Source organism: Tenrec ecaudatus, chromosome 17 (genome assembly GCF_050624435.1).
Source record: "Tenrec ecaudatus isolate mTenEca1 chromosome 17, mTenEca1.hap1, whole genome shotgun sequence".
Classification (NCBI taxonomy): domain Eukaryota; kingdom Metazoa; phylum Chordata; class Mammalia; order Afrosoricida; family Tenrecidae; genus Tenrec; species Tenrec ecaudatus.
Window position 1 is genome coordinate 40,900,973 of NC_134546.1, and position 144,179 is coordinate 41,045,151.

The 144,179-nt window shown below is 41.0% G+C and overlaps 1 protein-coding gene and 2 pseudogenes across 5 annotated transcripts; 2 read left to right on the forward strand and 1 right to left on the reverse strand.

Annotated features, from left to right (window-relative positions):
• Window positions 1-37,874: 37,874 nt before the first annotated feature.
• FOXN2 (forkhead box N2) lies at window positions 37,875-113,944 on the forward strand. Of its 5 annotated transcripts, none has more exons than XM_075536087.1 (7): window positions 37,876-37,981; window positions 59,562-59,829; window positions 77,778-78,327; window positions 88,611-88,735; window positions 92,326-92,390; window positions 106,379-106,447; window positions 108,733-113,944. In XM_075536087.1, exons 3-7 carry the CDS (start codon window positions 77,791-77,793, stop codon window positions 109,254-109,256), a joined length of 1,320 nt encoding a protein of 439 aa, XP_075392202.1. In that variant the 5' UTR covers window positions 37,876-37,981; window positions 59,562-59,829; window positions 77,778-77,790; the 3' UTR covers window positions 109,257-113,944. The 5 variants fall into 5 exon arrangements, with proteins under 5 accessions (XP_075392204.1, XP_075392202.1, XP_075392200.1 ...); XM_075536085.1 differs by lacking the exon at window positions 37,876-37,981 and adding an exon at window positions 38,145-38,308; XM_075536086.1 differs by lacking the exon at window positions 37,876-37,981 and adding an exon at window positions 39,279-39,339.
• Window positions 113,945-114,958: 1,014 nt separating this feature from the next.
• Window positions 114,959-115,927, reverse strand: LOC142430417 (transmembrane protein 183A pseudogene; annotated as a pseudogene).
• Window positions 115,928-143,435: 27,508 nt separating this feature from the next.
• The window catches only part of LOC142430418 (histone-binding protein RBBP4 pseudogene), a 1,278-nt pseudogene continuing 534 nt past the window's right edge, over window positions 143,436-144,179 (forward strand).

Here is a 144,179-nt window from a genome sequence, read left to right on the forward strand (position 1 = left end):
AATTGCAGATAAGATTGTGTTGCTAATTGAATGGTCCTCAGATCAAATGCACAGCTTTTTGAGAGGTGGAGAAGGCTGTCTGCCAGGTGAAGGTTTACAGTCTCGGAAACCCCATATAGTGTTTGCGTGTTGGAATCCACCCAATGGCGGTGGGTGATGAACCCTGTAGAGAAATCCCCACACCTACTCGCTTCTTATTCTCTTATAAGCTTCCTTTATAATGAAAATCCCTACTGCTGGTAACGTTAGTAGTATTATCACCTATAGGACATAGGATTCATTCCTTTGCTGTGTGTGTGTGTGTGTGTGTGTGTGTGCGATCCATGCAATGGCAGTGACGTACGTGTCCTCACCTCAAGGTAAATACTGTGAGTGGCTGTGCTGCCAACACAGAGCTAGTTCATCCCGAACTCGTGACCTGAAGTGTTATTGGAAGGCCTCAGTCGCACTTTCAGTTATCACAGAAGAGCTATCCCAAATCACAGCAAGACCCAGATCAGTAGACTTAAAAAACCGGGTGGGTGGGAGAGGATCATTCATTAGGATGTGTGAGAAAAGTCTTAGGGTTTCTTTTTTTTAAATGCCAATGTGAATTCATCATTAGCATTTCCAAGAGCTTTGCAAATAACACCACCTAAGGGGCTAAACCAACATGGATTGTTTCAGAGCAATTAATTCACTTCCAAGCAGCTCGGTTAACATCACCTTATTTCCCCAGTGTGCCAGACTAATTGTTTGGGGGGGGAAAAAAATCAAACAAAAAGTGTGATGTTCTGCCAAGGAGATTAACAACCAGCACTCAGTCAAATGCAAATTGAAGGCATATTGGTATGCTAATACAGAAAGTGATAAACGGTGGGTCAAATTTCCCCTTCTTCAGTTTGAATAGCACTAGAAAAGGACTTACCTTTAAATGTTTGGGAAATCCAGCAACTGTGACAATTAAAGCTTATTGTGGGAATGGGACCCGTTCAGCAATATGAACATTAATAGAATGAAGCAGAAATAAGACATAATTATACCCAGTGATTTACAAGTGATCGAGAAACCTGGCTTGATAGAGACCAATGTTTATCATTCTACATTTGTAGTGAAGTCTGCTCAGATTTCTTATTTTACCTTTAAAAAAATTAGGCCTTCTTTTGTCTAGGTTTAGCAACTTCAGATGAAGTCAAAAAAGGAAAATAGAAAAGATCAAGAGGAGATCAATTTTTCTTGAGTAGGAAGTGAAAGAAATATTTAGAAAGGTCTATGTCTATTTCTTATGGATCCCTGGTGACACTACTGGGTAAGTACTGGGCTGCTATCTGCAAGGTTAGTGGTTCAAATCCCCCAGCCACTCTGCAAGAGAAAGATGAAGCTCCACGCTCCAGGAAAGAGCTACAGCCTCAGAAGCCCGGTGTAGGGTCACTGTGAGTCAGGATAGACGGGATGGCAGTGAGCTTAAGGGTACTTCTATTTCGTGACCACCTACTAAAGCAAAACAAAATTAGTTGAATGAATCCCCACCACCTGATCTCCTTCATAGAGCAGCTGTATCCTTACATAGAACTTTTCATACTCACTTGCTTTTTCACACTCCTGTTATAAAACTGAAGCCAAGCTCCCTGTGATCCAGTCTATGCAACTCATAGCAACCCGATAGGACAGGGTAGAACTGGTTCCTGTGAATTTCCAAGACTGTTAACCCTTCACGGGAGTAGAAAGCCACCACTTTCTCCCATCATGTTATAAAGTCTTTAAAGCTGGGGGATTCCTTGGGCGCTAAAAATGGCTCATGTGCCTGACAGGTTGAAAGATTGAATCCACACAGAGGCATCTGGGAAGAAAGGCCTAGGGATCTACATCTGAAAAACCAGCCATGGTAAATGGCAGGGAGCACAGTTTGGCTCTGACACACAAGGGGTTGGGGCGGACTTAACAGGCAATTTGTTTTGTTGTGGTTTTATAATTTAGAGCAGGTCTGATTGTACTTTGCATCATCCAAATCAGCTTCTTGCCTGCAGGGCAGGTTCCAGAAAGCTGCATAATCATGACAAGTAACTGAATCTCACTGGGCCTCAACTCTGACATTTGTATGATGGAGGTAGGTAATAAATAAAGCTTCTGGTCTAAGGTAGAGGCTCTCAGCCTTGGCTCTTCATTGGAATCCCTAAGGATCTTCTGGGTCCCACCCCCTAGAACTTCTGAATACATTAGTCTATTTGTGAACAGGGTGGCGGAGTGTCAAAACTCCCCAGGAGATTTTAATATGCAGCTGAGGCCAGACCTAGTGTTCTAAGGGATGGCAGGAGTATTACATGACACATGAACCATGAAAGCACCTGACAGGTAGAAGGGGCTCCAAAGCAATTTGTTTCCCTCTTTCTCCATTTGGTTTTTCGGTTTGTGTTGGTAGATGTGTTTAATCCTGACTAGAAGCTAAGGAAAAGGGAGGGTTTTTTTTTTTGTTGTTCAAACACTTCTGTGTTTATTTTTTTTACCTTTTATTGTGGGATAATTTTAACCTTATAGAAGAGGCACAAGAATAGTGCACCAATTATTAGTAATTTTCTGTACTGTTTCTCCTAATATTTTTCCTGAACTCGTTAAGAGGTAGTTAGAGAACACATGCCCTTTGCTCCTAAACATTGCACCATGTAGTTACTAAAAATAAAGACGTTCTCTTACATAACCACAGGATAATTGTATGAGAAGTCTAACATTACCCAATACTATTATCTAATCTACAGTCCACATGTAATGTTCTCTGGTTTTCCCAGTTATGTATTCTGTAGCATGTCCCATACTTCTTGCCCCTGCCCACCCAGCATCCAACCCAGCATCAGACAGTGCGCTTGCTGTCATGCCTCTTTGACTTCTCATCTGGAATAATTATTTTGCCTTTTATGATATTGACATTTTTGGGGGATAAATACCACCAGTTGTTTTGTATCCTACATCTTTTTTTTCCCCTTGGTAAGTGTATGATTCAATGATTTTTAGTAAATTTATAGTTACACAACCATCACGACAATTCTGTTTACAACATGCTTTTTGTGCCACTGATCAGTCTTCCACCTCTATAATTCTACCTTCTCCGCAATGCCAAATCAACAGCATCATACACTAGGTAGACTTGTATGTATGGCTGCTCTTTCTTAACTCACTGAACATCTAGTCGGTTTCAACTCATAGTGACCCTACAGAGCAGGGTACTGCCCCTTGAGGGTTTCCGAGACTCTAAATTTTTACAAGGCTAGAACGCTTCATCGTTCTCCCCAGTCCCCATTTATCAAGGTATAGGGGTCCCCAACACTCCAACAGGTCCACAGGAGCGACTTTGAGATTGTGGAGAATAAGCCAGGCAGAGGCAGGGGCTCCTTGTCTCGATATCTGGACCAAGAGAGCGAATGTATTTTCCAGTGGGCTTACAGATCTCTCAAAAGGCATATACACCATACGACTAACAGGTTACATTGTCCATGGGTAATAATATCATAAGCTATTAACATAATAAACCATCAATAAGGTGAGTCGCCATCTTGACCCAGTGCTCGTTGACCTTGAATGCCCTGAACCCTCCCCAGGGGGTTGCTACATTTTACAGTGGATGGGTTCGCCTATAGAATCTTATTGCTCTTATCTACAGATAACCTTCAGGCATAGTGAAGAGCCAGACACAGGAAGGATTCGTCTCTTATGGTAGCTCCTTTACGACAGTTGGAGGGACTGTGATTGGAGGGACTGTGTTCAGTCATGAGTGTATTAAGATCTACTTATATCTCATAACCTTGAGGGTCTTGCCCCACTGGAGTCGACTTTCCATGCCTGTAATTATGAGGACTTAGAGGATTTAGCTGCATTACATTCTCATGCAGTTCCTCAGTTTACCACAGCCGTTGGTAATTTCAAAGCGCTGACCTTGCGATCTGCAGCCTGACATGTAGCCCACTATGCTACCAGAGCTTCTATTACTGCGTAGTGCCTAATTGATGCGTAGTGCCTAATTGATGGGTGCGTCACTGAATAATAAATAATAATAATAAATAGAACATAGTTTAAAATCAGGAAAGGTGTACGTCAGGGATGTATCCTCTCACCATACTTGCTCAGTCTGTATGCTGAGCACATCGTCTGAGAAGCTGGCTTAAGTGAAGAGGATAGTGGCATCAGGATTGGAGGAAGGTTTATTAACAACCTGCAATATCCAGATGACATATCTTGCTTGCTGAAAGCGAGGAGGACTTGAAACACTTGCTGATGAAGATCAAGGACTGCAGCCTTCAGTAGGAATTATGACTCAATGTCAAGAAGACCAAAATCCTAACAACTGGACCAAAGAGTACCATCATGATAATGGAGGAAAGGTTGAAGTGTTGTCGAGGGTTTTGTCTTGCTTGGATCCACACGCAAGCATGCAAGCACAGCAGTCAAGAGATCACGAGATGAGTTACATTTGACACACAAGACCCTTTGTCACAGAAGACCTCTCTAGAGTATTGAAAAGTAAAGATAATGTATTTTCTACTACCTCATATCCATGGGAAAGTTGGACATTGAATAAAGACTGAAGAAGAACCTATACCTTTGAGTTGTGGTACTGGAGAAGAGTATTTTAAGTACCATGGACTGCTAAAAGGATGCCAATCAGTCTTGGAGGGAGTATGCCCAGAGTGCTTCTTAGAGGCAGGAGTGCAAAACTTAATCTTACATACTTTGGACATATTATCAGGAAAGGCCAGTCCCTGGAGAAGGACATCATGCTAGGCAAAATGGAGGGCGGGGAAAAAGAGAAAGCGCCTTAGTGAGATGAGTTGCCTAGGAACAATTGTGAGGATGGTGCAGGACCATGCCGTGTTTCATTATGCTGTGCACAGGGTTGCTATGGGTCCAGAACTGATGGCACCCGAACAACAACAGCATCATTGCATATAGAAGATGGAAGAAAAATCAATGCCTTTGAATCATGGTGCTGGCGAAGACGGTGAGGGAACCATGGATTGCCAAAAGAACAAGCAAATCTTCTTGGAAGAGGTACATCCAGAATGTTCCTTGGAAGCAAGTGCCATAAACAGCAATGGAAGCGAACAGATCTGACCTCCTCTGGCTTCCTCTTGCCACAAGGCAGGGATCTGACAAACCTCCATGATACGTCCTCCTTTATCTATTCTGACACCAACCATTCTTCCCAAGTCACTCAACGGCAATGCGGGTTTAATTATTCACTGCAATGGCCACACAGAGCTCACAGAGAGTACTCACAGTGAAGAGGATGTAGTAGAGAAGTTAATAGATTACCACAAGTCAGGATCAACAGGCAAAAGGACGCAGTCATAGTCCACAGCCACACCTCCCTCAGCCAGCAGCCAAGTCTCTCTCCAGTCCTCAGCCTCTCAGTCACATGGTCACCAGGCCTTTGCCTCCATGGGCCAGGAAACCAGGTACCCCATAGTCTTGAGGTTGCTCCTCTGTGTCTGCACCGACGGAGGAGACCCACAACTATCCTTATTATGGAAACTTATTAATCATTGACTACATCTCAGCAAGGATGGTAAGACTTCATCTTACATACTTTGGACACATTGTCAGGAGAGACCAGTAGAGGAAAAGGACATCATGCTTGGGAAAGTGGCAGGGCAGTGAAAAAAGAGGAGGAACTTCAACAAGATGGATTGACACAGTGATTCCAATGGGCTCAAACATAACACCAGTTGTCAGGATGCTGCAGGAATGGCAGTGTTTCACTCTTTGTACATAGCGTCACAACAACTTGATGGCGCCTAAAATGACAGCATATGTGAATCCATCTACTTGGTGGGCAGCTCCTGAGATGGCCCCCAAGGGTCCACCTCCTGGCAATCAGGTTTCTGTGCAATTTCCTCTCGCTGCCTCTGGAGACCTGGAGACTCGCTTTCTTTTTTTTCTTTCTCTTCCATAGTTTTTTTATTGTTTGTTTTTAATATCATTTTATTGGGGGGTGTCTTACAAATCTTATGACAATTCATCATTCCATTATATTAAGCACACTTGTACATATGTTGCCATCAACATTTCCAAAATATTTTCTTTCTACTTGAGCCCTTGGTATCAGCTCCTCTTTTCCACCCTCCCACCCTCCTGAATCCTTAATCAATTATATATTGTTGTGGCTGTTTCGTATCTTTACACTGTTGTCTCCATTTACTCACATTTCTGTCATTCATCACCCTAGGGGGTGAGCTATATATCCAACCCTTTCTTCCCATTCCCACTCCCACCCCCACCATTTCCCTACCCTCATGATATCACGACTCCCACTACTGTTCCTGAGGGTTTTATCTGTCCTGAATTCCATGTGTTGAGAGCTCTTATCTGTACCAGTGTGTGTACTCTGGTCTATCCAGATTTGTAAGGTAGAACTGGGTAACAGCAGTGTGTGTGTGTGTGTGTGTGTGTGTGTGTGTGTGTGTGTGTGTGTAGCATTCAGGAACTAGAGGAATGATGTGTGTTTCGTCGGTGCTATACTGCACCATGGTTGAACCATCCTTTCCTTGTAACTCTTCTGTCCAATCATCTACAGATGTCCAATCATCTACAGATGTCTAATCATCTACAGATGGGCTTTGGGTCTCCACTCCATCCCCTTTCATCCAAATTGATATAATTGTTTTTGGATTTTTTTGATACCTGATACCTGATCTTGTCGACACCTTGTGATCATACAAGCTGGTGTGCTTCTTCCATATGGGCTTTGTTGCTTCCAGCTAGAGGCCCGCTTGGTTATCTTCAAGCCTTTAAGACCCCAGATGCTATATCTTTTAGTAGACTGGCACCATCAGCTTTCTTCATTACATTTGCTTATGCACCCCTTTTGTCTTCAGTGATCATGAGGACCGCATCTTCAGGAAGGTGAGTGTCACAGAATGCCAGGTGATTAGAACAAAGCGTTCTTGCATTGAGGCAGTCTTTGAGTAGAGGCCCAATGTCCGTCTGCAATCTTAATACTTAACATTTAAATATATGTACATAAATCCCTATCATTGTATATAAATATATTTGCATATCTAAATACCTGTATTTATATCTCTATAAATGTCTTTTGCCTCCTAGTTCTTTCCTCCATTTCCTTTTACTTTCCTCCTGTACCGCTATTATGTTCAACCTTCATTCCGCTCTCAGTAATTCCTCTCAGCTATATTGTACTTGATCAACCCCCACCAGGCATTCTATGCCCTCCTCGCCAATCGATTTTAGATCACTTGTTGTTGCCTTGTCCCTGGGTTTGTTGCCTCCCCACTTCCTTTCCCCCACCACCCCCTCTCCCGTGTCCACTCAGAACTGTCAGTCCATTGTTTTATCCGTGGAACTGTTTATCTTATATAGACAGATAGTTTTTTTTTTCAATCCTATAAGTAGTCTCAGGTCTGTCAGTTGACCCTTCTGAATGTTTTCAGATCAAATGTGATGAGGTGCCAAGCGTGCCCCAAAGACTATTTTTGGGATTCCTCATGCACTTCATTGGTTTGCTCCCCTTACTGCTCTGTTGCACTTCCTTCGAGTTTTGTCCTAATGTGGGAGGGGTCAGACCAGGCACAATTCCTGCACTATGTCTCCCATAACCCTTTCATTTTCATAAGTAAAACATATATACCATCTTATAATTGTTTACCAATAAGCACTTGTCAACTGCCAGGCAATATTTTATTCTATTTTTAAACTTTTTATTGTGAATTAGGTGGGGGTTTACATATCAGATCATCATGTTTGCATCCAACAATTTAAACAATTTCTCAAACCAACGACTTGCCCTCACTCCTTTTTTCCCACTCCCTCCCATTCCCTTTGAAGGACATTTTCACACCTTTCATCCAAATTAGCATCTATCTACCTCTAGCCTATTATGTCCCCTTCCCTCCTGGTAACCATCAAAGTCTGTTTCTTTGGGTATGAAAGCTTTTCTTGATTTTTTTTTTTTAAATAGTAGTGGTCTCATACAATAGTTGTCCTTTTAAAAAAAGAGGACCTGATGCAAGGGGCTTGAGTGGAGAGCAAATGCCTTGAGAATGATTGGGGCAGGGAATGTATGGATGTGCTTTATACAATTGATGTATGTGTATGTATGGATTGTGGTAAGAGTTGTATGAGTCCCTAATAAAATGTAAAAGAAGAAAAGAGAAAAAAATGATTAGGGCAAAGACTGTACAGATGTGCTTTATACAATTGATGTATGTATATATATGAACTGTGAAAAGAATTGTATGAGCCCCAATAAATTGTTAAAATTTTTTAAATAAATAAATAGCGTTAAAAAAAAAATAGTTGTCCTTTTGTGATTGACTAGTTTCACTCAGCATACTGTCCTCCAGTCCATCCATGTCATGAGATATTCCACAGGTTCATCATGACTCCTCAGTGGAGCATAGTGTCATTGTATGTGTGTATCCACTCTTCCTTCCACTGATGGACATTTAGGTCACTTCCATTTTCTTGCTAGTGTGGGAAGTGCTGAGACAAACATGAGTGTGCATATACCTGTTTGTGCTATGATCCATATTTCTGAAGGATGTATTAGGAGGTACCAAAAAAAAAACAGTAAAAAGGTTCTTTGAGTGGAGCTTTTGTAGTATTCCCTTTTCCCACTAAGCAATCATTGAACAACTCTCTGAGTTAGTGCACCCAGTGACGTGACCTGGGAAGGTTTTCTCTGGTCACGGTGATTTTTTTTTTTTTTTTTTTGGTAAAAGCAGTTTCACTCGAACTTTGTTTTTAGTGATGGCCAATTTAAGAGAACAGTGTACAGCTTTCAAATTTTGTTTCCTGCCCTGGAAAAAATGCTGCAGAAACGGTTCCAATGTTGAACATAGCTATGGGAAAAACTCAAGTGTATGAGTGGTTTTCTCATTTCAAAAAAGGTGAAATGTTGATTGATGACAAACCTCATTCTGGACATCTGTCAACTTCCCGAACAGATGAAAATGTCAACTCATGGTGCATCTGGAGTTCATGCTACCAGGACAGACTGTTAATCATGGTTTCTATTTAGAGGTTCTGAAAAGATTGTGTAAATTGTGTGACAAAAAAGGGCTGATTTGTGGCAGACGGGGGACTGGTTTTACCATCACAACAATGTACCTACTCATGCAACCACCTCAGTGCACCAATTTTTGGCAAAAACAGAATACCTCTCTTGCCCTATGTACTTTACTCAGCTGACCTCACTTGTGTTAGTCTAGGTACATTAGAGAAACAAATCCACAGAAACTACTATGTATAAGGGAGAGTTTATATAAAATGTAAATGCACATCAAGAAAGCAACCCAACCCAGTGCTGACCAAGCCCACAAGTCCAACATTAGCCCATATGTATGACACCAATCCACAAAGTCCTCCTCCATCTCACAAAACACACATTATGATGCTGAGTGCAAGAGGAAAGTCGAATCAGTGAATGTGTAAGCATCTTAGTGCTGGCAGGGGTCTCCACATGGCTGCTCCAGCACCCAGGGCTGCATTAGGGTAGGTCCATGTGGCTTCTCACGGATGTCTTGCAGGAAGTGAGCCTGGCCAGCTGAAGCAGGGAGGGGAACTGGCTAAGGCAGCTGCACCCTGATCTGAACATCAGAGAGCAAGAGACCCAAAAACTAGAAAGGTGAGCGAGGCTCACAGAGCCATTTATCTCTCCACCCTTCTATTAACCCCACATGTGTTTATTAGCTAGGTTGGCACAATAAACTTTAACTATCTCATCACTCCATGCGACTTCTTTTTGTTTCCACAAATGAAGAGGAACAAGAAAGGACAGCAATTTGATGACATAGAAGAGGTGGGGGAAAAACAAGAGGGGGGGGGTGCTGTCAGTCATCCAGAGTAATTTGAAAAACGTTTCTAAGAATGTGGAATCTCAGATTTGACAAATGTATTAAGTGTAATGCAGAGTACTTTGAAGGTGAATAGGTCGTTTTGTAAAACAAATTTTAAATATATAGCTTTGAAAAAACATTCTGAGTTTTTTGGGTTCCCCTGTATACCAAGGAACACAATTGCGGAGTATGTGGCATTTCTATTCCCAGTTTTTTGCATAAATGCCATCATACGTTCCACAATGGTTGTAATCTTTCCCAATTTCTGAGTTCTCTCCAGCATTTGTTGTTTTCTGAGTTTTGCCTTCTAGAGTTTATATTTAGGTCTCTCGTTCATCTTGAGCTTGTTTTTGTATATGAAATGAGGTATGGGTCTTGTTTTACCATTTTGCAAATGGAAATGCAATTTTACCCATTCTATTTGTTGAAGACACGATCTCTTCCTTATTTAATGTATTTTAGTCTTTTGTCAAAAATTAGTTGTCTGTAGGTAGATGGATTTATTTCTGAGTTCTCTATTCTGTACCATTGGTCAATGTATCTCACTGTGCCCGCAGCAAACTGTTTTGACTATTGAACTGTCTTGTATGCTTTCAGGAGGGGGGTAGTGAGACACGTCTAATTTGTTCTTTTTTGGTAGTGCTTTGGGTATCCTAGATCTTTTTCCTCTCCATGTAAAGTTGGTGTATCTTTATATTACTTTGGGTAAGACTGACATCCTCACAATGCTAAGTCTTCCTATCCAGGAGCATGGGACAGCCTTCCATTTATGTAAATGTATTTCCCCCCCTTTGGTTTCTTGTAGTAGTATTTTATCATTTTATTTTTACTAGTCTCTTATTTCTCTAACTAGAGTTATTCCTAAGCATTTCACCTTTGGAGTGGGTATTTCTTTTTTGAGCTCTCTTCACAATTGTACAAGAATCCATTGCTGGATTTTCCAATTAATTCCAACAAACCAGGCATTATTTAAAATATATATTACACTTGGTGTAATGCTTTGGTGAAGTGAAATGTCTTAATCTGGCTCTTGTATCTGTTTCGATAACTCCCACCAAATGATTGGTGGGACCATACAAATAGGATGTGTGAAACACTAATAGAAGGGATTGGTCAGGTTTCCAAAAAATATATTTAAAAATTTTCCTCCCCTGGATATAAATAAGGAAGTCAGCTCAGAAACAGGAATATAGTGTCTCTCAACTGTCAAGATAGAAGAGCACCAGCAGAGTATACATGAAATCCTTGCCTGAGGTAGCAGAGGCTGCAGAGGAACCATGCACAGACAGAACAGAGGAGCTGGACCACTGAAGCCACTGGGCAGTGAGGCAGAAAAGCAGGTGGGCTTCCGGACCCACAAAAGCATATACACAGGGTCTTGATGAATTGGGATTGATGTGACAGCACCTCACAATAGCTGGCTACCTCATGGCATTGTCTACTACCTTCTTCACTTCACAAATGAAGAGGGACAGAAGTATCTTGCCAAAACTCACCCAGTTTTTGGAAGAACCAGGATTTGTACCCAGCGTAGGGCAGCGCAAATAGCTTGCGTTCAAGTACTAGCTTAAAGGTTGGGAGGCTCTCATCAGCTCCATGACATCCTACAAATCTACTTCCAAAAAGATTACAGACAAGGACGCCATGTGGAGCAATTCACTTTGTCACATGTGGGGTCACCATGAGACGGAATCAATCTGATGGCAACAAGTTTCCTGGAAAACCAAACCAAAAAACTTAACTTTGGTATAAAACATGGTCACATTAGCTATGAGTCGTAAGTTATTTCTAAAGCATTGGCTCAAACAATGCTCTGGGGTAGCAGCAGCACCACTGACCGAGCAGCATGTGAGAAATGTGAATGAGCTACCAAATCAGACACTCTGGGGGTAGGATTCAGCATCTGCGTTGAACAAGTCTTCCCGATGATTCTGATGCTGGATAGACAGCCACTGTGGTAGAGAATGACTTTTTTTTGGGAAAAATATTTGCTAATTTTCTTCTGTTTATCTAAGAGCAAGGTTGAGTTCAAAGAACAGTAACCTATTCAAATTAGCTCAAGTGTTTATTCTACCTTTGACCTGTACAATTAGAATACTTATCTCGTAGAGATAAGGGTGAGCACAAGGCAGTCATTTCCTGGAGGCCCCTATGAAATTTACTCAGCTACCTAATCCTATCAATCTCTAGGTTTCTATGCCTCCTCTCTCAGTGTTCAAAAGGGCAACCTCAGTGAATTAGCTTGCCTTCGCAATGGGCCCATTTCCTAGAATCTGCCAAGTGTCCATCCATGACTTAGCTGCCTGAGGCTAGAGGACACACAGTCACATAGCACCAACAGGCCATTGACTGCTTCCTTGTGATCGAGGCAAGGGTCAGAATCTTTGGAATGGAGAACAAGTAGGATCAGTGCTTTACATCTCTAAAAAACAAGTTATGTTTAACATTATGTCATAATACATCAACAAGAAGACATTTTACTCCACGGCATGTTTATAATTGCAAGTGTGGCACTGGATTGTCTATTGGTTTGAGAAAGAACAAAGATATGGGCCTGGCCAGGGGGCAGATGTTCTGTAAGGAGCAGCAATGGGTGCAGGTCAATACATGTCTCTGTTGGTGGTAACATGGGCACCCCAGAAAGCCCCAGTACATAAAAAGAATACATTATTTAAATTGTTAGATGAATTAAATCAAGGTTATCATTTTTCTCTTAGAGACATACAAGTTTGTTGTTTTTGTTCTTTTTTTTAAGAACATGAAATGCAGAGAGTTAGAGTTAAAAAATTTGTTATAAGAATGTAAAATACTTAGGGAGAAACTAAGGGTTTCTCCTCATCCAGAGGAAAGCAGAGTGATGAAAATCAAGACACACGGAAACAATGAGTCCAGTGGTGGGCTAATGGGTCATGAAAATGTTAGGTAGCCAGAATAGGGACTGAGAGATGTCTCCCCAGATGCCTGCATAGGATCACAATAAAGGGGTTGGAAAGAAATCAGGCACATTAATTAGACACCTATGGAAAGATCCAAACTGAGCATGCTCAGACACAAGCCCCCTAGGCCAAAGTGGGAGGTCCACCTGGGTGCACAGATTAGGCCCAGCCAGAGGAGATAAGATTCTGCCACAGGAAGGCCAAGCCTCCTTGACCTCTCTAGATCGGTGTGTACTTGCAGGTCAGAGGGTGGGGGCACACCCAACTCCCTGTCAGGGCCCTCTTTGGGGACCCTGCTCCTGGCCCCTGGGATTTCCTAGGAAGACCTGAAACTTCCCCTTTCCTCATAAAAGTTACTTGGATTGCAAACGTGCTTCTGCCGGGTGAATTCTTGCGAAGTAAGAACCAAGGTATAAACCACTCCGGAAACCTAACAAAAACACGTTTCCACAATCCTGAGATGAGTAGAACTAGACAGTGCCTAGCTACCACCACTAACTGCTCTTAGAAGGGTCACATTAGAAGACAGAGTGTTAGACAAATGTGGAACAGGAGTCACGATTGTAAAAGGGACCGTGCTTGCCGGTCAGAGACTGGTGGGACCCTAAGATTTAAGGCCTTTACTCCAGGTCTGGGACTCACTCATCTATGAGTCAGAATAATCAACTCTTTAAAGACCAGAAAGGAGCATTTACCCAAGGAAAAATTTGGAGGCTTAAGAAAGAAGGAAGAATGGAAACAGGAAACGTGGGGAGGAAATGGGATAAGTGATAGTAAATTAAGGGGATTGCAATGGATGTGTTCATCAGAGGTGTACGGATTACTGAATGTAAAAACTGTGGTGGACTCTGTAAACTTTCACCTGGTTCACAATAGAAATGTTTGTTTCAAAAAAAGACACAAAAATAAGTGAATATGTAATAAGATGGGGTCGGGAGAATGTGAAATACTGACAAGAAAATAAAGTCAGATATTAATTCAGACTTGTCTGGGGGCATAGTCATTGGCTGCATTATACATGGGGCTTTAAAAGGTCTGTGGGATATTATGTTATTTTTCAATTCCATGTTCCAGAAAACTTTTGAAGCCCCCTCATACAACTAGCTATGTACGGGACAATCTATAACCTTTGAATAAATTCTGCCTGGAGGTTACTGTCCTGACTGCCCCGTTTCTATTGTACTGTGCAAGATGGATACCTAACCAAAAATAAAGCCGCATCAGCCAAGCAGATTTTCAATCTTAATTTTTTTTAAAAGAATGAGATTAAATGGTGGAGCCCTAGAAAGGCCCCTCCACGCTGATATGGAGAGTCCAGAACTGTATTGATTTCTGTCCTTCCAGAGGCTTACTGTTTCCCCATAGACCATGAGATGATATTTTCAATGCAACTCCTCTTGTTTTTCATTTGAGTAGAAATATACATAACAAAACACTTGCCAGTTCAACAATTTTCACGTGAATTTTTCAATTGATTACATTCTTAATGTTGTGCAAATACTGCCATTATCCTTCTCTGACTTACTCTGCTACCATTACCCTAAGCTCAAGGCCCCTTATGTAATCGCTCTCCCTTTCCTGCTCTCCCCCACCCCCACCCCCAAACTCTGTTAGGATTGGGACTGCTTTGATTTGCCTATTCTATACGTGAAATAAGACAGTAGCTATCTTTTTGTGACCAACGTATTTCACTAGCACAATGGTTTTTTCAGGCCCCATGATGTGGCATATATCAGGATTTAATTTTTCTTTATGGTTCAATAACATTCCATGGAATGTACGCCCATCTCACATTTTGTTTATCCACTTAGCTGATGATGTCATTCAAAGGGTGGTCCAAGTTTGGGCTATTATACATAAAGTCTCAATGATCATCAGGTGCAGTGCAACACCTTTTAAATTAACATATTGTTAAGGTCATTGGTGGTAAAACCAGTTTCTACTAACTTAAGGGGCTGGGCTGAGTCAACCAGGGGCAACGACATACATAATGCATTTGACCTTTTATGGTGAATTAGGTAGAGGTTTACACACCAAGAATTTATCAAACCTCCCAGTGGCTTGAACTTTAATTTGAAGGACACATGTAACCCTGGAGGCACAAGTGCATCAGTTGTTGGAGGTGTGGTGGAATTTAAACTCTGAGGGATGGGTTTTCTGAAGGCTAGGGTTTATAGTGAAAGCGCTAAATCGGGTTTTGAGTCTCCATGCAGATTCACCCTCCTTGTTTCTTTTTTCCCCATTTAAATGCCTTTGGCCATTCACTGACAATGTGAATTGCTTTGCCCGTGGGCAGAGTGGATTTGAAAGCCCTACTCCTCTAACTGCTCTAGGAAGGGGCAGTCTAGCCGGAGGGACTTGGGCCCTGTGGGATTTGAGACACTTGGTCCCTATGATCAGGAGTTCTACTCTGTCCGGAAGCGTCCTGTGAGCTCTTGTCCTTAGCACAGTGTCTGTGTCCTAGTCAGGCTCTCTTCTCTCCCTCTGGAGTCCTTCCTGCAACCAGGACGCATTGATCGTCCCCCTTTCCTGCTTCTGGGACAGTTTTCCTTCTACTATGTCTTATTTAAGTGGCCAAGTTTCTGGAAAATCTTTGGATACCATTAGGGCTTTGTGTTGATGGACTCCCTCATTCAGCCAAATTGGTCTTTGTTCTGTTTAAGACTAAATAAATGTGTCTCTATAAATTATACGCAAATATAGAGTCTCTTTGCTCCCTCGGAGCAGAAGCCACCAGCCTGGTGGATGAGCCCCTGGGAAGATTACAGCCTTGAAAACCGCATGGGGCATCTATTCGATACTGTAGGGCCTCTGTGGATCAAACTGACTCGAGGCATAAAATAACAAACCCTGAAACCACATCCACTGCTATCAAGCTAAGTTTGACTCACGGCAGCCCTGCAGAACTGTCCCTCAGCGTTTCCGAAGCGGTGAATCTTTATGTGCTCAGACAGCTCTGTCTTTCTTCCACAAAGAGGCCAGTGGCTTTTAATCTCCCACCTTACAGTTAGCAGCCCAACACTTAACCCACTATGCCTCACAGCAGTTTTACCACAACAGCCTAAACTTGAAAAGCCAAACTCACAGCCAGGCCAATTCCAAGTCACATCAATCCTACAGGACAGAGTAGAACTGCCCCTGTAGGGTTTCGCTACTAAATCTCTCTCACTCGTCGCCATAGTGACTAGAGGGCAGGGTAGAAGGACTCTGCAAGACTAACTAAGTTTACAGGAGGAGGGTCTGGTGGATTTTAACTGCTGGCCTTTCAGAGCACAGCCCAACGCATAACCACGAAGCCACCACGCCTCAGCTCTGGCCAAAGAGGCAGCTGTCGGTTTTTATCTGTTGACCTTGAGCCTTGCAGCCTAGCTGGCGACGACCCACTTGGCCCCCAGGGATCCTCCAACATCGGCATAAATAGTAAAAACTGTAAAGAACCGTTGCACATGTGTGTTTTATGCACACCTGTTCTAGATGGCATAATTTCACAAATGAAAAAAAGGATTATTCCTCCTTGTGGAAAATGTTTATTATCTTTTCTTTTTTCCAAACTTTTTATTGTGATGGAGATATATATGGAAAAAAGACTTTTCACTGGAGCTACTTTAGTTTTGCTATCATGCAAATATGTTCCAAAGTCCTTGTGTATTAAAGTTAATATAGTAGCAGTGTTCCGTCAATTCCTGGAGCCTTGCTTTTGGCTAATGCTTTCAGTGCAGCTTGAACTTTTTGGATGAAGATTAACGATTGTAGCCTTCAGTATGGATCGCCAATGTAAACGTACAAAGCTCATCACACCTAGACATCTTGATTAATGGAGAAAAGCGTGACGTCAAGGATTTTGTCTGGCTTGGATCCACAGAAATGCTCACGAAAGCAGCAGCCTAGGGATCCCAACAATGCATTCATTGCCTTAGGTGGATCTGCTTCATAGGACATCTGGAACGTATTGAAAAGCAAGGATGTTAATTTGAGGACTGAGGTGCATTCATCTGATCCAAGCCATGATTTTTCAATTGCCTCTTATGCCGGTGAAGGTTATACATTGAATAAGGAAGACAGGGAAAGAAGCAATGCATTTGAACCACGGTGATGGCCAGGAAAATTGAAAGGAGCATAGATTGCCAAAAGAACAAACAGATCTTTTGTTAGAAGAAATACAGCCAGCATGCTCCTGGGAGATAAGCATGATGAAGCTTAGTCTTACATGCTTTGGACATGTTGGCAGGAGAGAGACTAGTCCCTGGAGAAGGACATTGTACTGGTTAAGTGTAGGCTTGAGGAAAAGGAGGACAGCCCTTGAGGAGATGGATGGACGCAGTGGCTGCAACAATGGGCTTCGACGTAAGAATAATTGAGGATGGCGTGGGACCTGAGGGTGCTTTGTTCTGTTGTGCACAGGGTTGCTATGAGACACAACTGACACAGCAGCACCTAACGACAACAGTATTTATTCCAAAATTGAAGCCTTGTGTGTTTTACTTTTTATTATTTTTAACAGTTTTCGTGACATATAATTCACCTACCATACACTTCAGTGGCTTAAATGTATTAAAAACAGTTGTGAAGCTATCACCACAATCAATTTTAGAACTCTTTCTTCATGCTGGCACCTTTTATTATTCGCTTCCCATGACCCCACGCCGTTTCTGCTGAGGAGCTATGCATTTAGTTACTACTGTCTCTATAGATTTACCTATCCTGGATTTCATGTGAAGAAAATCATATAAACAATTACCACAAAATAGAACACAGAAAAAACCCAATTGAAGTGAAAGCAGAAGATAATAGACACTAGAACCAAGTAAAAATGGGCTAAAAGAGCTAATATGCTAAATTTTAACCTGAATATCTGCAGTAATCCACTTTCCAATGAACTCTGTCTGAGGGCAAGCTGTTCACATGTCTGGCCAATGGTCCAAGGGACTTCAGTGGAGGCTTAATCTGTGTGAGAACTCTGCAAATGAAGTTTGGGATTTTACTGTCATCTATAGCCTTCTTCAACTGGGTGCTCAGAATTTAAGTTCTCATACAATTCCCTCCTTTGAGCTTAGACTTCATCATTTGCAATCTTTGGATCACATGAGCTGGTGTGCTCCTTCAGTGTGGACTTAGCTGACACCTCACTTGGAGGTGTGTGTGTTTGAAAGCACGCTACTCAAACTTCAGGGTTGGAGACACCTCAGAAAAGTTCTAGTTAGTGTATAATCTTTTTAAAAATATAAATTTGAGAGCCAAATAGTGAAATGACTGTCTACTCCATCAACTCAGACTTCTGGTTTTCTTGGCAAGCCTTTCCACTCCCTAACACGCCAGAAGACACAGCAATCATATTAGTGAATATATATATTTCAAAGATTCAATGATTAATTCTTATTTCAATCCCGAAGGACTGGGATACCACACTGCTGAAAATACATTTTCTGATACAATATAATATCTATACATACCAAACCCATAGCTGTCAATCTATCCTGATGCAGGGTGATACTATAGGACCGAGTAAAAGTGCCCCCCAAGTTTCCTAGGCTGTACTATTTGGAGGCTCACTGTTTCATCTTTCTCCACCAGAGCAGCTGGTGGGTTCAAAGGGCCCGCCCCCCGGTGAGCAATCAAGCTCTTAACCTCTGCATCACCTGGGCTTCTTCTCTATAGTACATAAAGGAGCATTTTATATCATGATTGCGGGCTATCAAGCACATCTAGGAAAAAAATGACTGCAACTTCAAATGGAATTTTACTGACAACTACTAAATTTTCTTCCCTGCTTATTCATTTTAAATCATACAATAAAGTGAATTTAATGATACAGTAAGTCTTCTGGGTATGGAAAAAATTGCTTCCCCTTTTGCCAAACCCATCAAATTTAACTAAAGATTGATGATACTTTGTATAGTACAAATTGGGTTATTTTCCCTAGCAGAAGATGTATCACCACTTCTGATGTCCTAGTCAGTTGCTTAGAAAGAAGTAGAGAATAGAATGTACAGGCTATGTAATTTGAAGGACCCACTGGAAAATGGAAACGTGAGCGCCTTGTCGAAAAAGCAGGGGGAAAGATGCCACCACAAAAGGTACTAAACGAAAATATAAACTTTTCCCCTCTTTCTCACTGCCTCTCTTTCAACCTATTGTGGTAAGTTTTCTTGGCTACTTGCAGTTGTGCTCTTACCAGAGACACTTTTGGGGTGAGTGCAGAACAGGGGTGGTGTGATGGATAGGTTTATTTTGCCAACCTGGCCAATAAACATGTGAGATTAATAAGGTCACAGTTTAATTGAAGGGCAAAGAGATAAATGGCTCGGTGAGCCTCACCTTTCTGTCTCTTGCTCTCTGATGATCAGACCAGTGTGCAGCTGCTTTAGCTAGTTCTCTGCCTCAACTTGCCAGCTACACAACCTGTGGGATGCCCAACCCATGGACCATGCCGCTATAGTTTGAGGTTCCGTCGAGACCTGCTTCGCCACACTGCTGGTGTGTACATCACTTGAGCTGGGGACTGTCGGACCCTGTCATCTGGCTGACTGTTGGTGACCCACCACGCTGTTTGCTGCTTGTGGCAGGACTGTATTGCTCTACAGAAAACTCAGCTGTCTGCTTCCTTGACTTGCACCCAGGAGCCCTTGGGAGTTGAAGGATTGCCAGTATATTAACTGTTTCATGGAAGTGTGTTGAACTGAGCCCTCTGTACTGCTCTGTGGACTAATTAGCTGTTTATTTCTTTATTTTGCATATATATGCATACACACACACACACACACACACACATACATAAATGTCCTAGTTTGGGTTCCCTAGAGAGCCTTGCCTAACACAGGTGGGGAACATTTTTCTGCCAGGGGTCATTTGGATATTTATAACATCATTTGTGGGACATATTGGATCAACATTTAATTGATTCACCTTTAATGTGATGGTGAGAACTGCTGCTCCCTGGTGAGGCATGGGATGGTATTGATGATTACAAAAGCTTTATATGGCTGGGGACTCCGATGTTCCTCACCCCTGAAGTAGACCCCCACAGGTCCAAGGAGACTGCTCTCCACAACTCCATGTGCACAAGTGGTTCACAGATGCCAAGTTCACCTTCTGAGGCTGGCAGGCCCTAAGGACTACCGTGGCCAGGGGTTGGATGTGAACCTCCTCTTCCCTCTGTCTGCCCCAGTTCATGTCACATAGATGTGTTCCAGAGGATTGCAAGCTCCACACCAGGGATTTGGTAGTGCTGGATCTGGGATGAGTAAGAGCCTTGCTCCTTCCCATCAAAGCAAACAAAAACCAAACTCATATGGGCCCTATAGGACACGGTAGAACTGCCTCATAGAATTTTCAAGGCTGTAATCTTGACCAAAGCAGACAGCCACCTCTTTTTCCCCAGGGAGCAACAGGTAGGTTTAAACTGCTGACCTTTCCCCTGGGAGCCCAGTGCATAGACATTGTGCCACCAAGATGCCTTTGCTCCTCCTAGGCCACTCACCCAGGTGTGAATTACACCAAAAGCAAGGCAAGCAAGGGCTTATTTATGCTTATTTACTAATCTGTAGCTTTGGTTACTGGGTACTCTGTCCCTATTAGGCATGTAAATGTGAAACCAGGCTTTGATTCTGTTAGGTAGGTGCTAAGGAGTTGGGAGAGGAACAGATGCCAGCCAAGCCTACATCTTTGATGTAGTGATAGAATACAAAAATTGCTTACTACAGATTAGTAAGCCTGAGGAAGCCAGTGTTCACCTTGTTTACTGAGCAATCTCAGGTGGTACACATCAAATACATCCAACCATAGCCAGCCAGGGTCAGAATGACCACCATCGCACCTTGCTACAGAGTACATGTACTTAAACCCTGACCCTGACTCTGACCCTACACAACCTATACCCAGTCCTTTCCTGGATGGTGGAGGGTAGCAACAGCATTCAGACCTCCTCTTTCAACTTAACCTTTCCAGAAAAGAAGGGGTAGGGTCAAAGGAGAGTGGTCTTGTCTTAGGGTGCCACAGAGTAGGGAGACCAGTCAGGGAGGTGGTGGGATAAAGGGTTCAAGCCCCCATCACGTGCTTCATTGTCCTGTTGGATTTTATTTGATGTTGTTGTTAGATCACACGGGGTCCAATTTAACCTGCAGTGTCGCTATGAACCAAACGTTGTCCAATCCTAGACCACCCTCACAATTGTTCCCTTGAACCCATTGTTGTAACCTCTGTGTAAGTCCATCTGGTTAAGTGTCTTCCCTTTTTTTTAACTGACCCTATACTTTCCCAAGCATGACGTCCTTCAATGAGGACTGGTCTCTGCACTTCTCCCAAGACAGATTTATTCAGTCTTTTGCTAGTCTATAATATAGTCAATATTTTCACCAGCACCATAATTCAAGGACTTCACTTTTTCAGTCTTCCTGATTCACTGTCCAGTTTTCACACTGAAAATACCTTGCTGATTGAGATCACTGTGGCATGGATGAGGTGCACCATACTTACAAAACATAAATTAAAAGGTAACATCTTGAAAAATATATATTTTTAAATCATTTTATTGGGGGCTTGTACAACTCATATCACAATCCATACATACATCCATTGTGTCAAGCACATTTGTTTCCATCATTCTTAAGACATTTGCCTTCCACTTGAGCCCTTGGTGTCAGCTCCTCGTGTTTTTCCCCTCCCTTCCTGCCCCCCACTCCCTCAAAAATCCTTGATCATTTATAAATTATTATTATTTTTTCATATCTTACACTGTCTGATGTCTCCCCTCACCCACTTTTATGTTGTCCATCCCCAAGGGAGGGGTTATATATGGATCCTTGTGATTGATTTCCCTCTTCTACCCCACTTTCCCCTTCCCCTCCTGGTATTACCACTCTCATTATTGGGCCTGAGGGGTTTATCTGTCCTGAACTACCTTGTTTCCAGATCTTATCTGTACCCATCTTCTGGTCTAGCTGGATTTGTAAGGTAGAGTTGGGATCCTGATAGTAGGGGGTAGGGGAGGGAGGAAGCATTAAAGAACTAGAGGAAAGTTGTATGTTTCATCAGTGCTATACTGCAGCCTGATTGACTCATCTGCTCCCCAAAACCCTTCTGTAAGGGGATGTCCAGTTGCCTATAGTTGGGCTTTGGGTCCCCACTCTGCACTCCCCCCTCATTCACAATGATATGATTTTTGTTCTTTGATACCTGATACCTGATCTCTTTGATACCTTGTGATCACACAGGTTGGTGTGCTTCATCCATGTGGCCTTTTTTGCTTCTCAGCTACATGGCCGCTTGTTTATCTTCAAGCCTTTAAGAATCCAGACACACTATCTTTTGATAGCCAGGCACCATCAGCTTTCTTCACCACATTTGCTTATGCAACCACTTTGTCTTCAGCAATCGTGTTGGGAAGGTGAGCATCATGGAATGTCAGTTTAATAGAACAAAGTGTTCTTTCTTTGAGGGAGTACTTGAGTAGAGGCCCAATGTCCATCTGCTACCTTAATACTATATGTATATATATATATATATATATATATATGTGTATATATATACACACATACATATATATATACACACACATAGATCTGTTTCCCCATGGTCATATATTAATATAGTTACATATGTACATGCCTGTATTTAGGCCTCTATAAATGCCCTTTGCCTCCTAGTTCTTTCCTCTATTTCCTTTTACTTTCCTCTTGTCTCACTATCATGTTCAGCCTTCATTTGGGTTTCAGTAATTCCTCTTGGTTCCAATGCCCTTGATCAAGCCGTAACAGGCCTCCTACACCTTCCTTGTCATTGATTTTGGATCTCTTGTTGTTCCCTTGTCCCTGGGTTTGTTAACACCACTTCCTTTCCCTGGCCTCCCCCTCTCTCATGTCCCCCTGAAACAGTGGGTCCTGTTGTTTTCTCCTCCAGATTGTTTATCCTGCCTATCTTATCTAGATAGACATGCAGAGATAATAATTAGCACAAAAAAACAAGACAGAGCTAAACAGAGCAAAAAGAGAGAACAAACCAAGAACAACCAAAAAACTAATGACACAAAAAAGAAAAGCCTGTAAATAGTTCAAGGTCTGTTTGTTGACTTTTAGGAGTGTTTTCCAGTCGAGTCTGATGGGGTCCCACACTCTGGCCCCAAAGTCTATTTTTGCTATTCCCTCAGGACTTGCTTGTTCTGCTCCCCTGTTGTTCTGTTGCAAGCCTTTAGTGTTTTGCCTCGGTGTGGTGGGGTCAGATTGGGTGTAATTCATGCACTGTATCTCCAGCATTGTTTCCTGTAGGGCTATGGGTCAGTGAGGGATGTCGTGTCTCATCCGGGGGGACCCCAGCCCTATGGTCCTTTCTGTGCATTGGCCGCTCTGAGTGGAAATATCGTCCTGAAGGCTTGGGGGGCCAGGATGTGCTCCACTCTCCTTCCTGCCCCCTCATTTGCTCCTATGTGCTCTGATCAGACAGGTCCCTCTCCCCGAGCTGTAGCTTCAGTGCTATCCTAAGGGGGCCCTGTCTACATAGTTGGGATTGGGACTAGCCCCTCAGACCTCTCTATTGATTCCCTACTGCATGCTGGTAGGTTGCATTCACATCTTGGAGCACCAGGCTGAAGTCTGGTCCCTCTTTCCCTGGGGAGACATAAACAATACCTTCCCCTTGGGTGGGTTAGTGTCCTGTTCCCTCACTACCCATATCTTTTTTGGTTTGTTTCTTTTTCCCCCCTCCTTTTTAGTTGGCTACCATGTGTATGCCTGGATTTGGTCTGCTCCCTGCCATACTACCTGGACCTCACCCCAGGAATGTCTGTGTACAGTAGCCTTTTCCCTATGCCCCTTATGTATTTTATTTTAAAGCTTACCTCAGTGGACTCATGTTGTACTTGTTCTTTTGTGCTTGGCTTACTTCACTTAACATGATTTCCTCCAGTTCTTCCCATGCAGTGATGTGCTTCATACATTCATCACTGCTTTTTAGCGATGAGTAGTACCCCCATTGTAGGTATGTACCACAGCTTTTAAATCCAACCGTCAGTTGATGGAAATTTGGGTTCCTTCTAACTCCTTGCAATTGTGGATTGTGCTGCAGTGAACACTGGAGCACAGATGTCTTGCCTTGGTTTGTTTCTTGCCTCTTCTGGGTATATGGCCAGTAGAGGGATTGCTGGGTCATATGGTAACTCAATTTCCATCTGTTTTAGATATCGCCAGATCAATTTCCATAGTGGTGGTGGTGGTGGTAGAGGTGGTAGTAGACATAGTACAGTCCTTAACAGTTACTAAAGATGCTTGACTCCAAATGTGACACTACAATGGAACGAAAAGTTACATTTACTGTCATGTACTTTGGAATCTCTTTAATACTGCCTTTCCTTAAGTATTTACTTCATTTCTCAAAAAATATGTCAGCCCTGAAATATTTAATTTTGAAAATACTTCATGTGCTATTAGCCTAACAGTGCAGCTATATTGGTTTTACTCTGTTAGTGATGCAACACTCTTACAGGTGATCTCTAGAATGGCTACGTTGGCGTTCTACTTGTTAATTTACAAGTACTCCTAACATTAACAGCAGCTAACACTTATCAAACACAATATTTATTATTCACTATGCTATCTATGCCTCTCTCATACCTTGGCTCGACAGCATTGTTCCGAGGCTGGTACTATATGGTCCCATTCCATCTAGAAAAGGTTAAAATAATTTGCATGAGCTACAACAGACACAGATGGACCTCACAGGAAGCGCAGTCTGCGCTCCTCAGAAGCCAGGGTGGCCAGGCTTCGCCTCTCTAACTCTCATCAGGTGACCAGGAGGGATCCGTCGCTGGAGAAAAACATCATGCTTGGTATCATACAAGGTAGTAGAAGAAGAGAAAGCCTTTCAACAAGATGGATGGACACAGAGGCTACAACAATGGCTGAAACATAGCAAGGACAGCGAGGATGATGCTGGGCTGTTGCACACGAGTCAGAGACAACGCAATAGTCCCTGGATACAAGTCAGTGCTGGAGCCAGAGTTAAACCTGGGTCTTTACAAGCGAAGATATTTTTTTCCTTTCAACTTTTTGTGAATTTGTTTAAGGTTTACAAAGCAGATGATCAATTTTACATCCGGTAATTAATGTACATTTTGCTTCATTTCTTCACTGCAATCAATGTCCCATCACTTATCCCACTTTCTCCTGGTATGTCCTATTTTTAAACAGTCTGACTGACATTAACATATACAAGCCAATGATTCAATCATATTTAAAATACTTGTATGATCACCCCCTCAATCAATTTTATTTTTATATTTTAATCATTTTATTTGGGGCTTGTACAAGTCTTATCACAATCCATCCATACATCCATGTGTCAAGCACATTTGTACATTTGTTGCCATCATCAGTCTCAAAACATTTTCTTTCTACTTGAGCCCTTGTTATCAGCTCATTTTTTCCCTTTACCTCCCCCTCCCCCGTCCTCATGAACCCTTGATAATTTATAAATTATTATTTTTTATCATATCTTACACTGTCCAATGCCTCCCTTCATCCTCTTGTCTGTGTCCATCCCCCAGGGAGGATGTTTTATGTAGATCCTTGTAATTGGTTCTCCCTTTCCACCCTCAATCAATTTTAGAGCCTTTTTTGAAACTCATTGTTATTAGCTCCTCTTTTCCTCCAACCTCTCCTGCCATACCCTCAAGAAATCATTAACCCAGTGACTCTCTCTATATATCTACCTATATTTCATGTATCAAAAAATACCAACTCCCCCAAGAACAACAGCAAAAACAAACAATCAAACAGAGAAAACCCTCAATCAAAAAGAATACAAGAATATTAAAAACTAGTACAAATTTAAAATGGATTAAAAGAGAGAGAAAATCTTAAGGTGTTAAATTTTAACCTAACTGCATCTGCAATATACCATTTCCTAATGCCCTCTGCGTGAGAGCAAGGCTATTTATCTCCCTGGTCCATGGTGAGAGGAGGTTCACCCGAGGTTAATCCAGGTACAGTTCTCCTTCGCTTTTTGTTTTTAACGAAACGACTTTAAAATGGGTCAGAATAGAGATCAAATGTTAAGGTACTAGACTTTAACCTAACTACACCTGCCATATTGACTTACAGTGCTCTCGATCTTATAACAAGGCTATTCCCATCGTGTCACTATGGTGACAGGGGATTCACCAGATGCTTAGCCCATGTGGGGACCCTGACAATGGATTTGGGGATTCCACTGTCATCCATAGCCTTCTGCCTACAAACCAGGCATTCACAACTTCAGCTCTGATACCATTCCTTCTTTCAGATTTAGATTTCATTATTTTCGATCCTTGGATCACACAGGCTGGTACACTTCTTCCACGTGGAATGCATTGATGCCCCACTTAGATGGTTGCTTGTTTGAAGACAACTCTTTAAGACCTCAGAAACTATTCTTTCTGATAGTCAAGCAGGGCCATATCATAAGAACTAATTGTTCTTAGATTGGGGCTAGAATTAAGTGCAAGTTCAAAATCCATTCATATGTCTATGGTTTATATATGTCTCTGGTTCACTTTAGAGACAACATTATCATTTTTTGATCAAGAACCTTATAAATCATCCCCTTGTGGCATAAGGTAATTCTACTAGTGTCATTAATTTAGCCAATAGTATAGCATTTAAAATAGTGTTGAGAAAAGGACATTCACAAGGATAGGCTAGCCACAGACAGCAATACATGAATTGTTGACTTGTACAGATTAAACTCTTAAGTGACTGGACACTACACAAACAATGGTGTTGGTGATAAGGCAAAGCTTCCAATAACATTCATTCACAGAGGCAGAGCCATGCCTACCAGATTAATATATGTCATAATAAAGGAAGGAGGGCATCAAAATAGTAAATATATGATAGTCCCAGGCCATCATTCATTGGGCACCCTCAAGGTCAGAGATCGGAACAAAATCCAATGACTGCCAATTCCACAACCTTGGGATAGCAGTTACCATTTTTCCTCACACTAGGGAGTTTCAGCCTTAAGCCACAGGTGAGTATGAGGTAAAGCCCAGTTCATTTAGTGGTGTTTCCACATTTAGCCCTTCTGGTGTGGTCTATGAAGGATATTGTGCACCTGAGAAGAACAACGTCTACAGCCCCAGGTTTCTAAGAAACGTCCTGGGTCACCAAGGGCTAGAAATTACAGATCTTTAAAACCCATACACAATGTCTCTTCACTTGACTGTTAAATAGAAAGGGGTCAAGGAGGGTTGCTATGTGCCGAATTCCTGGTCCCTCTACTTTGGATGTGATCCTCTTGGGAAATAGGGCTACCTTTTGTTATGTTAATGGGACATACTAGTGGAAGGTGGGTCCTAATCCGACTCACCTCTGAGTTAGGAAAAGATAAGAATGGACTTGGAGACACACATGGAAGATGGGTATTTCCTAGTTCTAGAAGTTGAAATAGGTAAGGAAGCATCTTCTAGAGCCAGCGTCCTGAATTTGGACTTCTAGCAAATTAATACATATGCTTTAAAACCACTAGTTTGTAGCATTTCTATTAAAGCAGCACTAGGAAACCACGCCAGGAATGTTAGCGTATTTTTCTCCCTAAGAAAAAGCTTCCCTTTGTCTCTTTTTTAAACTAGTGGTGAGTACAATTGCCAATGTAGCTGCGCTTCAGCAGAGTTCCTTTGAGGTCACATTGTGAGCCCCAGTTTTCCTATCTGTAAGCTGAGAGACGAGATCTAGACCAATGATTGCCTAGCTTTCTAAAAACTCCAACTCTCTCATAACGGAACACACCCACTACTGGCACTGATTCCTTGTAATAGAAGAGGTAAAGGTTGTTGCTTTTGTTCGGTACCGTCCAATAGGTTCCGACCCAACATGACCCCACGTAGAACAGAAGGAAATACTGCTCGCTGCGGCACCATCCTCACAATTGCTTTTATGCTTGCGCCTATCGTTGCATCCATTGCATCTCACAAAATCCCACCATGATCTACAGCTGCATCCCTCTAACCAAGGCCCTGTTTTCCACCTACTGTCCCTTCCTCTGTGTTTCAATCACCGATAATGATCAAATGTATCTTGATTGTGTGTGTGACCTGCTTCAAAAGGAAGATGTTAGTAAAATTCTTCAATTTCTTCATCACTCATTGTAGTGGTGGGTGCATACATTTGAACAGTTGTGGTAACTGCTTTCCTTGTAGGCATATAGATAATATCCTCTCACGGACAGCATTGAACTTCAAGATAGATCTTGAAATGCATGCTCTTGTTGATGATGTCATGTCATTCCCCTTGAAGTTGTTCTTCCTGGAATGGCAAACCATACGGTTGGCAGATTCAAAACGGCCAGTTCTAGTCCGTGTCAGTTTCCTAACGCCTAGGACATTGACCTTTATGTGCTTGATTTCATTTTGGACAACTTTCAATTTTCTTAGGCTTATCCCTGTTCTACATTCCAGTTATTAATGGTTGCTTGCAGCTGCTACTTCTTCTCATGCCGAGTCCTACTGCATGAGCCAATGAAGGTTTTTGAAAGGTTTCTCCATCCATGCCCTTCGGTCAAATTTCCTTGAGGACGTAGCTCTTCCCGTGCCACTTTGAGTTCCTTTCAACCTGAGGGACTCATCTCCTGGCACTATATCTGACAATTGCACTGCTAGGCACCAGATTTTCGATGGCTAATCCCCCGGAAGTGGCCAGCCTTTTCCTTCTTCTTGGCCTTTCTTGGCCTGCAAGCTCTGCTGCAACCTGCTCGACTGGATGATTCTGTTGGAATTTCACATAGTGGCACAGCTTCCAGCATCATGGCAAAACGGACGGCACACCAGCCTGACAAGCTGACACAGTGTGGGAAGGCACAGGAAGGCCTGCAGTTCTGACAGAGCCTGGCCCAGTGGACTCTGACATATTTCCAGTCTTCTGTCAAATCGCTGGCTGTGCTTCTGAACAGCCTTTGTGTCGGATGGACTTTTCTGGCCCTCTATAGGAAAACCATCTTTCCATCTTTAACCATCCTGGTCTATTTTGATCTGTTTTAGAGATTGGAGCTCCAGCCTCATTAAAGTGGCAGCTGTCTCACTGTTTTGAAAAGGCTGAAATCTACGGTTAAATTTCAGTGCTTCTCATACTTCAATGTGCCTGCGGGCTTTTGTTTTTATTTGTTTTTTAAATGCTGATTCTTGTAAAAAATTATTATTACCGATAGTTGGAGTTTAATAGATATATCATTCCAAATTCCAATCAGGCCAAGTAGAAGGTACCATTGCTACCAGAATCCGTTTTCCAAACATTCTTTTTCTACACGGACTCGTATTTACTTGGTCGGGGGTGAAGAAGTGTCCATGTGGGGGCTGGATCCGCATTTCTAACGTACTGCCTGGTGCTGCCAGTGCTGCCGGCTCTCAGACCCAACTTCTAGTAGCAAAGGGCTAGAAGAATCTTTCAGGTTTTCAAAACTTGAATTGTTTCCTATTTGACCCCAAAAGACTGCTTGTGAAAGATTTTTCCCACAAAGACCAAAGTTAACCAAAATGGTAAAGTCTAGCTTCAATCACCTCCAAAGTCTGAGTCTTTCCATTTATCTGTCTCATTCTCTCACTCCCTCCTCTCTCTCTCTCTCTCTCTCTCTCTCTCTCTCTCTCTCTCTCTCTCTCTTTCTCTCTCTCTCAAGGTAAGTCATGTTGTTGTACATGCAGTGAACTTTTGCCCCAGCCCCTTCATCTCCGCAAGAGCTAACTAAGGGAGGTCTGGGAAATTTGCCACAAGTGAGTTATTTAAAGGTCGTTACAGTGACAGTGCTTCCTAAATTTAGCTTTTTAATGAACTTCTCCAGATTAAAGAGTAAACTATCTTGCACTCTTCCATCTTTTGTGTAAGAAACTTAGCGCACTTGAGAAAGATTCTTTTTTTTTTTTTTAATTTCTTTCCTGTGTTACATCTTCAGACAGTTTCTTTCTGAGGATACGTCCTCGGCAGTTTTCCTCCCTGTTGGCCACTTTCTGTGCGGTAGGCGGGGAGGCTCCATCCATCCTTGGAGCTTTGATCACTAGAGCTGACTTTCCCTGTCTTTACATCTTTCCTGTAATAATTACTTGTATTATTATTGGTAATGTTATTATATAAGTATGGCTATTTTGTTTTATTTATCTTCTCATAATTGTATATTTACATATCATACAATTCAATAGCTCAAGTATATTAAGAAGGGTTGTGCAATCATCATCACCCTCAGGTTTAGAGCATTTTCTTCCTTTTGTTCTCCTGGTTATTCATTCCTCGTTTTCCCACACCCCCCTGCCATATCCCCAGGAACCGCCTGTCCAGTTCCTGTCTCTATAATAACAGATTTACTTAACCGGGATTCCATAGACAGCAAAACAAAGCCTCCTAAAATCTCAGAAACAAACACGCAACAAACTAACAACAACGACAAAGTCATCCCCCAAGTCTTTACACACTGTTCCATGTAGCTACACCCAAATGTCTAATGCACGGGCGAGGTGTTTTCTCCTCTGCGAAGCTCCACATAGTAAGTGTTTTCAGTTTGCAGCATGAGGATTCTGTCACACCACTCAACATTGCCTTTGCGGCACAAAAGTAGCCACAGACATCACACAAGGGCTGTGCGTGGCTGTGTTCCAGTGAACGTTTATTTAAAAGACAGATTATTTGGTCCCTGTGCCAGTCTATTTCCACACAAAAATAAAATTTCATAGCCATAGGAACTCCGTGTGCCACTTTTACTTTGCCTTCCAAGTTCACTGAGAGGCTGAGTTGACTGGACATTTTGGGTTGGTTTGGTGTGGCAGGCCACAATTGGTGTAGTGGCAAAGGACAAGCTGCTAACTGAAAGGCTGAACACACCAGCGACGCCTCAGGAGAAAGATGGGCTTTTCTGCTTCCACAAAGACGACAGCCTGGAAGTGCTGGTCATTTGACCTTGAGGGGAACCCCCGGTTTGGTGGATGTCTCATGGAAAGGGACCCACAATCACCACATATTTAGTGCTTCCATGGCCCCTTGCAGTGACATGACAGGTTTTCATCTGTTGGGCAAGGATTTGAACTTGGAAGAACTGATTCAGGAAGCTTCCTCCTGGCACCAACCCTCATGCTTAGTAGGGTCAGCAGCTCAGCCCAATGGGAGACCCAACTGTGTGGAGCACAACTCATGGGCTGCAGCCCGCGCTGGAGCTGTTCGGGCACTGACGCAGCACACCTGCAGGGTCCACAGTGACGTGCCATTGGACACCTTGATGATGTTACAAGTGCAATTGCCTTAAGCCTCAGGGGGATGATTAACAATTACTTTTCTGACTCTGTGGGGTTTTTTTTCCTGCCTTTAGGTTGCTTATTTTTGTTTGTCTTTTGTTGTCTGCTACTTGATTTGTTGCTGTTGTTGGGGTAGTTGGTCTTATGGGGTTTTGAATATGTCATAATATGACTGCCAAAGTAAACTTGAGTCATGCATATCCCAGGGACAAGCAGATGGATTCTGCGCCCCCACTGAACTCTAAACCCAATCCAAGAATAGGGGTCACTGTAATTGTGATCATAATGGAGCAAACTTAATACTTAGTCAGTTGACCTACCTCTCCATCCAACCTGAAAGTCTTCTAGTTGCAAGTATTTCTTGCTAATTCTTCCCTGGCCTTTTAAATATCCACAGTGCTCTTTTCTTTCTTACTCACTATTTGTATTTTTAATCTTTGTATTATTATTTTATCCTTACCACTTCGTTTCTTTTTTGTTTCTGTTGGGTTTTCTAGTTTGTGAAGTACAGAAGGAGTAGATGCATAGAAATAAGAATTGATGCAAGGGTTTATAGGGGAGGTAGGGGTGGTTGATAGGGAGGGTGAGGGAGTGTGGGGAGCAAACACTGTATGTGGGAGCACAAGAACTGATGATTACACAACTCATTTTAAAAGTGATTTAACCATGAGGGGAAAAAGAAAGTGCTCTAAAATTTATTGTACAACTCTCCTTGATAGGCCTGAACTATTGAATTATGTGAGATGTGGATTAAATGCCAATAAAACTATTTTTAAAAGAATGAAAGAAAAGAACACAGCCTTGGATATTCCACTGGGTTCTACTCTGTCCTATTGGGTCACTGTGGATTGACACGGACTCAAAGGCAAGGGGTTGAGTTTGGGGCTTGGGGCTCAACTCCTAATCCGAAGGTTGGCGGTTTGATCTCACTTAGTCGCTCCCGGGAAGAGAGGCCTCGAGCTGTGCTTCCCTAAAGATGACACGTGAGAACATTTTGTGAAGCTCAGTTCTAATTCTGTAATGCATGGTATTTCGATGAGCTCAAATCAACTTCACGGAAAAGAGTTTGAGTTTTTTCTTTTTGGAGTGTCATCGTGTGCAGAACTCACCTGGCACGCAGTCAAAGGATAGTTCCTGCACATTTGGAAATGAGACCTTAAGACTGAGTTAGGTAATTACTATGAGGAGCTAATCAGGAAAGTTGGGAAACTGGGGAGAAGCGAGAGCTCAGGGTACTATGTGACATGGTCCAAAGCCACATGCAAGGCAAAAGAGAGGCCAGGATGCAGAAAATGAAGCGGACAAAGAAAGTCAGAGCCCAGATGATGAGCAAGAGGCGACGGCCTGTGAGTGTTGGCTGGGCTTCCCACAGTTGTGCCCCTATAATCTCTGCCGGTTTTAGTCACTACTCCCTTACTTTGTGGCCAGATGGCAGCATGGGTTTCTGCTTCTTGTAACCAAACCCAAAGTCACTGCTGTCAAGTCGATGCTGACTCATAGTGACCCTATGGCACGGGTGGAACGGTGTCACAGTTTCTTTACAAACTCAGACCGCCTCATTTTCTCCCACAGAACCACTAGTAGGTTCCTTGAACTGCCAGTCGGTCTTTCTGTTAGCCGTCTGACGCTGAATCTTAGACACCACGACTCCAACTTGTAATGTCCATGTGAATCTTTCCAGTTAAAGGGGACTAGCTGGTGTAGTGGGCTAAGGGTTGACCTGTGGTTGGAATTATTGGCGTTTCAAACCCACTAGACTTTTCTAGGGAAAAGTAGGAGGCATCCTGCTCTCATAGAAGTTTCTTCTCTGAAACCTTCGGGAGCAGTCGTACTCTGTCCGATACGGTTGCTATACGTCACAATTGACTGGTGGCCGTGGGTTGGGTTTGGGGTTCCATGTTTGGTAAATCATTAGTGACCCCCAGGCAGATTCTCAGACTCTTTGGGTAAGGTCGAGAGCAAGATGAAAAGGGCCCTTACTGGCATCCCTATGAAGTAATCAAGGTGAGAGCTCCAAACCTCCAGCTGCTCATGGGGAGAAGGGTGATGCTTACGATTTCCCATAAAGAGTTCATGACACAAAGGACGCAAACGACATCTGAACTATGTCAAGGGTCAACGTGGCGGTAGAGTGCCAACTGGTGACTGCAAACCAAATGCTTTAGAATTCAGTTCTACCACAATTCAAATACTCCAGACCAGGGGTTCTCAAACTTTTTAAACAGGAGGCCAGTTCACTGTCCCTCAGACCCGTTGGAGGGCCGGACTATAGTTTTAAAAAATACAAACCTATGAACATGTCTTATTTTGAAGTAAAAAAACAAATGGGGCAAAAACACCCGGCAGGCCGGATAAATGTCCTCAGCGGGCTGCAGGTGGCCCGTGGGCCGCAGTTTGAGGACGCCTGCTCTAGACATTCTAAATGACTAGCCGTTTTCTGTCATTCACAGGCAAGTTCTTCGACTCTCAGGCTCTACCTGGGAACCACTCTGCCCCCTATTCTCAATTGGACCCATATTCTTTTCTTTCCTCAACCTTTGCCCAAGAGTCGTCAATTCTGGTAACCGTCCTATACTCTCACCTCAGGATGAGCGAGGATTATTCCTTCTGTGTAGTTCTAGCACTGTGCTTGTAATACATATACTTTCTGATTTGCACTTGGGGTTTTAGTGATAACATTTATTTGTAAGTATATAGCATTGCATGGGAGAAAGACTAGGCTTTCTACTCCCATAAAGAGAATTTCTGAAGCCCACGGGGGTCGTCGTTCTACCCTGTTCTACATGGTCACTGTGACTCAGGATTGACTTGATGGCATTGCGTTTCACTTTTTTTGGTTTATATAGCATTTATATCTAAGTACAGGGACTGGCACACAGTAGCAATTAATATGTTTATTTAAGGAATGAAGCAAAGTTATACAGTGATAAACAAAATTGTAAACTAGGGATGGGCTTTAACTTGCTGTGGTAGTTACATAATCTGTTGTCAATTTGAGACTATTAAGAGTGAAGCGGTGGAGTTTAAACTGTCAATCAGGTTGCAAAATGATGACCTCATTTTGAGGCATTAAAGAGATAGCTCGCTGGAGGCAGGATACACACTCCCTGCAAGACATTCCTGTTGACAAACCACATGGAGTTATGCTGATGGCAGCGAGAGAGCCTTGGAGCTAGAGGAGCCATGTGGAGACCCACACCAGTGCTGAGATGTTCCAATGCCACTGGATCCACAAGACTTTCCACCCGCTGGCCTGTGATCTTTCTGCACACAGCATCATTGCATGTGTTGATTGAGTTTGAAGAGGAATTCATAGACTGGTACTGGACATATGGGCTATTATCGGACTTAAGGACTTGATCTGGAGCTGGGTTGGGATGTTTTCTTAATGTACAATTGCTCTTTAATATAAAGTTCTTTCTTATGCACATATAAGTGTTTTTGCATTTGTTTCTGGAGTTAACCCAGAATAACACACTTGCCTACAGTGAACAGGAAGTTCTGAGGTCCTTTCCAGCTTCATGAACCAAACAGAAATATAGGGACTATAGCACTGTGCTCCACGTGTCCTATCATGCAAGCTTACTAATAATGCTTTTCAAACTTTCTATATACTTATTGGATTTTATATCTCTTGTTTAATCAGTAACTGGCATTGTTAAAATTCACTGCTAAAATTGTGGGCTTTTAAACATTCCTCTCTGTAGTTCTGTCATTTTTGCTTTATGTCCAATGAGATAATGTTACCAGGGGAATCTAAATGTATAATTTTTTAACTTCCTGGAGGATTAAATATTTATCATTATGAAGAGTTTCCCTTTATTTTTAGTAATGCTTTTTGTCATTGAGTCTACTTAATCTGATATTAACATAGTTATTGCAGTGTTTTAGTATAAAGAGCACAATTTTAAAATCACATTATTGCATCCCCCCCTTTTTTTAATCCTCAACCCTTTCTTTATTTTTTATTCTAGGTACGTCTCTTGTAAACAGCCTGTGGTTAGGATTTGAGATTTTCATCCAATGTGACAATCCGTGTCAATCAGTCTCCTGCTCTGGTGGTGGTAGCTGTTAGGTGCAATCGAGGCAGTACTGACTCATAATGACCCTACGCGTGACAGAACGAAACCATCGTCTTGTATTTTGAATGACTTCCAAACTGAAGGGCTCATCTGACAGAATAGCTGATAACGTTTCACTACTATTCATAAGGTTTTCAGGAACTAATTCCTCAGAAGTGGACAGCCTATTTATTCATTCTTTCTTGATTGTTCTTCCTCTGGAAGCTCTGACACCACCTTAGTCCCATGTCTAGTATTTATGCCCTTATGTATTTCCTTCACTTTGACTATGGACTAAGCCTGTGGTTTGCTTTATCCAATAGTAGGCAGTAGAAATGACAACGCTCCAGTCCCAAGCCTAATTCTCTTAGGAGCCTTAAACTTGAATGTAAGAAGTCTGATACACCCTAGGGAGTTCATGAATAGAACTCATGTGGAAAGGAAGAAATTCTACAACTAATTAAGATCAAAGAACCCAGACAACAATGAGAGACAAGGTCCCTTACATATACTGTCAGGTTGTTCCAACTAGATCCCAGTCATTGGATCCATCCTACCTGAGATGCCAGGTGTGTGAGGGAAGAAGCGTTCTGGGCACTTCCGGTCCCAGCACAAAGACCCAGAGCAGAGAGGAGCTCTCTCTGTGAGGCATCATCCAAAGTCCTGCCCCAGGGATGTGAACAGCCCTGCTATCATGCGGAGTGTATTGGAAAGCAATTACTGCAAATGCAATGAAACCAACACTTTCTCATTTAATTTCCCTTCTCACCTACTTCAAACTTAGTCTAGTAGTTTTATATTTTCCTTTTGTTGAGGTACTCTTGGTTTTATTTTGTTATTGTTGCTTTGTATTCTTTTTCTGTCTATGAAATCCAGCATAGGTAAATCTATCGAGACAGTAACTGGATTCATGGCTTCTTGGGAGTATGGCAGAAAAGGTTGGGGAGAAACGGGGGGCTATTAACATGAGTACAAGAAAATGTTCTAAAATTGACTATGGTGATGATTAGACACCTTTTATAATGATTGAACTATTGAATTACATGACTTATGTGCCAATAAGACTATTAAAAATTCTTTACCCATGAATTTGGATAAATGAAAATCATTATCGTTTAGTCACAGTAAATACAGCAATAGTTTTAAGCCACTCAATTTGGGGACAGATTGTTACAAAGAAGAAGCCTTGGTGCATAGTAGTTAAGGAATCAGTTGTGAACCAAAAGATCGCAGTCTCAAGCCCACCAGCAGGGCTCTAAGGGAGTGACACACTGCTAAAGTATCGTACAGCTCTCAAAGGATGTGATTTTTCTAGCGTTGACAAGGAATGTTGGGCCACCTGGGTTTCCATAGATTGGAATAGGAGTAAAGAGGGAGAAAGATAAAAGTTCAATACATCAAGCACTCTTTGAGGAAATGAAGATCGATAGTTTGTTAGTAGCCAGCACAGATAAAACAAGCCAGAGCCCTGAAGTCACTCTCTCAACTTTCCCCTACACTTTTTGCATTATAGACTTCTCCCAGGAACTTCTGTTTGTCCACGTGAGGGGGCAACAGTGACCGGCTTTGAAGGGAAACATTGTAGCAACTCTTGTTCCAGATGAAGATCATTGTGCATTTGCATTGGGGCTGGCGTCTTAGGCAGCTGCAAGGTCTTCCAAGGCAGTGTAGTGAACAACAAACGGAACCCTGGGGTGGGGGTGCGGGGGTGGGGTGGTGAAGCACATAAACTGTTCTTATGTGTGGGGAGAGGGGCTCAAACTCTTGCAACATTGTTTTTATTCTGATGGTTATAATCTGCTTGTATCTCTGCCACTCTACAGTCTGATTTGTTTTATTACCAGCAGGTACCTTGTTTGTTACTCAGCTCTTTCTACTCAGAACCTGCCACATAAAGGATATCCAATTAGTATTCACTGTTCAGGAAGTGAACATTTATTGAGCACCTATTATGTATCAGTCACTGTCTAGATCTTTCACATACGTTTAAAAAAACCCCAGTCAATACCTTTTTGAGATAGGTATCATCAATCTTATTTTTGAAATTGTAGAAATAGGAATTCAGAGATTTCTTTATCAGGATTTTGATGGTTTGAGTTTTCTATCTGCCACTTACCATGCCACTTTTCAAGCCTCGGTGTCGTCATTGGTAAAGTGGGAATTCACAACGGGCCAAACGGGGTGGACAGGTTTAGCAAAAACAAAACGAAGTGTATTTCAAATGGGGCTTTTAAAAAATACTGAAAAGTTAGGAGTATGCTAGACTGTACCAGATGTGTATGTGTGCGGGTCTCCTGCCTTCTGTTATATAATCCTATGTGAGGATTATGGTTAGGATAATGCATGTAAAAGCCTTAACACAGTCTTGGCACTTGGTCAGCACTCAAAAATGCCATTGTTTATGAAGTTTTGGATCTAAGTCCCCATTACAATTCCCCCCACCCTCCCCATAAACATACTGGCTTCAGTTTCCGGATACAATCCCAGTGCAATAATCGTTTAGGTTTCTAGGAATGCTATATAGTTCATACAAGGCTTTCGAAGCCCGGAGGGAATCCCAGCGGTTCGGGCAGTGCGGAGCACCGGGTAACGCTCGCCTCCACACCGTCGCCGCAGCCCCTGGACTAGCACCGTGCGCAGACTTGCCGGGGCGGACCCCTCCCCTCGCCCCGCCCCGCCCCGCGCCATCCCGACCACTCAGCAGCCGCGCCGCGCCTCCGCCGCACTCCTATAGGTCCGTGTCGGGACAGGCGAGGCCTTTCCATTTTCCCGCCTTCCCCAGCCTGGTCTCACCCCGAAACCCGCACTAGCCCACGACGACTCCTCCCTGCCTTCCGTGCGAACCCCGCCCTTCCGGACACCGCGTCCCACCCGACCTGCTGTTCCGGCCTAGGCTGCTCGCCGGTCGGGGACCCGTCCCTTGGGCAGGAGGTGAGGTGGGAGGAGACCCAGAAGGGTGGGCCGCGCCCCTTTCCAAAGGGGTCGCGGGAGGCGGGGACGGGGACGGGGGCGGGGCCAATCTCCCGGGCGCCGCGTTGCCATGACAGCGGGGGGAGGGCGGGGGGAGGAGGAGGAAGAGCGCGGGAGCGGGGGGGTTGGGGGGGATGTGGAGCTGCCGCGGCCGCCACCGCAGCTGCCGCTGCCTGCTCTTTGCCGAGTCTTCCCGGAGGCGGCTGCAGGGAGCCGCTGCGGGGCCCTGCCATATTGTGTCTTCCCCTGCCCGTCCCTTGCCTTCCTCCTGCGGCGGCCGAGCTGACGGTGAGTCCCGGGCGGGCGCCCCGGGGCGGCCGCGCTCCCCGCCCGGCCCGCGGCGCCGCTCGGGGCGCCGAGGCAGCGCGGCGGCGGCCGTCCCGTGACGCGCCCGGACATTTTTGTTCCGTGGGGAATTGGCGCTGCTGGCGCGGGGTCTTCCCGGCGCGTGGGCAGGTCGCGCGTGGGCTCCCAGGGGGTGTCGCACTGGGAGGGGGAGTGTGGCCCCAGGAGTTGCGAGTTTTTCCTCAGAGGCAGTGGTCGCCGGGGAGGGGTGTCGCCCGGGGGGAAACTGCGGCGGAGGCTGCTGGCTCTCCGGGAGGGCTCGCGGTGCCCGCGGGGAGGGTCAGGGCTCCACTCGGGAGCTCTCGCGAGTCGGTGCAGTACCCCCTCCCCGGCTGGAAGTGGAGCGCGACGGGCCGGGCCGGGCGTGCGCTCCTTGTCCGGCCCCGGGCGGGCCCGGCTGGGCCGGGCGGAGTGGTGCCGGGCCGGCGCTGGGCGCGGCCAGGACTGAACTTAGAGCTGCGGCGCCCCCGGGCGTCGGGTGGGCCGGGGCAGGCCCCGGATGTGCGGGCGGCCGGCCGGCCGGCAGAGCCCACACCCTCTGCCCGTCCGAGGGCGCCCGTCGCGGGGGCTCGGGAGGGAGTGTTTCAGGGTGCCGCACGCACACTTCCTGTTTGCCGTTCCGCCGGCCCCCGAGGTTACCTCTGCTCTCCAGCCGTCTCCTTTCCCTCGCGGGGCGGGCGGCCGAGGCAGGAGGCCGGCAGGACGTCTGTCTGTCTGCCCACTTGGCCCCGCGGCCGCAGCAGATGGTCTGGAAGCGGGGGGACGGTGGGGGTTAGAGCTGCGTCTGCCCCCCGCACCCGGCCCGGGACTTGGGGTAATACTGACTCCGTGCGAGATCGTGGCCCGGATTCCGACTTGGGAGTCGCTGCAAGCGGCCCGTGCAGTGGGTTCCCTTTAGGGGGTGGGGTGGGGGTGGGGAAGCCCGCGCGTGTAAAGAAATGACCGGGACTCGCTTCGCCGGCGCGGAATCCGAGGTGAGAGGGGAGGGCGGGTACGGGGTGCCCGCGTAGTTTGGTGCCCTTTTTCCCGTCTGGCTTCCGACGGTGACAGCCACGTGGTCGCCGAGCGCGCAGTGCCATGCCGCGCCGCGCCGGGGCTGCCCTGGCACCGGTGGGCTCCTCGGGGCACGGCTTTGTCGGCGAGCCGGAGCGCTGCTTGCCTGTGTCTGTCTGGTGGTTGTGACTCGAGGAAGTGAAACAAGCTGAACGCTTACTGTATGTTCCTGCGCAAAGCTTAGTTCTGCCTCCCGACAGTTCTCTTATTAAGGTGTGCTCTCGACGTTTTTGCCTTCCTCTGCCGGTTTGCTAATTAATCGGGAAAATCTCTGCGGTGTTGGGCGCCATCCATTTAGGTACTAGGTCCGCGGATCTGGGCAATAGAATAGTACATTACGGAGTTTCCCAACTCTGGAAAACAGCCATTTTAATTTCTCCAAAAAATGTCAATGAGAGTTGAAGTGTGATCCGGAAAAAAAAAATTAATCGCAGCCTGAAAGGTTTAACTGGTAGTTTAATTTAAAAAATCACAATGACTTTTGCGTAAAATTTTTTACTTGTAAAGAAAATATACTGGTATAACCATTGAAATGCTTTCTTAGGGACGAAATAATACTCCCTGGATTAGTGAATGGTGCACTTTCTTAAAAGCTTTTCATGGAAAAGTAGTGTGGATAGTAACATGAAGAAATTTCAGTTAAGAGAATACATTTAATTTCTACCACATGACAATAAAAGGTACAAAGAGTTGCAGATAAGATTACAAACTTTTGATGACTTTTGAAAACATTAGCATTTAAACTCAATTCTTGGTTACTAAACAGATTTCAGTGCTGATGGTGTAATTTCAGTGCTGATTGCTAAGTGATTGGTTCAAAATCCTCTGCTTCGTGCGAGAGAGTTGACTCTGGCTGTTTCCTCAGATGCCAAGCCTAGGAAATCCTATGGGGCAGTTCTGTTCTCTCAGTTCTGAGTTGACTGATTGGCAGCGGATTTGGTTTTTGTGAAGAATTGTATAGAGAATCTAGCAGCACTGTGTATTAGAATTTAAAAATTACACCTTAACAGTAGTGCTCAATGAGTAGTTTAAAATATTGGAGGGCTTCAGTGCAGACTAGAGGATGCTGTTACGAGTGTGTGCGCTGACCACTGGGAGCAATGCTTAGTTGAGAAAGGGAAGTAAATGAGGTGACGAATACTTACATAAAGCAGGAAGCACTAAAAATATGCTGGAGGATCTATTGGAATGTTATTAAGTATGGAATCCAGCTATCAAAAATGAAACTTTACAAAGCACTCCCTCTATTTAACTATTTTGTGTGTGTATGTGTGAGAAATTTTAAAATGCCTTTTGTTTATATATGATTGTCATTTTAGTAGCTGGGTTTTGCTTTAAGATTGAGCAAAACGATCCTCAGAAATAGTTTTGATCATCCAATGATATTTTACTAATTTCTTAGGGAAGAAAAAGAGGTCTTGAGATTTGATATCTATTCTTAGCTCAGAGCAGGATTTAATATACCTGAAAAATAAGTTTATATATACTTAGGAGCTAAATTGTATGATACAGTCTAGTGCTGTAAGAATTGAGGGAAACCTTAGATGGCTTGAGTAGATAGAAGAGCCTCCTCGGGGAAAATAAGGCTCTTGCTATCTGATGTCTCATCTTCTCATTACTCCCACTAGATTAAGGTACCTGAAGACAATGCCACTCCAATGACCAAAACCCCTACATCAAATAGGAACACCTAACTTCTCATGACCTTTTAAGCTTTGACCCCAGCCTTCGCCCATCTTATCTTCTACTAACATATAAAATCATTATTCTCTGCCTCAACCTGGCGTTACAAGTTTACTTTTTCTTCTTTTGCTGCTCTAACATTTTTTTAAAATTGGAAATGCACCTGCACCCACCATCATAGCTGCTGCTGATTTACTCGAGCTTGAGCCCCAGCTGAAATCTTGAGCACCTTGAGAAGTCTCAGAATCAATCATGGAATTTTAGAGTTCCCTTCACCTCTGCAACTGAAAATTTTTTGCCTTCTCTAATAGCATACCATTCTTTTTTGGCTGTAGCATTCTATATGGCCTTGTTTTCATTAAATATTTTTGATCATCTACCATGTGTCATAGGAACTAAAGTTACAACATTGACCAGCACACATATTCCTCTATTTTTATTGTCTTTTTAGCTTTTATCACTATAACATAAGGCCTTTGATCACCCAGGGGAGACTTAAATTTTCTCAGGCATGTTAAATGCTTAGTGAATATTTGATTATTTTCTGAATAAAGGAAAGATGGGTGATGAAATGGATGGAAAGGTCTTTATTTACAAGTGAAGGGAACAATACAAAATAACCACTTATGCGTGGTCTTGAAAGATTGCTTCTGAATTAAATAGCATTAAGTAAAAAAGAAAGATGACATATGAACTGGAGAATGATATGATAAAAATCCGTACTTGGAGAAGGTTCAATTGATCACAGTGTACAGGATTTAAACAACTAACTGGGAATAGAGAGACATGAAAACAAGACCTATTCTGATGTGAAAAAACAAAAACCCCAATAATTAAAGTGAAGGCTTTGGGAAGAAAACCTCATCAAGCGAGATGAGTTATTAAAGTATGAAAGGAGTGTAAAGTGAGTGCGAGTGAATATAAGTTGCTGTGACCAGAATTGTGGGTATAATTCATACAGAGGTGGCCATTGCAAACTTTTGTCATAGAAGTAACATTTCAAGTGTTGAGGACTAAGGACGATGCTTTATGTGACTATAATTAATACTATAGACTTGTTTTATTAATAGCTGTTTTTCACAGAATGAGAATGCTATCACATGTAAAGATAATATTTATCATTGTTTGCCTCTTGTTTCAGTATTCCTTATTTCCCTTAATCCAATTTTTAAAATTCAAATGTTTTATTATAGTTTTACATTTAGAGAAAAGTTGCAAAGTAGTAGAGTTTCTTTATTCACCTCACTCGATTTTCTCTTGTTAACTACTTCACAACAGTGGTACATTTGTCACCCTTAAAGAAATATAATCGCCATAAACATTTTATTCAGGTTTTACTAATTTTTCTTTGATAATTGTTTTTTCTATTCCAAATCCCATGTCTAGGGCTTTCCTTGTTTGTTTGTCTCTGATGCCATGATTACTGTGGAGGAGCACTTCTCAGGAAATCTGCAGTGCTGGTTCCTGAGCTGAAATGTCTGATGTTTATGTCATGAGAGAATGCGTTAGGCAGGCACTTGAGGAGGGAAGACAACCCAGATAGTGTCATGTCTACTGCCCCCCCCCCCCACACACCTTTCTCCCTTATTGCAACAAGGGCCCATGCTAACAACAAAACCTGGCATTGTTTGCAGTCAGCCTTGATAACCTTGGGTGGGGTTGTGTTTGCTCCAGTTCACTGCTGTAGACAGATTCACACATCCCCTAATCCTACATTCTTCTTGGGGAGCAAGTCACTGAGCACAGCCCACGCCCGATGCCTTATCCTAAGTTTGATTCAAGTATGAGAAAGGTATTCAAAAAGTTTTGGGAAGTTCCATTACTTTTAAATTCCATTTTCCTAAGAACTTTTTTGGAACCCCACTTGATTCTTTTATTTTCTTCATCCTGATTTCCCCCCATAAGTAAACATTTAAACTTGGATATTTATTGAATAACTGTTGTATTTAAGTGCCAAGTTGTGAGCAAGAGTGCCACAGTCTCCTACTTTACAGGAGCTTGTGTGATTTAATTTAGCCCCTCAGCTATGTAGATCTTTGTTTCATTGTCAGAGTTTGACTTTAGGTGTGTGATGGGGTGAGGGATGTACTGGCACAGAACTGAAGACACATGGGTGTTTGATTTAATTGCCAGTAACAATTCTACATGGAGTTTTATTACCATAGAGATTCAAAGTTATGTAAATGTATTTGAGTATTTGAACCCAAATACTGCCAGAATTTAAAATCCATTTTATTTGTACTGTGACTTGGAATCTTTAAAAAACAAAAAAAACCCACACACAATGAATCTTGGCTAACCCACCCTAAACCCACTGCTATCAAGTTGATTCCAACTCACAGTGACTATGCCCACACTTTCTGAAACTGATTGTTACTTTCTGAGAGCAGATAGCCTCCTCTTCCTCCCACTGAGAGCCTACTCGGTTTGAAACACTAACTGTGGGAGCTGCTGTCCCACTGCTAACCAGGGCTTCATGCTCTAGAAAGAAGAGGGAAAAGTACAAGGTAGGGAGAGAAAAGTATTTATAGAACGTCTATTATGTGGTAGGAATGCTACTATTGATAAGTATAGTGAGGTAAGTAAGTGCTGTTATTCTGAGACTCACGGAAAATTACGTCTTTTGCTAAAAAATTCATATATAAGTTGGTGTGTGATGAATTTTACTTCAAAACCTTGCTCTTGTTTATTGTATAAAACCCTGCTATGTTCATTCATTAAAACATTTTCTTACTATATGTTATGGTCAGTGCAGGACACTGCCCAGAAGTATATCCATGTTCTTGGGCAGTATGTTTTCAAATGGATAATGAAAATTATGTTATAAACTGTTGTCAGCATTTCTTAAAACACTAGAATAGAAAATTTCAATACATGTTAAGTGTAAAAGTATTTGCTTGAAATGTTGTTTCAAATATATGTGTGTCATGAATCTTTATGAAAAACTTATTTCTTATTGTGGGATAGCATCAGAAATTTGAAAGCCTAGTGGCAGAGATGGAAAGTTAAACAAACGAATAATTCCAAATAGCTAATAATTACTATAATGGAGATAAAAACATGGGATCACTGTGAGATGAAAATTTAATAAGAGAAAAAGTTGTTATTTAACATCTGTCAATTTGTAAAGGCCACCATTCAATTCTCATGATACCTAAGGGCCTGTGGAATAGTTTTTGGTCTGCATCTAGATTTTGGTTGTCTTGTAATAATAATTTTTCAATATTTAACTGTTGATTCATTTTACACAAAAACTGCAAGTTTGTCATCACTTGAAAATCAGAATATTATATCAACATTGGTTTAATGTCCCTGGATGAAGATAATTGGTTAAAGTTTATAAACCCAGGTCCCCTTTATAGGCAAACCCCAGCCCTATCACTTTCTGTTGTCTTTTGCCACTTCAGCTTCTTTGAATTGTTTGCCTCCGTGTCTAGTCCTTGTAGACATTTTAATAATTTGCTTTGTGCAGTACTCTGAAGAGTGTTCTGAAAGGGGCTTTGGGTGTTTGAAAGATCACTTTGATAGAATTGGGAAGTGTGGTTTGGAGGCGTCTGAGAAGGGCCTATTAGAATGTTAGTATTATGGAGCAGGAAAGGGCGTTCCCCCTGAACCTATGGCACTTTGTGCCCTTCTCACAGCACTTACTGTGTGGGTTCTTTATCAGAAGTCATCATGATGCTTTTTGCTCTCTATGTTTTTAGCTGATTTTACTCACTGCTTAGCTCTATTAATCCAAGACAAGTTGATAAGTGGTGATTTTTTTTCTGTTTCATAATTTTGTTTTTTTGTCTTTTGGAATATCATTATGAGAATAAAATTTTAGACAACACTTTCCTGTCATTCTACTATTTGGTACATAGGAAAGACTTTTTTTGGCTTGAGTCTTTTCCTTTTATGTAAAGCCAAAATTTTATGATAATTGGGTCCTTGGATTCCTCAAACAATGAAGGATTGTTTTCTTTCTTTTAAAATCATTTTATTGGGGGCTCATACAACTCTTATCACAATCCATACACACATCCATTGTGTCAAGCACATTTGTACAATTATTGCCATCATCATTCTCAAAATATTTGCTTTATATTTGAGCCCTTATTATCAGCTCCTCCTTTTCCTCCCTACCTCCCCCCCCCCGCCATTCCTCCATCATGAACCTTTGATAATTTATAAATTATTATTTTTTTCATGTCTTACACTGACTGATGACTGCCCTTACTCACTTTTCTGTTGTCCATCTCCCTGGGAGAGGGTTATAGGTAGATCATTGTGATTGGTTCCCCCTTGCTCCCCCACCTTCTCCTTCCCCTCCTCGTGTGGCTAATCTCATTAGTGGTCCTGAGGGGTTTGTCTGTCCTGGATTCCTTGTGCTTCCAGGTCTTATCTGTACCAGTGTACATCCTTTGTTCTAGCTGGATTTGTAAGGTAGAATTGGGGTCGTGATAATGGGGGGAGGAAGTATTCAAGAACTAGAGGAAAGTTGTATGTTTCATTGGTGCTACACTGCACCCTGACTGGATCATCTCCTCCCTGTAACCCTTCTGTAAGGGGATGTCCAATTGCCCACAGATGGGCTTTGGGTCTCCACTCTGTACTCCCCCTCCTTCACAATGATATGATTTTTGATGCCTGATACCTGATCCTGTCGACATCTCATGATCACACAGGCTGGTATGCTTCCTCCATGTGGGCTTTGTTGCTTCAAAGCTAGATGGCTGCTTGTTTATTTTCAAGCTTTAAGACCCCAGACACTGTATCTTTTGATAGCCAGGCATCATCAGCTTCCTTTACCACATTTGCTTAAGCACCTGTTTTGTCTTCAGCTATCATGTCGGGAAACTGGGCATCATGGAATGCCAGGTTAATAGAACAAAGTGTTCTTGCATTGAGGAAGTACTTAAGTAGAGGCCCCATGTCCAGCTACTATTTTAATACTAAACCTATAAATATATGTTCAAAGGTCTATTCTCCCATCAAAATTATATTTACTTATGTACGTCCCTGTATTTAGACCTCTGTAAATGCCCTTTACCTACTAGTTCTTTCCTCTAGTTCCTTTTACTTTTCTTCTTGTCTCACTATCATGTTCAGTCCTCATTTGAGTTTCAGTGATTCCTCTAAGTTCCATTGCCCTTGATCAAGCCATACCAGGCCTCCTACACCCTCCTCGGCATCGATTATAGATCACTTGTCCCTGGGTTTGTTAACACCCACTTCCTGTTTTCTTTTATTTAACTATTGTCATGTGGATTCCAATTCATTGCCATTAATTTACTGAAACATTATTGTATATTCTATCTTTTTCTAAAGTGTATTGATTATCCCATTTCCAGCTTACATGGCCAGTGTTGTATGAGAAGTATGACTTATATCTGCCCGAGTTCCCGTTTGAAACACTGCCTAATGTGCACCATTCTCATAATCATTGCTGTGGCTGAGTCCATAGTTGCAGTCATTATGTCAGTCTATTTTGTTCAGGATTTTCCTCCTCTTCACTGTTTCGCTCTGCCTTACCAAGCTTGACGTCTGTCCACAGGAACTGGCGCCTCCTGATGACTTTGTCCAAAGTACTTGAGATGAAGTCTGGCCATCTTGCCTTCAAAGGGGCTTGCTTCTTCCAAGAGTTTGTTATCTGTCCAGTTCATGGTATCTTCTGTATTCTTAGCCATCAACACAATTCAGCTCCATTACTTCTTCTGTGGGTCTTCCTTATTGTCCAGCTTTTACATGTATATGAAGCATTTGAAAATACCATGGTTTGAGTCTTTGTACCTTAATAATTAAAGCAACATCTTTGTTTTTGGATGCTTTCAAAAGGTCTTTTGCAACAAATGAACTTGAATTGTTCATTCAAGTAACATGAAATCTTTAACAACTTAAGTCTTTCTTCACTTTATCCTGTTGCTTATTTGTCCAATTGTGAGGATTTTTGTTGTTTACAGGTTGAAAATATGGTGAAAGACTCTCACTGAGGCACAGCAGATCTGAGTTTATAACAGGAAGTGTCTCTTGAACGGCAGCTGCCTCTTGGTCCATGTGCAGGTTCCACATGGACATAATTCAGTGTTCATATGACCATTACATACTGTAATCTCATGTTTTAACCCTCATTTACTCAAGTATGCAAATAGAACCTTTTAATGTTCACCATCAATCTTTCTGTTGCCTGTAGTTATTTGGCTTCTATTTTAATCTAGTTGATTCCTTAGGAAGGGCTTATGAAAATAATGATCTCTGAGTTCTTTTACACTGTTAACCCTATGTAGTTGAAATTCAATTTTATCAGTTACAAAGTCCCTGCCTCACTTTTTCTTTGTTTAAATATATTAAATATGTTACCTTAAAGATTATCAATGTTATCTCAAATATATATTATATGTTGATATCTTAATGTTACCTTTATTATCTTAAATTACCTTTCTAATGCTGTGACCCTTTAATACAGTTCTTCATGTTGTGGTGACCCCAACCATAAAATTAGTTTCATTACTACTTCATAACTGTAATTTTGATACTGTTGTGAATTGGGCGACCTCTCTGAAAGGGTTGTTCGGCCCTCACAGGGGTCAAGACCCACAGGCTGAGAACCACTGTGTTATATACTTACAGAGCATAAACTTCTGTTTGAAGAGGTCAATAATAATCTAACTTTATTTCTTTTATAAGACATCAGGATTTTATTTATTTACTTATTTTCTTTAGAAGTTTCTTTAATTTTTCTAGATTATCATGATTTGGTGTTGGTCATTTTGTATTGATATTCTGAGACATACAGATTTCATATCTGTAATGAGAGACAGATATCCTTTCAATAAGTGGTTTCAGATCTTTTAAATTCTGGTTTATGCTTCTTTAATGATTTTTGTATTTTTTCCTTTGCTTTGATTTTACTCTATCTCTTTATATCTATCTATCTATGTTGGATCATCTTTGCTTGTCTTAACTATTGTCGTTTTCTCTTGAGTCTTTGATTTCCTTTTTTTTTTTTTTACATTTTATTAGGGGCTCATACAACTCTTATCACAGTCCATACATATACATACATCAGTTGTATAAAGCACATCTGTACATTCTTTGCCCTAATCATTTTCTTTTCTTTCTTTCTTTTTTTTCCCCTTTTCTTTTTTTACATTTTATTAGGGACTCATATAACTCATCACAATCCATACATATACATACATCAATTGCATAAAGCACATCCATACATTCCCTGCCCCAATCATTCTCAAAGCATTTGCTCTCCACTTAAGCCCTTTGCATCAGGTCCTCTTTTTTTTTTCCCCTCCCTCCCCGCTCCCCCCTCCCTCATGTGCCCTTTGTAATTTATACATCGTTATTTTGTCATATCTTGCTCTATCTGGAGTGATTTCCTATTTCTTTTGATTAAGTTTTCCTTCTTTCATTTCCTCTTTCTGTTAGGGTTTATTTGGTATGGTTATTCTTGTATTATTTTTAATTATTTCCAACCAGCTTTGTTTCTTATTTCACATATTTATGAGCTGCATTGCTTCATATCTCAAATTCCCTGGTCTATATATTTATTAAAATTTTATCGATGTATCACTTTTTAAATTGACATTTTATTAAATAATTATATTCTTTTTTTCATTTGTTTTTTTAAAGATCATTTTATTGGGGGCTCTTACAACTCTTATAGCAATCAATTGTATCAAACATTTGTATATATGTTGCCATCATTATTTTCTAAAAATTTACTTAATATTTGAGCCTTTGGTATCAGCTCCTTTTTTACCCTCCCTCCCATCCTCATGACTCCCTGATAATTTATAAGTTATCATTTCATATCTTACACCAACCGCTATCTCCCTTCCCCTGCAGTTTCTTGCCCCTTCCTCGCCCCACCTTATCCTCCTGGTAACCCTACTCCTTCTCTTCCTGAGAGGCTTATCTGACCTGGATTCCGTGTGTGGTGAGGTGTTTGCATCATTAGCAAACGTAGTGGATAGTGTTTGAGATTTCCTGACTATTGTGCTCCTCTGTCTGGACTCTTGTTGCTTCATCTTGTGTGTCTCTTATCCTGCTCAGGTTTGTTTCCCTCTCAAACGTTTCTCTCAAGTGTGGAGCTCTGCCTTGGAAAGGAGACTGTAGTTTCAGTTTCAAGAGTTCAAGGTGACTAGACGGTTCCCAGGCTTGTAGGTCTCACTGTGGGTCCCTTAGACTTAGCCACTATTTGAAGTAGACACCTCAGTTTTAACTTTTATTCACAAATGTTCCTTTGTGTTTTCTAGTAAATACCTGCTGTGTTTCCATTTTCAAATCACTCAGATAAATACTTCTCTATGTATTTTTTTCACTGAGACCCTGATAGGAAACAAGTCTTGTGGCTTTTGGTTTGTGTTTAGTTCTTTGTCTTTGCAGGTTTACTGAGATACTTTGTATAATAGCTTTGTTGTAAATGTTTTCCAGGGGTTTTCAAATTTGCTCTATAGTTAGTTGGTCTGTTTTTATGTAAATTAAGAAAGAATAAAAAATCATGTTGCCATCACAGCTGCTTTCTTACCTGATTTCTGGGGGAGAGGGGGGTTATATCTTTTTCCCCCCCCGAAATCTTGACAAATCCTTACCATTTCCATTTTTAAAATGTTATCACTTTTCTTCATTGCTATTACATGACAAAAAGCTTTGAAACCTGCTCTTTCGCCCTAATTGTTTCTTCTTAATAGAGAGAGCATTTTAAGAATCTATTAAAGATCCTTTGGGAAACATGTGAAAGGGTCATGGGATTATTTTGCAAATATATGAGTGCTAGTGCTGTCAAATCTAGTCCCTAGCTACCTCCAATACTTAAAGACTAATCTGCAGTTTTTTGTATATGTAGAGCCATTCTTAAATTATGGGGAAGGAGTTATGTTTAATAGCTTACTGTTGATTGGTGACATTACTTCCATTTTTAGATAGTAAGGATATTCCCTGCATTGGTGATTATTTTCCTTCTTTGTATTCATTTTTTATTTTACCAGTTTTATTGGCACTTAATTTCCACATCACACAATTCAGTAGTTCAGTCATATAGAGAAGGGTTGTACAATCACTACCACAATCAAATTTAGAACATTTTTCTCTTCCCGCCGCCCCCCCATGGTTAATCAATTTTCAAATGAGTTGTGTAATCACCATCAGATCCAGTGCTCCTTCCACCCTCCCACACAGTGTTTGCTCCCCCAGCCAACTGGCCCTCGCTGTCTACCCTTCTCTACCCTTACCTCCCCTATAACTCTTGTGTCAGTTCTTATTTCTATGAGTCTGCTCCTTCTGTGCCTCACAACCTGGAAAACCCAAAAGAAACAAAAAACAAAACAAAGTGGTAAGGATAAAGTAATAGTAATGCAGAGATAAAAATACAAAGAATGAGTGAGAAAGAAATGACCACCATGAATATTTAAAAGGCCAGAGAGGAAATTTTTTTTTATGGAGCAAGCAAGAAATACTTGCACCTAGAACAATTTCAGGTTGGGTCAAGAGGAAGGTCAACTGACCAAGTATCTAGTATAATCACTATTACTGTGATCTCTCTGATAACAAAGCTGTTTGAGACCCTTGCCTGTGGCTAGAGGGGATCTGCCAGCTGCTCAATCTAACTTGATAACTGCAGATGGGTTTAGGGCTTCCACTGCCCTCATAGCCTTCTACAAATTGGGTGTTCGCAATGTAGGCTCTGACAGGTTTCCCTTTTGTCATATTTGAATAACAAGATGGTGTCCTCTGTGGACTTATTTGACTCCTTACTTTGATGGCTGCTTGTTTGAATACAAGCTTTTTTTTTTTTGAATCATTTTACTAGGGGCTCTTACAATTCTTATCACAATCCATCCATTCCATCCATTGTGTCAAGAACATTTGTACATGTGTTGCCATCATCATTCTCAAAATGTTTTCTTTCTACTTGAGCCCTTGATATCAGCTCCTTATTTCTTACCCCCCCTTCCTCATGAACCCTTGATAATTTATAAATTATTATTTTGAATACAAGCTGTTAAGACCCCAGATACTTCCTATCGATAGCCAGGCACCATCAGCTTTCTTCACCACACTTTGCTGTAGCACCCTTATCTTCAGTGATCATTGCTAGAGGGTGAGTATGGAGCACGGCCATGTTTTCCAAACTAACTGTTCTTTAATTGGGACTAGAGTTCAGTGGGGGCCCAGAATCCATCTGCTTGTCCCTGGGATATGCGTAACTCAGGTTTACTTTGGCAGTTGTATTATGTCAAATTCAACTACCCCACCAACAGTAAGAACCAACTAGCAGACAACAGAAGACAAACACAAACAACAAGCAACCTAAATTAGGCAGGAGAACAGAAACCCATAGAAACAGAAAAATAAAATATTGTCATCCATCCCCCTGGGGTATGTGGTGATTGTACTTGTAACATCATTAGTTTTTTTCCAATGGCACATCACTGTGGACACTAGGTGTGAGGAATCTATGCCAGTACAGTTCCACTGTGAACCCCAACTCATGAGTTCCATACACATCTCCCATTCCATTGAGCTCTGTTGACCCTAAGCAACTGGATCAGTTCTTGCAAGTTCAAATCCCTGCCCAACAGATAAAAACCTGTCATGTCACTGGAAGGGGGTGCTTTGAGGTACTAAATATATGGTGCCCCCCTTTCTATTGGACTCCCACCACCAAACGGGTTCCCCTGCAAGGTCCAATGATCACCACTTCACAGATCCGGGGCAGCCCATTTATTTTCTACCTCTCTCATATACAGCTTTTTATCAGGAGAGACCAGTGAGATGGACCTCATGCTTGGTAAACATGGGTTGACACAATGGCTGCAGCAATGGGCTCAAACATAAGAACAATTGTGGGGAGGGCAGAGGACCAAACAGCACTTTGCTCTGTTGTATGTAGGGTCACTAATGAGTTGGAACCGTAAGTGCACATGTTGGTTTGGACATGACATTGATTGCCATCATAAAGTTTGAGAAGATGGTTTTCTGAACTAAGTTTAGTCTAAGAACTATTAGTGCTTTTCCATCATTGCATTTAATAGCATATGAGGCATATTAAACCTATTTTAAATTTGGTTTTGATAATAGAATCTCAAATTATGTTGTCATCAACATTGTTAAAAACGTGTTAGAAACAGCTTTTTTCCTAATCAAAATAGTTCTCATTCATTTTTTTTTCTATTTGTGGGACTACTTTTGAGATCTGTGTAAAAGGTAGGGTTATGTGTTAGGGATTCATCATAAATAAAGTTATTTGGTCTTTATACATAAAAAATTATTAAGATTGGCTAGACGCAAATGTGTTTCATTTGTTAACTTGTAAGCTATTGCTTCATCTTAACTTCCCCAAGGAACAGTTGAGACATTTGAGAGAAAATGCTCTAACAATATGAAAGATACCATATCTTAAATAAACAAAACCAAACCCATTGCCATCCAGTCAATTCTGACTCATTGAACTTTATACATGGTTTTTAAGGTTGTAAATCTCTATAGGAACAGATAACCTCATCTTCCTCCTAAGGATTTGAACTGCCTAGCTCGCAGTTAATCAGTCCACGGCTTACACACAGGTGCCATTTGGTCTCTCATATCTTACGCTTATTGTGTACAAACAGCACAAAATTATTTAGATGGAAATAGAAGTTAATGATGGTTTACAAACCGCATGTATGCAAGACAAGGTAGATAGAGTTGGGTATTCAGATTACTGTGACAGTTTTTTCACCTAAGATTTTAGTGTTTTTCCTTTCAGCATGAGTAAGAGGTTTTTCTTCACACTCGCTTTTACTTCCTTTGTTACCTCCATTTGAGAAGCTGTTTCTGTAAGAGGAACAACTTTGACCTTTTTGTATTCTGTCTCCAGTCCATTTGACAAGAAAATGCACCTGCATACTTTTGTTATTGTTCGGAGACAATGCATCACATGTGGTGTCCCCTGAATCAATGACTAAGAAGCAGTTTTATTCCAGGAGACAGACCATAATGTTTCAGTTGTCTTGGATGCATGATACCATATAGCATTATAATCATGGAGGGGGCAATATTTATGATGGAGGATCTTAATCAAACAATACATTGATAAGTCAATAGGGAAAGATGATGAATTTCTTCCTTTTGTGTGTCTTTCCTTCCCCTTAGTCTTCCTTACCTGAAGGTACCAATGTTTTCAGTGGACAGAATATCTTTAAAGCACCAGCGTTTGTTATTTGTTATACCACTGCCTTTGTAGAGTAGAACTGCTCTGTTAGGTTTCAGAGAGGACATCTTCATGGGAGCAGACAGGGCTCTGTTTCCCACCGGAGCAGTCCATGGGCTTGACCTGCTTGCAGGCCAGCACTTAACCCTCATTGCTACCAGGGCTCTTGTTTGTTATACCAAAACTAAACCAAACTCACTGCCATCAAGTCAGTGCTGACTCAATGTCCCTTGTGTGGGTTTCTGAGTCTAACTTTTTTTTATTTAATCATTTTATTGGGGACTCATACAACTCATCACAATCTATACATACATCAGTTGTGTCAAGCACATTTGTACATTCGTTGTCCTCATCATTCTCAAAATATTTGCTCTCCACTTAAACCCTTAGTATTAGCTCCTCATTTTCCCCCCTGCCTCCTTGCACCCTTCCCTCATGAACTCTTGATAATTTATGTTATTATTTTGTTATGTCTTACATTGTCTGATGTCTCCCTTCACCCACTTTTCTGTTGTTCATCCCCCAGGGAGGAGGTTATATGTAGATCCTTATAATTGGTTCCCCCTTTCTACCCCACCTTCCCTCCACCCTCCAGTATCGCCACTTTCACCACTGGTCCTGAAGCGATCATCTGTCCTGGATGCCCTGTATTTCCGGTTCCTATCTGTACCAGTGTACATTCTCCGGTCTAGCTGGATTTGGGATCATGATAGTGGGGGGAGGAGGGAGAAAGAATTTAAGAATTAGAGGAAAGCTGTCCATTTTATCGTTGCTGTGCTGCACCCTGACTGGCTCATCTCCCTGCGACCCTTCTGTAAGGGGGTGTCCCGTTACCTACAGGTGAGCTTTGGATTTCCACTGCGCACTCCCCCTCATTTACAATGATATGATTTTTTGTTCTTCGATGCCTGATACTTGATCCCTTTGACACCTCTTAGGCACACAGGCTGGTGTGCTTCTTCCATGTGGACTTTGTTGCTTCCGAGCTAGATGACCACTTGTTTATGTTCAAGCCTTTAAGACCCCAGACGCTATATCTTTGGATAGCCGGGCACCATCAGCTTTCTTCAACACATTTGCTTATGCACCCATTTGTCTTCAGCTATCATATCAGGAAGGTGGGTACAAAATGATATGAATTTTTGTTTTTTGATGCCTGATACCTGCTTCCTTCGACACCTCTTGTGGTCACACAGGCTGGTGTGCTTATGTGGGCTTGTTGCTTCTGAGTTAGATGGCTGCTTGTTTACCTGGAAGCCTTTAAGACCCCAGACACTCTATCTTTTGATAGCCAGTACGACATTTGCTTATGCACACATTTGTCTTCAGTGATTGTGCTGAGACTAACTTTTTAACAGTGTCGAAAGCAAAATTCTTTCTCGAAGATGGTCGTGGGTTCAAACTGACCATGTGGATCGAAACCCAATGTGTAACCACTACACCACCAGGGCCCCCTTGCAAATCAGTTGTTCCCAGTAAAAACATGCTAGACAATTATTGCCACCAACTCCTAATTTAAAAAAAAAAATAGGAAGGCAATAGTTTTCCTTTCAAAAATTAGTAGTCTTTCAAATTTTGAAAATAATGATCTATAAGTGGCTAAAATACCTTGTCAAGTGTGTTGTAATCATATTATACTCTTGAATAATTCCTGGAAATAAAACGCTATGGCTTCTATTCTTAAGAAATGGTACATTATTATATTTAATAAATATGGTCATTCCTAAGGGAATTGGAGGTGAGAAAAAGGTAGGGAAGGTAATTAGAAATGTATTTTCATTCTGTAGTATATCTTAAAGGTCATGTGTGAAAAATAATTTAGGTAATTATCATTTTTTATAATTTAATGTACATTTGGATTTTTATGATATGCTTTCTATCAAAAACATTAGTGATCTCAAATAAGTGAATGACTGCCTGTTTCCATTTGCAAGGATTATTTTAGCCCCCCTCCTTTTTTTAAAGTTACTTCAAAGTGATTAGATGGAAGAACTACCAATCTGAGATGAGGCCTGCTCTCTGATTACTTTTTTGACATTTGCAAGCAATGGTTTACAGATGATATTAAATTCTTGGGCTGAGATGGTACAAAGACCACCTAAAAGAAACAAGATATTGTGAACATATTAAAATAGTGTAACCAAAAAAATTCACTCCTTTGTCATATGCTTCAGGAATACAGCTGTGTCAGCATTTAATGAGACAGGTTTTTAAGTAGGAAAATAGAATAGTAAGACAAGACTGTTTAGAAACAGCTTTATCTGTTAGTAGGCGCTGCTTAGTGTGAAGTAATCATCCTTTGCTTTTAGCCTAAACTGACTGCAAGTCCTCTTCCTGGCCTCTGGTACAATTGCTTCAACTTCTTTCCATACTAGTAGAACATAACAGATGGTATGGTTCTTTTTCACTCTAGTATGACAAAAAAGCTTTTCAGAGACTGTGAAAATTGATTTTCTTCTTAACCTTCTCTGGGTAGTAGGAAATAAATATTTAATTACTGACTCAAAGGTGTAAGGAAAAATTAATTGGTATCAAGGTTTGATTGTCATTTTGTTTTTGATTTGAGGCTTTTGGGCACTAATTTTTTTCCTAATAAGACTTAGACAGTGTACTGGATTAAGTATAAAATTTTAAATAAGATTTATTTAGTGAATAACAGCAGCTAATGAATTTAGGGCTCAATAACTGTAAAGTCATAAAATTGAAAATAACACAAAAGAGACCCAATAATATAATTTCTAATATTTAAAAATATTATATTTAATGCAATTGTGCATTAAATAAGTTGTTACTTGAAATTATTCCTTATTTGCTATTTACATGTAGGACTTATTAAAGTATACACCAAAAAATGTGTATGTTCATGATAATTGCTAGATGAGAATCTACTGTATATACTCGTGTATAAGCTGAGTTTTTCAGCACAAAACGGGACCAGTGCCCGTTATCTCGCTGGTGATTGCTGTTTCTCCGCTGTTCATTCAAAGCCCCACTGACACTGCAGGGCTTTGAATGTTTGTCTACTCACATCTAACCAATCAGAGCCGTCTTATGACGTGGACGGCTCCAGTTCACAGAAGCACCCGTAGTGATTCACTTACTCTGGCAGCTGAACTGGTAAGGATGTGTCTGTGGCTGGGCTCTGTCTCTCCCCTCCGGCCTCTGTGTTAATCCACATCCTGCATCCCCGCCTGCATGGACTCTTCTTCCCCCCCCCCGGCAGCTTTACCATGAAAGTTCTTTTTCAAAGTCTTGTTTTTTTAGCCTATTAGAAGTGGATGCTCTTGATGAACCAAAACAAAAACGCAGGTCATATGAGGCTGGTTTCAAAATGAAGGTTGTGTCGAGAGCAATAACAGTATTGCAAGTAGGGAATTCTGTGTTGACGTAAAGCAAGTGAGAGAGTGGCGGAAAATTAAGGCTGACTTGGAACTGATTCCAAAAGCTAACAAAGCTTGTAGTGGTTTAACATCTTTTTTGGTTTTTTTTTTTTGGTTTAACATCTTTTTATGGTACTCTAGAGATTGAATTGCATAAATGGGTTATGGAGGGTCGTCAAAATGGTTACTGCGCAACAACACATGGGAATCCACGTACGTGCTCTATAAATGGCCAAGGATGACAAATATAAAGCACCAGGTTTGGCCTACTATGTTTGAGACAAAGAACAAAGATTTCCCAGAAATTGCCACAAGACCTTGAAGAAAAAATTATGTCATGTCATTCCGGTCATTTATTATAAAACAAAGAAAGGTTTATAATTATGACCTGGCAGATATTGGGAATATGGATGAAACTGCCATGACTTTTGATCTTCCAAGCAACAGAACTGTGGCAAGTTTAGGAGTAAAACAAACCATTTTTCTCAAAACCATAGGAAATGAAAAAAGTCACTTTACAGTTCTATCATGTTTGGCTAAAGGAGCTAAGCTGAATCTTGTCATTATTTTTAAAAGATCAATTTCCCACCAAGAATTACTGTGCGTGCACATGTTAGAGGCTGGATGGATGAAGACGGAACAAAAAAATGGCTGGGAGAAATTTGGAACCAACGACCAGGAGCACCCTTAAAAAAAAAGTCATTGTTACTTGTTTGGGATATGTTCAGAGCCTACCCATCAGATGACATAAAAAAAAATTGGCAAAAGTTAGTAAAGTTACTTTAGCTGTTATTCCAGGTGGGTTTACATCTGTACTGCAGCCTCTGGATGCATCTTTGAATAAGCCTTTTAAAGACCTTGTGTGAAGGATGTGGCATGAATGGATGTCATCTGGTCAAGCCCGACTAACAGGAGGAAATCTCATGAAGCCTGACATAGAGTTAATAGCAAAGTGGGTTCGAGATGCATGGGAAGACATTCCAGAAGACATGGTGCGACGTGCCTTCCAGAAATATAGTATTAGTAATGCTATGGATGGCAGTGAAGACTGCACTTTGTATGAAAATGACAGCAGTGATGGTGATGATGGCAATCTCAGTGAGGACAGCATCTATGATGACCTCACACCAGCTGAAGCTCTGCATTGGGATACGGATGATGATGAGGAATCCAGTTTTGAAGGATTTTAACTCTTTACATTTTAGCTTGGTTGCTGATTTAGCTCAGGGAATGGTTCTCTTAAGGTATCATTGTTGGTACCTTATTGTTTTTGTTGAACCTGTTTTCCACTTACTGTGCTGGCTTACAATGTTAAATGACGTGTCCTGTGTTTTAGGTTTTTTATTTAAAATAAATGTTTAAATACATTACCCCACTGATGTCTCAATTTTTAGTAATTTTCATTTGCTTTGATTACTGAAACTCACCAATAGCTTCTGCATTTTCCACCCTAGGCTTATACTCGAGTCAATCCATTTTTCTGGTTTCCCAGGTAATAATTAGATACCTCGGCTTATATTCGAGTATCTATGGTAATTTGGGGGTTATTAAATAGTTTTTGTAATTTAAAATGCTCCAGATACATTGAAAATTATAATTTATATAGATAGTCAGATGATTACTTGAGTATTTTAATGTGATAGGACTTTTAAACAACAGATTGTAGATACTGAAATGGCTAGACACAGTCTTTATAACTATATGTAGCCATTTATATTTCCGTGCTGTTTTCACTGTAGTCTGTTTGCTGCTGTCTTCGGTTTTTATTATCGAGAATAACACTGATAGTGAAAACTCTACATTTTGTATTTCAGAGGTGTATAATTATTTGCTTTACTCTATTTTGGCATCAGGCAGGAGCCATCTAGTAAAGAAACAAACTTTTTTGGGGTCATAACTATAAAAATAGGAAAAGTTCTGTGAGTTTATATGCTTTAAGTTCTCTTGTCGGTTTTTCTTTAAGCTGCAAAGATTTGAAGAAGGGCAATATAACGAAGTATATGAAGCAACTCAATTAAGGAAGTGAAAGTCTCGTTTTAAATAAGTGTTGAAATGTTATTGCAGCTCTTCTGAGAAGGACTCATTTCAGAGTGCTGCCTGGGCAGTGGGTCCTGTCGCTCATGAGACAGATCCATTCTTTACACTGTGTGTAGTGTATATAATATATATATTACATATATACTGTGTATGTATTTTCCAAACCTCAAAAGCAAGGATAGTTACTGATTTTACTAGTGTTTGAAGGATCTGACACTTACTAGTCTACTACTTTAGGAAAAAAGTCAATAATTTGAAAAATGAATGACAGTACTGATCACCATGATCCCCACAGCTGGTATTTGTTATGAAATTACTCTGTACCTCTGTTCCAAGTGTTTTCTTTTTATTTAATTTGAACTAATAATCTATGACAGAACTATTATAATTCTGAATTAATAGGCCTCATACTTAGTGTGTAACTGAGCTAGGATTTACACCAAAGCAGTCTCTCCACAAAAAGCCCGGTGATGCTGTTGGTTTATCATTAAAGCTGTTAACAGCAAGGTCAGGCTGTCTGGTCCCATAAAGAGTTACAGCCTTGGAAGCCTTTTATCAGAGAGCCCTGGTAGCATAGTAGGTACTCTTTGCTGCCACGAGAAGGACTGGGCTTTCTACTCCCATAACAGTTCCAGTCTCAGAGACTCATAGGAAGTTCTACCCTGTCTTACAGGATTGCTATGTGTCAGCATCGAATTGATGGCAATGGCTTGTGAATTTGTTTTGGTTATGGGTCTGTTGATTCGATGACAGTGGGTTTGAGATGTTGAAAGAACAAATCTGTCTTTGATTTGTTAAAAAGCTCCTTGGGTGCCAGGATGATGAGACTTCATTTCATGTGCTTTTACCATGTTCTTAGGAGAGACCAGTTCCTGGAGAAAGACGTCATGCTTGGTAAAGTGGAGGGGCAGCAAAAAAGAGGAAGACCAAGACGTTCAAGGAGATGGAGTGACACAATGAAACTTAACAACAGTTATGTGGATGGTGCAGGACCAGGCAGTATTTTGATCAATGGTGCATAAGGTCTTGCTGAATGGGAACTGACTTGACAGCACCTAGCAACAACCACAGCGCTTGCTCTCAACCCTCTGTTCCACAGACTCCAGATAGGATTGTAATGTCAAAAGGTGATCTATGTTTTTACTTTCATGATTTTACTATCCCTCTTGCTATGTCTCTCATTCTCTCTCACACACACATAACACACGCACGTGCGTTTTCCCCCCTTCCTTTCCCCTAGTACTTATTTTCTAGCATTGTGTAGGTCAATTTCTTTCTCAAGGAAGACTTTTATTTTATATATGTACGCTATTTTGTCATACATTTTAATAGCTCTGATAACAGCCATGTGAGGAGTAGAGACCTGGGAGTTTTGTTTTGAAGTTTCTTAGACATGAATGAGGAGAGGTTATTTCCAATTGTGTATTTCTCTTTCTCTACCTTTTATTTACATTGCTAGATGTAGAGAGATACTGTAACCATAATCCAAAATAGCTAATGGTTTACTTTTAGAATGTATTTTAAACTTCTAAATACATATACTAAAATGTACTTCTCACATTTTAGTGTTTCATACTATGCTACATTCTAGCTTATCAGGAGGGTTCCTTATTCTTGATTTTCAACTAGTAACCCCAAATGGACAAAAACGGGATGTTTCCGTAGTCGAAGGAGCATAAAAGTTTTTGCATAGTTTTTTATTTTCATCTTCTGACTTTTTTACCTTTTGATGTCTACCTACTTCCAGTTGGGAATCTCTGTCATAATGAGCCACTCTTCCTGGTGGAAGTGTATCGAATCTCTCAAGTGTGCTGAGGCACAAGAAAACAAGAATCCATGGGGAGTGATCTTGCCATGAGAAACATCTCTTCCCAGCAGCATAGTAGTACTTCCTAGTACCCAGACAAGCCTTTCTACAGCAAACAATCTGAAATGCTTGAGAAAATCTTAAATACATCCATGTATCTATCTGCAAAAAGTAACTAATACTTAGGCCAAACATCAATTGGAAGCCCACAGTGAGTAAGTGGATTACTAAAGCTGACTAATGGCTTGCAGGTATTTGCCAAATCAGTTGAATTTCTGTTTTCCTTGCCTTGCAGAATTCCGGGGCCCAGAAACAAAAATCCAGGCCCAACCAAAGTGAGCATGAAGCAGGAAAATAGCCTTCCTAGTTAATCTGAAGCCATATAGGGGTAACTTCTAGACTTTAAGAGTGATCTAGAAATTCTTTCTCTTCACGGCCTTAGGATAAAAGAAATTACCTTTCTAGATTGTTGCTCTTAAGGAAAAAGCAAAATCTCACTGAAAAAATTGTTCACATAGCCAACCATTGTACTGTTTTGCAGTCTGAACCTCTATGCTAAGAATTTGGTGAATCTGATTTGTTAGCATCCTCAAAGGCTTGATTTAAACAAACATTTCTAGCCCACTGCTATGGAGGCTATTGCGACCCTAGACAGAGTATCATATATACTTGTGTATAAGCTGAGTTTTTCAGCACATTTTTAATGCAGTTATTGTGGTAAAATTAGGTGCCTCGGCTGATATTCAGGTTGGCTTATACTCAAGCATATACAGTGAAACTGCCCCATAGAATTTCCAGGCTGCAAGTCTTTAATGAAGTACACTGCTACAGCTCTGTAGAGCAGAGCGCTTGCTGGGTTTGAGCCCCTGACTTTTGGTTGGCAACTGAGTTCTTTAAGTCATTTCCAAATTGACCTAATTTTTTTGTTGTTGTTGTTGACATTTTTAATCATTTTATTGGGAGCTCTCACAGATATCATAACATCCCGTAGTTCGGTCACATCAAACAGTATTGTACAGTTGCTACCACAATGAGTTTCAGAACATTTTCTTCTTGAGCTCAATTATCAGCTCCCCTTTACCTCCTCCTTCCCCTACCCTAGTCCCCAGGAACCCTTATTTATTTTCCCTGAGATAACGTTGTTGTTTTTTTAACCATATCTCACACAATTCAATATGCAATTTTAATTTAATATGCAATTCTAATCGTTGATGCCATTGAGTGGGGTATACAGTCATCTGTGCCATGAGCTCCTTATTGCCCCTTCCCCCCTAGGGAACCTTTTCTCCTGTTGCTGTTTCCAAAGGGTTACCTATCTTGGCTTTCATGTACCAAGTGATCTTAAATATATAACTGAACATATGCAAATCTAACATGATTAATGAGGTAAAACAAATAAAAACTATAATAGTAAGGGGAGGAAATATTAAAGAACTAGAGGATGGCTGCTTGTTTAACTACAAGCCTTTAAAACTATTGGACACAATCAGCATTCTTTACCACATGTGCTTATGTACACTCTTTTTTGTCTTCAGCAGTTGTGTAAATTGACCCAATTTTAACCCAAGTTTCAAAAATTCCCATTGGTAAAGTTCTAATGCAAACAAGTGGCTTAATAATAAAAATTTTAAACTTTCCAAGAAAATCAGGTATGATAACAAGTGAATCAGAATCAGACCAACAAATAGCCCTATTTTGGAGTTATTAATAAGCTTAAAAATTAGGAAAAGGGCAAACATTTGAAAAAGGAATCACTTTTGAAAAAATATAATTATAAAAATGCAGTATATGGGTAAAGTAAATTGACTCGAAGAAAAACTGGGTAAGTCTGAAGAAAATAGTTCAGAATATAATACAGAGGTGTAAAATATGGAAAATATAATAAAGAGAAAAAAAATTCTAATGAAAGACAAATTACCTTTGATACTTTCAAGAAAAATAATGGAAAAAACCAAAGAAATGGAATACAAGAGGCCTTCAAAATCTATGTGGAAAACGTAATTGAAAAGTAATGGAATTTTTCAGAAACTTAACAAAAATCATACTGAAAAAATAACCACCAACTTAGAATTCAGTAGTTAATAAAAACATCCTTGCAGGGCAAAGTAAGCACCCGAAAACCGACCAGCAGAATCTCATTTAAAAGAAATGCTAAATTGCATATTTTTAAGTAGTTGAAAACTGGTCATAAATATAGCAACTCTGAGAGTCAAGAAGGAATTGACTGGATGGCAGGGAATGAGGGTGCATCGTCGGGTTACATGTTGGGCTGCTAACTGCAAGGTCAGCAGTTTGAAAACCAGCCTCTCCAGGGGAGAAAGATGAGACTTGCTACACCTGTAAAGATTTTCTGTCTGGAAACACACAGGGGCAGTTGGTTCGACTTTGCCCACTGTAGTCACCATGAATTAGAAGTGATACGATGGCAGTGAACATGGCATGTAGAATAGACTGCAAGGAAAAGAAGGTTAAGAGTAAATTAGTAGAAAAAAATATGCCAAGTGAATATCCATGAAATGAAAATTGGTGTATCACTTTAACTAGGTCTTAGGACAAATAGAATTACTAAAGGAAAAAAGAATTGCTACATAAGGGTATATGGTAGGTACTGGGAGATAGAGAACACTTAAGTTCATCTACTAATAACTACAGCCACAAAATTAGTAAAAAAATAACCAAAAGTAAAAATTGATAAATTTTACTGGTATAGTGGGGAGTTTTATTAATAGCAGCTCATTTATTTATTTCTCAGATTTTTAAATAATTAAAGCAGTCCCTTTCCCTACCCTATAAAACAAACAATGTGAATATAGAAAAAATGAAATGTTAATTAGTTTGATCTAATAGACATTTATATATTTTTAATCACAGTGTAAACATCAACTAAATAGGAGAAACTCACTTCCTGGACCATCAAACAAGTCTTTAACTCATTTCAAAGATTGGTATCCTACAAATCATGTAAAATACCAATTCCGTTAGGTAACAATCTATTAAAATCTTTTATTAGAAAAGTTACATATATTTGAAAGGCAAGATTGTATATGAACCTAGGGGTAGTTTCAGAACATATTTAGTTGTATGATACCTTAAAAATCTGGAAAGATAAATAATGTAGTGTTTAAGAATCCTAACATGGTAATTTTTATACAATCCATTAAAATGATAGGAAAAATCCATTTTGTTAGAATCAAAGTTTTATGATTTTAATTTAGTTATTTTGGGGCAAAAAAAGCTACTTTCTTGTGAAGCTGCATGTTATGTTTTAGACATTATGAGAAAACCTTTGCGTTTCTCTTCTCTTGCTTAGTCTCTGTAAAGTGTTTTCTCTTAAGCAGTGTTTATCAGTGTAAGCAGAAGTGCTCTGGACCTTTGGGAAATGATCTAAGAATTCCAGTGTGAAATTGGTATTTTCATGGTGTTAGAGGGAATAGTGCTACAATACCAGATCATCCCATGCAGATGTGCAGACTTCTGCTAGACACCTTTGGGAGGTACATGAACTGCAAAGATAGCGTGGAGAGGTGGAAGGTATATTTAAATCCTAAATTCTCTTGAGATAATGCATTGACAGATTACTTAGTGACACTGTACCCAGGGCCTCCCAAGTGAATGTAAAGTTTTTTTTTCTTGTAGCTATTTTGAGTGACATTTGTTTTATGTAACAGTTGCATGTGGTTTGTTGAGTAGTGTTATTAAAAGATTAGTAAATTGGGGAAGTATTACACCACAGGCTTAGATTTTCTTTTCTCTGCTCATTTTGAAAAATATATTTTATTTTATTGAGGGCTCTTACACCTCTCACTCATTTGGTTTTTTGAAGCAGACCATCATGCACGTTCTTAGTGATCTGGAACCGAATGGTTTCAGTTCATTTTAAGAACTGATTTCTCATAAAAGTAGAGTTTTCAAAATGAGTATTTTTGGAAGTTTTGAAATAATACAAACCTTTTTTCTTTTGTAGCGTTATACATCCTTGAAAACTGATAGGAAGAGTTGAGCTGCACGGTTATTGAGAGAAGGGTATAGGAAGGGTTGAGCTGCACGGTTATTGAGAGAAGGGCATAGGAAGGGTTGAGCTGCACGGTTATTGAGACAAGGGTATAGGAAGGGTTGAGCTGCACGGTTATTGAAAGAAGGGTATAGGAAGGGTTGAGCTGCACGGTTACTGAGAGAAGGGTATAGGAAGGGTTGAGCTGCACGGTTACTGAGAGAAGGGCATAGGAAGGGTTGAGCTGCACGGTTACTGAGAGAAGGGCATAGGATGCACAAAGGTCTGCAGTGCGGACTCATTGGGCATTTCTAAGAAAGGGCATGCGGCCAGGCCGTGCCAAGAGGAAGCACATGGGTTGAACGAGAATTGTAGACAGTAATGTATTTTCAGCAGCTTGCTGCTTTCTGCTGTGTTAACCTATTTTAAGTTCAGTTGTTAGTTGTTAGTACAAAAATATAGCCTGGGAATATGTACAAACCATTGGGTTTGCCACATTATGCTAAAATCATTCCTCTGTTTACCAGTGAGCTGTTCTTGTTACTGAAAAGCTTTTAAGAGAACCAGCTGTACTACAAATTCAAGAAGTGGCTTCTGTGCTTGACTTGCCCTACAAATGTAAGCCCAGATCTCTTTGTGGTGTAGGTTTGTCTGTGGAATGGAAACACAACTAAAAATAACCAAGTTCAATCTTTTATCCCTTAAAGTTTCTTGTTATAATTTAAAGCTATAAAAATAGCAAGCTCAAAAAAAGAAAGAAATTTCCAAGCTACTGGTAATAATGCTATTAGTTTATTTTGTGTACTTTTTGTCCATTCACTAGTTTATTTTTTATATGCATTTTGTTTTATAGGAGAAAGATGTGGCAGTCTGCTTCCATAAAGATATTTTTTTCAACTTTTCATTATGATTTGCATCAAAGTATACAAAAGCAAATTGGTTTTTCACTCCACAGTTCACATATTGTATTTTAATTTTGATTGGGATCCCCACAATGTTACAATTCTCCCCAGTTCCTCTCTGTTTACCATTTCCTTTGTCCTCCTTTCCAGTCTCTGAGCTTTATCCTGGGCAAATGCTATCCCTTTGATCTTCAGTGATTGATTGTTCTAAAGCAGCAGTTCTTAACCTGTGGGTCACAATGCCTTTGGGAGGAGAATGACCCTTTCATAAGGGTCGCCTAAGACCATAGGAAAACCACATATTTCTGATGGTCTTAGAAACAGAGACTCCTCTCCTTTATCCTTCTTCAGGCGGGTCTGCAAATATGCAGATACACCCACATACAAGTACTCAGTGTGATGACATCGCATCAACCCCATCACATACACCCCACCCCGTACAAATACAGGTGTATGTGACAGGGTTGGCGCCATAAAGTACTTATGTGGACCAGGCAAACATGTGTATAGAGCAACTGCTGTGTGGAGAGCAGCTACTGTGTTGAAAGCAGAAGTATTGGAGATAAAATGATACTTCGTGAATTATAATTATTGGGTAAATGTAAAATCATACAGTAAAGTCATCAGCTACTGCAAAAAAAATTATACCATGGGAACTTAATCTGGATGCTGATCAGTCTTTATTTTCAGCCGTGGTTGATGTGAATACTGCCCCCTTGTGATAGTAATAGGTATGTTAAAGCAACACAGAGAATGGTAAATCATGAAATTTAATGAACTGTATTGACTGACTATGCCATGTATCATCTTTTGTATTATTATTATTTTAAACAATTTATTGGGGCTCATACAATTCTTATCACAGTTCATACATATACATACATCAATTGTATAAAGCACATCTGTACAGTCTTTGCCCTAATCATTTTTTTCTCCTCTTTTCTTTTTTTACATTTTATTAGGGACTCGTACAACTCTTTTTTTTTAATTTTAACAATTTATTAGGGGCTCATACAATTCTTATCACAGTTCATACATATACATACATCAATTGCATAAAGCACATCTGTACAGTCTTTGCCCTAATCATTTTTTTCTCCTCTTTTATTTTTTTACATTTTATTAGGGACTCATACAACTCTTATCACCATCCATACATATACATACATCAGTTGTATAAAGCACATCCATACATTCCCTGCCCCAATCATTCTCAAGGCATTTGCTCTCCACTTAAGCCCCTTTCAGCAGGTCCTCTTTTTTTTTTTTTCCCCTCCGTCCCCTTTCCCCCCTCCCTCATGTGCCCTTGGTAATTTATACCTCGTTATTTTGTCATATCTTGCCCTATCCAGAGTCTCCCTTCCCCCCTTCTCTGCTGTCCCTCTCCCAGGGAAGAGGTCACATGTGGATCCTTGTAATCAGTTCCCCCTTTCCAACCCACTCACCCTCCACTCTCCCAGTATCGTCCCTCACACCCTTGGTCCTGAAGGTATCATCCACCCTGGATTCCCTGTACCTCCAGCCCTCATATGTACCAGTGTACAGTCTCTGTCCTATCCAGCCTTGCAAGGTAGAATTCGGAGCATGGTAGTTTGGGGGAGGAAGCATCCAGGATCTGGGGGAAAGCTGTGTTCTTCATCGGTGCTACCTCGCACCCTAATTAACCCATCTCCTCTCCTAAACCCCTCTATGAGGGGATCTCCATTGGCCGACACTTGGGCCTTGGGTCTCCACTCTGCACTTCCCCCTTCATTTAATATGGTATATATATATACATATATACATATACATATATACATATACACACATATACACATACATACACACACTTATATCTCTTTTTTTTTTTTTTGCATGATGCCTTATACCTGGTCCCTTGGCACCTCGTGATCGCACTGGCCGGTGTGCTTCTTCCATGTGGGCTTTTTGGCTTCTGAGCTAGATGGCCGCTTGTTCACCTTCAAGCCTTTAAGACCCCAGACACTATCTCTTTTGATAGCCGGGCACCATCAGCTTTTTCACCACATTTGCTTATGCACCCATTTGTCTTCAGTGAGCCTATCATGGAGGTGTGCAGTCAATGATATGATTTTTTGTTCTTTGATGCCTGGTAACTGATCCCTTTGGGACCACTCGATCACACAGGCCTGGTGTGTTCTTCCATGTGGACTTTGTTGCTTCTGAGCTAGATGGCCGCTTGTTTATCTTCAAGCCTTTAAGACCCCAGTCACTATCTCTTTTGATAGCCGGGCACCATCAGCTTTCTTCACCACATTTACTTGTTCACCCACTTTGGCTCCAGCTGTTGTGTCGGGAGAGTGAGCATCATAGAGTTCCAATCTTTTGTATTATTAAAGCTGTTATATATTATTTTCATTGGCAAACCATCCCATGACAATGGATCACGTAGAGAAGAACGTTAAGAAAATATAGTGAGGATTTTTCACAGTATGGTTCTACCTCAATAATTGCAACAGGAAGTGAGAAACCGTAATGTGTTATTTGTTGTGTAGTTCTATCAGCCGAATGTATGAAGTAGAACAAACTAAAATGCCCATTTTGATAACAAGCATCTTTTCCAGCAAGGATACCACTATTTTAGAAGCAAAGCTGATGGACTCAAGAAAGCCAGACTCGACACTAGTGGCATGTAGTACAAACAAAATGTAGCAGCCGTTGAAGCTTCACATTTGGTGGCACTCAGAATCGCCAGAGCTGTGAAATCTCACACCATTGCTGAGGATTTAGTGTTGCCAGCGGCCAAAGACATTGTTCAAGTTATGATCGGAGATGAATTTGTTACAAAATTGAGTTACAAAATTTCTTTATCTAAGGACACTGTCCGCAGAAGAATAGATGACATGTCTCCTGATATTCTTGATCAGGTAATCCAGGAGATTAAATCTGCTCCACTTCCAATATTTAGCATCCAGCTTGATGAATCTACAGACATTGCAAACTGTTCACAGTTACTGGTTTATGTGAGGTATATAATGAACGTGACTTTAAAGATGAGTTTCTTTTGTGCAAACCTCTTGAAAGACAACTACGGCATGTGATGTATTTGACACCGTTGGCTCATTTCTGAAAGAGCAGAAGATCTCTTGGGAAAATGCTTGGGGTGTTTGATAGATGGTGCTCCAGCTATGCTAGGATGCCAACCTGGATTTCAATGTTTGGTACTGAATGAGTCACCAAAAGTCATCGAAACTCACTGTCTGATTCATTGGCATATATTAGCAACAAAGGTGCTGCCACAAGAGTTACAAGAGGTAATGAAAAACGTCTTAAGTTCTGTCAATTTTGTAAAGGTGAACTCTTTAAATAGTCGACTGTTTTCACAACTGCAATGAGTTGGATGCATCGAATAATGCTCTGCTATTTCATACTAAAGTGAAATTGTCGAGAGGCAAAGTTTTAAATTGTGTTTTTGAGCTGCATGAATTCAAAACGGTTTTAAATCAGAAAGCAAGACCGCAGTTCAAAGCACTTTTAAGCAATAAAAGTGAACTGCCTGAAACAGCTTACTTTGTTGACATCTTTGCCATCGTTAATGAGTTAAATTTATCACTGCAAGGACCAAATACAGCAATTTATCTGCAAAGGTCCCCATCTTTCCAAATGAAACTTCAGCTTTGGCACACACAAAAAAATCGGATGAAAATAAAATTTACATTTGCTTACCTTACCTGCTTTCTTTGAGGAACATGGCATTGAACCAGGCAAAAAGATTACGATGATAGTTTCTGTGAAAGAGCACTCGTACATGCTTGGAAACTTGATGATAGTGGGTCTGGGCATTTAGTTTAATATTTATAATTATTGATATTACTGGATAAGGAGGTTGTTTTTAGTCTTACACTATCTAATTAGTTTTAGAAGTGTGTGTGTGTGTGTGTGTGTGTGTGTGTGTGTGTGTCTTTCCATGTCTGTAGAGGAACCCTGGTAGTAGAAGTGGTTGGTGTTGGATTACTAACTGTAAAGTCATCAGTTCAAAACTACCAACCGCTCTGAAAGTAAGATGAGATTTTTTTTACTCTCGTAAAGAATTATACACGCAAGAGGCAGTTCCACCCTGTCATGTAGGGTCACCATAAATCAGAATCAACTTAGTAGCAGTGAGTTGAGTATTCTTGCCTCATAACTTCCCCAAGTGACTGTGCAAACAGGGCCTGTTTTACATTGGTCAGTCTTAGTCCTCATTCCCCTGGCTGTAATAATGAACCGTCACAGAAGCAGGAACAGAGAAAAATCTTGGGACCATTCAGAGCCACCAGTGGCGCATTTTTGAAGTCACTAGCTGTAGTGATAGAAGCTACAGAGGCCATCACACTGAGACCAAAGACCAAGGCAAGAAGACCATGAGACAGAGCAGAGAAACAATGTGGAGTCTATGAGACTGAGGCAGAGCAGCAAATGGACTTCTGTCCTACCAAGGCAGAACCTGCATGGCAGAGAGACAAAGGACTAAAGAGAAACGTGGCTACTGGCTGAGGAGAGGTGTTGCTGTGAATCAGTGACTATCTTAATTTTTTCAGACTCTGGTTGTTAACAATAAGAATATGCATGGTGGTTTGGCAGCCTATTAATATTCCTAATAAACCCCCTTAATTGTGAGTATTGTCTATGAGTTACCTGTGACCACTGCAATGGGTTAGTGCACGCAGTAGAATAGTTTCATGGGAAGACTGGTTGGTATCAGAATAGAGTAAAAGGAAGCTGGGAGGTATGTATAGTTAGAGGAGCCTCCATACCGTTTTGTGTGTGTGTGTGCGCGCGCGCACGCGCGCGCTGAAGAGGGGGGGGTGGGGCGGGTTCATGAAAGTGATCCTTAAGTGGAATTATTGAGTCAAAGGGTATACATTTTTAATGATTCTTGATACAAATTGCCAGTTAGTTAGCTTTACAAAATGGCCTAGGTCATTGCCAAGCTATATATATATATATATAACTATTGCTTATTTGAACAAAAATTGATGTCATTATTTTATTATTAATAGTTGTGGTTACTACACAACAGGAGCTAAGTTAAATGTATTATCATATTTAATACATGTGGTAGTTATATAATCTGGTGTCAATTTGAGGATTCAGAGTGAAGGGGTGGGGTCTGGCCTGTAAATCAGGTCATAGCCAATGAGGCCTCTGTGTGGGCATGACCTTCTGAGGACCCTGGGAACTCCAGTATTCCTCCTTGGAGGCGGGAGACTCTCTCCACTTAACTCCCTGTGAGATATCCCTGTGGAGAAGACACTAGAAAGAGACTGATAGAGCCAGACCTCTGGAGCCGGAGAAGCCATGTGGAGCAGAGATGGTTACAACACCACTGCCAGCACTGAGATATAGATGCTTACACTGCCACTGGATCCATAGGACTTCCAACTCACTTGCCTGCGATCTTCCTGCATTTGGTGTCATTGTATATGTTGCATGAGTCTGAAGAGGACTTTATAGATTGTTATCAGACATATGAGCTAATATCAGACTTACAGACTTGATCTGGACTGGGCTGGGATGTTTTCTCAATGTTCAACTGCTCTTGTATATAAAGCTCTTTCTTACACACATTTAAGTGTCTATGGATTTGTTTCCCTAGTCTACCCAGACCAACACACTACATTTTTGTTTTGCTCTGTATTTCTTTGATCATTAGTGAAGTAGAATATTTTCTAATACATTTGCTTACTACTTAAACCTACTTATTTGTGAGAATAGATTATTTGTTAATTGTAGTGGTCTCACTGTTTTAATTAGCTAGTGGCCTAGTGTTGTAAAAGATTGGTTTAAAAACAGTTCTTTTTTAAAAAATAAATAAATAAATAAATAAATAAAAACAGTTCTTTTTATTCCCAGACTTTTAAAGCCTTACTTAAAGAATATTAGCCTTTAACTAGTTAGGACATGTTTGTTTAACTCTGCTTGGATGCACATTTTATGTAACTCCATGGCACATTTGCTGCTGTAATAGTGCTTTACATCGTAAGAGTAGTTGGGATTTATTCTGATCTTGTAATTCAGAGGAATAACATGTTTTTAGCCATCTACTACGACTACTAGTTGGTAGTTAAGAGACTAATTTCTGAGTAGCTGTTACATGAGTATGCATTGTGTTCAACCACTAACCTCAAGTTTGTGATTCAAACCTGAATAAGGAGCATGGAGGCCATGCCCGACCTGGCTTCACAGAGGATAAGGAGACTCCAACGCCACACAGACCTATAGCCAATTGCCACAAGGCAGAAGTCAGACAGGCCTCCAATCTATATCTTTCTTTACCCTATTCTGACATGAGTGTTTCTACCTATCTCCTTTCCTTTCACCTTTCATTATTGTGAGTTTGGTGAAGGTTTACTGAGCAGTTCATCAGTTTTACATCGAACTTTTCATGCACATGTTGCTTCATCTCAGCTATTGCATTCCCCTCTTGATGTAGCTGACACCACTCGTCCCAACTCCTCTCTGCTTTTCCCAGGATACTCTACTGTGCTGCTGGGTTTGATAATCCATTGCGATGACCACACAGAACTCAGACGATACTTACGATTAGGGAATTTATTAGGGAAGTTAACAGGTTGGCAAAGTCGGATAAGAAAATGCTAAGGATACAGTCCTAGCTCCACACCAACACAACTCCTCAGCCATCAGCCAAGTCTCTACTGCCTTTCAGCATGTGGTCCCTTGAACTCTGGTCTCTGTGGACCAGAAAGCCTGCCCACTGTTCTGCCTTTTAGTCTCAGTTTCAGTACTACTCCCCACTCTGTCTCATGATCTTGACTCGAACCTACTTCTCTGGTGGTTCTTCCTTGATAGTCCCTACATTCTCACTAACAACAGGGAGTTGCTCACAGCTTAGAAGAAGTCAACTATTTGAGATCAAAAGGGAGAAGCATTTGCCCAAAGACTAAATTTTAAAAGGAGAGGAAGAAAATTGGTAGTGGGAAAAGCAGAGTGGAGGTAGAATGGCTGGTGTCAGGAACATCAATGGGGGATTGCAATGGCTGAGAAGAAGCGACCTATGTATGAATTGTTTAATGTATAACTGATGATCTGCTCTGTAAACCTTCACACAACTCCCATGAATAATGAAAAGAAGGGCCGGGGGGTGGGAGCAAGGGAGGTTGGTATAGGTAGGTAGGTAGGTAGACTATAGCCACCAAAACCCTGGGGGAACCCTTCTACTCTGTAGCGCATCGGATTAGCAAAGCAGAAATCAACTTGATGACAATGAAATTGATGTTTGTTTTGGGTTCTACCCGTACAACTCTGCTTGTATTCACTTTAGGATTACGAAAATAAAGCTTGGATTACAAATTCATGCTGATTGTAGTTTTGACTGTTTATTTTTTATTGGCTTTAAGATCTTAGGTAAATGACTACTTTCATTTTTGTATTAACAATAGATTTCAGTTTTCTGATTGCTACCTATGAAAATGTTTCCTATCATAAAGGAACTGTTTTTTCCAAATAACTTAAGACAGTTTACTACTTGGTACAAAGTAGATATGTATTAATTTACATTCATTTCAATCTGAAAGAATTATGATTTGAGTATCTCCTCATGCCCAACATTTTGTTTACATTCATTCGCAATTCAGAAGCAAAAGACACTTTCCCCTTGTGGGATTCAGTCTGGAGAGAGTGTTATGGATGGGAGTACGTGGGGATGATGCTTTGTAAGTTCATAGCAGAGTCTCTGTAATGCAGGAAGGTCTCCGTAATGCTAGGCACTGCATTACTCAGTATTCTGTTGTTTGTGTTCTGTATGAAATTGAAGGCAGATAACTGGAGACATTGGTGAGGCAACAATGGAACATTCATACATTGGTCACTCTTGTAATTAACTGGGTAAGCTGCAGTGAGACACTGTCGAATCAGTTCTTACTGATGATGTTCCCCTCTGTGAATTAAAGTAAATCTGTGCTCTTCAGGGTTTCAAAGGCTGAATTTTCAAAACTAGATTTTCTAAAACTTGCTTTGAGAAGCCTCTGAGTAGACTGGGGCCTCCCACTTTAGCCACCTAGTATGTTAACCATTTGCACCACCCAGGGACCCCCTTTTGTTGGCTACTAGGTGCTGACACATACTTAGACACACAGATGACACTTAAAGTGTATAATCCAGTAATATTAATTGCACTCATAAAGGTGTGCAACATCGCCACAATTTTTCCCTAAAACGTTTTCATCACCTCAAATAGACATTCTGACTCATGAAGCATTAATTCCTCATTCTTCTTCCATAGTCTAGATATTTCACGTATGTGGGATCATTTCATATTTGTCCTTTGTCTGACTTACTTCACTCAGCACGATGTTTTCATGATTCATTCACATTGTGGCATACACTGGGGCTTCATTTCTCTGGTCTATTAAATGTACATACTATACTTTGTACAAACACTTTGGTTATTTCCACCTTTTTTCCATCATGAATAAAGTATAGAAGCAAAAGTTTCTGTGAGTGCCTGCTTACATTTCTTTAGGGTATATATACCCAGGATTGAAATTATTGGCTCATAGGTTAATTCTATTTTTAATTTTATGAGGAATCCCTGCAGCTGCATGATTTCACATCCCTACTATCATATCAATGCAGGAAGGTTTCAATTTCTCCACATCCTAGCCAGGATTTGTTGTGGTTGTTTTCTTATTGCTGTTGGTGTTTCTTTACAAGAGCCAACCTATTGGTTTTGAAGTAGTTTCTCAATTTGGTTTTGTTTGCATCTCCCTAATAACTAATGACATTGAGTGTTTTTTCACATGCTTGTTGGCTATTTGTGGATCTTCTTTGGGAAAATGTTCACATCTTCTGCCCAGTTTTTTATTGTTTATCTTTTTATTGTTATTCTTTAGACTCTTTCTACTTTCTTGATAATGTGCTCAGACACAAACATTTTTATTTTGAAGAAGTCAAATTTATCTGTATTTCATTGCTTATGCTAATATATCTAAGAATCTATTGTCAAATGCGTGGCATTAAAGAAGCTTAAAAGTGGAAACAATTTCTGCGTTTTCTTTTAAGAATTTGATGGTTTTAGCTCATATAATTAGGTTCTTGGTTCGTCTTGAGTTACTTTTTATATATGGTAGAAATAAGGGTTCAGCTTAATTCATCCAATTGTTCTAGCACCATTAGTTGAAGAGAAGATTCTTTCCCACTTGAGTGGAATTGACCCCTTTGTTGTCATCATTTACCCACATAGGTATGGATTTATTTCTGGACTAGCAATACCAAGTTCTTTTGATTGTGGAACTTTCAGTCATTTTGAATTTGGAGAGTCTCCCCTGTTTTCTTTTTCAAGATTGCCTTGGCCCATTGGTAATCCATATGAATTAAAGGATTGACTTTACCACTTTTGTAAAAAGATCTGTTAGAATTTTGAAAGAACGGATTGCATTGAGTCTGTATATGTTGGGTAGCATTAACATCTTAACAATATAAAGTCTTCCAGTTTATAAACATGGAATGCCTTCCTATTTTTTTGCATCTGATTTCTTTCAGCAGTGATAGATAGTTTTAATCTAACAGACTTTCACCTACTTGGTAAAATTTATACTCATGTATTCTTTCAGGGGCTATTGTAAGTAGAATCATTAAAAATTTTTGCCTTTTCCAGATTGTTCATTGTGGGTATAAAGAAACACAATTGACTTTCTTATGTAGCATATATTTCATTAAAGTTTATACTAAAGTATTCTTAATAAACTATCCTCATTGGATAACAATAAGTAGATAGACTGATTCAGGAGAAAAAGAGTAGTTCTGTTTAAAGAAAAAGCTAAAGAAGTACTGGATAACAAGAACAAAATGTTCATTTCTTACAGGTGGACATGAAAGTGAAGCTGATTCGGCTATCTTTTTCAAAATTTACAAAAGACAAAAGCAGATTAGAAGTTGATTTAAATGGATTTTAAAATGGCTTGCTAAGCTACTGGTCTCCTGCACCATTTTTTGTTGTTTTGATGCAAGTTTTTCTGTGTCTGTTGCATCTCTTGCTGTTTCCACTCATCCAGAGCTATCATTTCCATCGTGCTTATCATGGCCATCACAGTTCATTTTCTCACCTTGACATTGTACTATTCCGTAGCAGACCAAACCCAGACAACTCTATTTACATTTCCTTATTTAAATTTGCAGTCTTTTGATTTCCATTTGGGGAGGGGGGATTCTTGCTGATCTTTAATGATTTTTTAGTGCTGTCTGTTCTACCTCTCCTCCTGATACTTCCCACATCACTTTCTTGTTCCTTAATTGTAGGTTCCCAGCACATGCATCTGTGGGTTGGCTTTACCCACTACTTCTTTAGCTTTTCCTTGAAATAGAATAACTCTTTTGCTTCACTGACAAAGTCTAGGTATTTTATTTTTCTATAATTTGAGAAAGGGTGCATACAAATCTTCTCTAGAGGTCTGATCAGCTAAATCACTGGAAAGTTTCAGCAAGCTGCCCATCTTTTTTTTCTTCTATAAATTTTTCAATAATGCATTTAAAGAAGAACACAACTGACTTTTGTGTGTACATTCGTCTTGTACTCTGCATTTTGTGGAATCTGTTTATTAGCTCTAGTGGCTTTCTTGTGGAATCTTTGACATTTTCTGTATGCGTATCTCTGTATAATGATAGTTTCACTTGATTTTCAATTTGGACGTTATCTGTTCTTGCCGTCTCTTTTATCGATTGAACTCCCAAGACAACTTAAAACAACAGTGGTGAAAGTGGAAATCTTTTCCTTTTCCTGGTCTTAGGGGGAATTAAAAACAAAACAAACAAACCCTCACCTTTTACCATAGAGTTGATTCCAACTCGTGGCAACCTCCTATGTGTTTAGATAGCAGGAATGAAGAAAGGGTCTGGGGAGAACAGTATTAAGATTTGAATAGATTGTGTTTATGTCAGGGGTGATGTGAATATGCACTATCCCCTGAATGTGGTAGTGGTTAAGAGTTTAGCTCTGAAGCCCGCATGTCTGGTTTCAATGCCGGCCTTTTCTATTTACTTAGCTAGGTTTCCTTCACTAGGCTGCTTAACTGTTCAGAGTCCTTTTCCTTATTTGTAAAATTGGGTTAATACTCATGCCTAATTTATAGGGTTTAAGTAATGCTTAATTAATATATAGTTTGTCGAGTGTTTAGTACAGTGACTGTACCAAAAAATTTTAACAAATGCTATTGGTAATTGAGTGTTTGAGACTATGTCTAAGTAGTAGATTACTAGTAGTAGATTAGAATAAATTGTCAGCTATGTTCTAAGTAAAACAGAACTGGAGATATTTGTAAACATTAAGTAAATGGACTGGGACAGTGGAAGACTTGGAAAGTTTGTCATTGAATTCAGGAATTATCTTTATGAACCAGTGAGATGAATTAAGTAGCTCATTAGTTCTATCACTTTACTCTGGTGTTTTGAATTGAAGTGTGCTTAAAAAGCAAAACAAAAGTCATTTGTTAATGTTAAAATCAGAAGGATAGTTTAGGAATATTTTTTCTTTTTGAAAATACAGTGGTAGTTTAGAACCTAGCTGTAGAGAATATAGACTGTATCCATTCCATGCCAGTGCTTGATGAGATGATAGAGAATACTGAGTTAAAAATACTGGGGTTTACCAAAGAAATAATAAATTTACAATGAATTTTATCAAGCTGATATTGAATTTAATGAAATAAATGTTAACTTATGGTGTGGTATACTATAAAAAACTTAGAAATCATATCCCTTTTGAGGTACATATTTTAGATTTAAGGACATGGTTTATTTAAACATTATTTCTAATGTTTACTTAATTTAATTACTTTTAGAATTGAGTCATTTGTATGGTTCTTAAATAATTACAGCCATACTTCTTAAGAGGGTCCTGTGAGCTGGAGAGGAACCCTGGTGGTGTAGGGTTACGCACCTGACCGCTACCTGCCAGATTATTGGTTCAAACTCACTAGCTGTTCCATGTGAGGAAGATGCAGCCATCTGCCTCTGTAAGGGGTTCCAGCCTTGCCTTGCAAACCTTGGGCCAGTTCTGTGTCCTATAGGGTCCCTGGGAGCTGGAGTCAACTTGACAATAGTGGGATTGATGTTGATACGGTGGACTAAATGCTTTACTAAGTATTTAATATACATTATTTAATTTTATTAGTGTCATTCATTCATTTAGTGTTATAGCAGTACATTTTATTTACATTCATTTAAAATAATGTAAAATAGGTTTCAATCTTTTATTGTAGCCATTTGTTTTAATTACAACAATACTCAGCCTAAGTATTCATCGGGACAATTGATTTTAGCACTTCTCTGATTTGGGGATGTTAAATATGTATCTTCTTTTCCCTAGAGATTAAGAATCTTAAGAATTATGCTGATTGATGACTGTTTTCTTTATTGCAGAATTTAAGAGTAAATGGGTCCGGTAATTGGAATGACTCCAGATAAAAGAGCTGAAACCCCAGGAGCTGAAAAAGTTGCGGGATTAAGTCAGATTTACAAAATGGGAAGCTTGCCAGAAGCTGTTGATGCTGCCAGGCCAAAGGCCACTCTAGTGGACAGTGAGTCAGCAGATGATGAACTTACAAACTTGAACTGGCTTCATGAAAGTACTAATCTTCTTACCAACTTCAGCATTGGAAGCGAGGGTCTTCCGATTGTTAGTCCACTGTATGACATAGAGGGGGATGAAGTGTCCCCATTTGGACCATCTTGCTACCAGGACCCAGAGAAAAAATCCGCAACTTCAAAGCCCCCGTACTCTTTTAGTCTTCTCATTTATATGGCTATTGAGCACTCTCCAAACAAATGTTTGCCTGTCAAAGAAATTTATAGCTGGATTCTGGACCGCTTCCCATATTTTGCTACCGCGCCAACAGGCTGGAAGAATTCTGTTCGTCATAATCTGTCTCTGAATAAATGTTTTCAGAAAGTGGAAAGAAGCCATGGCAAGGTCAGTATTTATGAGCATTGCTGTATCTGGTGGTGGTGTTGAGGGCGATATATGGTCATTATGTCCCTGAAAATCGGGATTTAAATTAGTAAGTCAGGTTAGCTCATTTTAAGATTGCTTGTGTAAATTCATCATTTATTTCAGTAAGCAAAAGACAGGCATTTCAGCAGAAGGATGGACAGAACACTTGAATGTGAACATAAGAATAGCGGAAGTCAGAATGGTCAATAAGCATATTATGAGATAATTGCCCTTATTGGGAAACCACAACAACAAAAAGTAAAATTCTTGGGAACTCATTGTTTTTTCTCCCTTTATCATGATGATATTTATTGGCCCAATTATGAGGATTTCTTGTTTTCTCTATGTTGAAATATATTCCAAACAGAAGGCTGTAGTCTTTAACCAACTTCATCAGTAAGTGTTTGAATTCCTCTTCAGTATATTGTTCTTTTTTTAAAAAAACGTTTTTTTAGGGGCTCATACAACTCTTATCACAATCCATACATACATCAATTATGTAAAGCACCCTTGTACATTCATTGCCCTCATCATTTTCAAACCATTTGCTCTCCACTTACACCCTTGGCATCAGGTCCTCTTTTTTTTTCCCCTCCCTCCCCACTCCCCGCTCCCCCCTCTCTCATGAGCCCTTGTAATCTTATCAATTACTACTTTGTCACATCCTGCCCTGTCTGACATCTCCCTTCACCCCCTTTTCTGCTGTCCATCCCCCAGGGAGGAGGTCACATGCAGATCCCTGTAATTGGTTCCCTCTTTCCAGCCCACTCTCCTTCTACCCTCCCAGTACCGCCACTCACACCCCTGGTCCTATTCTTACTTGTCTACTCTGACAATCTCTGATTTACAAATGGACTATGGTTGATGATCCTGTTGGGTAAGCATTGTACTGCTTACCACAGACAGTTGGTTCAAGCCCACCAGCCTCTTCATGGGGAAAAAAATGAGGGTGTAAAGATTTATAGCCTCCCATGGGAGGTTGCTATGAGTCAGGATCCACTCGATGACAGTGGAGTTGGTTGGGCAGATAGACCATTTATATTAATTGGTGTAATTGATATGATTGTGTTTAATTTCATCACCTTGCTACATCTACTGTTCACTGACAGACTATCTTGTTATCTGATATTTTACATTTATAATAACTTCTAAAACATTCTCGGGCTGCTTCAGATAGTCTAGACCCCAAGCAGGACTGCAGCCAGACTTATTGTGCTCTCTGCTAGCCCCCTGGAGCAATAATTCTGGAGGCACCTGGATTGACAACGAGGCTGGATGCCTTCTCTCATTGTCTGCAATGTCTCAGTCCAGCTACGGACAGCCCTGGAAGAAGACAGAATATTGTGAGGGTGCGGGAAGGCAAGGGAGGCTGGGTAAGAACCAGGAAGTTATAAGGAGGTTGGTGAGAGTGGAGGGAAGGGGTTACATGGGGCCATGATGGATGGAAGACAAGCTGGTTTCCAGCTTAAGATGAAGAGAGGCAGCAGTCAGGGTGGTACCTGATTATCACAATACCTTGTAGGTTCTGCAGTGGTGGTGAAGATGTGGAGAATGGGGGCTTGCTGTGCCATGTGTGTCCTGAGACTCAATAGGTATCCCATACTTGTGAGCAATAGGATGACAGGGGAAGGACAAGGGAAGCAATAGGATGGGACAGGCTGAAGATGGGGTACAGCCCCTGATTCACATAATGACCTGGTATTATCAGACCTAATGTTGCTAACTGGACAGTGGTCAGTGTATTTGTCCAGTTTTCTCTGTTCTTTTTTCTACTCTGAGCTTTTCTTGTTTATTTCATGATTCACTTATTTTTATGTTTCAATATTATCTCTGCCATTGACTTAAAGGTCTTTGGTGTTTTGTTTTTATTTTTAGTGGTTGATATACAATTTCCAATATACATCTTAATTTATCCTGATCTACTTTCAAGTGAAGTTATGCCACTTGAATGATAAATAGGATGTATGTCGTGTGGTATGTACTATCGCACACATTTTCTCCCACTATCCTTTTTGTTACTTTTGTCATACATTTTACTTCTAGATTTATTGCAAAGCCCCGTTCGCTGTACATTATTGTTATATTTGCTTCAAGCAGTCAATTTTCTCTTTTAAAGGAATTAAAATAGAAGGAAAAATACTATGTTTACCAATTCTGGTATTATGTATTCCTTTGTGTTTGTCAAGCATTGGCAAACATTGACCTGCAGGCTAAATTCAACCTACCAACTGCTTTTGTACAATGGAACACAGCCACATCTATTTTTGACTTCTTGTCTGTGGCTCTCTGGTGTAACCACAGCAAAGTTAGGTTGTTGCAACAGAGACCTTACGACCTGCAAAATCCAAACCATTTATTGTCTGGCCATTACAGAAAATGATTGCTGATCCATGTTGCCCTATCTAGTATTAATTTTTCCTGTCTGGACAAGTTTATTTATCATTTCTTTTTGTTATTTTCTAAAATGTGTTCTGTAATTGAGAGTGTACATAGCAAAACATACACAACTATTAACAATTTTAATGTAGATCATTTAATGATATTGCTTACAGTCTCCCAGCTCTCCCTTTTCTAAATTGTTTCCCCCTCTTAAATTTACCAGCCCCTAAGCTACCTGTCTAATCTTTCAGGTTGCTGTTGCCAATTTGATTCATTTCTAGTTATTCGAGAGCACATTGCTCAAGCCACACCTGTTTTACTTGTTAAGTGAAGCAAACTATTACTTGGTTCTCAGAGGACTTGAGAAGTAGTTTGGGTCTGTGGTTACAGATTCCTGAGCAGTCGTGTCAGGTGCTTAGCCACCTCTGACTCCAGAAAACAGAGATTCCCATTTGAGACCTTGAATTCTGTATTTTTGTCTCTTGATGAATCAGATTCAACTTGATGGCAGTGGGTTTGCTTTGGGGTGTATTGTCTCTTAGTAATTTTAAGTAAGAGACAGAGTTTGAATCTCTTCACAGCGATTTGAAGTAGGTGGGCTAATACATAAGGATGAAATGTGAACAGGAAGACTGGCTCGCACACATTAAGTGATCTGTTCAATCTTACATAGCCAGTAAATGATCAGTGCTGAGGAGTTTGGTTTTAAACTGGTTGAATACTGCCATTCTTTAAAAAATATGATTTGACATAAAATGGTTTTATCTTGAAATTATATAAATATATGTATCTTAAGACTAAAGATATGCTGAGTAATATTACCTTACAAACGCTTTTGGGAAATGGAAGGCTTAAAATCTTCAGTCATCACAGTAGCTATGCCATAGAAGTTTTAGAAAGACAAATTGAGAGGAAGGGCAAGAAACAAGTAAATACTGTCTTAAGTAATTGCTAATGATGTAGGTGGAAAGTACAATTCCAATGTTTAAAGGGTTTTTTAAATAGAAAAGGTATAATATGGAAACAGTTGTAAGAGCTGTGAGGAAGCTTTATACATCGCATGGTTGGAAAAGGGCAGGTTATAATTTATATTTCATTTTTTACATTTGTAGAAAATAAATGTTAAATATTAAAATTTCATTCCAATAACATGAAATAGAAACAAAGAATTTACGTAATTTTAGACTGAAAGAGGTAATACAATTTTAAGAACTGAACATCCATATGAATAATAGCAGTCGTCGGTGTTTGTTGGGTACAAATGTGTGCGGTGGTATCCTAAGCACTTTGTGTAAATTAACTTTTGTTATACAGCAGTGCTTGAGGTATTGTATGTGTATGTGTACATTGGAGGACAGTAAGCAGCAGATAATTTATTTAATGTTTTAACAATACAATATCAATTTTATTCTTTTTCTGGTTTTTAATTGATAAATTAATGAGTTTATATAGTTTTTATATATTTACTTTTATAATTTTCTTTTTTCTTTCCTCAGACTTGATAAAAACAGTTTCTGATAATTTTTGTTAATGAAAATATTTAAGGATATGAATTTTAAGTAGATAATTGGCCACATCTATTAAGCTTTGATGCAATAATGTTACTGGTATCATTTATTTACTGTGTTTGGGGTATATTTCGTGACCCAGTAGAGCCCTAGCAGCATAGTAGCCACACGTTGGGCTGCTAACCTTGAGATCAGCAGTTCAACACCACTGGCCATTCCTAGGGAGAAAGATGAGGCTTTCTACTCCTTTAAAGATTTATAGTCTCAGGAGCCAATAGGGGCAGTTCTACCTTGCCCCCAAGGGTCCCCATGGGTCAGAATTGACTTGATAACAGTGAGTTTGGTGGGTTCTTTTATTTTGTTTGGTTTTAATAGCAATCTTAAAGCCAGAGTTGAATTGCCTTGTATCTCCTTTGATCCAAGAATGTTTATACAGATCCAAGGGGTCAGAGAATTTTGATGTTGTTAAGTTTTCATTTTCTATCATCTCAAGTAGTTCAAATTTGTATAATAGGGAATTTATCTTTGTGGCCTATTTAGAATTTGTGGTTGAAAAAAATATTAGTTATTTGTATTTTATAATATGCACTCACTATTAGATTCTATATTTTTAAATATCAGTATTTCCCATTATTCCATAGAACAATAATGCTGATTATATGGGTTAGATTCCTTATTTTACGGATGTCTGTCTGTATTTGACCAAGATTATACATTTACTTTTTTTTTTAATGTCCATTTTATATAATTCTTGTTTGGTATAGTCTAGCTTGCTACCATTTGTCTGTCTGTCTGTCCTACTATGTGGTGTCTTGTATTTTGCTGTGAAGCTATGTCATGGGTACTTAAAAAACCAACAGGGTCACTCAAAGTGATCAGGTTTCAACAGAGCTTCTAGGATTGACAACTGACTAGGAAGAAATAATAGGCTGTCTGCTTCTGAAGGCTTAGCCACTGAAATCCTAATAGATACCATCAAATTATTGTGAGATACTGAAAACCTCACCAGTAGAAGCAGAACATGGGCAGAGATATTGCCGGAAGGTTGAGTCCCTCACGTGGCAGTGCACTCAGCATGTCTTTGGAAAAGCTGCCTTGTGAGAGTAGAGTTGACCATAAGGAGACATGGATGAATAAAGCCTTTGGGACCTTTATTTGTTGATGGGGCACAACTCAAAATGAGACGAAGTTGCTAAAAACATCAAATGATAATCAGAACTTGGAATGCATGAAGTACAAATCTAGGAAAATTGGAAGTTGTCAAAAAATTAAACGGAATGCATAAAGCTCCATATGTCAGGTATTAGTTAGATAAAGGGACTGGTACTGGAAAATCATATGGTTTACTATGCTGGTGATGACAGGTTCAAAAGGAAGGGTGTTGTATTCATTGTCAAAAAGAACATTTCAGGATCTATCGGGAAGTACAATGCTGACTGTGACAGGATAATATCAATCTGTATATATGTCGATACAGCTGTTACTCAAATTTATGCACTAACCACTATAGTGATGTAGAAATGTAATATTTTTACTGTCTTCAGTATGAAATGGATCAGACATGCAGTCAAGATGATAATTGGCCATCAGAATGCAAAGTTGGAAACAGAAGGAATAGTAGTTGTGAAAGAAGGTTTTGGTGTTAGAAACAGAGGTGTCAATCACATGATAATTTTGCAAGACCAACCTTGTATCACAAACACCTTTTTTGAACAACCCAATACTTGTGGAGTTCTGTAGCTATAATACACAGAAATCAAATTGATAATCTACAGGAAGAAATGATGGAGAAGCAAGCTCAATATCAGTTGCTAAATCAAGGCCAAGACACGACTGGAACAATCCATCAGTTGCTTATATGCAAGTTAGACTGAAGCTGAAGAAAATTCAAACATCTCTATTAGAGCCAAATATAATCTTGAGACCATCCCACCTGAATTTTGAGGCTATCTCAAGATCAGATTTACTGTAGTGAACACTAAAGCCAGAAGACCTGATGAGCTGTGGAAGGACATCGAGAACTTCATTCTTGAAAGCAAAAGGTCATTAAGGTTGGAAAGAAAGGATCAAAGTGGAGGTCGAGCACTAAGGCAAATGGAAGAAATGGTGAAATCAAAGAGCCGAATAGAAAATTCAAAGGGCAACTTAAGAAAACAAAGTAAAGTATTATAATGAAATGGGCAAAGACCCTAGAGTTAGAAAACCAAAAGGGAAGAACACATTCAGCATATCTTAAACTGAAAGAGCTGAAGGGAAAATTCAAGCCGCAAGTTGCAATATTGAAAGATTCTGTGGGCAAAATATTGAATTATATAGGAAGAATCAAAAGAAGATGGAAAGAATATAGATTTACTGTACCACAAAGAATTCGTTGACTTGCCACCATTTCAGGAGGTAGCGTATGAATGAGTGAGAGACCAGTGGTGCTGACGCAGAAAATGCCAGAAAGATGTTTACTGTGTTGTTCATTGGTTTGCAAAGGCATTTGACTGTGTGTATCACAATAGCCCTGATAAGAATGCGAGTGCCCGAATGTTTTATTGTGCTCATGCAGGATTTGTGCACGGATCAAGAGGCAATCCTGTTGAGAGATCATGTATAGTTTAAAATCTGAATAAATGTGTGTGTCAAGGTTTTATCCTCTCCCTGTACTTATCTATATGCGGAGCAAATAATCAATGAAGCTGGATTATACGAAGAAGAATGTGGCAACAGGATTGGAGAAAGTTTTATTAACAACCTGCAATATGCAGATGACAGACCTTTCTTGCTGAAAGTGAGGAGGACTTTGAACCACTTGATGAAAATCAGGGATTGCAGCCTTCAGTATGGATTACTACACCCTGTAAAGAAAACCAAAATCTTCACAAATGGATCAAGAAATAACATCATGGTAGAGAAAAAAATTAAGATTGTCAAGAATTTTGACTTACTTGGTTCTGCATTCTTCACGGAAGCAACTATGAAGAAATCAAACACATTGCATTGGGTAAATCTGCTGCACATTATCAAGGATGCTACTTTGAGGACTAAGATGGGCCTGACCCAAGCATGGTATTTTCCGTTGCTTCATATGCATGTGAAAGCTGGACATTGAATAAGGAAGACCTCAAAGAAGAATCAATACATTTGAATTATACTGCTGGCAAAGAATATTGAAAATACCATGGACCGCCAAAAGAACAAATGCATCTGTCTTGGAAGAAGTACAGCCAAAGTGCTCCTTAGAGGCAAGGATAACGAGGCTTTGTTTCACATGCTTTGGACATGTTATCAAGAGAAACTAGTTCCTGAAGAAGTGCATCATACTTGGTGAAGTAGAGAGGCAGTGAAAAAGAGAAAACCGTGGAAAGGTGGATTGATGCATTGGCGACAACCGTGTGAACACTTGTGAGGATGGTGCAGGGTCTGGCAGTGTTTCCTTCTGTTGTACGTAGGGTCTCTGACTTGAACCAACTGGATGGCACTCAGGGACGACAACATATTCAGCGCATATATATTGGTAATTACTGATTGTACGTCTACAATATGATTCTTAGTATAAAATTCCGTTTGCCCTGAATTCTCTTGCGTTTTATAAATGTTTCAGATTACCAACTTTTGTTTTCATAATTTCTCTATTTTACAACTTTCTGTGCTTTCTTCTAGTTTCCTCTCTGGTAAATAAGATGTAATTAACATAGGCTTTTAGCCACTTTATCCATCACACCTATCATATTGGTGTTCTGTTATTGTGTTAGGGTTCTCTAGAGAAACAAAACCAGAATGCTAATAATTTTATATATATTTATACAGATAGATAGATAGATATATAACATAAGAAATAGACAGTTAATAAAGGATAAAGCAGTACAAATGGCTCCGTGCAACTCACTCCCGTGAGACAGTTGTAAGACACTGGCAGTCCTTCAAGTCTTGAGGGCCGCCCGGTAGTCCTCTGTAGAGCAATTTAGGTTGTCCTGGCATAGGCAGCAGACAGCAAGGCAGGTCACCAACAGTCAGCCAGATGAAAGGGTCCGACAGTCCCCAGCTCAAGAGATGTAAATTCCAATGATGTGTCGAAGCAGGTCTTGAAGGAACCTCAAACTACAGTGACACAGTCCACAGGTTAGGTGTCCCACAGGTAGTGTAGCTTGCAAATTGAGGCAAAGAGCAAGCAAAGCATCCGCATACTGGTCCAGTATTCAAAGAGCCAGAAAGACAAGGCTCTCCGAGCCATTTATCTTTCCGCCCTTCATTTAATCCCACATGTGTTTATTGGCCAGGTTAGCACAATAAACTACCTCCGTTATATATCGATCCCTCTATCATCCCCCTCTTCATTTTTGCTTTGTTTTCATTTTCCTTCTCTTGATTGTATTTCTTTATTGTTATGATTTTTATTTTGTTTCTTTTATCCCCCCACCCCCACCCCTCTTACCTCTCTACAGCAGTATATGTCTTTTTTATCCTATGTTTCCTTTAAATGTTAGGGGAAGCAAGATGACCTGTTATTCTGCAGTTTAATTTTATACTCAGTGGCAGTCTTGGTTTTTTCAATGTCTCATTTGGGTGCACTAGTTATTCAAGTGATTCCCCCCTCCCCCTATTCCAGAAGGGAATAGGGTAGGCTATTCTCTTACCTGTGTGAGATTTTATTTTCATAGATGAAACAGGTATTTTCCAAGTTACAGAGTTTGTGAATCCTACCAAACAGAAGTGCTGCTGCCCAGTATTTTAAAGTTAGTATTGAAGGCGTGTCTTATCTGACTTTGTTGTTTTATTTATAGGTGTTTTTTCATCATGTATTTTAAATTATGGACTTTGTCAAACACACCAGAAAATAATGTACCAGATGTGTACTTGTCACCCACACTTACAGATCTTTACATATTGTCGTGTCATCTTGGCTCTTTTAAAAGAAATCAAACATTAAATACACAGCCAACCCTCAACCAGTCTGTTCCCTACGCAGAGATGAGACTTTGATAACGTTGCTTCCAAGATAAGAGAAAAGCAGGTTGGGGGTGGAATAGACTAAAAGCTGTGTTTTGCCTCTATAGGGAAGTCTTTCTTCATATGTTTGTGTGGCAGTTCACTGACACAGTGTCTGTGTGCTGTGGCTGGCAGTTACCTTCTTTAGGTGCTTGCCATACAGATGGTCTTACTAGTTAGCAATCTAGGCCATTTTCAGATACTGTGTCTTTTTTACAAATTGAAGGTTTATGTCAACCTTGCACCTAAGTGAGTCTCCCATACCATTTTTCAAAAGCATGTACTCACTTCATATCTCTAGATCACATTAATCCTCAATATCACAGTTTTTTATAATGAACATTTAATAAACTGTAGTATGAAGGAGCTTCAAAAAGTTTGTAGAAAAATCCCCCGAATTCTATTTCTCTATGAACTTTTTGAAGCCCTCTTGTATAGTGTAAATTAAACTTTAATATACACAGGTAAATAAGAAAATGTATATAGCTTGTTTTATTGTTATGGTCACTTTGTGTCAGTGACCTGGAACTGAACCCACAACATCTCCAAGGTATGCCCCTCTTTGGTTAGCTATTCATCCATTGATGGGTGTAGGTCCTGCCAGTCATCATTTCTCCTCCTCCCCCCCCCCCGTTTCTTTCTTGCTTTTGTGACTAGAGTTGCAGTGAACATAGATGCGCATATGGGGTTTTTCCCCTTGGCTTTTTTTATTAGGTGTATGGACTATAGCTATATAGTTAGAGTGGGGTTGCTGAATTCTGAGGTAGTTCTGTTTCTATTTTTCTTTTTCCCTTGTAAACAAAATACTGTTTGCCATATGGTATGCCATTTACAATCCCACCAGCAGCAGATAAGGGCTCTCGTCTCATATCCCCACCAGGATTTGTTTTATGTTTTGTCAGTGTCGTTTTGGTAAGGTTAAGTAGTTTTGATTTGCATCTCCCTAATGGCTAATGATCTCAAACATTTTTTATGTGTTTGTTGACAGCTTGAATGTTCTCTTTGGTGAAGTATCTATTCATGTCCTTTGCTAATTTTTTAATTGAGTTGTTTTGTCTTTTTGTTGTTGGAGATTAATGGCATCTTACCATGCAGGACCATTTGTACAGCCAGAAGGCTGGTCCCTGCACAATTCCAGACTGTAGTATTCTCGCAGATGTAAATGAGGATGGTGTGTCCTGGAGCCGTGTAGTCCTGTGTCCTATATGCCAGGCACTGTGTAGAACATGTTGCGTATTCTAATTTATTCCACCTAACTACTCTGAGGTAGATAGCATCTCTGCTTTACAAATGACGGAAGACGGCACCAGCAGACTAAGATTTTATAACACATTTGTTAACATTTAAACATTGACCATCTCTAAAATTTCCAAGTTTTGACTCTTACAAATTTTATTCTAGGTGAATGGAAAAGGTTCTTTATGGTGTGTTGACCCAGAATATAAGCCCAATCTTATGCAGGCTCTGAAGAAGCAACCGTTTCCCTCATCGTTAACATTTTATACCCCTCCTGCATCTCCACCAAGGTAAGGGATCGCCCATGTGTGTGGCAGCGGTGATTCATTACAATTATTGTTGTGTGAAATGGAGAAGCTTAGCAAAAAGAGGGGGTGTTTTGTGTTTTATGAGAAAGCATTTGTGGATAAGTCATTAGCTTAGGGCATTTTTATTTTGTCTGCTTGTTTGTAGAAAACAGGGGATTCAATAAGTGAGAGCAATTCTGACAGAGTCAATACTATGTATAATTTAAGTGTAAAGAAGGCTACAAAAGAGTTAAATGACACTGTCTGTCGTAACAATGAACAACTAAAGACCCTGGGCATTAACGTTTCAAATGTTCCCTGTGTCTTTAGTTGTTCATCAGTGTAGGTTTTTAATATGATTAATCGTTTTATATGTGTGTATATATACATATATTTTCTTCCTTTTTTTCCCCTTCTATAGCACTAACAATATTTTGCAATTATAGCTAGGTCTCATGAAGTAACATGTAGAAAGGTTGCTTTGCTTTGCTTTGACAACTATAATTGTAACACAGTTCCCTGTTGCAGAAAACAGTGTGGGGGACACATCTAATATCCTCCGGCTTCCAAACTGATTGCCACTGCCAGAAAGCAAGGGTCAGACATGCCCCTGCCCTCCCTCTTTCTTTTTTCAAAAATCATTTTATTGGGGGCTCTTACCAGGATAACAATCCATACATCCATCTCCCTCTTCCTTAACCCCATTCTGACACCAACCATTCCTCCTATGGCACTCTATTTTCTTGCTGGGTTCATTACATGGCTACATGAAACTCCCAGACAATACTCATGGTTATGGAGTTTATTAGGGAAGTTAACAGGTTACAATTCATGTAAGAAATGCTTAGGATGTAGTTGTATAGTCAGGTTAGTTTCTCCTGTGCTATGTCTGTGGGCAGGCCTCTCTGGTTCTCAGTCTTTGACCTGGCCTCTTCACTACTTGGGCAGTGCTACGAAGCTCTCTTAGGGCTGTCAATAAGTGCTCAAAGGGCACACCCCTCTGCAATGCGCCTTACCCTGAAGTTGACACAGCTCAAGTACCATGGGCCAGCAAATCTGCTCTCCCAATTAAATGTTCAGAGGCACCTTACTCTACAGAAGTCTCCTGTCCAAGCACTCAGCCTTACGTGCTCTGCGGTCTGGGAATTCCACCACTCTGTCTGCCTCATGCTCTCTCTTCTGTTGTTGGTAGTAAGATTTTCCCCACGCCCTTTCCTTCTTGAAATGGTTCATTTTATATCAAGCAGGGTGACTGACAATCACAATGAACCCTGCTAACAATAACTCATAGCTGAGCCATAATCTAATCATTATCTTCCCCACCTTCTTACTCAGACCATCAGGAAAGTGAAGGTTTGATGGGAGTAAAAAAGGCTGTGGCAGAAAAGACATATATTAAGTAATTCCGCATTGCATCTATAGCTTTCTTTGTTATTTATTTTTGTTTTCAAACTCTGACCCCTATTGATCCTAGAGCTTTCTTATTTAAAGTCAAATCTGAGTATTAGATAAGCTCCTTAAATCTGAGTTTGTTTCTTTTTCTAAGGAAACTTTCAAAATCTTTTAAAATTCTATTATGTATATTCATTGGTGTTGAAAATGGAAGATTGTTAGGATACTTTTATGGGTAGCCTGTAAAGGTTAATTTCTTGTAAAGAATTTTAAAAGTTTTGTAATGAAAACCTACCACATATTCTCATGTATAAGCTGAGTTTTTCAGCACATTTTTAATGCAGTTTTTGTGGTAAACTTAGGTGTCTTGGCTGAGATCGACTTATACTCGAATATATACGGTAACTAGAAATTTTCAATTTGAATTATTACCATGTTCAATAGCTTCTAGAAGAAAACTTGTAGCTGAAATAGAGTGGGGGTCAGGGGGAATTTTTCTTCCTTTGTGAGTTAGTATCTTATTAAATGCCAGCACTTTTGAAGTGCTATAGTTAAATAATAAGTTAGAAATTAGGGACAATGAGGACCGGCATCAGCCTACCAGCACTGTAGAGGAGCCTCTGGATCCCATTTAGGCTTGGCCTCGATGAACGCATGTATGTGAAAATGGAATGACAGAGCTTCGAGGAAGACTGCATGCTTATGATCAGTGCTTAAAATATTATACTGGGAGATGTGAAAGAAACTGTGACTTCTGTAGAATTGATGAAGAGGCGTATGAAGAGAGAGATAAATCAATGAAACAATATTCCAATGCTCTTTGCGGAGTGACGATGTTGTGCTAGTTGCCTCTCCGCTGAGATTTGGCTGAAACCAAGAAATGGTTCACAGGGGAAGAGAGGAGCCTTTTGAATGGAGGCTACATTCTGAAGAGAAACTTACATAAATTTTGATATTCAGAAGTAACCAAGGTTCTGTCCTTTCCTGAATAAGTTGGTTTGCAGCTATAAACTAAAGGACATTTTAATTTTTATCCCACCCTTACAATAAATGTAATCACAAAAATACAGAGTTCTTTTAGCAAATCATTTTAGGATTTTTTTTCTTTAAAATAAGTGTTTCTTTTCCTATTTTAGTTTTTAAAAAAACAATAATTTAGAAACTAAAGGAAAGTTCTGTTGACATGTTCTAGTGCAGCTATGCAATTTTACTTAAGATATTGTTTGTGTGAAAACTATCACAAATACACTTAGCTGTGCCTTCATTTTCGTGTTTCTATTTTTAGCCTGACTGTTTAAATGGTAGATAAAAGTAATTTGTAGCATAAAAGAAAAAAGAGTAGATAAAAGTATCAATGACATAGAACTTTACATCTTTGGCTTTTTAGTAAAACTTTGCTTTTAATGTGAAATGAAACATTTTTATCCTTTATATTTATTTTTGGGGGGGAGCAAAATAACAGTTCTGTCTACCATACCTTTGTGTAGCCTTCTCATTAATTTATAAGTGTGAAGAGTATGAAATTTGGTGTAGATAAAAAGATCTTATTTGGGTTAAAAAAATTTTTAAATCTCACAAATTCCAAATAAAATAAATTATGTTCTTTATAAAGTGTTATAATTTTTGGAATTAAAAAATAATAAAGTTCTGGTTTCTTTCTATGAATATAGAATGTATAATTTAATAGTGATATTTATTCAGGAACATATCTGTCTTCATTACATTCCAGTCTCTCATAACCATTTGTTTTGATAAACACCTTCATTTCTGTGATAATACCTATACTAGTCTACATCATACTAAAGTGTTGAACACAGAACTGCAACATGTCTGAAGAGTCTTTAAAAGAGTTCGAGGAAAAATTCCATTATCAATTCCATGCATTGTCTCAATTTTAAAATGCATTTTAAAAATTGTTAATAACAACCCTGTGAGAGAGTTTGTTATTCCTACTTTATAGAAGAATCTATGAGATTAATTATTGAGTCTTAACATCATCCAAATAGTTGTGAGTCGATCTGAGAGTGCTTCCACTCAGTAGCCCGGTACTTTCTGCTGTGGCGGCCGCTTCCTAAACTGAGTACTTTTAGCAAAGAAAACAAGGCAAAAATGCTTTGTGTTTTTATTGTTAGAAATTCTGGGTTTTGTTTTTGTTTTAAAGAATAGTTTTTATAAGCACATTTGTCTTCCGTATTTTTCAGTGGCTCTTTATCACCTCACTACTTAACTTCTGTACTAAAGCAGAATCAAGTTCAAACTCCGAAAGGTATGTGTAAAAATTAGGCTCTTTTGGTATACTGATTTTAAAAGAATTATGTGTTCATTTTGGAAAAGACAGTATTCACTCTTCATTCTGTTGTTATAGCTTATTGTAATAACTTTGGTCCCTTTCATGCATGGGTCTCCAGGAGTACTGGGCAAGCATGATAGTAGCTAACAAAACAATATAAGAGTAGACCCAGCTGTTGGTTTGCCATGCTGTGGCAACTTGGCCGCATATGTAATGCTGTTCCACCTGTCTCAGATATCAGCGGGGTCACCTGTGGTACACAGGTTTCAGCACAACTTCCACACTAAGAGGAGAGGCTTGGAATTCTACTTCCAAAATTCAGTAAATGGAAGTGTGTGGATGATAGCAGACTATTGTCCAGTAGAGTGCTGGACTAGGAGATCCCTGTGACGGAGTGGATGGCGGCCTTCCTGGCATTAGAGTGGGGGTGTAACGCATCGGACTACCAACCACAGAGTCTGTGATTCAAACCCACCAGTTCTGCGCGAAAAAGACGGGGCTTTCTGCTACCTCAGAAACCCACAGGGGCAGTTGGCCACTGTCCTTTAGGGTCTTTATGAGTCAGAAAACTTGATAGCAGCAAGTATAAGTTTAATGTTGGAATGTACTACACAATAGACTCAACAACGGGCTCACACGTACCACAGATGGTGACGAGGGTATGGGGTGGGCAGTGTTTCATGGTGTTAGACAGAATATCCTAGTCAAAGCCCACTTGACGGCACCTGATAACGCCAAGTGAATGGGAACATCTGCTAGCATATGCACAGTTACTTCTCCCAAGAATTGGGCTCATACTGTGTGTACAGTTTTATGTTCCTTTTTCTGTTTACTTTTATGTGTATTTTTCCTGGATAATAGAACCTAATTTTTAGTAATATCAGTATATTTACCTTTTTAAATCTGTTTTATGCTAGATTAGGGAACAGCAAACTGCAAACATTCTCTGGCCTACAGCTTACATTTGTATGACATTATGAGCTAAGAACAGTTTTATATTTTTAAATGATTGGGGGAGGGAGATCAAAAGAAGAGTAGTATTTAAAGATACATGGAAATTTACTACAGTAGTAGAAATAAGTAGTTGTGACAAAGACCTGTGTATTATATCCTTGGTTTTGCCTTCCTTACCCTCAAAGTAGAGGTTCTGTGTATCTAAACACAATTTGGTTCTTTGAAACTACGCTGAGCAGCAGAAGCAGTGTGTTAGTATCTGTATTAGGCTAAGTTTTCTGGAGATACAAAACCAGTGACACTTATATATAAATAAGAAATAAATTTATATCAAGAAAGCAGCCCATGCAGCCACTGAGTGGGCAGTCTCAGTCCAGCTCCAGTCTGTGGGTCAAATGCTAACTACGGACCCTATCTGACTGAAGAACGAGGGAAGATCACAGGCCAATCTAGACAAGAGTTGAGTGCATCCAAGGCAGGGAACATAGACTGCAGACAGCTCCCAAAGGTTGGCAGGCCACCGGGCCCAAGCTTCAGGAAGCCAGATGCAAGCATCAAGCCAACAGGAAGAGGGAGAGAGAGTAGGCCAATTCTCCACAGTATCCCTTATGGATATCAAATAAGCCACACATACCCCCAAGGAGACGTGCAGGCTGTGAACCCGACTGAGAGGTTGGACTCCACCCATATCTTCTTGCAAGTAGAGTCAAGTTGACACAAAAGCTAATTATCACAGTATCTAAAAATAAGAGAATTAGAGTGTGAAGAAGCTCTGGAGAACTGGGATCTGTTTAAGTTACTGTTCTGGCCTACCACAAAACAGGACTTCATTTTCCTGGACAAATGTATGTTTGCTTCATTTTTGCCTATTGCTGAAACTTTAACTTATGTTACCTCAAGGAGTTCTGACCCATATTCTGTCAGCTCAGTTTTTTTAGAATGTTATGGTGAAAGTTCATAACCTTTTGTTTCTTTTGGCATATAACATTTTCCTTGTGAAATTTGGGTTAATTAAGGACCTTTTGAGTTTTTTTTATATTCCACCCAAATTCTGTTTCTTGCTCTGAAGAACAGGGATTTTCATGAGTTTTCCTGCTAGGTTTAGCCATAGTTGATCAAAGCTAGAACACAGTATCATACTTCTTCACTTGGTAACTGGAGTATGTTCTCTCCAGTGCTGTGGACTTCCCTATGCACTGAGGCTTAGGCCTGATAACCAGCCATCATTGAACTTGGTAAAGGGGCTGATTGGTATTATGGGCTAAAACAAATGCAGACCTGTACAAAATTTTGAGGGATTTAAAAGGGGAAACCTAAGGTTTCATAAAACCTAAGGAAATATTCATAATTGATTAAGGTTTCTATATGGCATATTGATTAAGGTTTCTATATGGCATATTCATATTTGATTAAGGTTTCTATATGGCATATTTTTGTTATCCCTGGGGAGAAGTTTGAAAAATATCAATTGGATGAAAACCATATATTTTTCCTGTTAAGTAATTGCCGAGCTCCAGCATTGTACCGGGTAGGCATGTAGTAAGTGTTTTGCAGTATGCAGAGGTGGCAAAGCCCCAGCCCAATTCTCAGATAACTTGCAGTTTAATTATTATGAGAGGGTGGGCTAGAATTATGCAGTGTGCATAGGGGAAAAGTAAGCACGGTTAGGGATAAGTCAGAGAGGCCCCTTAGAGAAGAAAGTATGCAAGACCTGGGTGTTAAGAGGATACCTAGCCTCCTAGGATACACGTGTTATGGAGGGTATAGAGACTCAGTTCAGAGAATAATAACAAAAAGAAATTTGTTTGGTAGCTGCTGGGATCTGCAGATTGGTGAGTGTGACTGAAGCCATGTGAGCTATAGATATAGTTGGTTACCATTGGTAAGGCAAATGAAAGAGGAGAATTTAAGCACTTGTGGTAGTCTGGGTTAGCTAGATAAACAAATCCAGTGACACATATGTGTAGTAAAGAACTTTATATCAAGAAGTAATTACATATCCAGGAAACACCCTACCCGAGTCCAACTCAAGTCCTTAAGTCCAGTACTAATCCTTGAGTCCCTCTTCAGACTCACCAGCCACATGCAATGATGCAGAATGTAAGATCACCAGTTGGTGAGTCCAGAGTCCTGTGGATCCAATGGCAGTGGCTCTAGCAGCAATCGGGATCAGCCACCAGGAAGATGCAGGCCCTTCCTTATAAGAAGGCCATGCCACAAGGAGACACCAGGCTGTGACCTGACTGACAAGTTGAATACCACCTCTGCACTTATTTTTAAAATCATTTTATTGGGGGATCATACAATTCATATACAATCCATACATATATCCATGTGTCAAGCACATTTGTACCTTTGTTGCCATAATCATTCTCAAAAACATTTGCTTTCTACTTGAGCCCTTAATATCAGCTCCTCCTTTTCCCCCTTCCTCCCTGCTCCCCCCTCCCTCATGAACAAAATAATTATTATTATTTTGTCATATCTTACACTGTCCAACATCTCATTTCACCCACTTTTCTGTTGCCTGTCCCCAAGGGAAGAGGGTATATGTAGATCCTTGTAATCGGTTCCCCCTTTTTAGCCCCTCTCTTCCCTCCCGGATCACCAATCTCACCACTGGTCCTGAAGGGGTCATCTGCCCTGGCTTCCCTGTGTGTCCAGTTCCTATCTGTACTAGTGTACATCCTCTGGTCTAGCCAGATTTGTAAGGTAGAATTGGGGTCATGATAGTGGGGGGAAGAAGTATTTTGAGAACTAGAGGAAAGTTGTATGTTTCATCGTTGCTACCCTGCACCCTGACTGGCTCACCCCTGCACTTTTATCTCTCTTCAGGTTGACATGAAGTGATATAACTAACATAGCAGGTGTTAGTCAAATTCTGGATAACTTGTTTAGCATAATAATAAGTTTGACCTTTTTTCCTACCTGTATCTATTAGCATAGTTATAGATTGAGTGCTTACTGTGCTCCAAGCACTGTTAAAAGCTTTGCCTGCGTTATCTCGTTTCATCTTTATATCAGTTCTTTGAGATACTGTTATCTCATAAGGGAATGGAAAGTTGGAGAGGTGAAGTAACTTTCTGAAGGTCCCACAGTATAGAATTGGTATAAAAAGGATTCCAACCAGGAAGTGATTTCAGAGTCTGTTCCCCCACCAGGTATGTTCAGTATATACATAGCAAAACATACACCATTTCAAAAGGTTCTACATGCTCAACTGCATGGCACTGATTAAATTTTTTGACTTGTGCAATCATTCTCATATGCCTTTTCTGAGTTATTTCTCCCCCATTAATATAAATGTACTGCCTCCTAAGATTTCTGCCATGTCTTTCGAGTTGCTGTTGTCAACTTGATCCTATATATGTGGGATCGTCAAAATGTTTGTGGAAGAATACTATTACTTTATTATATTTTAATCCCATTTCCCCACCAACTTTTTAAAGCCCCATGTAAATGGATCTTTTTTTTAAAATCTTTTTATTGGGGCTCATAAGGCTCTTATCACAATCTGTACATACATCAATTGAGCAAAGCACCCTTATACATTCGTTGCACTCGTCACTCTCATAATTCACCTTCCACTTGGGTTCCTGGAATCAGCTCGGTTTCCCTTTTTTTCCCCCCATCCCCCTCCCTCCCTGATCCCACCCCTGGTCCCTTGATAGTTTATAATTAATTATTATATCTTATCTTACACTCCCCAGCGTCTCCCCTCACCCGCCTCCCCATTGCCCATCTCCCAGAGAGGAGGTTACACATAGATCTCCGAGATCGGTTCTCCCTTTCTACATGCCCTTCCCTCCTGGTGTCGCCACTCCCACCGCTGGTGTTGAGGGGTTCGTCTGTCCTAGATTCCCTGTGCCTCCAGATCCTCACTGCACCGCTGTACATCCTCTGGTACAACCAGGTCCGCAAGGTAAGGTAGAATTGGGGTCATGATGATTGGGAGGGGAGGAAGCGTTCAGGAACTAGAGGAAGGTTTTGAGTTTCATTATTGCTACACTGAACCCTGAGTGACCCATCTCCTCCTCACTACCCCTCTGGAAGGGGTGTCCAGCTGTCTACAGGTGGGCATTGGGTCCCCATCATGCACTCCCCCTCTTTCACGGTGATGTGATTCTCACCACCACCCCACCTTTGTTGTTGGAGACCTGGTCTCCTCTGTCCTTCATGGTCACCTATGTTGGTGTGCTGCTTCCGTGTGGGCTCGGTTGCTTCTGGGCTAGATGGCCGCTTGTTTGCTTTCAAGACTTTAAGTCCCCAGACGCTATATCTCTCAGTAGCCGGGCACCATCAGCCTTCTTCACCATACTTGCTTATGCACACTTTCGTCTTCAGCGATTATGTGAGGAAGGTGATCACACAATGATTGTTTTTGTTCCTTTGTATCTGCTACATGGTCCATTCAACACCTTGTATTCGGTTAGGCCGTGTGCTTCTTCTCTGTGGGCTTTGTTGCTTCTGAGCTAGATGGCCGCTTATTTGCCTTTAAGACCCCAGACGCTATATCTTTTTTTGATAGCCGGGCACCATCAGCTTTCTTCACCACATTTGCTTACACACACGTCTGTCTTCAGTGATCATGTCGGGAAGATGGGTATCCTGCAATGGCTGTTTAGCAGGGCGAGGTGCTATTGTATTGGGGGATTATGCATGAGGAGGCCCAATGTCCATCTGCTACCCTACTACTGAACCTATAAATATATGCATATAAATCAATTGCCCCCATAATCATAAATATATTTACATATGTACATGTCTGTATTTAGGCTTCTCTGTATGCACTTTGCTTCCTACTCCTTTCCTCTATTTCCTTTCGCTTTCCTCCCGACCCATTACCATGTTTAGCCTTCATTCTGGATTCAATAGTTCCTCTCAGTTACCTTGCTCTTGGTCACTCCCTTCCAGCCCTCCCCTCCCCTCCCTCCTCTGTAAATGGATCTTAAGAGAACATGCGCAGGGTATTCATTCCTTAGCAGCTAAACTGAACTATTGTTTAGATGTAAGGAGGGTTTTTTTGGTCTAAAGTTTAAAGATGACCTCAGGGCAATAGTTTGAGGGCTCCATTCAGCCTCCATTGCACCAAATAGTTTGGATTCCAGGAGAATTCAGAGATTCTGTTTTGCATTTTTTCTCCTTTTAAGCAGCCTCTTTGATCATAAAGTTGATTGCTGGTTTAGATTTTCTAGGTTTTCTCAATTACTATTAGCAATTTCTCACCCCTTTGAAACTAAGGAAATATAAACCAGAATGTCAGATGATGAATACTTTTGACAGAGCTTTATTTGACTCGGTTCTAGAATTAATAGCATGCTTTAAGTCTAATAACAATTGTGGGGGATAAAAAGGGAAATTATATGAACTGAGTGTTTAATCATGGTGTAGAATATCTGTCCTGGCTCCATTGATAAGTGACTTTCAGCACACAGTGAATAGTGTTAGGAAACATTACAAAAGACTCTAAAAAACAAGTTTTGTTTTCTTATGAGCTGGATCTATTAGGAAATGTAGCTGGGAGTGTTGTTTGGTTTGGGTGTTGTTTTTGGAGCCCTAGTGGCACAGTGGTTAAGCAAGCACTTGGCTGCATCCAGAAGCTTGGTGGTTGAAACCTAGCAGACAGTCTACTGAAGAGAGAAGTGGAAATCTATTTCTGTACCTATTACGGCTTTGGAAATGCTGTGGGGCAGGGTCCCTATGAGTTCGGAAAAAACTAGCAGGTAATGGGTATATAGTGGTGTTTGTTTTGTTTGTTTTAGATCCAAAGTTTAAAATAGCTAAAGGACTTTATCAATGGTGAGCACATTCTTAAGTCTTTAAATGTGGCAATAAACAAATGAATCATCTTCAGTTTGTTTTAACACCAAAGAGATTGAACACCACAAATAAAAAATTGTTTTAAATGTTTTCTATAGACTTGTTACTTTTGTTCCAAGAATATAAAAGTTGTACATTGGACAAAGCATTGATAATCAGGTGTTTTCCAGAATAGTGACTGGTGGGTTTCAACCTTGGACCTTGTGGTTAGCGTTCCAGTGCTTACCCAACAACGATGCCACCCAAATCAAAACTTGTTATCAAGTTAATTCCAACTCATAGCAACCTTATGTGTTGAAACACTGTATATACAGGGTTTCTGAGGCTGTCTTTACTGAAGCAGATAGCCTTGAACTACTGACTTACTGATTAGCAGTTCAATGCTTATCTAACATTGCCATTAGGGCTCCAGACACCAGGGCTCCCTAATTTCACAGAGAAGAGAATTCAGATGAATTTGTCTGTAATAAATTCTATACAACAAATGCCTACTTAAGGAATACTTCTTTTCTGTCCAGTAGTAACACTGGTGGTGTTGTGGGCTTTGGGTTGCTAACTACATGGGTAATAGGACAAACCCACCATCTAAGCTGAGGAACAAAGGTGAAGCTGTCTGTTCCCATACAAAATGTATAGTCTTGGAATCAATTCAGCAGGAATGAGCTGGGTTTGGTTTTCTTTTCTCTTGTTTACTGTTATAAAAACTTAAAAAATGGAAACTTAGAAATGTATTCACACAGCTTTCTCATGTTATCAGAATAAACCTCTTACCATTTTAAGGGTTTTGTTTGTTTTTCAGTTTTAGTAATATATTTCAGAAGTATGATTCTTTGGCCTATAACTGAGAGTTTGCTATAAGAAGTTACTTGGATAGACATATACACTGAAGAGCTGTGGGAGAGACGTGAGAGCATACATGCATATATATGTTTGACTAGATGTTTGTAAAAAAATACTTTCATTGGGGGTACTTCATCTCTTATCACAATCCATACATTCCTCCTATGTGTCAAGCACATTTGCACATATGCCGCCATTTTCTTTCTCTTTTTTTTAAAATAAATCATTTTATTGGGGGCTCATACAGCTCTTATCACAATCCATACATACATTTGCTGTGTCAAGCACACTCCTACATATGTTGCCATCATCATTTTCAAAATATTTTCTTTCTACTTGAGCCCTTGGTATCAGCTCCTCATTTTTCCCCTCCCTCCTCCGTCATGAACCCTTGACAATTTATAAATTATTATTTTTTTCATGTCTTACACTGACCGATGTCTCCTTTCACCTACTTTTCTGTTGTCCATTCCCCCAGGGAGGAGGTTATATGTAGATCCTTATAATCGGTTCCCCCTTTTTACCCCACCCCCACCCCGCCTTCCCTCCCGGTATAACCACTCTCACCACTGGTCCTAAGGGGTTCATCTGTCCTGGATTCCCTGTGTTTCCAGTTCCCATCTGCACCGCTGTGCATCCTCTGGTCTAACCAGGTTATATATAGATCATTGTGATCAGTTCCCCCTTTCTATTCCCACCCTTCCCTTACCCTCCTGGTATCACTGCTCATTATTGGTCCTGAGGGGTTCATCTGTCCTGGATTCCCTGTATTTCCAGCTCTTATCTGTACCCATGTACATGCTCTGGTCTAACCAGATTTGTAAGGTAGAATTGGGATCATGATAGTTGGGGGGGAGAGCATTAAAAAACTAGAGAAAAGTTGCATGTTTCATAGGTGCTACACTGTACCCTGACTGGCTCGTCTCTTCCTTGTGACTCTTCTGTAAGGGGGTGTCCAATTGTCTACAGATGGGCTTTGGGTCTCCACTCTGCACTTCCCCTCATTCACATTGATATGATTTTTTTGTTCTGGGTCTTTGATGCCTGGTACCTGATCCCATCGACACCTCATGATCACATAGGCTGGTGTGCTTCTTCCATGTGGGCTTTGTTGCTTCTTAGCTAGATAACTGCTTTTTATTTTTATTTTTTAATCATGTTATTGGGACACATACAACTCTCATCACAATCCACACACATCAGTTGTGTAAAGCACACTTATACATTCGTTGCTCCCATCATTCTCAAAACTCTTGCTTTCCGCTTGGGCTCCTGGAATCAGCTCCTCGTTTCCCTTGCCCCCCCTCCTTCCCCGCTCCCCTCATCCCCATGAACTGTTGATGATTTATAAATTATTATTTTACCATATCTTACACTGCCCAGCGTCTCCCTTCACCCACTTTTCTGTTGCCCATCCCCCAAGGAGTTGGTTATATGTAGATCCTTGTAATCGGTTCCCCCTTTCTACACTCCCCCGCCTTCCCTCCTGGTATTGCCACTCTCACCACTGGTCCTAAGGGGTTCATCTGTCCTGGATTCCCTGTGTTTCCAGTTGCCATCTGCACCACTGTGCATCCTTTAACCAAATCTAACCAGGTTTGCAAGGTAGTGGGGGGGGGGAGGTTGTGAGTTTCAATAATGCTACCCTGCACCCTGAGTGACTCATCTTCCCATTACCCCTCTGCAAGGGATGTCCAGTTGTCTACAGATGGGCATTGGGTCCCCATCACATGCTCCCCTCATTCACGGTGATATGATTTCCCCCCCCCTTTGGTGCTTTATACCTGGCGCCCTCATGACCCTTCATGATCACACATGCTGGTGTGCTTCTTCCATGTGGGCTTTGTTGCTTCTGGGCTAGTTGGCCACTTGTTTACTTTCAAGCCTTTAAGACCCCAGCTGCTATATCTCTCGATAGCCAGGCACCATCAGTCTTCTTCACCACACTTACTTATGCACACATTCATCTTCAGCATTTATATGGGGACGGTAATCACACAATGATGATTTTTGTTTTTTGGTGTCTGCTACCAGATCTGTTCATCACCTCATGATCACATAGGCTTGTGTGTTTCTTTCCTGTGGGCTTTGTTGCTTCCGAGCTAGATGGCCGCTTGTTTACTTTCAAGCCTCTAAGATCCTAGACACTATATCTTTTGATAGCCAGGCACCATCAGCTCTTTTCACCACGTTTGCTTGTACACACGTTTGTCTTTAACTATCATGTTGGGAAGGTGGGTATCATGGAATGACCATTTAGCTGAGCAAAGTGCTCTTGTAGTAAGGGAATGCGCGCGAGGAGGCCCAGTGTCCACCTGCTACCCTTCCATTAAATCTATAAATATATGCACATAAATCTATTTCCCCCATAATCATAAATATATTTATATATGTACATGTCTGTATTTAGGCTTCTGTGTATGCACTTTGCCTCCGACTCCTTTCCTATATTTACTCATACTTTCCTCCTGACCCACTACCATGTTCAGCCTTCATTCTGGTTTCAGTAATTCCTCTCAGTTGCATTGCCCTTGGTCACTCCCTACAGTGCTCCCATCCCCTCCCTGCCACTGGTTTTGAACAACTCATTCCCTTGTCCCTGGGTTGACCAACACCTCCTCCCTTCCCCCACCTCCCACTCTCCCATGTCCCCCCGGGACCATTGGTCCTGTTGTTTTCTTCTCACATTGCTTATCCAGTCTATCTTATCTAGATATACCTGCTGTCTATGCTTTTTATACAAATATACACTGCCATGAATCTGGTAGAGCCTGTTCAGTGGGCAAAGCTCTGAAAACTTATTAGGTACAACCAAATCCTCGAAGGGAATGAGACACTGGGCCTCGGGGATCAGGACCATAGGCTTGATGACCAAGTCAGTTGGCATATTATTCATAAAGGCAGTACCAACATTTAACTTTTATGTGAGTAGCAATTGGTGCTAAAAGCTCATGAGCAGCTATCTAGGGTGGAAACACTGATTCCCTCAGCATCTAGAGCAGCGGTTCTCAATCTGTGGATCACGACCCCTTTGAGGGTCCAACGACCATTTCATAGGTCTGTTACATTGTGAAAGTTGTGAACCACTGATCTAGAGGAAAGAAGCATGATAAAAATTGGAGGACACGTGGAAACAATTTGAGTCAGGCACACGTCAGTTTGTACAGCCTTACGAGCAGTTGCTCTAAATGGTGCACAGCCACCAGTACCAACTGTTCTGAAAGGTTCGAGATAGAGTCGGAGAAAAATGTGGGACACACCTCCAAACCATAAAAAATATGAGACTGATTGGTCAAATAAAGACTAATGGGATGCTTCTTCCATCACCCTTCACCCCCATCTGTGACCCTTAGTCACCCTTCAAGTCTAGAACTGAACTCACTTCCATGTTAGAATAAGCTTGTTAACATCAGAGGGTTGGGAAAGGAGCAGTGGAAACCCGAAGAAAGTGAGATCATTTGAAGGGATTAGAATAGATGAGTGGAAACAAAACTGATGGTGTGCTGTGTAAACCTTCACTTAAATCATAGCACAACATTCTTTTAAAGAAAAGTCACTGTGCTAACTTTTAAAAAATCATGAGTCTACCTGTTGGGGCCTTTGCTTTAAAGCAGGGGTGCAGTATGGACATCCAACCAAGGGCTGTAAACTCATCAATACCAGGTAACATCACACACTCACCAGAGAAGCAGTTCCAGCCATCACATTAAGAGTGAGTGGATGACAATTTAAATTGTTAATTTGGCAGGAAAAAAGGCTCCCCACACCTGCCTGAATGCCTTGCAAGTGGTGCCTGGCACAAGGACACTGGCTGAGGTGCTGAGTTGGGTCTAAAACCAGCCCACATGCCCTTCTCCAAAGCGTGTGCCCCGGTAGGAAGCGGTGGCCTTTTACCCACATCGTGCAGAGATACCATATGGGCTGCCTACTGTACCTTTTTTCTTCAAGGACATGCTAGAAGTCTGAACGATGTAAAATTGCAAGCAAGTTTCATGCAAAATGACAGGAGCTGAAAAGGCCTTTGTTTTGTTGGAGATCATCGATTCAAATCTTTGAACTTGCTGTTCTTTTCTTTTGGAAAAACTCCTCTCCGCATATCTAAGTGGCTTCACTCTTAGGTCTTTGTACAAAGATCATCTCCTGCACAAGGCCTTCCCTGATGTCTGTACTTAAAATTGCAGCCACCTCCCTAGCACGCTCTCCCTTCTGTGGTTACTTTTTTTGCCCAGTGCTTATCATTATCTGACATGCTGTGTTTTAATTACATCTTTGTGTTCTGAGACACTAGGGATTTTCCTGTTTGGTTTGTGTTACATTCCCACAGCTGGGGACAATGGCAGGCTCATAACAGGAGGCTATATTTATTGAACGAATAAAAATGTATAGAATTTGCGATGTGTGCTGTACTTTTGGCACTTGGGAATGGCAGAAAATTATTTAAAAACCTGGGTTCTGGCAGTTCAAATCCCACTTTACCAATCTTAGATATATTTCCTTGTTTCCTCATTAAAATAGAAATATTAATAGTATCAACATCATAACGTTTCAAGGATTTGATGAATTAATGAAGTATGTGCAGTTTAATGTCTATTTGGGCAGATGCAAGCTGTCTCGTAAGGTGTTTTGTTCCATTTGCTTCTTTTAAAAAGGGAAAGGAGTTCTCCCTTTGCTTTAATCTCCCCGGTGGTATACAGCACCCAGACACCAGGATGCCTACCCCTCCCGCTCTCTTCTCTCGTGCGTCACTGCACCCAGCAGCAAGGCAACCTTTCATGCAGGAGCAAGCCTGCACCTGCCATGGCCCCTCCACACTTGCCATGGGTGCTAGTGATGCCAGCTGGGCCTGGAGTGCCTAAGGGTTCCAGGGGCTGACTATGTAGAATCAGGAAGTGGCCATACCAACAGGTGTAGACAGGGTCACAGCTGCCAACTGTGTCCCTGGCACCGGTACACAAAGTCTCAGTGGCCACCTCTTCATACCTGGTTAGGTGCAAAGTACCAGTCTGGCTGTTGGGGTAGCCCAAACCCAGACCAGCCACACATCTGGCAAGACGGGCCTGTTTCCAGTGGATACAGCCATCAGGTTCTGTTAGGCTGGCTCACATAGGTTTTAATAGGCTTTATAGGAGTTTAGATTCAGATTGTAAAGGGATTGTCTGTGTAGATGTGAGATGGTATTCACACAGCTGCCAAACCAAATAACATACTGTTTCACAGAGTGAATTGTGGCATGCAGTGACTCATACTCAGACTGTGTTCGGCTCACTGCAAGTTTTCAGTTGTTAATTTGGTGACAATCAGCTGGACTGAAGGAAAAGAAAACAAAAGATCTAAACTTACTCTTTGCACCTTTTAAAATATTACTGTTCTAGGCGTTATGGTAACAGAATATGATACAGTTCCTACCATAAAGAAAAGAATGGTCTAATTGGGAAGATATTAATATAGACACTTATGTCAGGAGGGCATATTTTATATAAATATTTACTTCTTTTTCCTTACACCTTAGATCACAGCATTTCAGCTTTCCTAGATTACAGTTATTCAGACTTAAGAGCCACCAAGATGAGGAAGAAAATCTAGTATTAGTGTATATAAGTAGCTAAGAGAGAGAGAGCCACTTTATATCTGGAGGAGGATCGGTTCAGTTTACCAGTCCCTTACAGTCTGTTTTTCTTATGGCATATGCGATACAATGTTTGGCCTTTTGAGTTGTGGATGAATCTACAGGCCTACAGGTGTGTGTATAATTATACTGAAAACCTTAATGACAGTTTCCTACTTGCAATAATGATTTATTTTGCATTTGTAGAATCACATGACATAGCCCAACCAATTAACTTATTTTTTATCTTTAATTAGTGTGTAATTAATGTAGTACTTCATAACATATACAAGGTAAAAATGATAAAAACTAATAAAGCCCTAGTACATGTTCTTCGCTAATTTTGGCTGCTTAAGGATTTAGTGGTTAAGAAGTGACCCGACAGCAGTGAGTGGTGAGAGTAGAAGGGCAGAACGTAAATTGACATGCAGTTCAGCGTTTTACATTCACTGAACACAGTTGAAGGAGAGAGTTTTTGTTGTCTAGTACCTTTCTGTCTTTCTTTACAATACTGTTTACAACTTTACAGTACTGTTTACAATACTCCTCCATAACTTTAAGTGAACAAAAGTCGATTTAAAAATATGTAAACATCAGTTTTACTTGATATGTATATATGCTTTTATTTAAGTAGATGACTATGCGTCAAAATCTTAATATTGGTTATCTTTGGTACATGAAAATATTTTTATTAGCCTTCTCTTTTATAAAAAAGCATTAATGTTTCCATTTTTTCCCTTTTCAGAATCTGATATTGATGCTGCCACTGCAATGATGCTTTTAAATACTTCTATAGAACAAGGGATTTTAGAATGTAAGCAATCATCACCTTTCATTTTGAAATCATTTCTCCGCCTTTTCACATATTTAGAATTCAAGCTGTATAAGTATTGCAGAACCTAAGTTACTCAGATGAGAAAAGGCTTACCTGAATAACTAGGTGTCTATTCCACTGACGTGTACAATTGAGAAATCAAAGCGATGCTGTGACGAACCTTCTCAGCTTAAACTAGAAGAACAGTAAAACACTTATATAGAAAATAAGATTGAAGATCTAAACATGAAAATCAAGGCTTATCTTTAGGGGGATACATTTACAGCCTTGGAAGACCTTGAAGAGCCACATCCATGAAAGAAAAGGGTGGTGAATTTATTAAACATCCAAGTTCTAGAGTTCTTTACAACAGAAGGCATCTCTAACAAATGTAATGTAAGCAGAAGGCTGAGGAAACAGACTTTCATCATACAAAGAAGTAATGTCCAGTATATATTTTAAAAGATCCTCCAAGCACAAAATAAAACCATTCAACAGCAAAATCAGCAAAAGATGAAGAGGCACAAGTAGCAGAAAAATAAATGTACATATATGGTCAATGTACATACAATGCCCAACTTCTCTAGTAATTGGAAATGCAAAATAAAATCAGTGCTGACATTGTTTTTGTTTGCTTTATGGACCTAATTCATTGATCATACAATTATGTGGTTTAAATATATTAAAAAGAGTTGTGCAGTCACTACAACAATAAATTTTAGAACCTTTTCTTCATTCTTTACACATTATAAGTTCTGCTTTCCCCCAGCCTCCTCTGCCATAACCTTAAGAAATTATTAATCCGGTGCTTGCCTCTCTAGATTGACCTGTCCTGGATTTCATATTACAGAACAGCATGTACACGCACAATCCTATCCCCGCTAAGAAAAAAAAATACCAAATACAGAATCTTCAATCTAAAAGAAAGCAGAAAACTATACAAACAAACAAATTCAAAATGAGTCAAAAGAGAGAGCAAATGATAGGTGTTAAGTTGTAACCTACCTATATCTGCCTTGGTTCACTTTGCAATGCACGCTGTCTTACAGCAAGCCTATTCCCATACCTGGAGGGTGGCTTAGCAGCGGTTCTCAACCTCCCAAATGCCGCGACCCTTTCACACAGCTCCTCATGTGGTGGTGACGCCCAACCATAACATTTTTGTTGCTACTTCATCACTGTAATTTTGCTACCCCTATGAAAGGGTCGTTCGACACACCCACACCCATAGGGGTCGCAACCCCCAGATTGAGAACCACTGGGTGTGAGGGAATTTATTGGAGCCTTAATCCACTTAGGGACTCTGCAAATGGATTTTGGGTTTTCTCTATCATTTAATAGTCTTCTGTAAACTAAGTGCTAAGAATTTAAGTTCTAATATAATTCCCTCCTCCAGTTTTAGACTAGTCTTTAAAACTCTTGGATCACATAGGCTGGTATGTGTTTTCCATGTGAGCTTATCTTACACCTCACTTAGGTGGTTGTCTGTTTTAAGATAAGCCTTTAAGAACTCAGACACTGTTTTGTCTAATGGCCAGACACCATCTGCTGTCTTCACTACACTTTGCTATCACACCTATATCTTCAGTGATTCTATCATGAGGCCAAGTGAGATACATGCTTTGTCCATCAGATCATTAGAGATGATGTCTGGAGTATGGAAACAGTATTATGCACAGTAGGTTAGAAATTGGTACAGCCATTTTTTGGTTATTTGGAAGTACCAATTATAATTTATCCCAATTATAATTTTAATTGTATTTTTATAACAATTCTACTTGGTATCTTTCTAGAAAAGCATTTGCATGTATATTTAAAAAAACATCTAGAAAGACTTATTGCAGTGCAGCTCTTTACCTGTACCGGCAAAAAATTGATAACAGTTGATAAAAATTGATATCAACAGGGAAATGGTCAGCTAAGCAGTAGTGAATTTATATTGAGGCATTGTGTGCAACAGTTCAAAAGAGTGATATTTTCCATGGAACGGACATAAAATGTATGCACAATGCTACGTGGGTTAAGAAGATTTCCAAGTACTTAAAGAAATAATCCACAAAACATTGATCTAAAGGTACTTACTGTTCTCGAGTAATATGAGAGTTTTACTAATATTGGGAGGGAGCATGGTTTGGTTCTTTCCTCTGTCCAACATCTAGCTTGTGTTAAAGAGTTTCTGATGATCTCATGATATTTTCTTTGCCATTTATTTTCTCCCCTACCCCCTTCTCTCTGTTTTGCAATCAAGTGCATTTGATCTATTGTTGGAACTTTTGTTTCTACAGGTGAGAAACCTCTTCCTCTTAAAGCAACCCTGCAGAAAAAGAGGAGTTACAGCAATGCATTTAACCACTCAGGGGCTGTGCGTTTACAGGAGAGTGCTTCTTTGGCCACCAGCATTGATCCCAAGGAAGACCACAATTACAGCGCAAGCAGCATAGCAGCACAGCGATGCGCATCCAGGTCTAGTGTGTCTTCCCTGTCTTCTGTGGATGAGGCCTATGAATTTATCCCAAAGAGCAGCCATGTGGGAAGTGATGGCAGTGAAGGATTTCCTAGTGAAGAGGATACAGACGTTGATTACGAAGATGATCCTCTTGGCGACAGTGGCTATGCATCACAGGCATGTGCAGATACCTCGGGAAAACGACAGCCAGGCAAAAAAAGGCGAAAGCAGCCATGTCCAGAAATTGATGAGGAGCTCAAAGAGGCAGCCGGCTCGCTGCTCCACCTTGCTGGAATTCGTACATGTCTGGGCTCCCTCATAAGTGCTGCTAAGACACAAAATCAAAAGCAGCGGAAAAAATAGAATTTCTTGTTCGTATGAAATTATTTTAAAGTGTGGCAATACTCTCCTACCCTATTCTCTACAAGGGATGTCAAAGCCATAATGGACTTCTTTAGATTGGGGCTGGGGAGGGAATGCTAATTATTCCTTTCAAAACATTTAAGATTTTTGGTTTTTAATTGAACAATTGCTGTTAGGATCATGCCCAATCATAAATATATGACGTAAAGTCCTAAAAGGTTAATTCTTGTGATAAATGTTTCGAAAGATCTGGAAATTTTTTATAATGAAATACCCAACATCTGTCTTTAAATTATATTAGTGGGGGCATCTTTCCTTTGCTTAATATTTCAAATGTAAGAATTTGCAACTCTATAATACAGTTTTTTTACTTTCATTTTCTTTTTCAGTCTAATTAACTTTTAAGTACTGCTCCTGCTTAAAAAAAAAATTGTTGATGTCTTACTCATGTATTCCTCCCCTGACAAACACAATGTCGTGGGACAAAATTTGGATGATTTATTGATTTAATTTGGGGGGGGATGATTTATTTTGTCATTGGTTTGGTTTTGGGCTTTTATTTGTTTGTTTTCATTTTGAGGCATGAACAAAGGCGAATATAAATTGAAAAGATCCTAGATGTCTCTAAAATTCCTTTCCATTACATAGGTAGAGAACACAACAACAAAAAGTTCTAAGGGTTAGAAAATGTGGTTTTATGGAATAATTTTCATTTGAGAACACTCCAATTGTTATTACAATATTCTCTGAAAATTTTTATATCCCACATACTAATAGCATATTATTGAGCCCATTTGCTCTTTCCCAAAGTGCATTATAACTATGGTTTAAGTTTTTATCACTAGCTGGCTGTTGATTAGAAACTATCCAGTGAGAATAAACAGCCATAGAGTGTGCTATGGAGTAACACCTATTTTGACATACTTTGGAATAAGAATTTTTCATTTGGTTGTTAAATGTTTTGAATTCTGAGAATCTTGTAATGGGAATGGAGTATAATCTAAAACAGTGGTTCTCAACCTTCCTAATGCCATGACCCTTTATTACAGTTCCTCATGTTGTCGTGGCCCCTCCCCTCCACACACACACACCATAAAATTATTTTTGTTGCTACTTCATAACTAATTTTGCTACTGTTATGAATCAGGCGACCATGTGAAAGGGTCGTTCAATCCGCAAGTTGAGAACCACTAATCTAAAACATTCAAATGTTAGGTATTTTGTCATCACTAAGGTAGCTTATTTGGGAAAAATCTTCTGTCCAAGTGTTTGAATTATAAAAGACTTAACAACGTTGCAGAGAAAACACCTTTATAGACTTTTAAAAGTCTATAAAGTTAAATCTTCTACAATATACTCTTTGGGAGAAGGCAGTGCAATACCTATGTAAGACACCACCAAACCCATTGCCATAAAGTAAATCCTGACGCTTGCTTACAAACCCTGTAGGATGGAACAGAACTGCCCCCCAGGGATTTCCAAGGCTGTAAATCTTTATGGAACTAGATTGGCATCACATCTTCCTCCCTCAGATTGGACGTTGGGTTAGTGCCGCTGAGCACTTTAACCACTGCACCACTAGAGCTCCTATCCTACCTGTATGTGCCATTAATCCTTGCTGAAAGGCTTTCTAATGCTGTCGCAAACGTGCATTGTGAAAGCGTTAAGTATTTGAAGAAATCTGCTTGTAATGAAACATTTTGTTCATGTATCATTCACACAGTTTATATCATTCAGAAAAAATAGGAGATGGTAGCAAATCAAAACTTACACATTTTTTTTCTACAATGCTTGGTAAAAGTGTGTGTTCTTAATTCAGTCTTAATTCATGCTGCACATTGTTTCATAGACAGTGATTTGTTGTGTGTTTTTCTGATGGTTTCCTCCCAGTACACACGGCAGTCAGGCTCTTCGTAGGGTTAGCAGCTTTTTTGTTTCCCCTACGAGTCTTTTATTTATCACCTAAGAATTTTTCTGCTGCATATAATGCAACCTGCTTGAAGTTCTTCCCATAGTGCGTCAGTCCTCAAAACTGCAGATCTTTTGTACTTCCATCACAGTTCAAGGATGTTTTACTAAGCACAGGTCACTGCTGAAGCAAACTCAATACAGCGTGAGCCTGTCTGAAACTGTCCCCAAGCTCTAAGAGCACTGGGGTCAGCTCCATGTGTCTGTCTTTCCCTCCTCCTCACAGCCAACCAGACCAGTGTTTTCATCCGACGGGAAAGGGAACTAGAGGGTGCTTTCAGCTATTTCTAAGACTATAAAGCATTTTCCTAAACTTGTTTTTTGGGATTTTTTTTAAGCAGCAGTTACTCCTATTTTAAGCTGAATATTATTTGGGCAAAACTGTCAAATGAGAAGCATGCATGATTTAAAAGCAAACACATTTTTCAATGAATAAGATTTGAAGGCAGGGATAACAACACTAACAGTCTGTTGCTTTCATCGTATCCGTAATTGAAGTTGGAGAGCCATGTTAATGGGTTGATGGTATTGAAGTGTATCAGTTTTTAAATTTGTTTATAATGAAAACTGGGATGGTGCGTTTGGGCTTTTCCTTCTTCCTGTGTGTCCACTTTAGGACATAAAGTGTCGAGCCCGTGGCTGTGCCATTTACAGTGAATAGTGTAACAATCACAGTGCTTCACCACAATAGGAAGAGTAAACATATTTTTAAAAGATTATTTTAAAACCAATAGTTCCGCACACCTCTGTAGCTACTTACCGTGACCTCATGACGCTGGTTTTAGTGTTTCAATAATCTGGTTCTGGTTTATTTTATTCTGTTGAAATTCTGGGCCACCAGTGTTCTTCTCCTTGGTTCCTGTCTAGTGAATAATAACTCTCTCTAGGTGAAGGAAAATGATGTAAGGCACAGAGGGGAGAGACTTGTCAGTTGTAGCAAGTAGTAGAACTTTAAATTCCTTCGCTTTCTTTCCCTACAAATAAAAATATTTATAAGTTACATTTCTCACTAGCAAAGATAAACACTTGTGCTCCAAGAGCTAACAAGAAGGGATTATGAGATATTTTAAACTTACTTTCTTGTACGGAATTGAGTACATAGCTTTCCATGTGTTAATATATCAAGGTAGTTCTTTTCCAGGGGAACCATAATTACATAACCCTGTTTCCCTATTACAGCTTCACAGCCACTATGAGCCCATTCTGGTCCGTGACAGAGAAACGAGGCCCAGATCCCCTCCCCTGCCCCGTGGCACCTCGCCCCACACCCACCCCCCGTTAAGGAAAGTCACTCCCAAGTACTGTGGACTATAAATTGTATTTTCTAAAATAAGTTATTTTACTATAATTATAAAAGCAGTTTAGAAATTCTGGAGAAATTACATATGTGAGGCTCCCCAACATATTTTAAAACTGTGACTTAATTGGCATATACTTTGGCCTTGTATCAAAATGAAAGGGGGAGGGCATAACAATTTTAACTGTGTTGCAGCTTCTTCCAGTTCCTATGAGCCCCATGGTGAAAGTTTCAGTCCACACAATTAGTCTTCATCTTTCATATCCCAATCAGTGTTAGGGGGTTTTGGTTTTTTTGCTTGTTGGTTTTTAAAGTATATTTGAAACTTATTCGTGCATTTGAAACTTATTCGTGCAATATATTACAAAATTAGTTAATAATTTTACCTTTCAAGTTGAGAGAAAGCCAATAGATTTGGGGAAAGCTCACCGTGGGTGGATCACCTCTTTTCTACATTTGGGCCTTGCCTATCCTCATTATAGCTAGCGTGACTCTTCTTAGATTAGGTTCCAGAGTATATTGTAAAGTTGAGTATATATGATTTTTTTTCTTTTGCTACTTCTGGAGACATTGTGTAAAGGGTTCTTACTGGGTGGTCACGTAAATCGTTGGTAGCATGAATTTAAAGCGAGAGCAAGCATTATGGAAGGAATGTCCATGTCTTGGTAGACCAGGGAGCCTTTCCCAACAAATGCAAGCAACAAATGTGAATACTTCACAAAGCTGTAAAGACTATTGTCTTAAATATTACAGTACAACATTTTGTGGAGGCCATAACATTTAATTGTAAAACAGTGAGGCTTTCTGGTTTACATATATTTTATGGTTTGTCATTCTTTGAAGTGTGTAAACTTTGGTTAAAACAAAGTTTGCCTCAGTATGTTAGTGATGTAGTGGAAGTATTTATTGAAAGACAACATAGAGTATTTTAATGTTACACCTGCCTTTTTTCCCCCCTGAAAGCACATTCTTTGCATCTGACTGCCAGTGCCATTGTCAAACTTCATTTTAAAATGTACATTTCTTATTAAACTATGTGCTTAATTTTAAAAGTATTATTTTGCCATCATACAGTGTATAAAATGTATAATTGCCAATACATTGTAACTATTATTTATTTTTAAATGAAAGAGTAAGAATGCTTTCTGATTCAAGAAATTTGAGATATTAAGGTGTTTCCTTTCCCTCTTTTCTGATGTAGCATAAAAAAACAATGTCTTGAGTTTGAGTTGTAACTGCCAGTAGATGACCAGGCACGAACGAGTGAGCCACTTTTCAGTTGCCAGTCTTGCTCATATTAAAAACAACAAATGTTTAGTTTTTGTATTAATCTGGTTATTAAAATGTTTATAAAGTTTATTTTTACCAAAGAGATGCAATTCATTATGATAAAGTATTACAGAATAAACTTTGTTTTATAACACTTTGGTGCTGTTTGTGGAGTAGGTGTCGGCAGTTCATAAACACAAAATGGGCCAGTGTAGTTTCACAAAATTGCACGTTTCAATGGCAGAATTCTTAAAATCTTTTGGAAAGTTGTTTTTCCTGGTTTTGACATGTCATCCTAATCTCTAAAAACAAACAGTGAAGCGATTCTGAAAGTTGAAAGTTTTTACTTCAGTATTTTAAAAGAAAAATAGTGACAGTTTGAAATATAACCCCCCAAAGAAGTGAGCATTAAATAGATTAAGATTTTTTAAGTGCACTAGTTTTACTTCAAAAACAGTGTCGCTTGAAAAATAAGGGTGCCCAGTAGAAAGCTGAATCATCTGCAGCTAACATTTGATGCCCTCCGCCCCGTGCGCCCGCGCTCATCATTTTAGTAGTATGTTCTGTAGAGGGGTTGTTTTTTAAGATTCTGAAAACCTATCACCTACTTTATTTCTGGAGAAGGGTATGGGGAGAATCATTCAGATGTGAAATTCGAAGCAACTAGCAGCAATTTTAGAGCTCGAGGGTCTTCTGATCTGTAAAGGAGTGTTGAAAGCCCTTATTTGGAGAGTCAAGAATTTCATTTTTCCCAGAGCAAGACCATTTTTTGCTGGCATCAAAGAAAGAGCAACAAACTCTTAACACCAAATAGGGTTTTAAAGCAGAACGTAAAGCCAGGTTTCTCCTTTCAAATGTGAATTTTTGTAGGAAAATAGGTTTATGAATCAGTTGGTTTACCTCTTGATTTAGCCCCTCTCCCTCCCTACCCAGAAGGCCCTGGACCCCAAGAGCTGGTGCATTACTAACCAAGTACGCAATCAGCTGGCAAACGGATCTGAATGCTAAGGGACAGACCCAGCCCAGGGCAGCCACTCCCCAGGGATGGGAGGCAGGGACTATGCTCCGCCCCCCGCAGAATGGATAGTGGGTGTCAACAGTCAACCGTGTTCACTGTGAAGCTTCCAGCCACTGGATAGGAACATAGTGGATCACAAGTTTCACTCGATCAATGGTGCCACACGCATGTCTGCTCGTGTTGATAATAGGGATAAATGCCATTCCCATGACAATCGATGATGTGGAGGGTGGTGACCTGCAGGAGACAACAGCCCTGGAGTGGGGTTGGTATGAACATCATGTTGAATAGGCTCTTTAACCTAGGGTGCTGTTTTTTGAACTGGATGTTGAATTCCCACATTGGTTCCTGCCTCTTCCCAACAACCTTTCTGTACCAGAAAAGTAAGCGTTTGGAATTGAGTGTTGGGAATGCTTTCTGGAATGGCAGGGTTCTGGGAGGCTCGAGTTGTCAGTGGTTCCTACGTGTGACACAGAGATCGGATCACACGCTGGGAAGGCGGCACAGCTGCTCCATTGATTCCGGTCGCAGGCACAACGGCCGAGGCGTGCAACACGTGCCTGGAGGCAGTAAGAGGAGCAAGTGTCAAGTAGAGGGGCGCTAGGAATCCAAAGCGAGGCTCATGCCTGGGCAGAGTAGAGGGAGGGACGCGAGGTCACCCTCCAGGGCGTGGCTCCAAACCACAAGCAGCCATGAAAGCGAGCCCTCGGAGGTCGCACCTTTCGGTACAACCCCGTCCAAAAGGCAGCAGTGCGAGTGACGGTCCAGGCAGTCTTACAAACGGGTGAATGCCGCGTCCACGGCATTGCATGGACTCCTCTCTGCGCCCCTGGCTTTTCTCTCTCCGGGAGACTGTCCTCTCCTGGACGCCCTCCTCGTGAGCACCCGTCTCATCGCTGCAGTTGACAATGTCACGGGCTCAGGAGCTTCCTCTGCAGGAACCTAGGGGCTCCCAAGCCACGCAGATTTTACTTCCTGCTGAGCGGCATTGTTGACGGCTTGCTTGAATCGTCCACACTTCATCACGGCCGGATCCGAGTTGGCATAATCCACCAGGGTCACGCCACCCGAGCGGGTGTCCTGGGTCCAAAACGTGAGTCACCTCCCTCTCTCGGGCATGGCGACCGCGGGCCCGCACGTCTGGTATGGGGTGTGTCAGTTTGTGTGACAGACATTGATTATAAGCTACCACTGCCTTGTTTGATGCCCCTGTTCCTTCCACGCAGCCCTTGAAATACAACTCGCTCCACTGCCATTGAGTGGATCCCAAATCAGCAGCACTATTGGACAGGGTGGAGCTGCCCCTGTGTTTTCCAGACTAAATCTTAGAAGTTCAGAAGGTCTCATCTGCCATGAAATACACGGTCCTCTAAAACTAGCCATTTGGGACTCACCTAATATCTTAAAAGAATTTTCATTCTCACTTTTGTCTTTTGCATTTACTGTTTTCTGGTTCATCTTAGTTCTGAAGGAAAAGTTTTTTTTCGAATAATAGAATATTATTAAATTATGGGTTAAGGATATGTTCAGTTTTTCCTAAAAGGCTTTTCCTTAAGGATTTCAGAGCATACTAATCTAGGAGCTTTTAAAAACTGGAAATCGGTTCCGGGAGCTGCACAACCAATCCCGGAAATGGCACCGAAACGGCATAAAAAAAACCCCGTTCACAACGATACGAATCTCTTAAGGGGGTGGACCCTAAGTTCCTGAGGAACATGCGCTTCGCCAAGAAGCACAACAAGAAGGGCCTGAAGAAAATGCAGGCCAACAACGCCAAGGCTGCGGCTGCTCGCGCTGAGGCCATCAAGGATCTTGTGAAGCCCACAGAGGTCAAGGCCAAGATCCCAATGGGCGTCAACCGCAAGCTCAGCCGACTGGCCTACATTGCCCACCCCAAGCTTGGCAAGCGGGCTCGGGCACATATTGCCAAGGGTCTGAGGCTCTGCCGGCCCAAGGCCAAGGCACAAAGCAAGGCTGATGCTCCAGCCAAGGCCACGACTCCAGCAAAAGCTCCCAAAGGCGCCCCTGCCCCAGCTCAAGCTCCCAAAGGCCCCCAGGCTCCCACAAAGTAGAGTTCTCTGTGAGGGCGAGAGGGACTGGTGTGAGCCCTGGGCTGCTGCCTGCATGGCACTGGTGTCTTCTTGCGCTGTTTGTTGTACAAATACACCCAGGTGGTGCTGTTTTCGGTAAAAAAAAAAAAAAAAACCAAAAAAACTGGAAATAAAGCTAACGAGAACATAGATTTGAAATATGTGTAGTTATTATGCTACATGAAATTTTAAAGAAATGTTTAGAGGCTGTGAAAAAGTAGGATGCTAACTAGTGTATACAGAGAATTTAACATCAATTATGTTACAAAAGCTTGTTTACAAATCTGTTTGGAAAGTAGAAACGCTTTACTAAAGGAGGAAACAGCTGGACAGAATAAAGGTTGCAGAATAATTTAGGGGAAATTTACCAAAATCCAAAGTTGTCGATGGCAACTTACAGTCACCCTATAGCTCAGGGGGGAACTGCCCCTGTAAGTTTCCAAGACTAACTTTGATAGTAGAAAGCCCTATCTTTCTCCCTAGGAGCCGCTGGTGGTTTCAAATTACCGACCTTATGGTCAGCAGGCCAATACATAACCGCTAAGCCACCAGGGATCCTGTAGGAAAGATTTAAGCGGAAACAAAATTCCTGTGTTGCCAGTAGAAGGGAATTGAGAATTCTAAAGGGAGACTGCCCCCAGATTCAATAGCAATGTAATTTAAATTGATATCATAGTTCTGTGTCTTGTAGTGGAGCTCAGGTGCCTAGTCCCAAGCACAAAAGTAAAAATCCCTCTTTAAGATGTAAATAATGCAATGATGAGCTGCAGTAGTTGCCATGAAAGGAAAAACTGGAGGGCTGTTGAGACCCCATAACTAAAGGTTAAGCCAGCTGCTAACCCCAACGTTGGCTGTTCAGATCCACCTCACTGATCCGTGGGAAGAAGACTTGATCTGCTCCCATGAGCTCACATTCTAGAAAACCCTCCGGGGGCCATTCTCACAGGGTCTCTTGAGGTGAGGCAAGCTTCCACTGATGGCACCTAACAGCACCATGGAGACGTGATGAGCTGAAATGTGCAAGGAGCAGAGTTTTAGAATGGAAGCATGGGAAATTGTTATGGCCGGGGGTAATGATTGTTTCTAAGGTGCTTGTGCTAGGAGAAAATGCGAGTCCAGTGAACTGGCACAGGATGCCTGCAAAGCCTGAGACCAGATCCGAGATCAGACCTTTCAGAGAATATGAGTCAAGTTAAAAGATGGGGTTTTAAGACCCTGGGGAAGCCTTTTGAAGGTCACACTATTTAAAAGATGACCCGGATACTACTTTGACTTGCAGTCATATGGGTGAGGAGGGTGGACTTAAGCTCCTCTGGAAGCCCACTGCTTTCAAGGGAGAAAGTTTAAGTGGCTTTTCTTTTTTTTAATGTAAGATCAGTAAGAGTGGCGCACACCTAAAAGATTACCAAAGTCAAGTGTGAAATGGGACAGATCCTACAGACTTTAAAGGACCATAAGATAATATCATTTGCCTCAATTTTATGCCAATTTAGCAACTTAGATGAAATGAACAATTTCCTTAAATGTCAAAGCTGAATCAAGAAAAAACAGAATGTTAAATAGTCTTACATTGTTTTTTAATTCAACTATTAGTGATTAAAAGCCTTCAAAAAGCAAACTAAGAGGTCCCAGTGGAGAGAATAAAACAATTTGAAGTGGGGGAAAAGAATTTGATTATAATCCAAAATATAAATCTATGAGTTCATATTGATATTGATGGTAGAATACATTAGCAAATGGTGTGGAGAGAAGAAATCTCTCATGCAGAATTCCAAATAAATTATGTGGATATTCTACCCCAGCAGTGTTCTTTCCCTCGGCCTTTTCTCCCCAAATGTAGACTCATCAGAAAGTCATCAAGTAATGGGAGATTTTACAATACATATGACCCAGACCCAGACTCCAGACTCACTGCCATCTAGGCGATTCTGACGCAGCAGGTCTGTAGGCCAGAGTGAAACTGCTCCTGTGGGCTTCTGAGAGCTTTTTTAAGGAGTGGAAAGCCTTCTATTTCTCTCTCGGGGCAGCTGGGGGTTTCAAACTGCAGACCTCTTGGGTTTTCTTGTACCTGATTAGTACTCTTACCAAAAAATTGTCAAAAACTAGGCAAGTCCGCGAAATGTTCATACCCAAGATGAGTAAGGATCGTGAAACTGATAGTAATGTGTCCCCTGGATGGGAGCCCAGAACACAAAAGACATGTAACAAACCAAGGACATCTGAATAAACTATTGACTTTTGCTAATGCTGTATCAATATTGTCCCATCCAAGTGTAAGAAATATAACTGACTGTGTGCGTGGCAGAAAGTCTATAGGAACTATTTGCTCTACTTTTCTGAAAATCCAAACTTCCAAAACAGTAGGAGAGAAAAATGTTGAAAACGCCAAAGAGTTTTCTTTCCTAAGAAAGAACGAATACAAAAAAAAACCAAACCAATTGCGTTGGTCTGGGTGGACTAGAGAAACAAATTCATGGACACTCATATGTGTATTAGAAAGAGCTTCATATACAAGAGCAGTTGAATATTGAGAAAACATCCCAGTCCAGAATAAGTGGGTAAGTCCGATATTAGCCCATATGTCTAATACCAATCTATAAAGTCCTCTTTAGACTCTGAAACACATGCAATGACGCCGAATGCAGGAAGATCACAGGCCAGTGGGCTGGAAGTCTTGTGGATCCAGTGGCATTGTAAACATCTCTGCACTGGGGTGGGGGGAGGGGTCGGTGTCTCCACATGGTTTCTCCAGCTCCAGAGGTCTGGCTCCATCAACCTCACTCCATGTGTCTTCTCCACAGGGATGTCTAGTAGGGAGTGAGCAGAGAGTCTCAGAGGGAGTTAGTAGAGAATGAATATCTCCCACCTCCAAGGAAGAAATACAGGAGTTCCCAGAATCCTCAGAAGGCCATATGCTCACACAGAGGCCTCCTTGGCTATATCCCAATTGATAGGCTAGACTCCACCCCTACACTCTTAATCCTCAAATTGACACCAGATTATGGTGTCACCACACCAATCATACCCAAACTTAAAATTTGATATAAAAAGAGGACTAAGGGAATGTTGGAAACCACATGGCTTACCCCCCAAAATTAGGAGCAATTTGAAGATGTTCCCTCTCATCATTTCTCTTCACTATTCTAGTAGGGGTCAGGTTGTGTTGTGAATTGTGGGTTGTAAATCCTAGGCTCCATGCCTCTGATTATTTAGGAATGGGTTGTCTTTCCTGGTAATGAGACAGGATCAGTGTGGGCTGATCTTGAGTCAATCTCTTTTAAAGACATCTAAAAGGTTAAACCAGTATGCAGAGCGGAATGGGGAAGACACTAGCCAAGACACATCAAGAGACACTTGCTCAGAAGCAGAAGCTCAGAAGGGACAATGAACTTCCTCTAGAGCCTACCGAGAGAACATCTTTCCCTAGAGCTGGCGCCCTTCCAGCTATGAGCGTCTGAAAGCAGAAAATACCAGAAAGATGTTTATTTGGGTTTCATTGACTATGCAAAAGTATCCAACCAGGCGGGCCATAATAAACTGTGGATGAAACCATAGGAATTCCAGGATAATTCATTGTGTTCATGGAGACCCTGTGCAGGAAAGATGTTTATCCGGAATGTATCTTGTCACCATACTTAGTCAATCTGTTTGCTGAGCAAATCATCTGACACGCTGGACTGCCTGAAGAAGAAGGAGCCATCGGGATTGGAGGAAGGCTCAATGTGCAGATGACGCAACTTTGCTTGCTGAAGGCCAAGAAGCACTTACTGATGAAGATCCAAGACTACATTCTTCAGTATCGATTACAACTCACTGTAACGAGAACCCAAATCCTCACCACTGGATCCCTAGAGAGCAACGTGATCTATGGATGAAGGATGGCCAAGGATTTCACGGTTCTTGGATCCACAATCAACACCCATGCAAACAACAGTGAAGACATCAAACCACGGTTTGCGGCCACAAAAATGGGATCCCTGCCTACTGCTGAAGGGAAACCAAACCCCTCAGAGATGGGATCAGGTTTCTTCAATTTCTCCCTGACCAAATGACAGAAATGGGGTTTGGATACATTAGGCAAAGAAAAGGGGAGAGGCTTGGGAAAAGGGTGTCGACAACCTGGTATTTCCCTCATGGGGCGTTAGGCACATACATCACGTCCTCTTCTCTACACCTCGCTGCCACCACCACCCCCACACACACACCCCACCCCTGGCAGTGAGGGCACAATGAGCCACTTCTCTTCTTCTCGACTTAAAGGAATGAGCTGTCCTCTAAACAAAAGCGTTTGTTTTTGGCTTACACAAATTACCTTTACCTGAATCCTCTGGAAACTAAAACAAATCAGAGTGAAATCATAAACTTCTTAGTAACTTTTGAACCATTTCCATATGTATTTTACTATAATCTAGTTAATGGGTTTTGTCCCTAAATCACACAAATAACAATTGCATTAATACTTCTCAGGGAAAACAGCAAACCACATTAATTAGTCACAAACTAAATTATAAAGGTGAGCAACATGCGTGGAATTTTAACAGCGCCCTTTTCAGTATTGAATTCAGTAAAGACACCGTGCTGACGGCTAAGGTGCACCTGACCCAAACCTTGCTATTTTCCTTCAACTCATCTGCATATGAAAGCTGGCCACTGAACAAGGAACACGGGGGAATAATTGGTACATTGGAGTTCCGGAACGGCCAAGAGAGTACCGTGGGCTGACAGAGGCACAAACAAATCTGTCTTGGAGGAAGTTCAACTAGAATAGTCCTTGGATGGGAAGAGGGGGAGACTTCATCTCCCTTACTTTGGACATGTGATTAGAAGAGTCCAAAGCCTGGAAAGGGACACCATGCTTGGTAAAGGAGGGTCAGAAGAAAAGAGGAAGCCCTTCCGGGGGATAGATGGACACAGGGCTGCAACCGTGGGCTCAAACAGAATGAAGGCTGCAGGACTGCAGGACTTCCACCCAGCAGGGCATTGGGCTACTTTGAGGCAGAGTCGACTTGACAATGCAACAGGGATAAAAGGAAAGAGCATAGATATAAAAATGTAGATGAAATCAGTCTCAAAAGCATATACATTATGTGTACAAGGTTGAATAGTGACCTCCACAAATTTACATTCACCTGTGCTGTAAATTAGGAGCCCGGGTGGCTTAGTGGCTACATTGGGCTGGTAACTACAAGGTCCGCAGTTCAGAACCATGAGTCATCATCCCTAGAGAGAAAGACAAGCTTCCTATTCTTGTAAAGAGTTATGGTCTCAGAAACTCACTGGGGGCGGTTGGACCCCTGTCTTGTAGGGTTGCTATGAGTCAGAATCAACTTGATGGCAACGAGTTAGGTTTCGCCGTATTTGGTGTTATGGACTGAATCGTGGCCCGCCAAAGTCCCATTAAAGGCCTGGCCCTGTGCCTGTGAGTGTGACGCGGTTGGAAATAGGACTTTTTCTTTTGTTATGCTCATGTCATACGAGTGTGGAGTGGGTCATAAACCTAATCATTTCTGAGTTCTGAAGAGTAGAATAGACTCAGCCACACAGAGAGGGGAGCAATTTGATGCGAGGCCTTATTTAAAAGCAAGGGAGCACCAAGCATTGCCAGCAGGGAAGAACCCTGCACACGAATGGACAGCTCAGACCCTGATCCGGACGCTCAGCCCCCAGCTGTGAGAAAACACCTTTCGGTTCTTAGAAAACACTTGCTCGATGTGCTTGACATAGAGTTGTCCAATCGCTCAATCAAATGATTTTTTAAAAAACAGAAACGAAAAACCCCACTTGCTCATGTTGCAGCAGCCTGAGCAAACTGTTACAATCAAGGACCTGTGTCTGTGACCTTATTTTGAAATAGGGTCTTGGCAGATGTAATCAAGATAAGATGAAGTGATCCTGGATTACAGAGGACCATAAACCAATGACTTGTGTTCTTGTCAGAGGCACACTTAAACAAGGATGCACCCAGGGGAGGAGGCCGGGTGAAAATGTTCATGGAAAATTCCATTAATGTTCAGTTCCTTTTCCCACCAACCTTTTGAGAAGTACATGTATATTGTTTTGCTGGGTTTTCTTCTCTAGACAACCTAGCCTAAGACATCCAGAATGGTAGTTAGTTTAAAATGATTGCTCAGTTTAACATGGCCGGTACCCATTCATGTCCCTCTCCAATGCCAAGAACAGCTTCAATCTTCCCCTTTCAAGTTGTTTCGTAGGCAAAATCCTACTTACTGCCATTAGCAGAAAGGTCCGCCTACATGGTTTGAAGTCTATTAAAAGCATTTATTATTTTGAAGCATAACTGGAACTAATCCATTTTAGCCTTTGGGGGGGCATTAAAGAAACATAGTTTAATAATTAGCTTCTTTGACAGGTTTTGTTAAGCATTTCAAGGATTCTAAAAGTAAACATGGAAGTGAATCTTGTAGAAAATATTACTTATGTTTTGGGTGGAAGTTGATGCAACAATTTAGGTTCCTCTTCAGCAATTTCCGCACAGATTATTCAGGGACGGGCGTTGGTTGTGTTCTTCACAGGGGGGCGGACATTGTCCGGATTTCTCTTCTTGCTTGTCCAGTCCCAGTCCTTTGGTTTCCCAGGCCCCTAAGATCCTCAACTTTGTTGTCCGTCAGTTGTTTGCCGTTTGGAACTACATAGGTGTTTTTGTTGTGTTTTTTAAGGAGCACGGTGCTTATAGGTGATATTCATAATCTTGTGAGCCAATTTGTTATTTAGGTAAAAGGTGACCGTGGGGGGTGATTTTGGCTCAAGCTTTGAACAATATGATCAGAGTAATCCTCTCATCCCAACCAGTTCAGTAAATCTGGTTTTTTTGGTTGAGTTTTGTTGTTGTTTGTAGGAAGTGGAGGTTCTGCCCCTCATTTTCTCCCATCTGTCAGGTCCCTTCTTTCGGGCTCTGATTCATACAGTCCTTAATAGTATCCGGGCACCATCTAGTCGTTCTGGTCTCAGAAAAGAACATTTGTCTTCTAATCTAGTGTCTGTATTGTCTTTAATTTTCCTCTTTCTCTTTGAAATTTAATCTTAATCAAAGTTTAGAACTATCAATTCTTCAGCCCCATGATTTCATTCTTCCACTTCCCAGTCCTGCAAGCAACTGACACCAGGAAACACTTGAAGTACCCAGATCTATTTTTCTAGTAAAATGAGCAGGAACCAAATCAGCAGCGCAGTTGGCCTTCCGCGTCTACTCAGATTTCATGTCAAAGCACTCCCACCCACTTGCGCACTTTTCCTCTGAACACCCCTCGGAGCTCTTAGAGGAAATGATATTACATATACACACAACATAAAGGAGAATGCATTGTATATAAAATATCTCAATGAAAGCTTTTGACGATAATTCTAGGACTTCCTGTCTCCTTGTCACCAACACTATCTTTTCCTTTTAAAAAAATATGATTTATTTCCCCACCACCACTAAGAAAGATTGGTGGTCAGGTTTACCTCACTTGAAGAACAATACTGAATATTCCAATTAGAAATGACAGTGTTTAAATATTTGCAGCCAGCTTTTGAGAGAGGCTAAGGTGTACTTACACATTCTAGCTGAAGCACCAATGGAAGTATAGCAGAGGATTACATAATTTATTAGTCCTCTCCACCCCCCCCCTCTAATTGCTTTGCAGTAGAATTGCAGACAGGAATTCTCACTCCCCAGTCTGTTTCCCCGAGGGGGGGGGGGCTTGTTACAGCTCAACTGCAAGCTTGATATGGAGTTGCCGCTTTTGAAATAGATCATTAATTGGAAGCAATTATCCAATTATACCAGCTGTGACTGTGCTGTATGCAGAATATTTACCAAGAAGAGAAAGCATTTAGCAGATGATTTAATATAGCCGCCTGCCGTCGTGGTTGCATCGATCTGTGGCCAACTCTGCCATCACAGAGCTAGTGCCGTCGGTGGCTGAACTATCCAAGAGGACACCATAGAGTTCAAGTTAGTGCAAAAAATAAATTAAATAAAGGTATCAGGCTGGATGTTAAAGGAGTGCAAATATGCGCGATGTCAGTTTCCAAAGTCATCAAAGAGCTTCTGTTTATTATCGAAAATGAGTGTGATGCGTCCAACTGCGTGGGTTTCCAAGCGACTGCGCTTCCAGCTCTCATGACTTGTGTTAGTCTTTTGATACCTCGCGTATATGCTCTGAAGTCTTATTATAAAGCTGTCCTTGAAATGGATGCTTTGGAACCACGTTAGGTACTTCTCAGAGAAGCACCGAGAAGTCCTGCCTTGTGTGAAATTCCACTCTGCAGCCCACCGTGTGCGAATGAGCTACAGCGGCAGTCACCTTCCGCCTGTGATCTATTCAGCTTCGCAAGTGCCCAAGTCGTGCGGGTGGAGGGGGGTGGGTGGGAAGGCTTTGGCTGGGCTGGCAGCTGATTAAATGGACATGAAGATGACCCATCTGGTGGCAAGAAATGTTTCGTGGGTAAACCTCCCGACGAACACCCACACTATTGGCTCTGAAGAACTGGAGAAATTATTGTGTCTGCCTTTTATCTATCTATCTATTTATTTACTTATTTAATGCTCTATAGAACAAAGAAACCAAAACACTTTACTACCAACTCTTGAGCCATTTTATTGGTGCTGCTTTGACAAAGAGATGCTGTTCTTTCATGCACTGTGATGTCACCTTTGTCCAATCATAACCTTCCTTATGAAAGTGGAGGATAACTCTCTGGAGACAAGGTGAGTGACAGCAGCGAGCCTCGCAGCAGTCACTAGGCAACCAGATCCGGCCTTGGGGTGGATGAGAATGTTAAAAGGCTTAGCCCTCCCACTTTCTTGGTTTCTTGGATGGAGACAGACTGATCTTCGCACAACAGGCCCACAACAAATGAGGCCGGCTGAATGTTTGCCTTTTACCCACAGCGATGTTTCTCGAGTCATTTTGGGGGCACATGCTTCATGGGCTGAGAATCTGACGTGGTTTTGAATGGGTGTGTTAAGTTAGGCCGTTAAAAAACCTTCCTGTCTTCACCAGGGTCACTGTGCATGCCACTTGGGCTGTTCCTTTGTTTCTCTTTAAGCAGGTGGCTGTGGGGGTGTGCCCATGTGCACCCTGGCCACAGGCAGTCTGCAGAGGGGTGATGGAGCTGGAGGCCCCCTCGGCGCCGTATGCCAATATGCACCCTCGCTGCTCTCGCCTAGGGGAAGGGTGTCTTTCTGTCACTGGTCCCTCTGGCTCTGACAGAGCATCATTTGTCTGCCTTGAGGTGGTGCCCTTTCCTAATTCGCGCAAAGTCACCCCATGAGCTAGAGGGAGGGGGAGGGAGGGGGAGGGGAGGGGCGTGGCGGTGGTCCTGCAAGTGCACCTCCTTTTCAGCAAGTTCTGCAAGGCGGTTCCTTGTGTTTTATTGGTCGCTGTGGAAGAAGGTAGCCTAGGGCTGGCTGGAACAACATCGCTCAGATTACTTTGCTTTTTCTAGAAAAACATTCCTTGAATTTCTCTCGTGAAGCTACTTCCTTGCTAATCTGAGAGAGCTAATGGTTTAATTTTTTTCTGTTCCCAAACATTTATATGGTATACTGATTATTAAAACAACAACAACAAACTTTGTTGTTTTTAAACCAGACTATAAATCAATCCGTAAAAATCATCACTTCACTAAGTAAGTTTCTTGAGGGGCAGCAGGTATCATGGCTTCTCCAACAATGCTTCAAAAATAGTAACCAAGAAGCCCTGACTCACTAGCTGCTTAGGGTCTCCCAGCCAGTAGGCAACCTCATCTTTCTCCCTCAGAGCAGTTGGTGTGTTTGAACCGCTAGCCTGGGGGTTAGAAGCTCACCACCCAACTCACTCATGTATACTTTTGCATGCACGCATGATTGAATGGACAGTAGTAGCCACTTGAGGGGGTCATCAAATTATAATAACACAACTGATGGATTCTATATGGGGTCCAGTAACAATTGTCAGAAGCCACCTGGTCTAGTACAGCACATGGTTTGTAATTGAGGAAGCTGAGGTCCAAATAAGTTGTCAACTTACACGTCAAATCGAAAGTGGAGCCATATTTCTCAATTCTCAGGTTACTGTGGAGATTGTAGTTACTTTAATCCTGTAGAGGGCAAAGATCCTTCTTATTGACCTAGATGAACGCCTTCTCTTGTCTCACGAAAGTTCTCCTCAGCGGTGGTGCTCAAAGGTTTAATGACTGAAATGAGGTGGAGAAGATATTACTCAGATCCAGTTCTGAAGCACGCACAGGAGGCTCTGGGTCACATTTCTTCTGGAACAACAACAAACCTCTCTCTCTCTCTCTCTCTCTCTCTCTCTCTCTCTCTCTCTCTCTCTCTCTCTCTCTCTCTCTCACACACACACACACACACGCACACACACATGATAATGCTCTTTAGCTTTCCAAATGGTTTTAATTTTTAACTCTTGTCATGGAAGGCTTTAATCATCAATTTAAGGAGATGGAACAGATTCAAGCTAAAATAGAGGGATAGCAGAGCCAAAGTCGTACCAAGTCAGGCAGGTGCTATGCATGTTATGTAATCCTCACAAGGGGGGATCCGGGAGATGAACCCACACTGATTTGACTTTTAAATCTTATTCTAAAATCAATATTTTTCACACTTTAGTGTGAAAAAAAAAGTTTGCAATTTTTTATATTGGAGTCACCTGTACTATTTAATCTTTAAAAATTTTTTTCTTTAAGTTATCACATTGTTTAATTTTAGCATTGTTCAAAGTTATCATACCCATGAAATTAAAAGGTGTGCTGGATACACATTTTTGTAATTATATTGGAATACATTGATTCCTAGTAAAATGGAAATATTTCTCGTGTGTCATCTAAAGTCCTGATCCTTGGGAAATGCTCTACAACAATGTAACTTTACAGGAGCCATGACATTACACACAAGCAGTATCAACCCGTGCTACAGATCATCTAAGGGCGAGAAAAAGCCAGCGCGATGAAGACAGCTGTTTGCCTTTGATCCTAACAAGACCTTCAGGGAACGATGCAAGACGTTACAGTTACCGTCTTAGGGACAAATGTAGCTGCCCAGCCCTCCTTTGCCACTAAGTGATGTGACCTCGCAAGGCTCTGTTTCCTTTCCTATCAAAGAGCAGGTTGCAGGAGATCAACTGAAGCCCATGTTCCATGAGATAAAACCAGGGTGAGGCATTCAGCCAGTCCGCACTGGTTCCACAGAACAAAGGACTAATTTTTTCTTGAGTCCCGAGAACTGCTTGTCAAGGTGGCACGTGTACTCGGGTCCTCTCTTGGGTGGGGGGCTAGGCAGCAGCCCAGTATGGAAAGCACACATCTCCATTCCTTACTCTTTTTAACCTTCATCTGTGCAGTAACATACTCTCGGCGCCTTCGGTACTGCTGCTTCCATCCATGAACACAAAACTAGACTAGGCTTGTAATATATATATTGATTCATTTCATAAAACTCGTTATGATTTTTATGAAATACTACATTTTTATTCCCTTGGGTTTGTTAGTCGAGGAAACAAACAGAACATAAAGAGAAAAAGTGCCAGAGAACCAGTGGAGAGGTCTGGGGGGGCCAGCCCCAATCCCAAATACTAAGTGGACACCTGCCCCTCCCCCAAGAAGAATTTAATTTCAAACGACGGCATTGAATCTACAGCTGCAGGAGAGGGACAGATCTGATCAGAGCACACGGGTGCTGATGAAGGGGGAGTAGGAGAAAGTGGAGCACATCCTGGCCCACCAGGCCTTGAGAACGATGATCCCAGTTAGAGCAGCCAGTCCACAGAGAAGACCGCATGGCCAGCCCCACTATGAGACATGACACCCCTCACTGACCCAAAGCTCTACAAAGGACAACACTGGAGACACAGTGTGGGAATTGCACCTGATCTGATGCCACCACACCGAGGCAAAACACTAAGGGGGTGCAACAGAACAGCAAGATAATGGAGCAGCGAGGTCCCCAGGGAATGCTGAAGGTGGACTTTGGGGCCAGGGCATGGTGCCCCAACAGACTGGACTGGAAAACACTCCTAAAAGTCAACAAACAATCCTTGAACTAACTACAAGCTTTTCTTTCTTGTTGTGTTGGGTTTTTTTTTTGTCATTGGGTTGTTGTTGTTTTGTTGTATATTGTTGCTTGGTTTTGCTCTGTCTTGTTTTTGTGCATGTTATTATCTCCACAGGTCTGTCTAAATAAGATAGGCTGGATGAACAATCTGGAGGAGAAAACAACGGACCGCCAGTTCTGGGAGGACATGGGAGGGCGGGGAGGTAGTGGTGTTAACAAACCCAGGGACAAGGGAACAACAAGTGATCCAAATTGGTGGTGAGGAGGGAGTGGGAGGCCTCGTAGAACATGATCAAGGGTAATGTAACAAAGAGGAATTGCTGAAACCCTGGTCGTGACGGAGCATGATAGTGGGACAGGAGGAAAGTCAAGGGCAATTGAGGAAAGAGCTGGGAGGCAAAGGGCATTTATAGAAGTCTAGATAAAGACATGTATATATGCAAATATATTTATATATGAGGATGGGGAAATAGATCTATGTGCCTGTTTTTGTAGGTTTAGTATTAAGGTAGCAGAAAGACATTGGGCCTCCACTCAAGTACTCCCTCAATGCAAGAATACTTCTTCTATTAAATTGGCATTCTAGGATGCTCACCTTCCCAACACAACCAGTGAAGACAAAGAGGGTAAATAAGCAAATGTGGTGAAGAAAGCTGATGGTGCCCAGCTATCAAAAGATATAGCATCTGAGGTCTTAAAGGCTTGAAGGTAAACAAGCGGCCATCTAGCTCAGAAGCAACAAAGCCCACATGGCAGAAGCACACCAGCCTGTGCGATTATGAGGTGTTGAAGGGATCAGGTATCATCAGAACAAAATAATCTTACCATCGTGAATGAGGAGGGGAGTGCAGAGTGGAGACCCAAAGCCCATTTGTAGGCAACTGGAGATCCCCTTGCAGAGGGGTCTCGGGGAGGAGGCGAGACAGACAGGGTGAGATGTCGCCACGATGAAACATACAACTTTCCCCAAGTTCCTAAACGCTTCCTCCCCCGCACTATCCTGATCCCTATTCTACCTTGCAAGTCTGGCTAGCCTAGAGGATGTGCACTGGTACAGATAAGAACCAGAAACACAGGGAATCCAGGGCGGATGATCCCTTCAGGACCAGGAGTGTGAGTGGCAATACTGGGAGCGTAGAGGGAGGGTGGGCTGGAAAGGGGGAACCGATTACAAGGATCTACATGTGACCTCCTCCCTGGGGGATGGACAACAGAAAAGTGGGTGAAGGGAGATGTCGGACAGGGCAAGATATGACAAAATAATAATTTATAAATTATCAAGGGTTTATGAGGGAGCGGGGAGCAGGGAGGGAGGGGGAAAATGAGGAGCTGATGCCAGGGGCTTAAATGGACAGCAAATGTTTTGAGAATGATGAGGGCAATGAATGAATGTACCAATGTGCTTTACACAATTCATGTATGTATGGCTTGTGATAAGAGTTGTACGAGCCCCCAATAAAATTATTTTTTTAAGTGCCAGACAACGAGAGGATGACACGCTGGCACCCGTTCCAGCTTTGCATCGAACCTCACATTCCCACGAGATGATATGGGTGTGATGCAGCCCCTGAGAGTGCTCAAACAGCTCCAAGTCGCCTCAGAACAGTTGCTGTAAGTTCAGCCGAAGCAGAAGGGCTCTTCAAAGATGAGCATTGTATGTTCAGAGGAGAGAAGTCACCTGTTTCTATTACATCAAACACATCGACTATTGTCTAATTGGCCTACCTCAAAAGCAATGGGGTCCTACTCCTACGGTGAAGAGATGGTCAAGGATAAAGCACACAGCTGATGGTGTGCGGATAAAAGCTAAGAATATTACAAGTGAGGACACCAATCAAGAAGCATATGGAAATATCGTAAATATAAGTGTTATTGCTTTTTGTCAGGTATTATTGAATATATTTTCATTACTATTTTAAAACTCTAATCTAGTTTTGTGTAACTCTTTTATAGTTCTCGTTTAACTATTTATGAAATAATAAACAACTTTTTGGTATACCATTTTTTACACTTGAAACGATTAGGACTGTGAGCGAGTTATTAAATGATTTTAATCCCACCACCACCAAAGTAATGCAAATATAACCATCTGCATTAGTTGCCTGTTTCCTCAATGAGATGCTCAGTTAGACATTGGGTTTAAAGATCATCAAGCGTTGATGGAAATTCACACACAGGAATTAAAATTTAAATGAAACCCAGTGACTATTGGAAATACAAATATATTAATTGCCTTATTACAGATTTAAAATGATATATTTGAAGAGAAAAATTAAACATGCTATTAACAAGACATACTGAAATAGAAATAAAAGCACTAAAAATAAAAGGCAGGGTAAACACACCAAACAAAGGCAAAACATAAAGCTGAGGTGCTGAAATTAATATCAGACAAAACAGAAATAGAGCCAAAAAGGTAAGAGAAGGAACTTGCCAGGAGGATGTCCTAACCATTGCAAATATTTAGGGAACTATATAATTGTATGATTTATGAATTATATGCCAATAACACTGTTAAATTAAAAAAAGAAGAAGAAGAAATGGGAAAAGTGAAATAATAGGCACCTGACCCCCTTGCAATTCAGCCTGTTCAGACTCATGCTGATCCCGTGTGTTACAGAGTAGGACTGAGAGTTCTCTCTTCTGTATATGTTACTGAAACAGATCACCAGGCCTTTCTTCTGTGATGTTTTGGGATGGGTTCAAATGGTCAACTTTTCCATCAGTAGTACAGTGCAAGCTGTGCTTGCTACCCAGGGGCCTACAATAATAGGTAAACAAATGATTAGTATCAAAATACATACAGCTGTATGCCAATAGAGCTGAACATTTAGGTAATGAATAATTACATAAAAAATTGAAACTGTATTAGTCTGGGTGGACTAGAGAAACAAATTCATAGGCACTCATGTGTAACAGAGGCATTTATGTCAAAGAGTGAGTCCCTAATAAAATGTAAAAAAAGAAAAGAGGAGAAAAAAATGATTAGGGCAAAGACTGTACAGATGTGCTTTATACAATTGATGTATGTATATGTATGAACTGTGATAAGAATTGTATGAGCCCCTAATAAATTGTTAAAATTAAAAAAAAAAAAAAAGAAAACATCCCAGCCCAGTCCAGATCAAGTCCATAAGTCTGACATTACCCCATATGTCAATACTAGTCCATAAATTCCTCTTTAGACTCACACAGCCATGCGATGATGCTGAATGCAAGAAGATCACAGGCCAGTGGGCTGGAAGTCTTGGGGATCCAGCAGTGGTATAAGCACTTCAGCACTGCGTGGGTCTCCACATGGTTCCTCCAGCTCCAAAGTTCTGATTCTGGCTCAATCAGCATAGCTCCATGTGGCTTGTCAGCAGGAAGAAGCAAAGAGTGTGTGTCCCACCTCCAGGGAGGAAGACAGGAGTTCCCAGAATCCTCAGGAGAAGGTCACACAGAGGCCCCATTGGCTATGACCTGATTGACAGGCTAGACTCCACCCATTCTCAGGTTGACAGATTATGTAACTGCCACGAACTCTAAATCAGTGGTTCTCAACCTTCCTAGTGCTCTCAACAGACAAGTAACCATAGATAAGTAGAAAAGTTTGGCAGGCAACTGATCACCTATACCTAATTGGTTGAAAGCACCAGTTCAATGATGTAGCAGGTGAGTTCTAATCTCTCAAAGGACAAATAATTTCTGTATTCTTTCAACTGTCCCATAGGATAATGAGAAAGGGGGAGTGTTTTAATTTATTTCACAAGGTTATAAACTTCAGTTACCAATAATGAAACTCACAGCCTTCCTCTAGTTCTTAAACGCTTCCTTCACCCGCCCCTACCCACCCCCCCACAACTATCATGATCCCAATTCTACCTTGCAAACCTGGTTAGACCAGAGGATGCACAGTGGTACAGTTGGGATCTGGAAACAGGGAATCTAGGACAGATGAACCCCTCAGGACCAATGGTGAGAGTGGTGATACCAGGAGGGAAGGGTGGGTAGAAAGGGTGAACCTATCTCGGGGATATACATATAACCTCCTCTCTGGTGGATGGGCAGCAAGAAAGTGGGTGAAAGGAGACGCCAGGCAGTGTAATATAGGATAAAATTATAAATTATTAAGGGTTCACGAGGGAGGGGGGAGCGGGGAGGGAGGGCGAGGGAAAAAGGGAAATGAGCTGATTCCAGGAACCCAAGCGGAAGGCAAACTTTGAGAATGATGAGGGCAACGAATATATAAGGGTGCTTTACTCGATTGGTGTATGGATGGATTGTCATAAGAGTTGTATGAGCCCCAATAAAATGATTTTAAAAAAAAACCAACTTCTGTTCCCAAAACTTCCAAAACAGCACAAACTCTCTAGAAGAGTTCATTTTCACCCATAAAACTGGCAAAAATCTGCAAAGTTAATTTAACTCGATGGCAGCCTGCATGTTGGTAGACTTTGGTTCAACCATTCTGGATGGCTCCCAACATACGTACAGTGTTTGAATGTTCAATGTAAGGAATTTATCTCAAGAAAATGAGACCGTCAGCATGCAAAACTGCCCAGTATTATCCTGCATTCACCACGGCATCGTTTACCTTAGTGAAACCACGAATGCCCATCAGTTCAGAGTGTGAAAATCTGACACAGATGGCAACGTCCAACTGCAGCTTTTAGGAGGGGTAATGTACATGTTCTGACATAAAAAAAATCCATCTACAAAAGTGCAAAAGGAGATCAGGACAGGACGTGCAGCAGGATGCTACCTTTGACTCCGTCGCATGTATGTTGGACATGTTATCAGAAGAGACCAGTCCCTGGAAAAGGCCATCATGCTCGGCAAAGGGTCAGTGAAAAGGAGGAAGGCCTTTGACGAGATGGACTGACACGTGGCTGCAGCGCTGGATTCCCACCTAATGATTGTGAGGCGGGGGCGGGGCGGGACGGTGTTTCATTCAGTTGTACATAGTGTCATGTCAGAACTGACTTGCCTGCACCAAACAGCCACAATGTATAACCTTTAACTATTTCCTTAATGTAAATATAACAAATATGCTTGCATATATGTTTCTGCCTTTGAAAATTCTAGATGGATTAAAACAAAAGTCTTAACCGAAACTGCCCACAGAATCAGGTAGCAGCCGCCAGAAGATCCAAAACAAAACAAAAAGACATTGTTGAGACTGAGGAGGATCAGAGCAGAGATCCAAAACCCATCTATAGACAATGGGACAGCCCCTTACAGAAGGGTCATAGGAAGAGATGAGTCAACCAGGGCAAAGTATAGCACCGATGAAACACACACTATTCCTCTGGTTCTGTGAGGTTTCCTCTCCCCCCATGTCATGACCCCAGTCCTGCCTTTCACTACGAGCTGAACCGGAGCATGGACACGGGTACAGATAAGAACTCAGGACACACAGAATCCAGGTCAATAACCCCCTCGGGAACAGAAATGGGAGTAGGATACCAGGAGCGTAGGGGGAAGGGGAGGCAATGAGGAGAGGAAGGGGGAACTGATCACAATGATCAACACATAACCTTCCCCTGCAACGGGGAAAAACAATGGGAGTGGGTGTGAAGGAAGACAGTGGCTGGTGTAAAATATGAAAATAATAATAACATAATTTATCAGGAGTCACGAGGGTGGGGGAGCGGGGAGAGGAACTGATACCAAGGACTCAAATAGAAAATAAATGTTTAGAAATTCATGACGACAACATATCAAGTACAAATATGCTTGATACCAGTGGTATATGGAATGTTATAAGAGCCCCGATACAATGATTTTTTTTAAAAAGAATAAAAGAAAAAAACTGCCTCCGGAATGTGAGATTGCTTCGCTGGAATGCAGTTGTTGGGTGCTGTCAAGTCTTTGCTAAACATTGAGACTTTATATTCGACAGAACAAAACGCTGCCTGACCTGAGTCAGACTCACAATCATTGCTGTGTACAGTTTCCAGTGACTAATGGCTCAGAAATGGACAGCGTTGGCTGCAAGGTGCCTCATGTCATTGTCTGTTGTTCGCGTTTTTGTGATGCGCATACCCCACACCGAGCATGCATAGATAATGAATGGAAGCCATTGGATAAAGTGCTTCTGTTTTCCTTTTGCCATCAAATGTAATTTTTCATTCTACTGATTTCCAGCAGAGCATAACCATATCCTCGGCTTTCCCTCTTCTTTTTCCTGTTTTCTCCTTTTTTTAGGGATCCAGAAGGGAAGAGAAAGTGCCTCATTTGATGACTAAGTGTTAAGCCACGGTCCTCAAAGTTCTTCCGAGAATTTCCGTTTCTTCTGTTTTTCCGGTGGTTTCTACAGCTCTGAATATTGTTGTGTGTGTCATCAAGTTGATTCTGGCTCATAGGGACCCTACAGGACAGAGTAGAAAGGCCCCAAGGGCTTCCGTAGGCTGCGATCTATTTGTTCTTTCCTCCCTCAATGTTAGCAGCAGAGCCCTCAACCTGTCTTAAATCATTTTCTTCTTAAACAAATTTGAGAGGATCCTGTCTCTTGCAACAAAACCTTGAACCATGCAGGGAGCTAAACAACCATAACACAAATTTGATGTATTTTTGCATATGTATTATATATGGCTGCATTGTCTCCAGCAGTAATTTAAAAACAAACCTAAAAAAGAAGAAATTTTTAAATGAATTATTTTAGTCTACATGATAGTTTTCCGCAATAAAACCTAAGACTGTGAATGGGATGAAAATGATTTCTGGGATTATAAAATTCCAACAATTTCTATATATGTTGGAATTATGAAAATAATGACTAAACTCTAAGCCAAACTCACTGCCGTCGAATTGGTTCTGACTCAGCACATCTCTAGGACAGTGTAAAATTGCTCCTTTGATGCTAGAAGCCATGTCACTTGTATTTCAGATACCAACATGAATAAGTTTCAGCAGAGTTTCTAAGAAAAAGGAATTGCTAACCATTTCAGAAGAATTATCTCCTAAAAAACCAAACGAAATAGCAGCTAAACTGTCACATATTGAAAACCTCATGAATACGAGAACATTGTCAGAGATAGTTCCAGAGGATGAGCTGTCTCTGGCCAGAAGGCACTCAGTTTTTGGCTAAGGAAGAGCTGCCTTCTCGAAGTAAAGTCAGTCACAATGATTCAGATGAGCAAAGCTTACAGGACCTTCATTCACTGGTGGGGCAAACTCAAAATGAGAAGAAATAGCTGCTGACAACTATTAATAATTGAAACTTGGAAATGTATGAAGTGTGAATCTAGGAAAATTGGAACTGATCAAAAATGAAATGGATCACATAAAGATGAATACTCTAGGCACTAGATTAGAAATGAACTAATATTGGCCACCATAAATCAGATAGTCATATGGATTACAAATTCAAAAGGAATGGCAATTTCAAGAGGTATTTATCACAAAAAGGGCATTTCAAGATCTATTTTGAAATATAATGCTGTCTGTGATAGGATAATATCTATCTGCATACCAGAAATCCAATTAGTACAACTATTATTCAAATTTATGAACCAACCACTAAAGCTAGTGATGAAAAAAAATTCAACAATTCTACCAATGTCTTCTGTCTGAAATTGATCAAACATGCAATCCAGATGCATTGATAATTATTGGTGATTGGAATGCAAAAGTTGGAAACAAAGAGGAAAGAACAGTAGCTGGAAAATAGGGCCTTGGGGGTAAAAGCAAGGCTGGATATCACATCATAGCACTGCAAGAGCAACAGCTCCTTCATCTCAGCTACCTTTTTCAACACGGGGACTTCTCCAGATGGAAGACATAGAAATCACATTCCCTACGTCTATGGGAAGAGACAATGAAGAGATTCAATATCAGCAGCTAAAATGAGGCGAGGGCTGGACTGTGGATCATCAATTACTCATATCTAAGTTCAGGTTGAAGCTGAAGAAAATGAAAAGTCCATCAGAGCCAAATTGTAACCTTGCATCTCTCCCACCTTAATTTTGAGAACATCTCAAGAACAGATTTGAAGCATTGAACATTAATGACAGGAGGCCGGATGAGCTGTGGGATGGCATCAAGAATATTGTCCATGAAGAGTGCAAAAAGTCAATTACAAGACAGGAAAGAAAAGATCAGAGTGGGTGTCAGAAGAGATTCTGAAATTTATTCTTAATCACAGAGTGGCTAAAGCAAGTAAAAGAAATGATAAAGTCAAAGAATTAAATAAAAAATTTCAAAAGACCGTTCAGGAAGGCAAAGTAACATATGATAATGAAATGTGCAAGAACCTAGGGTTAGAAAACTAAAGAGGTAGAATATGCATAGCATATCTTAAAACAAAAGAACTTAAGGAAAAAATCCAAGGCTCGAGTTGCAATATTGAAAGGTTCTATGGGAAAAACCATGAGCAATGCAGGAAGCATGAAGAGAATCTGGAAAGAGTTGACAGAGCCACTGTACTAGAAAGAACTAGTCCACAATCCAACTTTTCAAGAGCCAGAACATGGTCAAGGACCAATGGTAGTAAAGGAAGAAGTTCAACCTGTGTAGAAAGCATTGTCCCAAAACAAAATTCCATGAATCAATGGAATACCAATCAAAATGTTTCAACAAGCTGATGAAGCACTGGAAGCACTCACTCATCTAAGCCAAGAATTTGGAAGACAGCTACTTGGCCAACTCCCTGGAAGAGATTCATATTTATACTGACCCCAGAGAATCTGGCACCCAACAGAATGCTCAAATGATAGAACGATGCTATTGATGACACGTAATAGTGAAATGTTACTGAAGAGCATCCAACAATGTTTGCAGCACTGCAGTGACCAAAGGTTGCTAGAAGCTCAGGGCAGATTCAGAAGAGGATGTGGAACAAGGTATAGTATTCCTGACATCAGATGGATCTTGGCTGAATGCACAGAATACCAGGAAGGTGTTTATTTGTGTTGTATTTATGCAAAGGCATTCAAATGTGTGGATCATAACAAATTATGGATAGCCTTGAAAAGAATGATAATTTCAGAACACTTCATTGTGCTCATGTGGGACATATACATAGATCTAGAGCCGTTGTGAGAACAGAACAAGGGCACACTGCGTGGTTTAAAATCAGGAAAGGTGTGTGTCAGGCTTGTATCCTCTCACTACAATTATCCAAACTCTATGCTGAGCAAGTCATCAGAGAAGCTGGATTTTATGAAGGAGGAGGAGGCATCCGGATTGGAGCAAGTCTTATTAACAAACAACATTCAGGAGGGCAACAAATGGACTACATGTACCATAGGGTAAGGTTTCAACCTATGTCTTTTGTTAGTGGTGAAGATGCTAATACATAAAGGTGATTAATTGTGGAACACAGGGAAACCTTGCAGAGGGTCAACATGCATTAGTTTATTGATCTCCACTCTGCACTCATCTTCCGTACATCTTCTCCATTGTAATAGATTAAATTGTGCACCAGCTTGGCTGGGTCATGATTCTCCACTGATGGCGATTGTGATGCAGTCATCCCCATGTTGAGACCTGATATAACACGATCACCTCCACGATGGGTCTGCCATGAGCAGACAGTGAGTTGAAAGGGAATTTCCTTGGGAGCATGGTCTGCGTAACATATATATAGATGTTCTGTCAAAGCTGGCTGTGTTTTGGACTCATCTGCTTCTGACCTCTTGGGTCTTGGCTTGCCGCATTGTCTGGTGATCTTGGGATTCATTAGCCTTTGTAGCCTGTAAGCTGTAAACCGACTGATTTCCAGCCCTTGTCAGCTACGTGAGTCAGGAGAAGCCCCTTTCAGAGATATGTGAATAAAGAGAAGCCTTACTCTGATGACTAACTCACAGACTTGGGACTCGCCTGTCTTTCCAACCATGGAACTGTTTGAGATAAATCAATCTTTCTCTCTGAACATACACACACACACACACACACACACACACTCATATGCCCCCTGCACACTTCAGAATGTTTGTGGGAAAAATCTGTTATCTTTTAATTCCATTTTCCTATGAACTTTTTGAAGCTCCTTCATCAAAAAAATTTGTGGGAAAATGTAATCAAATGAAAATGGAATTTCCCCACAAACTTTTTTCAGCGTCACTGCTTCTGGATCCTCTAGAGAACCTACTCTAAGAAGCCAATTTTGTATATTCTGTGACACAACCAGATATTGTCCTTCAAGATCTCTTCATGTACATGCCTAAATGCCACTGTGACTTAGGTGTTAGGCATAGCAAACTTTCCTAAAGGCTTAGAGTAATGGAGGGATTGTCCTGCAGAAAATGCAAACACTGAACATTAAGTATGAGAAGTACTTATAAATGTACCTTGGAGTCTCTCAGTGGTACAAACCGTGAATGTGTTTAACTAACAGGAAAGGGCGGAGGTTCCAGTCCATCCAGATGTACCTCAGAAGAAAGGATGGAGGATTCCGTTCCAAAGAGTCGGTCATGTCTATGCAGACACCCATGGAGTCATCAGATGGTAACGATACGTTGGCCATTCTCAAGATGGGGGGCATCTGACCACTTCTAGCTGGGCTCCAGTTTACTCCTATGATTCTGGGTTTCCCCTTCTTTGATTACCCACTTCACTGATTTCAAGTTCCCAAGATCCCAAATTAGTGCTCATTTTATTTTCTTCTTCTTTTTCCCCCATTGGGTAATTCTGCTCCCACAAGACTTCTTTTATTTTATTTTTTTCTTGACTATAACGTTTTTTAAAAAATCATTTTATTGAGGGCTCATACAACTCTTATCACAATCCATCCATCCATCCATTGTGTCAAGCAAATTTGTACATTTGTTGTCATCATTATTTTCAAAACATTTTCTTTCTACTTGAGCCCTTGATATCAGCTCATTTCCCCTCTCCCTCCCCCACCCTTCCTTCCTCATGAACCTTTGATAATTTAAAAATTATTATTATTTTTTCATGTCTTACACTGACCGATGTCTCCCTTCACCCACTTTTCTGTTGTCCATTCCCCTGGGAGGGGGTTATATGTAGATCATTGTGATCAGTTCTCCCTTTCTCCACCAACCTTTCCCTTACCCTCCTGGTATTGCTACTCTCATTATTGGTCCTGAGGGGTTTATCTGTCCTGGGTTCCTTGTGTTTCCAGCTCTTATCTGTACCAGTGTACATCCTCTGGTCTAGTTGGATTTGTAAGGTAGAATTGGGATCATGATAATAGCGGGAGGAAGCATTCAAGAACTAGAGGAAAGTTGTAGGTTTCATCTGTGTTATACTGCACCCTGACTGGCTGGTCTCCTCCCCGAGACCCTTCTGTAAGGAGGTGTCTACAGATGGGCTTTGGGTCTTCACTCCACACTCCCGCTCATTCACAATGATATTTCATTCTTTGATGCCTGATACCTGATCCCTTAGACACCTTGTGATCACACAGGCTGGTGGGCTTTGTTACTTCTCAGCTAGATGGCTGCTTGTTTATCTTCAAGCCTTTAAGACCCCAGATGCTATATCTGATAGCCGGGCACGATCAGCTTTCTTCGCCACATTTGTTTATGTACCCATTTGTCTTCAACAATTGTGTCAGGAAGGTGAGCATCAAGGAATACCAGGTTAATAGAACAAAGTGTTCTTGCATTGAGGGAGTACTTGAGTAGAGGCCCAATGTCCATCTGCTACCTATGTACACAGATCTATTTCCCCATCATCACATATGAATATGTTTACATATGTACATGCCTGTATTTAGACCTCTATAAATGCTCTTTGCCTCCCAGTTCTTTCCTCTATTTTCTTTTACTTTCCTCTTGTTCCACTATCATGTTCAGCCTTCATTTTGGTTTCAGTAATTCCTCTCAGTTACATTGTCCTTGATCAAGCCCTACCAGGTCTCCTATACCCTCCTTGCCAATGATTTTAGATCATTTGTTGTTCCCTTGTCCCTGGGTTTGTTAACACCCACTTCCATTCCCCCATGTTCCTTTCCCCCTCTCCCATGTTCTCCCCAGAACCGTTGGTCTCATTATTTTCTACTCCAGATTGTTTATCCCACCTATCGTATCTAGGTAGACCTGCAGAGATAATAATATGCACAAAAGACAAGACAGAGCAAATCAAAGTAGCAAAACAACAACAACAACAAAAACTCAATGACAAAATAAAAGAAAAGCCTGTAAATAGTTCAAGGTCTGTTTGTTGACTTCTAGGAGTGTTTTCCTGGCCCCAAAGTCTATTTCTGGTATTCCCTGGGGACTTTGTTGCTCTGTTCCCCTTGCTGTTCTATTGCAAACCCTTAGTGTTTTGCCTTAGGGTGGTGGGGTCATGTCGGGAGCAATTCCCACAATGTCTCCAGTGTTGTCCCCCATAGCACTATGGGTCAGTAAGGGACATGGTGTCATATAGTGGGGCTGGCCCTATGGTCATCTCTGTGCATTGGCTGTTCTGAGCAGGAATATTGTCTTCAAGGTTTGGTGGGCCAGGATGTGCTCCACTCTCTCTCCCTCCCCCTTCATTTGCTCCCATGTGTTCTGATCAGACATGTCCCTCGCCCTGAGCTGTAGCTTAATAGCCGTCTTCTGAAGTGAATTCTTCTGTGGGGAGGTAGACAGGGGGCGGGGCAGGGGACGGGGTCTGTCCATAGTGCTCACTTTTCCAGGTGAGACGTTTACCTGAACCTCAATTACTTTACCTTATTTTTTTTCAAACAAAACTCGTTTTTAGGTGAGGAGAAGGATACATGATTTGAAGTCTAGTCCCACTCTCTCTCTCTCTCTTTTTAATTAAATGATAATTTTATTGGGGGCACTTAGAGCTCTTATAACAATCTATACATAAATTATATCAGGCATATTTGTACATGCGTTGCTATCATTATTTTCTAAACATTTGCTTTCTATTTGAGCCCTTGGTATCAGCTCCTATTTTTTCCCTCCCTCCTCCTTCCCCACCCTCATGACCCCTTGACAAATTATAAATTATTATTATTTTCATATCTTACACCTACCACTGTCTCCCTTCTCCCATGGTTTCTGTTTTTCATCCTCCAGATGGTTGGGGGGTGGTTATGTGTCGATCATTGTAATTGGTTCCCCCTTCTCCCCTCCACCCACCACCTTCACCGTATCCTCCTGGTATCGCTACTCCCATTCCTGTTCCTGGATTCCCTATGTCATGAGCTCTTATCGAGCCTACAGTGAAAGGCAGGACTGGGGTCATGATAGTGGGGGGTGAGGAAGCCTCAAATAACCAAAGGTGTTTCATCAGTGCTATACTGCACCCTGGTTGACTTATCCCTTCCTTGTGCCCCTTCTGTCGGGGGGTGGGTGGTGGTCTTTTTTTTTTTCCTTCATCTTTTCTAGAACAAGATATAGCCATATAATGACTTATTCTACAGGCTTGTTTAACAGTATTTTACTTTGCTCCATGAACAGACTTGGCCTTAAGAACACCAAACCAATGAACGATGAACGTACATACACAAGGCTTCCTTTATGCCTGGGCTCTCTACAGCTAGCAGGGGAAGACCTCTGAGCTTGCAGAGAATTTGTGCATTCAGAAGTCAAGGAAGAGATAGGGTAATGCAAATGAAGGCCAATTGAGGGGATTGGCATTCCAAAGAGGGCTGGTAGCTAAATGGAGGCTTCCTTCCTTCCTGCAGAATTGTACAAATGCTTCCATCAGAAACCAACTGGCTCTGCTTAGAGGACTGCAGCCTGGCTGCTCCCACAGGGCAGGTACTTGGCACGTTCCTTTCAGGACTCCAGTGCCGTGTCTAGCACACAGTGGATTCTCAGGAAGGCTGAGAGACTCTTGAGTTCACATTTATATTCTCCTGAAACTGAGCAGTGATGAGGAGCGTGAGGGAATTGGACTTTGTTGGGGGGAAGACGTGTTAGAAATGGTAGGGAAGGAGGCAACTTGAAAGAGGCCAGTCCAGGTTGCTGACAGAGTGAGGGTGCATCGTGGCTCCAACACTTTGGAGTAAAGCAGTGAGTGAGGAGATGGGATACTGAGAGCATCATTGGAGAGTCAATGAGAGCAATGAGTTGGCTATTTTTGTTCCATGAGAGAGATTCATCTATATTTCAGTACTGAGGAGGTAGCTGAGTGCACAGCCTCATGAAGTAGCAAACAGAAGAGAGAGTGAAACCCAGGGAGCTCTATTAAACAGCACGTAGATTTTTAAAGCAGCCTCCATTGTCCAAATGGATTCCAAAGGGAGCCCAGACAACCGAAACACAATGGCAGGCGAAGACATGGTCTAGATGGCAACTGTGGAAAACCTACAAAATTTCTCAGTTTCATTACATTGAGCCTGGCCAACAAAGCTTTTTATTTCATTTTTTTAAAAAAAATCATTTTATCGGGAGCTCTTACAGCTCTTATAACAATCCATACAACAATTGTATCAAGCATATTTGTACATAAGCTTTCAAAAAATGAAACTCCTACAATAGGGGCCAAGCACAGAGCGAGTGCCCAAAGCCTGCCCACCCCCTCACCCCCCTTCTTGAAACCCTTGACTCTGAGCCCTTTCCAGGCTCGTTAGTGGGGCCTGCCTACCATGGCTACCAAGGAAGCCACCTTGGGTGATGCCATGGAAGAATGGGTGATTGACGAGTACAAAATATGGGAAAAGTTCCTTCACAATTTGGTGATGACCATGCTCTGGAGTAGCCTACCCTTCTGCACAGTGGCTTCCAGATGTGACCACATGAGAAGAGAATGATTTCAGCATCCATCCACTTGCCCTGGGTGTGCACACCTCGCTTGAGCCAAACCACCTCGTGACAGCCAGGGTGCAGCAGCCTAATGCTGACGCTCACTTCGATGCCTCACATGGTGACAGTAAAAAAAGGAAAATTTGGAGGTGTAGGCTCTGTCTGTGGAAAGATGGAAATAGAAATCAAGATCAACCATAAAGGAGAAGTCAACCAGGCCCATTATATGCCCGGAAACCTTGCACTATTGCAACCAAGATTCCATCCAGTGATGTGCTTATTTTTTAACTAGACGAAACCTCCTTCTACACCAGACCCTTCTGGAGAGTGTAACCCAGACTTGCGTCCTCGTGGACATCAGAAGGAAGGCATGGACTTTCGTGGAACCCCAGTCTTAGCAGGCACTTGCTTCATGCTTCAGGTGATCGTACCATCTGCTGTTCCAAAGGGAGGAAGAGTGATGGCTGCGAAGACTACTGTTACGGGGTACACCGCCGCAGGTGAATATGCTTCTTGGCATCTGTTTCATGGGTCTCTATTTGGGTCAGTTTCTGATGATCAGAAGCTTATGATCTGGGATGAAGTTT

Bases quoted from the DNA above. Each gene is read 5' to 3' on its own strand.
- FOXN2 (XM_075536089.1), top strand. From the start codon at position 77,791: ATGGGTCCGGTAATTGGAATGACTCCAGATAAAAGAGCTGAAACCCCA. The intron at 78,328-88,610 runs GTCAGTATTTAT...ATTTTATTCTAG, and splicing joins TGGAAAGAAGCCATGGCAAG to GTGAATGGAAAAGGTTCTTT. The intron at 106,448-108,732 runs GTAAGCAATCAT...TTGTTTCTACAG, and splicing joins AGAACAAGGGATTTTAGAAT to GTGAGAAACCTCTTCCTCTT.